General features: G+C 36.1%; 3 protein-coding genes across 7 annotated transcripts in view; 1 reads left to right on the forward strand and 2 right to left on the reverse strand.

The window, feature by feature from the left end:
- LOC134852085 (cytospin-A-like) overlaps positions 1–13,094 on the forward strand; it is an 18,454-nt gene extending 5,360 nt beyond the window's left edge. The window contains exons 6-17 of the mRNA XM_063868364.1: positions 596–773; positions 1,356–1,530; positions 2,599–2,783; positions 5,350–5,474; positions 5,600–5,975; positions 7,596–7,898; positions 8,253–8,476; positions 8,707–9,002; positions 9,368–9,587; positions 12,138–12,290; positions 12,493–12,552; positions 12,627–13,094. Of these exons, the coding sequence (XP_063724434.1) occupies positions 596–773; positions 1,356–1,530; positions 2,599–2,783; positions 5,350–5,474; positions 5,600–5,975; positions 7,596–7,898; positions 8,253–8,476; positions 8,707–9,002; positions 9,368–9,587; positions 12,138–12,290; positions 12,493–12,552; positions 12,627–12,743 (2,412 nt within the window). The 3' untranslated portion in view covers positions 12,744–13,094. The remainder of the gene's footprint in view (positions 1–595; positions 774–1,355; positions 1,531–2,598; positions 2,784–5,349; positions 5,475–5,599; positions 5,976–7,595; positions 7,899–8,252; positions 8,477–8,706; positions 9,003–9,367; positions 9,588–12,137; positions 12,291–12,492; positions 12,553–12,626) is intronic.
- Positions 13,095–41,251: 28,157 nt separating this feature from the next.
- LOC134851092 (SH3 and multiple ankyrin repeat domains protein 2-like) lies at positions 41,252–109,358 on the reverse strand. 5 transcript variants are annotated; one of them, XM_063867016.1, is made up of 15 exons: positions 109,168–109,358; positions 103,072–103,186; positions 102,331–102,485; positions 101,464–101,634; positions 100,739–101,003; positions 100,084–100,288; positions 57,086–57,252; positions 54,515–54,610; positions 53,991–54,131; positions 53,157–53,275; positions 52,191–52,350; positions 48,383–48,484; positions 45,906–47,857; positions 43,010–43,499; positions 41,252–41,987 (listed from the first exon to the last, which is right to left on the reverse strand). In XM_063867016.1, exons 1-15 carry the CDS (start codon positions 109,195–109,197, stop codon positions 41,305–41,307), a joined length of 4,851 nt encoding a protein of 1,616 aa, XP_063723086.1. In that variant the 5' UTR covers positions 109,198–109,358; the 3' UTR covers positions 41,252–41,304. The 5 variants fall into 5 exon arrangements, with proteins under 5 accessions (XP_063723086.1, XP_063723085.1, XP_063723090.1 ...); XM_063867015.1 differs by having other exon boundaries at positions 100,084–100,318; XM_063867020.1 differs by lacking the exons at positions 100,084–100,288; positions 100,739–101,003; positions 101,464–101,634; ... (1 more) ...; positions 103,072–103,186; positions 109,168–109,358 and adding an exon at positions 73,777–74,173.
- Positions 109,359–124,543: 15,185 nt separating this feature from the next.
- Positions 124,544–143,519, reverse strand: LOC134852086 (reticulocyte-binding protein homolog 2a-like). Its single transcript, XM_063868365.1, has 6 exons — positions 142,889–143,519; positions 140,455–140,577; positions 140,150–140,254; positions 136,156–136,585; positions 128,017–128,233; positions 124,544–125,104 (listed from the first exon to the last, which is right to left on the reverse strand). The coding sequence occupies exons 1-6, from the start codon at positions 143,065–143,067 to the stop codon at positions 124,737–124,739; spliced, it is 1,422 nt and encodes a 473-aa protein (XP_063724435.1). The 5' UTR covers positions 143,068–143,519; the 3' UTR covers positions 124,544–124,736.
- Positions 143,520–144,179: the final 660 nt, after the last annotated feature.

A 144,179-nucleotide genomic window follows, 5' to 3' on the forward strand; every position in this document is an offset into this window, starting at 1 on the left:
AAAACGTTAAAAATTTGTGTTCAGGCAAAGAATTGGAATTTTATAGAGAACAATGACATTTTTTGGCCATCAAACAAACACTTATTTATAAAGGTTTTTGGATGTTATACAAAACTTGGTTGGGCGGTATAAGAGGATCATTTGATATATTTTGCTTATCAATTGACTTATTAAATTTAGCGTAATTTTTGATTGACTAAAAGAAGCCAAAATAACCCATTTTTGGGGGGAAAATTTTGGCCCCAAAATTTGCAAAATGAATAGCACCATAATAGTTCTGGTAAAGTTTCTAAGCAGCTGTGAATCTCATTATTTTCTGTCCGTTTATTTGTTGAGAAATACAAGTTTAAAAATCCAAGTTTTAATAATTTTGTCCGGATATTTTAAAGCATCACTGTATCAACAAAACGTACTAATGCATGAATCAATTTTATTTTAAAGATGAACATCATTTATCAAAAAAAGTTTTGTGGTATATAAGTTCAAGCTGCCTAGTAATTTCCCTGCAAGCATGATTATTAATTCAATCGCTGTGGACGAACGTGTTTTATTAGTTTATCGTAAACATGACCGCAAACTGCTCTACTTTGTTTAGACGAAGCAGTCTCTAAGTGATCAGAAAATGGAAAATGAAATGCTGAAGATACGCTTGCAGTCCCTTCAGCAACATCAGACTAACAAGACATCGGACCAGAAAGAGGAGGAAGAGGAATCCTCCTCGCCCCCACAACAGGACTGGACTGCAAACAAAAAATCTACTTCGACCTACTTTGGTATGCATTTACACAAGCGAAGCAACTTTTTTCCCCCGCCTAAAACGTAAATAAAAAAATTGCTCTTCTTGTGGGACTTTTGGTTGATTTTCGAAGCATGATTGGAAATGCTTTATTGGTGGCTAGTGTTTGTAAAAATGCGGCGACGCAAGACTCGTAATCTCCTGATCGGAAGTTGTTTCCGGCACATAAATTTTATTTTTAATACGTATCTTAACCTTTTTCTCACTGTGTTTGATGATAATTGATATGGAGACTCAATGCATCCTTCCAAACAAATCGTTTTCATTTCTAACCTGTAGAATCATCATGCATACCACAACAGAAGTTTGATCCCTAACCATTGAAGGAGTTGCTCATTATTCTATGAGCTAATAATGGATCTTGTAAAACGGCCGCTCAAAACCTTCTAAATTAGCATTTTGACATATTTTTGTAAAATATTGCACTCTAAAAGTAATTTTGGGTTTGGTTGTGGAGTAATTGACAGGCTCAAGTTAATTTTTGATAATGTTATAAAACCGACTTTACTTTGAAATTTTCATGTGTTTTCAAGATTTTGTTATTCCATTTTTACTTCAGAAAATGACTCATCCTCTATGGCTGGCAGTCCGACAGCATCAAATGCAAAAGTGTTGGAGACCCTGTCACAGCAGTACGAGGACATGTTACGTAATAAGGAGACGGAAATTTCCAAATTGAGGGAAGATCTGAAAAAAGCGATCAGGGGAAATAATTCAATTGACAGCGTGCGCAGGTACTTACTTCTAACTGCTATTTTGAAGTATATTTTGACTCTGTAGAACACTGATAATGATGTGATTAATAAATATTAACTACTTGCAACTACCGGCCTAAGCTGATTTTTTAAAATTTACTAAAAAAGGGTGAGATGTTTTTTACTCTTTTGTTTTCTGAGTAAAATGCATCCAAAAAAGTGATCAAAAGGGTTTGGCGTGTTCGCAATTGCTTATGCAAATCAATATGTAGTTTTTTACAAAAGTGAAGCTAGTATTATATTACCAGTCTATTTTTTCTCGATGCAACTCGACCTTTATTGGGTGAAGTTGGTCTCGCGAAGCTTCTATATTGGAGTGCTTGCCAGAAAAAGAAGATTAGCTTGGCTTAAACATGTTCCGAATGCTTAAGTAGATATGCACTATATATAATAATAAGATTTTGTTACGATTTTCGTTTTTAAGAGTCGATGAATGTAGTGAAGACTCTTATATATGTCGTGATGATTTTTATTCAGGAAAAGTCTTAAAATGCTCTAATAAATGCAGAAGTGCACTCATGCATGTTAATACATCTATGAATGCACTTTGGTATTAATACACTTTTGAGTTCAATTTAATTTCGTTCGCTCAAAGTTAGGTAAATTGCGTTCTCCAATTACAAATCTGCAATTGGCGAAAGTTGATTTAGTTTCGAAAGTTCTTGTAACTTTTAGATGTCGCAGTGGAATAAATAATTCACCTATTGATTCTTTTTTTAATTGTCAATTTTATCAAAAAAGTGCTGATCGAAAATTTCTTGAAATTTGAAAAGCTTTAAAGCCACATTGTCAAATTTGTGGCCTTAATCATTGTATTGTTTCGGCTTCAATTAATTCAGGTCAGGGTTTATTTTACCGAGGGTGGTGGTTTCGAACAAAAACTAGATTTTTTTTGAGATCGACTTTATTGATTTTCCGAGCTCTCAAAGTCACTATGAAGACCCCAGTTTGCCAAAAAAGGGACCCTTTGGGTGGTCTCGGAGTCAAATTCTGTGAGCTAGGAGGGGGCTTCCCCCTTGGCTTAAATTGAATCGACATGTTGTCTAGACTTCAGCCGGGCCAAGCCGCTCGTGAAGAAGTGTTGGCACTGCAGGAGAGGCTGGACAAAGTGAGTGAAGAGAAAGAAGTTGTGGAGACTAAGAGAGATGAGCTGAACAGAGAGATGATCAGGCTGAGGGCTGAGCTGACATCTAAGATAGACAGTCTCACCTGTCAGCTTAGTAGACTTGAAGGTAAATTCAAAAAAGACAGTTTTTAAGTGTTATAACGTATAAGTGAGCCAATTGATCTTTCAATTCGTGGGCTTGCAATGCTAATTTCTTGAGTTTCGCAAGTGGTCCGAAGCTCTGCTTCGTCTCTGTGTTATAAAATTAAAGCAAATGACGGTTACTGCACATTAAAGCTTAGAGGTAAAACCCATGCTCGCAACAAATGCAGGATTTTTATTTAAATGGAGGAAAAGGCCAAAATTGGATATCTTAAAATAGTACCAAAGGGAGACCCTTTGTGTCAGCAGGGAGTCGAATCCCCGAGAAGATGGGGCGTCCCCCCTCTAAATCCGCCCTGGTTTCCTCTCATTTAAGCCATTTTTACTTTAAATGAAATTCATTTGATTACGCTAGTGAGCAGCTAGTGTTTTAGTACGAACTTTCTTTTTTTCTAAACTATTTCGCAAATAAAATGTTCATTAAAAAAGTTGACTTGCGTGTCTTTTGGAAAGTTTCATAAGATCTGTTCTCCGCTTTGTTTGTGGCTTCTTTTTGTGACGGACTAAGCGTCCGTGGTTAGTGCGTGAGACTCATAATTTCTAGGTCGCAGTAGGTTCGTGTCCGAGACATCGTCGAACTTTTACTAATTAGAGACTTATTTTTAATTTTTTATTGCGCTTTTTAGAACTTGAGAGCTGCTTTTTGTCGTGTTTTTGCTAGTGTGTGCAAAGTTCAGCTTCGCTTCTGTGTTTTTTTTTTCAGGAACATGTAATGTCACCTATGATTTTGTAGAATTTCCTTTTCATGTTTTTTTTTAGCTGGAGTCTTTTACGGCTTAAATGGTTTTGGCTTAAGTTTGCCCGCGCGAAGGGTAGTCTCATACTGCGAAACAATTTTGCTTCAATTTAAGTCGCTGATATTAGTGCTATTTTCGGTGGTATTTTTTAGCAACAGGCAGCATCGGCAATTTAGTAGCACCGATTTGTGGTATTTGCTTTTTCGTTTGTGTTGGCGCATTTGCAGCTTTGCTTTATAGTAGTCGTTTTTGATTTTATGAACGCTAAATTTTGCGTTAAAAGGAAAGCACTTTTTATTGAAATTTTTTGCTGGGAATTTTTTGTGCATGAAATTTTCAGTTTTTTTTCGGATGCATGATTTGTTCATTTTTGTTCTTAAAATTTGTGTTTATTAGTTTTATGCAACATCGTTTCATAATTAGTTTTTGGCATAGCGTATTCTTTTTTGCCCATGCAATATTTGCGATTTATCTTTGTACTGAATGTGTGTGTTATTAGTTTTAAAGAATATAGTTTCATAATTAAATTTTAGCAAGTTCGTTTGAATCGATTCATAGTTATAGCCTAGCCCTATCTTTTTGATATCTAGAATGTGAGAGTTTCAATTTTGTTAAAATTTTGGGAATATATGAATTTTCGTTTTTTCAGTAACGGGCGTGTTGTTTTTTGTAATATATTTTGTTGTGATCAAGCTCTCACACTGCTGTGATTTGACTCCATTTTTGGTTCTGTTGGTACAAATGGATTAATTGTATGGACATATAGACTTTTCGTAAAATTTCTACTTTTTCTTTGAAAACATGATTTTTAAGTTTGTTTTTTTTTTCTTCAAATTTGTCCTTTAATCACAATGTTGAGCAGCGTTGTGTAAAAGTATGGGCCTTCTTTTTTCCAACCTAACTCGCAAATAAAATTGTTCATTGAAAATGAAAAGTGTTCATTGAAAGTGAAAAGTGTTCACGTATTTGGTTGCCTTTTCGCTATAATCACGATTTGTAGCATTGGAAATTTCATAGCATCTATTATTTGCTTTATTTGTGGCTATTGTTTGCTATTTATTAAGCGTCCGGGGCTGTGTGATTATTCGGTGAAACTCATTATCATTAGATCGCAGATCGAATCCCAGATGAAGCCGAGTTTATGACTAATTCTCCGAGGCTTATTTCTTTTTATTGCATCTTATAGAGCTACTGTTTGTGTTCTCGAAGAGAAGCTTGGCCTCTGTGTTTTATGTCAGTTTATAGACAGCAATGATTAGAGCGCTTTGATACTGCTCACTGTTCCTAATGGACAAGGAGTTTCTGATTAGTTCCAAGATTTTCAGCTAAGGTTTTCGTTCACGATTTTTTTCTTTTCTCTTCCATCTATTAATTATGAGAAAGAAAGGAAACGAGTATGTGTAGCCCTTATCCTTTTTTTGTTGTAGGTTTTTTGATTTCTATAGGAATTACATAATTAATTTATAGGAATTACATAATTAATTTTCTTGATTTTTCAACCGAGGGTTTCTGGAGTTCTGTCAATTTTTTCAGATTGCTTTCAGATTATTATCTTTTGAACTTAGGTATTTAATTTTGTGTCGCAAGTATTAAAGTTGTTGTTTCGATATTGGCTCAGCTTATATTCAATTCAAATTTATTTGCTAAGAAACAACTTTGTGGCGATACTTTTCTTTGAAACAAAATAGTTGAAGTTGTCAAATAACTTCGAATGTATCGTTTTTCGGTTTTCCTTTCGGAGTTCATCGACTCTTTTCCATCTGCCTGCTGTTGATGTTGTGCATGTGTTGTTAGGTGAGCGAAGTGAGTGGAGGGAGAGGATGGCGGAGATGGAGAAGGAGCTGGAGATGGTGAGAGAGATGACAGAGGAGAAGATGCAGGACATGGCAGTGGCACTAGTAGTGGCACACGACTTCCAGGTACCACTCCTGCTCTTGTTAATATTATTACTGCACTGAATCAAATCAACAGCCATCTGAATATGGAGCAGTCTTTGAACTGGAAACCCGCCTTTTGCCATAATTTTTTGTTTTTGGGTGTTTAGGTAGAGGAAAGCGAGAGAAGAAAGCGAGTTGAGAAAGAACTGGAAAATGCTCGAAGCGAACTGAGTCAACTAGAGAGTGAATGTAAACTACAGAGGACTGAGAGCGAGAGTATGAAGCGAGATTTAGAGAGCGAAAGAGAGGCGCACAGGATGGAGTTGACAAGTTATCAGAAACAGACCGAGGAATTGTCGACGAATATGAACAAACTAAAGAAGCAGCTGGGAGGGGGCTCAACTCCTCCGACTGCTGCGATGGGTCAGACGACTGGTATCTTGAACAGCAACAGCAATAGTAATCCGACTGCGAACACTACTACTACAACTGCTGCTGCCACGGCGGCTGTAGAAACGACTAAGCCTATCTCAACAAATAACAGTACGGATGAATATTTGATTTTTTTTAAATACCAAAAAGTTAGCTTATAGCAATGAATCAGAGGCTCAACAGCGGTTTCCTCTAAAGATCTGATCAACTTGTATGTTTGTACCTTCACTTGTTGGTAAATCATATCAACCTACATCTTAGAGACTGGATTTTAAGTTATTGTTCTGTGTAATGAAAGTGGGGAGGAACTTTGTGTTCGGGTGTTTTGCTATTTTTAGCGCAAAATCAGTCAATGCAAATAATCATAAGAATATGTTGAGTGATATATCATTTTTAAGAACTTGAGAATATGAGTTTTGTCATATATTGTGTTAATTTTATCAAAAAAGTGGCTATCATAAATTGTTCTAGAAATTCAAAGGGAATCTATTTTCTTTGAACAAAGATTTCTTTAAAAAACAGCAAGTTGGTCTTTTTTCTGTTTAATTGCGTTCAATGAATTTTTTCAACTTTGTTGGCTATGCCTTATTTCCAAGAGTCAATGAATGTAGTTAAGATTCTTATATAGGTCGTGATGATTTTTTTTAGGAAATGTTTTGAATTTTGTCCAGGCTCAAGTATACCTTCTCGCGGTTTGACTTTCGATGTCTTTTCGCTTGCAATTATCGAATGCGTTATGAAATGGAAATCTATACTTTTTCGGGTGAACAATTAGTTCAACAAAATCAGTCAAATGATTTATGATGCTGCTGACATGCTCATTTTTAAGAAAATTCAAATTTGACTACCGGGCACTAGTTACTGCTCATGCTATATCTAGAACTCAAACTATTACGTATAATTAATGAGTTTTGATATCAATTTTCTACTGATGGTTTTTTCGGTTTCATATTTGTCGAGTTGAGCTTTGTCGGTTTAGTTTCCAAATTATATAGTCTTCTGTGCATACACTCCTTATAAAGCTATCGTGGATCCTATCTGGGCGTTTTATGAAATTTGTTCCTATGTTATTACAAAAATTTTCAGCTGAGTTTCAGCTTATTGGATGTCGGCTTCAATTGGGTCGCCTTATTTACTAATTTTTTCCCGTTAAATGTCCGGTAGTACTATTGAGATCAATAGAACTCTGGCACTAATTTTTCGAATGCCAATTTCAATCCCACTAGGACCTTTTTGAAAAACTTAAATAAAATTAAACGTAAAAAAATGCATTTTTTTCTCGTTTTCCACTTCCTTCTTCAATTGTAACATAGTACGAAGTTCTGTTTGCTAATTTTTTAGCGTCATGGTGCGCTTGTGTCGCTATAATTGTTGTATCGCGAAGCTTTGGCTCTGTTTTTACGTTCAGTTCATTTCCTTTGTTAAAAGGATTGCAAACTCCACTCGAACAGCAAAAGCGTGAAAGTGACGAAAAACGTGATTGACTTTTATTTTCGAAGGTGGAATTTAAAAATCAGATTTCCCAGCAAAAAAAAAATTTAACCTTTTGATCCAGTTTTCTCCAAATGGATTAAAATGCGTTATTCTTTTCCGTTTCTCGACTCTTTTTCAACTGTCTGTTGGCAATGTTTCGAATTAACTGTTTCGAATTAAGTGTTTATTGTATCGTAAGTGTTGCTATGTGTCAAGATTTAAGTCAAGAACTAATAAAAATTACGAAGTTGCTTTTAGGTAAAACTGTTGGCCTGAGTAATAAACCGGTCCAGATAAACCCGAAGTCGCCAACAGGTCGCGAGAAACCAGCAAAGTTTATTCGAATGTCATCTTTAATGGAACCGGTATCACCTTCACCGATGTCTCCTAGCCTGTTTAAAACAGCTACTGATTTTGACGCAGATGTTGACGATGACTGTGTTGACAATGCGCCCATCATCAAGAACGTGAGATCAATGGTGGAGAACTTCGAAAGTCCTTCTGGCAGTCCGCTTTCTGCGATAGAAACAGCACCGGCTGCCAAGCATAGGCGCTATTCAGGTCAGTTTGAAATTTAAAAAGAAACATCATTTACACTAGAGAAGCGGTGTTTTAATGCGAAACCATGCTAGCAGATACTGTGTTTAAATAAGATCCGGAGATAAAGATGATTGAATTCAAGTTTCGATTCACATTTCTTATCTAAAGAGATGGTCGGCAAATTTTCCACACAAAAAGTTGAACATGATTTTTTAAATAAATTTGTTACTTTTAGTAGTAACCTTTCAAAAATGTTTCTTCAAATTCCGTCAAACAGATGAAACAGATTCGTGTGCGTCAAATAAATTATTGAAAATTGTTAATGTAAATTATTGTCACGATGGGGTTTTGCATAAATGGGTTCCTATTATTCAGGCGCCCAACGGAACGAGAAGCGAAGAGCGGTTCTGCAGTCGTCACACAGTGTGGACGAGCGACTGAGTGAAGTTGCGAAAGATGCCAATTTGAAGGAACTGGAAGACAACGAGAGTATCCTCAACAAAGTGTCCTCAGCAATTAAGAACATCAACGAGAAATGCGAAGCCACCGAGACTCCGAAATCTTCGGGTCATTCGAAACCCAGACCAATGAGATCACAGGTGAAATTGAAGTTCTAGCCGATTTCAAAACATCAAACAAAAAAGTCTCGAGAATATGTGTCGATTCAGATGAGATGTATCTTGATCAAAAGTTGTTGCTAAAATTGGTTTTTAGAGCCTTTTTGGAAATTCTGAGAAGTTCCTGATATAGGCTAAATACTTTTGAATGAATAGGAATTGAAGACTTTTGCTTGCCAAATTGCAGTTCTAACCAGAATTTTCAATTTTAGATTTCGGCTTTGGAACTTTCAACTAAAGCATACAGAAGTCCTTTGAATAAATTGAAAATCAACGACATAGTTGTATCTCGTGGATCCATGCCTCGCCAGAAGGTGTCAGACCCCATGCTCAAGCCAGGAGTGGTTGCGGGGGGATCGAACAGTACCAGTAGTGCGGCGAGCTCGGATTCTGAGAACTTGCAACCGGGTGTCGTTTCTGGGACCACTTCGGCAGGGCACTCGGCGGCTACGCTTACAACCACAGTGATTGCGTCACCTGTCACGAATTCATCCTCGCCTACGACACAGTAAGATACGAGCATCCTATAATCATTAATTTCAGTCAATTCTTAATTGGTCAAACTTTTAAGTTCTGTTCTGCTTGTGGTGTTAAATTTAAGTTTGATTTTTTAAAAACCATCTCAAACTGCGGAGCGTTAAAACATCATGGTAAAAAAAGAAACTTGATACCAAAAATAAGTGATTGAAACCAAAAAAAATCATGAGATTAATGATTTATTTCAGTCACGGAAGGGGATTTTTTTTGTTTCAAAGAACTGTTGAAGATAGTCTGGGTGGTGAAGTCTCAAGTCTCATTTGTACCACAGTTATTAGAGCTATAATGAAATTAGGTCCCGTTTTTACCAAATTTTTTCATCTGTCAATCTTTTAGTGTACTGACCGCAACGTTGCCGTCCTCCACCCGCAGTGGTGCCAACGCTTCCTCGCCCCTCGTCACCACATTCACAACGGCCGCCGGCGTCATCAGCGGCGACTCAGTGGGCTGTCTCGGCAACAACAGTAGCTGCGGCGAGAACGACGCCCTCAAACAACTCATGCAGAAGGGCAGCCATGTCTCAGTGCGCAATGCACTCCTCGATTGGTGCAAAGAGGTCTGTTTTTTCCTCAGTCCAATGAGAGTCGTTTTTTTAGCGTCGGTGGCAATTTTATTTGCAATGACACTAGCTGCTTTTTTGCTAGCTAGTGTTATTACACAAGCAACGCTTGTGTTATAGTATGAACTCTCTTTTTTTTCCAACCTAAGTCGCAAATGTGTTGCGAAAAAATGTGTTCATTTTGATAAATAACCAGCTATTAAGTACAGCGAATACTAAGGATATTAACACAGACTCTTATATCAAGAGTAATGAACGTAGTGAAGACTCTTATATAGGTCTTGCTGATTTTTTTCTGTTTTTTTTTCAGGAAAAAGTCTTAAAATTTGTTCACGCTCAATTTTGATTTTTCGGAGTTTGACTTGTGATTTATTTTTACTTTTAGCGTGTTTCTATTGTTAAAAGGAAGGCAAACTCCACTATCGAACAGCTAAAGGCCACCAAAATAGTGATCGACTTCCAATTTTGAAAATAGAAATTTATTATCAGATTTCCTAGCGAAATAAAAGTTTTACTTATTGATCCAGTTTTCTGAAATTGGGTTATTTTTAACAAAAAGTGTCAATCATAAATTGTTCTACAAATTCAAAGAGCTTTAAGGCCATCTAATTTTTAGTTCGAAATTCAAAAGTTGAAGATTTTAGAAAAAACGAGTCGGTTTTTTTTTCAGTTTCCTTACGTTCATTGTTCTTTTCCAACTGTCTATATTTACAAAGAGCACTTTAGCTTCAAGGTATCATAAATATGTAGCGTAGAGGTAGGGAAGGAGACTCTCAACAAAATAAGAGAGTTTGAACCTGGGCAGTGTCGGATGTTTTAAATGAACTTTTTGAGAGCGTCCGCTCTAAATCCGCCCTGGTTTCCTCTCGTTTGAGCAATTTTTACATTAAATGAAATTCATTTGATTACGCTAGTGAGCAGCTAGAGTTTTAGTACGAACCTTCTTTTTTTCTGCTCGCAAGTGTTTACTTGTTGCCTTTTTGCTATAATCACGATCTGTAGGATTGGAAATTTCATAGGATCTGTTCTCGGCTTTGTTTGTGGCTAGTTTTTTCATTGACTAAGCGTCCCTGGCTGAGTGGTTAGTGCGCGAGACTCATAATTTCTCGGTTGTAGGTTCGTGTCCGAGACGTCGCCGAAGTTTTACTAATTTGAGGCTTATTCTTACTTCTTTATCGCGCTTCTTAGAGTTGCTTTTTTTCGTGCTCTCGTGTTTGCGAAGTGCATCTTCGCCTCTGTGTTTATTTCAGTAAGATGTAATGTCAGCTATGATTTTGCTGAATTTCCTTGTCATGTTTTTTTTCTCTGGAGTCTTTTTTGGCTTAAATGGTTTCGGCAGAAGTTTGTGCGAGCGAGCGTATTCTCATACTGCGAAACAACGTTTTTCAATTCAAGTCGTTGATATTAGTTCTGCTTTTGATGGCACTTTTTAGCAACAGGCAGCATCGTAAATTTAGTGGCACTTGCTTCGAAGTTTGATTGCTTATAAATCAAAAGAGATGATGCTTTTTAAATTCGTCAAATCAACCGATTTGTCGCATTTGCTTTTCTGTTTGCGCATTTGCAGCTTCGCTTCTAGTTATATTGTTGTTTTTGCCTCAAATTGCGTTTTTGGTTTTATGAATGCGAAATTTTGTGTCAAAAAGGAAAACGTTTAATTGAGATTTTTTGTTGGGAATTTTTTGTGCATGAAATTTTAAGTTTTTCGGATGCATGATTTATTCATTTTTTCAATTTCGTATTTGTTAATTTAATGTAACATCGTTTCATAATTAGTTTTCAGGCATTTCGTTTTAAAACGATTCAAGGTGATGGCATAGCGTATTGTTTTTTGTTCATGCATTATTCAAGATTTGTTTTTTTTTCGGAATGTGCGTGTTATTATTTTTAAAGAACAGTTTCAAAATTAAGTTTGAGCAAGTTTCTTTTGAATCGATTCAAGGTTATGATAGCCTAGCCTAATGTTTTTTGTTATCTAGCATGTGAGTTTTCGTTTGTTTTTCATTAACGGGCGTGTTGTTCTTTGTAATCTTTTTTTTGTGTGATCCATCCCTCCCATGCTGCAATTTGACTTCTTTTTTGGTTCTGTTGATACAATTGGTTAATTGGTGCATTTAGAGTTTTTATAAAATTTCTGCTATTTTTGTGGCAAGTGTTTGAAAACATGATTTTTAAGTTTTTTACAAGTTTTTTCAACTTTGCTCTTTAAATAAACTGCCGAGCAGCGTCGTGTTATATTACGAACCTTCTCTGTTTCTAACCTAATTCGCAATTAAAAGTGTTCATTGAAAGTGAAAAGTGTTTACTTATTTTGTGGGCTTTTCTGCTATAATCTGCTTTTTTTTATTTACACGGGAATAGACGTGTGAACAATTCAAGGCGGCTTATGTTGTTATTTAACGAGAGGTGGAAGTTCAAAGAGAAGAAAAATTAACGTATCATCGTTACAGTTAAACACAAGTAAACATGATACAGAGCCCGAAAAGAGCCAGTTTTTTTTTTTAATTCGGCGGTCGATTTGGAAGTAATGTCGGTTGTTTCGTTCAGGTGACGAAGGTGTTTGCAGGAGTGGAGGTGACAAATTTCAGCAGCAGTTGGACAGACGGACTCGCTTTCTGTGCCCTGTTCTACTCGTGTGCCACCACCACACACCTCAAACAGTTCCCTCAATTCTCATCGCTAGTCAGACAGGCTTCCAAGGTACATGGCCACATCCAAAGCAGAAGATTGGGGGTGCGAATCCCCATGTGGTCGCCATAATATTGAAAACAGTGTTGTTGTCTTCAAATTTTGAATTATAATTTCATATTGCCAGAAAGCGTTTGTAATGAGAAATTTTATGCATATTGTTCGGCTAATTTTTTTCGATTGAATTGAGTAATTAAAAATTTATTTATTTCAGAGACAGAACTTCGAAGTTGCACAAAAACTGGCGACAAGCATCGGTATCAAATTTGATTTGGTAAGACTTATTCTCGTTTATGTAGTCTTCAAACAAAACAATATAACAGGGTTTTTACTACCTATTTGATTTAGGACGTGGAGAAAATAATTGCTAATGAGCGCCCAGACTGGAAGCTGATTTTGCCAGTGGTGAAGGCGATTTTCGAAGGGATCTCTGTGCTTAATTCACCAGCACAATCACAGCCTTAAATTGTATTTAAAATAGACAGAATTGGTGCAATCTTGACTAAAACTAAACTCTGATTTTGGTAATTTTTCCTTTATCGACACTGTCTGCCAAGCAGTTGTTAATTCGTTCGTTGCACAACTCATCAGCTAAGGCTGTGCTAAAAATCATAAAACAACCTGAAAAGCTTAAATTTATTTTTCGTACGGTTGACTATTACGCTGATGTACAGCAAATAAAGTAAATGTGTTTCTTCACAAAAAAAGATAAAAAGTCTGCTCTAAAAATAACGAATACAATCAAGGGCAATGTGGAGCCTATTCTACTTAGTTCGAATTGAAGGAGAGTCAAATGATGGAAGTAAAAATACCTAAGCGAGGAAAGTTGAATGGTTCCATGTGCATTGAAAATTTAATTCTGGTAGATATGTCATCAAACAAGCGAAGGACCGTAAAAATCCAGGAGTAGTTTCTCGAGATCCGATTGTGGTAGAGACTAGTGAAAATGGTAGAGAAAATTCTCAGTTAGAGAGTAGAATTGTTAATTTTAGTTGGCGTCACTATGTAATACGTAGCGTCTGGAGATAAAAAACTGAACATTGCTTAACTGTATAAACACCTGTAGATTAAAAAAAAAATACGGGGACAAATCTCCGTAACTAGAGCGGAATTTCCCTCCCCTTTTAAGAAGACCCGTCGGTTTGAACCCGGTAATTCATATAAATCGCTTCCGCCCCATCCCGGCAACGTTTATGTCCCGCGATATAGTTCCAGGCTAGGCCCTCTTGGTCATCTCGTTGTAACATAGTGCTTCACACCTATGTTAGCTGGTAATCATTAATTACCATAATTGGTGCGATTTAGATTAAAATGTCAATGCCATGTTACGTCAATGATAAAGTAATAAATCTATTTTTACTTAATGCAAACAATGAGGAGAATGAAAGAATCAGAATGATTGGAGGACCATTACAATCAAGGAGCTCAAAATATTAATTGAAACATTAATACTCACTTTAATTAATCGATCAGTTTAGACTCTAGAGAAAGGGGGTTGCCATCACGAAGCACATCCCTGAGTCGAAGATATTAAACCTAGACCGCACATCCATAACAACATACTTCATCACTCTAGACTGCAAAAGCAACACTTATCGATCAAACGTTTATAACCAGAAACGGTATATCACATGGTGACTATGAGTGGGATGATGTTACCAACCACTCAGGACGAGCTAAAGCTGATTGTAAAGGGAGAGTAAAAACAAGACGACTTTCAACAAAAGACGACTTCCAAATTCAAAAAGCTGAAACACGATCACGGCAGTAACTTGCCCGAACAGCAGGAAAAAGGGGGCAAAAAACAGAAACTGATTACAGCCAGTGAGAGACGACAGCAAGGGGCAAAGGAAACTTTATCTGTTCTGTGTTGATGACAACCGCCACACTTCTTCAGGAAAAGTGATACAGAGTACAAAAACAGTTAGTTAAAACTTAAACTTAAAACTCTCGGTTCTTAAATTTAAATTGATGAGTTCTCATTAGAAACCAGTCATATGAAATCATCTATGAGTAACTATTGAAAACCTATCTAGTGCTTAAAGACTAAACCAAATTGGAAAAAACATAGTGGAATCATATTAAAGCCGTAAGGAAAGGTAACTTAAAAAGTAGCAGAAAGTTTAAATTATAGAAAAGAGAGTTAATTAATTCCTATCCTTAACTAATTACAGTACGAGGTATCTGTAGATTTCCTTAGAGACAATAATTACGTCCTCAAACCTAAGTACCCACTGGGCATTGATAAATTCCACTATAAAAAATTGACTGTTTCATCGAAATCATTTATCGAATCAGACTTGACAATCAAATAACTGTGATAAAATGGCACACGACCAAGTCACAGTCGAACCATTTGGCGGGAGCGATACCGAAGGTTTCGCCCAATTCGAACAGTTCTTCCAAGGATATGTGGGAGTAGCGGGAATCGCGAATGATCAGCAAGCGAACTTTCTTCAACTGCACCTGCGAGACAACGAGTTGCAATTCTTCCAGACACTGCCAGCGCTAACGAGAGCGGACGTACCTCTTAGTCTAGCGGCGCTACGTGACCATTTTTGCAACCCTCAATTGCAAGAGGTTCAAGTCCTAAAATTCGAACAATCGAAGTTTGATATCAAGAAGGACTCACCAGAGAATTACCTGGTACAGCTCACAAAAAAGGCACAACGAGCCTACCCGACACCGGACATACCTGCGGTTGCCCCAATTGATGGAACAATAGCAGGCGCTGCCACCAATGCAGATGCAGCGCGCTTCCATGGAGAGACGGCGCAACGGCGAGAACGAATTGACGCAGAAAATGATAATAGGAACAATCAGATTAAACGTCTCTTTATTAAAGGCATGCCCAACTGGCTCCGTCCGGAGATGATGGAACAACCAGCTGCCACAACAGTACGAGAGCTTTGCAACCTTGCACGCAAACTAATGACAATTAGAGACGTCTGTCGTAACGAAGACTACCCAGAAGATAGCTTCAACGAAATAGGTGAGACAGTTTCTCACAGCCTAATCAGTGCGTTGTCAAAATTAACAACAGCCCAGGAACACATTGAGAAACAATTCAACTAAGTCCGTAGTGAGCAATCGGATCAAAGAAAAATGATACAGTCACGACCACAAGATGGCAAAGGAACCACACAGCAGTGCCCTCAACCGAATATTCAAAACATTGGTGGGAATAGCAGTCAAGCCCAGCAACATTTGCATCAAGGAAATCATGCAAATAGTCAAGGAACTGGAAATGGCTCAAATCAGAACAATACGTCTGGCCCTACTCAAGGAAATGGATATGGGCAACATGGATACAACCAAAGAAGAGGTAGATTCGGTAGGGGGAAAAGGAACGGACAGCTGAGAAATGATGGGGGATACGGAAACCAAGATTTCCATGGATTCCAAAATATGCAGTACCCCCCACAAATGTTCCAGTTTCCCCAACAGATATCTGGAATGCAATCGAACCCAAATTTCCAACAAAACCAGAACAACCCTCGAACAACAGAACACCCCATTCCATCCGAACCAGATGCATCCTCAAACCCAACAGCAACAAGCGATAGCAATACAGCCACAATCGAACACTCCGTTTGCCCAACAAGCCGTACAACCCATGATCCAGCAGGTGCACACCCAAAACCCTAATACATCAGCAGTTCGCACCGGATCAAAGTTCTGTGACCACTGTGGGAAGTTTGGCCATACTATCAGTCAATGTTGGTACAAACCCAAGCCCCAGGGACAGTAGCAACAGAATTTCCCGTTCCAAATGGAACCAAAAAAAACTAAGTCAGCCAAATCATTTAAATCACAAAAATCACGAAAATTAAACATTCAAGACGTACAAGACAATGAAATTATTGATCTGCACGCAGTTATCCCAAAAGAGGGAACGGTGTTAACGTATATGAAAATAAGATTCGCGCCAAGCCTTCAAAGAAGAGTACTGATCGACACAGGAGCATGTACCAACGTAATCTCAAAACACACATTCGACGAAATGAAAAACGACAAAACACTCTTCACACCCTATAAAACGGCAAAATCAAGCCTCAAGCAAGTGCGAATGGCAGGAGGGCAACTGGTGTCAATAGAAACCGAAGTAACTAATGAATTTCATATGGCAGACATGAACTTTACGGAAACGTTGCTAGTGTTGAATTCGGCCAATTCAACAATCCTCGGAAACCCTTTCTTTAAAAAACACCATATACATGTCTGCCCAAAAAACAACTTACTTCACTTCCCGATTTGACACTCCAAATCAATGAAATTAAACCCGTCAATGCACCTAGACGCACCAACCGAGTGAAAAAATTCCCTCTGGTTCTCACCAAGAAACACATAATTGCACCCCACCAAAAAGTAATAGTTGAGTGCCAATTGCAAGATATCCCGACGGACATGGAAAAAACGACGGGAATCGTAGTCCCTTCACAAGAATTAGAAGAAAAGTGCGAATTAGCAGTAACTTCATCAATAATTGAAGTTAGCAAACAAAATATGGTCTACGTCACAGCATTTAACATGACGGAGCATAACTTAACGCTGCCTTTTAAAACTGAAATTGGAAAATTTTCGATACTCACGTTAACCGAATACGAAAACCTAATACAGATCGAGCCGCAAACGTTGGCATTAGCGAAAATGAACCAGCCGGATAATGCCGCACTCGGAATTAATGAAATAATTTTTCAAAAAACGAGCCCATCAGAAGCCTCAGAAAAAAAGCTACCGCCTGAATACGAGAAGTTTTGGTTCCCGACACCAGAAACGTGCCCTAATCCGGATTCATTTCCGAGTATTCAAAGGGAAATTTATGACCCAATCCTCTACTTTCAAGGTCTCGAGAAAATTGAACCAAAAATAACATTCAAGACATTTCTGAATAATTTTTAGTGGGAGAATTCCGTGTTGACAAAAGACCAAAGGTCAGAAGTAGAACATTTACTTGTCGAATATGCGTACATATTTGCCAAACACCGATTTGACGTGGGCTATAATTCCGATCTAAAGATCAAGCTGATCCCCGAACATCACCGCCCATTTTACACTCAGGGACCACCTACGCCGATCCAATTAAGGAATGAATTGACGGTTGAATTAGCCCTGATGCACTACTTTGGACTTATAACAACACTGTCACACTCTAAACACAGTAGCCCGTTGTTTGCGCATAGAAAGCCATCTGGAAAATAGCGGATGTTGATTGACCTCCGACGCATCAATCACTCAATCAAAACTGACTATATAAATAGCAACTTCCCAATATCAAACATGACCGATGCATCAAACCACCTACAAATGCCTAGCTCAATGTCTAAGTAAATCGGTCACAGGATTCAGTTCATTCATCCGCCACTACCTTGATCCCTGCCTAGCAGCTGTTTTGTGTACACAATTCATGGACGATATAGGAAGTGCGGTGAATAATTATCAAGAACTAATCCCCACGTTAAAGAAAATATTCGACTGCATCCGAAAATCAGGTCTAAAACTATCACCTAAGAAATGCGAAATAGGAACACAAAGAATGAAGTTCCTAGGAAATGTAGTAACACCACAAGGAGTTACGCCAGAGGAAGCAAAAATTTCTACATTCCTAAGCAAAATAAAAATGCCAAGAACTATAAAACAAGTAAAAAGACTCATTGGGTTTGTACAGTTCTTTAGGATTTACATGCCGAGTCTTGATGAAATATTATTACCTTTTTATAAGCTGCTGAAAAAGCAGATTGATTTCGAAATAACGGAAGATCACTATAAAAACCTTGAAACTCTAAAAAAGACTTGATACAAGCGATCACGTTGACACTCAGACTACCCAAGCCAGGACTGCAGTATGTCATACTGTGCGATGCCAGCTACGACGGTACCGGATTTGTGCTGATGGTCGAAGACTGCGTAAAAAACGAGAAAAACGAAGAAGTGAAGACGTACGCACCCGTCTCGTTCGGCTCTCGACTGTTTAATACAGCACAGCTGAAATTCTCAATCTACTACAAAGAATTTCTAGCATTGTATTTTGCGCTGGATCGTTTTTCGCACTACATCTGGGGATCTGCCAAACCCGGGATAGTATTAACAGACAATCGAAGTCTTACTCAATTTTTCCAAGCAAAAACAATACCCCCATCAGTGTGGATTTTCCTCGACAGAATTCTGTCTTTCAACATCATCATCGCACACATTCCAGGAACGGCAAACTACGCAGCCGAATTCTTGTCCAGGATGCAAACGGACCCCTCTGCATCTCTTTCCCTAAAACTGACTGACAAAATACCAGTCAGGGAGATTTATATTGACTCGACAGCACGAATTCCTGACGCATCGTTAAACACGATCGCAGAGGCATTTTCCGAAAAAGAACAAGTCGACGAAGCTCTGATAGCAAACCTGCAAAGATAAGGACTTTACCAAGCATACCTCGATAAACAAATCTCCCGCGATAATAAGGGCACACTCGAGCCTAAATCACTATTACTACTTAAGAGGCCCATGATCAATGCGATAGAATACCCAGATCCGGCAGAAACTCACATAGAGTTAGACTCCAAAAACGAGCCCATTGACAGGAGAAAGGAACAAGATCAGGACTCCGACATTAAGGAAGTTAAAAAGTGGATCAAAACAAACGAAATACCGGAACTGACGTATGCTAACAGCCGGCTAAAGAAGTACGCCAAGCAATTTAACAGGCTTGTCATCGAAGATGAAGTTCTTCTACGCAATTTCTACGATGATACTGGAAAAATCAAACATAAACAGTTCTGTGTACCAAAACACCTGTGGAACGAAACCATATATAGAGTCCATAATTCGATGACAAAAGGACATTTTGGCATAAACGAACCACAGAATAATTCAGAAAGAGATTCTACTTCCCAGGATTCTCGGAGTTTCTGGTCAGCACAGTAAAAAACCATTTAACATGTCCACAGCTTAAGAATGCGTCAAGCAAACACCAAACATCGCCACTTCAACCACTTTCGTCATTACAGTCATACCCAGGTGACATGATGCAAATCGATATAGTCGGACCACTGAAGTCACCAGTGTACAAGTTCGTCCTCACTGGAATTGATGTTTTCTCAAAATACTTGTTCGCAGCACCGATGACAAACGCAAGTGCAGACACTGTCGCAAGAGAACTGACGAAGATGTTCTTCACACTCAGCTATGTTCCAAAAAGGATACTCTCGGACCTGGGAAGTGTATTTACGTCCAAGTTAATTCACGAACTCACAGGCCTCCTAGACATCCAAATAGGTCATGCAACGCTGAAACACCCACAAACCATAGGACTAGTAGAAAGATCCCATGGGGCACTAAAAAGAATTCTCAAAATCAATACTGACGCTCAATGGACAGATTGGCACCGTTACGTACCCCTTGGGACCTTCATACATAACACCTCATATTATTCGTCAATCGGATGTTGTCCTAGCACAATCTTTCACGGGCGAGAGCCAATGAAACCCCTTGATCTAAGATTCTCGACCAAAACACTGGAAATTGCTACGGCTGACGCCGACTTTGTAACCGCGCTACAAGACGCGATGCTCCAAAAATTCAAGGAGACGAAAGACAACATCGTGTCATCATACCACAGATACCGAGATACTACGACCAAAAAGCACTCGCCCAGCCTCTAGTACTTCACTCGTTTTGCCTTCTCCTCAACCATCTTCTGACCAATCAGTCTGATAACAGGAATAAGTCACTCCAAGTATGGCTCCCCCTGTACAGAGTGGAAAAGGTACTAACCGACAGCAATTATATAATTAGAAAAGTTGGAACGAATTACACTCAATGTGTTCACCGTATTCGCCTGCGACTAATCAGACCCTAACATCCAGCAGAAGATCTATCGCCACTGGATATGTCAAAATTTGTAATTGATCCATCATTAGGCAAATACCGGATAGAACCAGGACTTTTTGATGATTATCTACCGAAACTGCTGGAAGATGTACAACCGCAAATGAATGACGAAGAGCTACAAGAACAACCGGCAACAATTGGGTTATCCATTCCAATTGGAAGACATCTGCCAGCAGCAGTTCCAATTCCCGCAGCAGCTGCCCCTGCGCCTCCCCCAGTTTTGAGACCAGAAGCAATACTACCGCCGCCACCACCAGATCCAGAGCCTTTCGTCCCACCGCCTCCAGAGCAGAACGAAGGACTCCCTAACGATGGTGAAGTGGAAGGGGAATCGACAGCAGCCGACATATTGGTGGACGATGAACTCAGACCTGACGAAAACATTGTGGATCATAACATACAAGAACCACAGCGAATTAAACGAAAAGCAGCCACTGAAGCGAGAGATAAAATATACAGTCAAATCCGATTCAGCAATGACGTGCGATACCACCCAATCCCGCCGTGTGTGCTGCAACCAAGAAAATACGGACTGAGAACAGTGGATGGACATGAAGTAGCCCCAGTTACATTCAGACCAAGATCATCTCAGAAGGCAAACCAGGACAAAATACGAAAAAAAGCAGTAGAAGCGAACGAATCTTTTCCAACGCGTGAGAAAAAGAAAAGTTTCGCGAGAGAAAGCTACCAGCGAGCAAAAACTTTCGCGAAGTCCAACGACGCGGCCGGTAACAGGCAAGATACAATAAATTCAATACACAAAGAAAAAAATTAGTAGTCGGTACCGGCAATCTCCTGGCGCCGACTTTCCAGGCGCCATCGCACATTGTGTATCTAGTGACTTCCAAATGAGTAAAGGAGTCGCCTGCCAAATCAGCAATGCGTACCCTGCATTAAAGCCAACATTAGAATCTATTGAAACACCGACAGTTGGCGCATCGGTGTCAATATATATATATATATATATATATATATATATATATATATATATATATATATATATATATATATATATACCAGACCAAAGTAAAACGATTTTCAACCTAGTGACTAAATCGCGATACTTCAAAAAACCGTCTTACTACGACCTTCTACGCAGCCTCCACTGCATGAAGCAACAACTAGTCGAGCAAGGGATATCACAGATAGCGATTCCTAAGATAGGATGTGGACTTGACAAATTAAGAGAAAATTCAGTTTTCAACATCATTTTCGAGATTTTCCGAAAAACAGACATCACAGTCTTCATATACGTCTGACAACAAAACTGACCTCCTCTATCACCTCTGTAGCGCCACTGAGGAGCATACTGAAGCCCGGCGGAGGAGGAAATGAATAGAACTCGAGATATCAAAAAACACCTCAACCTCCCACGTATTAACATTACGTATAAAAAAGTTCCGAGCACCCCGACAACTGAGTGATCGGATTCAAAAAATGTTGATACCAGTCACCTCTGCAGCACCACTGAGGAGCATACTGAAGCCCGGCGGAGGAGGAAATGAATAGAACTCGAGATATCAAAAAACACCTCAACCTCCCACGTATTAACATTACGTATAAAAAAGTTCCGAGCACCCCGACAACTGAGTGATAAGATTCAAAAACTTTTGATACCAGTAACCTCTGTAGCACCAAAAAGGAGCATACTGAAGCCCGGCGGAGTAGGAAATGAAAAGAACTCGCGATATCTAAATTCGATAAATTAATAAAAAAAAATATTCAAAATTAATACAATCATAAAGGAAAATCAATACAAAATACTTCAGCAAATTCAGAGCCTCATCTTTCTAAATCCTTGCATTTTGCCCGACGCTCATAAAAGCGCTGCCTTCTCTCTCCCAAAGGCAGAAGACGCGTCACAGACTGCCACATCTGGTCGTACCTATCACTATGTACCCTCAGCCCAATGGAGAGGAGCGACGAACAACAGGACACATTGCCCCGCGTGACCACACAGTGAACCCAACCGTATGGGAGGTACACTGTGTCCCCGACCTCCTGTGTACAGCAGGCCATCGACGACCCATGCTCAACCAAGCATCTCATCATCGAGTCGGGCGTCACAAACTCGTCTTCCAGCTTTTGCGCAAACTTGCCAGGTCTCACAAAGAACCAGATCTTCTCACCTGATCCATACAGGGTCGCCAGGCCATCAAGTGACTCGTCAATGTCGCTATGAAAGCGAGTGAAGTTTCGCCCTCTGTCACAATCAGGTACCAGTATGCGTGGTCCGACACCTGCGCACCTTTAGGGGCCCAATAATTTACAAATTTTGGAACTTTGTGACGATCCTTAGGCAGAAGTCCCGGATTATACTTAGCACCAAGAGGACCAGTGCGCCACTCCAACGGCTCGAAACTCTTCGTCATTCGACTGGCATACACGAGCCAATCTACCAAACGCTGAAAAATAAAGCAACAACGCCAACATTGATGGGCAATGCACCAAATCAAAACACACATAAAGCTCGAACATTTACACTTACCCTCTTCTCCTTGTCCTTGTATTCGACCGCAACAAATAGTCGAATTAGAGCAGGGACCTCACGATCCAAGCCTTCCAAGGAGTTCAACATGGCAATTTGAGGAAGCCCCTTTGCATATTCTCCTATAGAATGCAAGTCAACCTGCCCCTCAGAAGCAACATCTGGATTAGACCGAGTTTTCAGCTTCGAGGGACCAACCAAGGGGAAGAGCTCGTTATTTCGCTTCATAGAAAACTGAAATATCAAAATATGCCATAATATCTTCGAGCACAATGAAGGGGTTGGAATCGAACGCTCAGCGGTTTACCCTACTTCAAATCTAAAAACAACAATATCGTCCGGAGACTCACCAATGATCGTGTGAAAATCGCTGAGAAACAGTAAGAGTATGAATTAAAAGTAAACAGTCTGAATCAAAGTTACAAAATCTAAAAACAACTAAAACTTAACTACAGTCTAAACTGCTCTAAAACAAAGGGTCAGTAAACAAAATTCATTTATCTCTTGATACTCTCACGAGAGCAGCCACCAGTCCCAAGAGGCAACAGTCCAAGCACACGAACAGGCCGGCCAACAGACCGACCTCCAAACTGCCATCAGACTCTGCAGACGCGTCGTCCACAGGAGGGCATGCCGAAGACAACTCTGACCACACCCGCAGGCCACTAAACTCAACATAAGTGCCGTTGAGTCAGCAGAACACAAGGAATCGGTCAAAAGCCACGGGCAAACACATTTTCATTTGAAAAAAAAATATATACATTCGTACATCCATTCGACATTAACACAACTCGTCATTTTACCTGCGGTACTAACTCGAGGAAAAACAGAAAGGCCACAGGCTCACCTCGGTTGCTCTGGCTTTTGCTTATGGCCTTTTAATTGAAAAAAAAACGAGAGTTGCTTCTGGCACTTGCTTATGGCCTTCAAAACTGTTCTTTTGCCGAACAATTGCTCCACGGCTACGTTACATAACAAAAGACGATTATTCATAAAACGATTAATTTTTACTTACATATTTATACATTTCGCCTCGAATGGACCCCATAAATTTCAGCAATGAGTCCGGCATCCTCGCTCTGCTGTTCAAGAAAAGCACCCAACTGCACCATTAGCTCGGGAGCAGCCACAGGTCGAACAGCATCAACAAAGGCCGCATTCAAATCCACAAAAAACGACACAACCGACAGCCCCGCGGTCACAAGAGGCGGCACATAATCCACCATATTGTCCTCAAGAGAAAGAACAATAGCATGCAGCTCAGCCTCGGAATCACCCAATACACCCGCGACCTCATTATCGACATCACCTCCAATCCGAGGCAGCTCGTTGTCCATATATCTAGCGATATCCACTTATCTCATATCCAATAACTGAGCTACCAACATCATGAACTTGAATTTAATTGTCAAAACGAAGGCATACAGCGTCAACAAACAAATCCTCAAATCCACAAAAGTTGAACAAATGAAAAATTCGGTCATTTCGCTCAGACTGCAATGTAAACTTCCTGTTTACCCGATTCAAAGTAAATGTCACAACGGCCCCACAAACTCACAACCACAATGTAAAAGCCATTTGACGATCCCAGACCTGCGAAAACCAGGGCAAATTCTTCTACAATTCTTTCATGAATAACGAGTATTTCCAACAGCTGCTGCAATCCATTTAGGACTCAGACCTGTCTCACGAATTTACCTTTAACAAAAATTTAATTAGTTTTGGCGATCCCAACCAACCATTCACGTCGACAAACGTTGCCGAAATCTACCTTAGCGAGGACCTGCTATCCATCATTGTACTTGCATACTCCAAAGGATACTTCAATAAGATTCAACAACTCAATAGTACGATATTTTAATTACAACCGAACGTCTGGTTCGAACTGCATGACACCAATTACTCAATTATCTTTAAGACACCAGTGACTGAGGTCACCTTGTAACTTGTCAAAACCAACCAGGAGCATTACCCTACACCACGGCGGGACAATGCTATTATTGCCCTTCATCCTACATATAGGCCGTACTTCGGCATCTTACGATGATGTTTTTTCCTCTGGGATAATCTTCCACAAAGAAAGTAAGAACCTCCTGACAGAAAAGTTTGTAAATGTAGTTCCTTATTCCTTTCCCAAAGTACAATTTCACGATGAAGACAGCAATGAGGAATTACCTCAACAAATTATCGGAGAAATGGCGAACACCCTCCATCGAGTGCCTTCTAGATTTTTCCACGAACTTCAATTCAATGACTGACCCATTCAACCTCAACTGGCTCCTGGACATGATCGAGGATAAGGCCGAAGCAGCAAAACAAGAAGCTCAGACCATTAGGACTGACACTTCCCGCTTCATCAACAAAAACCCGCTAGACTCAGCACGTAACCGCAGAGCTCCGTTAATTGCAGCAGCGGCCATCGCCGGCATTGGTCTATTCGGATCTGGTATAATCATGGGCAATTCAAGAGGATGCGGAATTATGGGGATTTTTGGATCATGCCAGGACCAGGCCCAAGCGAATGCAAAGAACATCGCGACCTTGGAATAATACTCAATGGCACTTACGGATTATGTATCAGAAATTGAAACATCAAGCAACGAGAAGTTCTTTGCGATTTCAAATGAGTTGTCTGAAATCAGAGCAATTCAGCAACACATCATCGAAAACCAAAATCGGAACTGGAAAATAATCGAAGAACAATTTTCAACAATTCAAGGAAATTTCCACTTCTTGCGGGATTGCACACAAACATTGTTCTCAAACCAACAGATCAATTTCAACTTCGATACAGCAGCTATTACGCTAGCAAAACTATATACGTCGGACAAAACGCTTGCTAGGAATAAAGGGTCCTTTCTACTTTCTATCTTAGAAAGTGAATCTAAAAATCGCTGAGAAATATTTTATTAGAAAAGAAGTTAGTATGAATTTACAGCAAGTTGCCTTTTGACTCGATATCTATTTTAACGGTGAGATTAGAGATATTTTTACTGAGAATGGGTATTTTTTTGAGAATGGTTGGGGTGGTTGAAAAGAGTGGTGTTGGTGTTAGAAGAGATATTGTTGGGAGGTATTGGTGTTAGAAGAGAAATTATTGGGAATGAATTCACGTAGTTTTGAGCTTCTATTTATACTCAGATAGGAAATCGTACCACTTTTTGTATCAAATGAGAAGTTACTTCTTAACTTCGTATTCTCTATTCGTACTTTCATTTTTTACGAGAAGAATGTTTCGTATGCTCGTATTTTACGAGAGGAATCGTTATTTTTCGCATTGAACGAGAATAGCCGTTTCAATTCTCAATGCTTAAAACGTTATACGAATTATTCCAATAGCATTTCCCTTCCTTTTGCAAGGGAATAAAAACATACTTATTTTGTGGTGGTGGCGGCGTCACACTTTGTGAGCTCAATAAAATAATTCATGTTTCTGTTTCTATTTGAAATCAGAACATATCCATCCTCCTATTTGGAGAGGAAAAAAACTAAATTTTTCATTTTTTACTTTCACTTGAATAGTAGGGTAATTGTTGATCGATCAAAGCTTTTTCGTTTAATCTCATGAAGTTTGTTCAATAGTTTATTAGTAAAGATAGGTAGCAGATGTTATTGAACATCTGATACTTTGAGTCAGGCTTGAATGAATATAAATACATCAGTTACATTTATAAAACAAAATAGAGTTTACACAACCAAGAGATTTAAATACAGCAAATTTATTTGTTTCTCAAAAGATTGCAGGTCAGTTTAATATTATCATTCCTTGAACATTCTTTTCTCGAAGTTTCCTTTTCGTCCTGAAGTATGTGAAGTGGGTGTCCATATGCGTATTAAGGGGAGGACTGGTTCATACAAAAGGGTGTATTTTTTTGAATCGAACTGTTGGAAAAGGCAAAATTAGTAGCTATACTACATAGCTAAGTAAAATGAAAGGATATGTTTTTAAATGAAAGGATAAATTCCGATAATTTTCCTTCCAACCGGGCTATAAGTTGGTGATTTTTTGTTTTCAAATTTTGGATTTTTTAGCTCCTGGATTTGATGCGTTTCATGTATATGACTGCGCTGAATTTGCTCAGTATATTCATCTAACTGGGGGGTTTGTAATTTTGCTGTCAGATATTTTGCTGGGACATAGATTTTTTGATATTCAAGAAGGGAATTAGTTATGGAGTACATTTTTTTATGGGGTGATAGGCTTCTAATTTAAAACGGTTGATTAATGGATTCAAAGCATAATTGAGATCCATATCGAAGCCGGGATTGCCGTTAGAATTAGTGTATTGTTCCCTTTCTAACTGAATATGTAATTTAGTATTTAATTCAGTGGGGAGTAAGGGCTGTCGCCTAAAGGTCCTTGGATATTGAGAAGTTGATACCGGCGTATTTGCCGTTAGTATCTTATATGGTCTTACAATCTGGGTTCACTTTTTAATTCTGGAATTCGAGGGAACCAGGGGTATTTTGAAATCAAGGGGTGAAACTTTTAGGGGTGGTGGCTTTGATGCTGTAGTTATTGGGACAGCTGAATTGGTTTGAAGTAGTGGCTCAACGAAGGATCGTGTTGAGGTCGGCGTTGCAGTGAGGGTTGTAGTAGTAGAAACAGTTGGTTGTTGAGTTAGTGCTGAAAGTTGTGAGTCCAGCGGATCAGTTGGTGGCAGGAGTGAGAGAAGATCCTCAAATCCTCTCAAGTCGTCGTCAAGTGTTGCGTCCATAGTTGAATCAGTTGGTATATCCTAGAACAGTAGAATTTTTTATTAGCCTGGGTTTGTTGGGTGATCCAAGTTTTGAGTTCTTCTCTCAAAACTTGTTAATTGGATGTGAGGATACATGCGATCCTGGTTTTTTTTAAATCAATTTCCTCTAAAAGAGGGGCTTGTATTTTTTGATCTTATTCTTGTTCTTTTTTTTCAGTTTGCTCATCTTGAGTGAAAATTGAGGTCACTATAGAAGTGAAAAGTATATTATATGAGGCGGCAAGCAATACTTTGCCAAAGTGTAGTGAGTGGCCGGTGATTTTGTGAATATGCATAGCCTTTATTATTATTATTTCTGTTTCTATTTGAAACCAGAACACAGCATCACTACTAAACGTGGTCTATGGCGATATCACAAGCTATAAAACCGCACTCTATGCTTTTAAGACAAACGTCTTAAACTCGATACCAACTCTGCTGGACAAACGGCTACCGTTGTCTCTTGTTCCGCGAGCATCCCTGTTGGCGGTCATAGACGCTGTGTACAAAAGCCAAAAGGAGGAAAACCACCGACTGACCCTTGCGATACCGCCAAGCGATATCCACTCATATTATGACGCGAAGCTGCTTCGCGAAGTCACAACAATTGAGGAAGGACTTCTGCTCAATCTGGCAATACCGTACGCATCGAGTCAAACAGCTTTTCAGATGTACTGGGCCCAGGTGATACCTATGCCTCAAGTTGATCCGACCGAAGCCATCAAATGGGTCACTGAAGGACCCTATCTGGCCATATCGGAGGACTCCACGGAGACAACAGTCCTGACAGAAGACCAGTACGCCAACTGCTTGGGAACCTCGACGTACCGGATCTGTAACCAAACGATGGAGACACACTTAGGACAATCATCATGCCTGGCTACGTTATACTTCCACTCCACAATGACAGCATTGACGGTATGCGAGACTGAAAAACTTCCTCCCCGAACACCTGAAGAAGCGACCAACCTTGGATACGGAATTTGGCTAATCACCTCAGCCAGTGCTGCGTTCTCTTTACGGGAATACAGTCTTGATGAACTGAACACGCCCAAACGAGAAGACCACCCTGGCTGCAATATTTGCTTAATAACCTTGGACTGCGGGACACACCTAATAAGCAAATATATAAAAATCAGACCTGATTTAGACAGCTGCGACAAAATCCCTGCAAAACGGATCAGCGTATCCCTACCGGACCCGTTAGCACATTTGATCTCAGAACTTCCAGACTTAGCAGACCTCTCATACTTCGAATCCAAAACTGACGCCGGAGTGAAACTACTCAGAGAAGTTAAAGCGCAACCCATCGACAGTCCACACCTGACAAAAGTAGATCAGCTGAACGAAATAGCAAAGCCTATTGCACACAATATGCGACTGCTTAAACCTAGCCTTATGGATAAAATGGAGCAGTATGTTCCACTCAAACTATCTCTGATATTGACTATAGTGGTGTTCTTCAGAAATTTAGTGCTGCATGCACTGGTAATGTATCTTATCACCGCTTCGCGATCCTTAGACGATTAACACCAAAATTTATGAAATCAGGCGATAGAAGAACCGAATTGAAGACGGTACTGTCAGTATCTGCAGCTAATCGGCAAGAGTTTGTAGAACAGGGATCTAAGATCCGAGAGAAATATATGGTGCCTACTCAAGACGAAATCAACGGACACCAAGTACCGAAAACATATTCGCGAAGGACTTCAACCTGTTCGTCTGTGGGACTATCAGGCAGAAGACCGGACTCCACTATTGATGTTAACTGAGATAGAGAGGAGAGCGCAAATTGTACCTCATTTAATACACCATCGTTTTCATTCTGACTGATGAAGTGGCTTTAATAAGTTATTAACCTTACTTCTCCCTAAAAAGAGAGAAAAAATTGTATCATAAATTCAGGGACAACGTTTTGCGTATATTTGAGCTCCACTTTAAACCATTCAACTTTATTTGCTAACTTCTGCAACTATATGAGTTACGAATGTCGTTCATCTATTTGAATAGCAATTAGTTTAAATTGTACTGGTGCTATCACCTCTAAAAACTTATGCAATTTTCAATGCAGTAAAATTGTTAAATTTTCAATGCAGTAGATTGTTAAACCTGCCCAATTAAAAGTAGTGATGTAACTACCTAATCATAAGTTCTTCCACAAGCCGCCAGTGAAGAATCAACAAGTTTGCAAGTGTAACATAGTGCTTCACACTATGTTAGCTGCTAATCATTAATTACCATAACTGGTGCGATTTAGATTAAAATGTCAATGCCATGTTACGTCAATGATAAAGTATTAAATCTAGATTTATTTAATGCAAACAATAAGGAGTATGAAACAATCAGAATAATTGGAGAGCCATTACAATCAAGGAGCTCAGAATAGTAATTGAAACAATAATACTCTCTTCTATTAATCGATCAGCTTAGACTCTAGAGAAAGGGGGTAGCCATCACGAAGCACATCCCTGAATCGAAGATATTAAGCCTAGACCGCACATCCATAACAACATACTTCATCTCTGTAGACTACAAAAGCAACACTTATCGATCAAGCGTTTATAGCCAGAAATGGTATATAACAGGAATCGACGACCCCTGGGTTAGTAAAGTTTCCCGGGATCGTGATAAGGGTAATAGAAGGAGTCAAACCGCTTTCTTTCGCGCGATTGCCGATCCTCTAAGGCCCGTTGCAGGCGGTACGACTGTACCTTTCTCCCGGCGATGAGGTAATGTACGCAATCCAGTAAACAGGAAGAAAGCGTGCAGGCACCTTCAAGTGTATTTGGTTCGTGGGTAAGGACGTTAGCGCTATCGCCGTCCTGGGTGTACGATCGAGAATAGAAAATTTCATTATCTTTAAGCGGAAAACTTACCGTTGGTTACGGGAAAGCAGGCGGACAATATTATCCTTTCCTTTGGAATCGGCTTGAAAGTGTTGGGAAATTTTGGTATATGTTTCAAAATCTATGGTAGCTATGATGAATTGATTAATATGTAATAAGGTAAATTGAATGTTTAGTACGCAACTTGATGATCGACCGGTAAATAAAAAAAAAGTAGCTAAGTTAATCGAATTAAACTTGTATTTGCTCAAGCAGCGGGGAATTAATCCCCCCACTTAGTGAAAATGGATGGTGGAATATCCCCGGACAGTCCCCCCCCCCAACTTGGGACCTAACCTACCGGGGCGGACTTAACGAAATTTAGTGGAGTGATACTAGAGATGATTTGACCCTGGCATGCAAAAAGCCGGACCCACCCGGGGCCGAGTGATAGCGGTTCCCGGAAGTGCAAATGGCCTCGCCGGAAATCCTTAACTATTGGTCCGATTGAGCTCGTTTTTACGTATGTCGTAGCCCTAGGTGAGGAAAGCTTAAGTTTGAAGTTTCGGAACCCCAAGGTTACCCCGGCCCGATTTACGCCCTAAACAAACAAACCCCCACCCGACTTCCGGAGGCTAGGGAGCTGAAACTTACAGGGATGATAGATAGTGACATGGTCTATCGTATGTTAGGGCGATAACCCGATTGGGTGATAATAGCACGGGTTATTAGCACTTGGGATAATTACCCCCTGGAGGTGTTAATAGGCAATTTGCGCAAAATAATAAGCTAAGGCATATCGATTTTATGGCATTTATGTGTAGTATGACCCACCCCGGTAAAAAGGGTCCCTACCGGTGCGGACTTAACGAAATTTAGTGGAGTGATACTAGAGATTATTTGACCCGGGCATGCAAAAAGCCGGACCCACCCGGGGCCGAGTGATAGCGGTTCCCGGAAGTGCAAATGGCCTCGCCGGAAATCCTTAACTATTGGTCCGATTGAGCTCGTTTTTACGTATGTGGTAGCCCTAGGTGAGGAAAGCTTAAGTTTGAAGTTTCGGAACCCCAAGGTTACCCCGGCCCGATTTACGCCCTAAACAAACAAACCCCCACCCGACTTCCGGAGGCTAGGGATCTGAAACTTACAGGGATGATAGATAGTGACATGGTCTATCGTATGTTAGGGCGATAACCCGATTGGGTGATAATAGCACGGGTTATTAGCACTTGGGATAATTACCCCCTGGAGGTGTTAATAGGCAATTTGCGCAAAATAATAAGCTAAGTCATATCGATTTTATGGCATTTATGTGTAGTATGACCCACCCCGGTAAAAAGGGTCCCTACCGGGGCGGACTTAACGAAATTTAGTGGAGTGATACTAGAGATGATTTGACCCGGGCATGCAAAAAGCCGGACCCACCCGGGGCCGAGTGATAGCGGTTCCCGGAAGTGCAAATGGCCTCGCCGGAAATCCTTAACTATTGGTCCGATTGAGCTCGTTTTTATGTATGTGGTAGCCCTAGGTGAGGAAAGCTTAAGTTTGAAGTTTCGGAACCCCAAGGTTACCCCGGCACGATTTACGCCCTAAACAAACAAACCCCCACCCGACTTCCTGAGGCTAGGGAGCTGAAACTTAGAGGGATGATAGATAGTGACATGGTCTATCGTATGTTAGGGCGATGACCCGATTGGGTGATAATAGCACGGGTTATTAGCCTTTGGGAAAATTACCCCCTGGAGGTGTTAATAGGCAATTTGCGCAAAATAAGGAGCTAGGGCGTATCGATTTTATGGCACTTATGTGTAGTATGACCCACCCCGGTAAAAAGGGTCCCTGTAAGTCTTAGTTCCCAGTTGACCCTTCCAGTGATAATTGACCTTTTCCGGGAAAAGTGATAACGGACCTTGAAAATTGAATTACTTAGGAAGTAATTGTCGGATATGGATGAAACTTGATAGGCATGACCCTCATATGACCCCGAATCGGTTGTGGGAGATTTGACCCCGGGGTGACCTTTAATTGACCTTTTGGGTTTTAGCCTAAAACCCCCTTTAAATTAACACCGGAAAATAGCTCAAATCATATGTTTTGTAATTAGGGGGGCTTATTGACAATCTTATTGATCTGGGAACATGATTTGCATGTATGTGGAATGGATTAGGCATTTCCCCGAAATCGATGGAATATCTTGGCTTAACGTGTAATGGTATATTGTTGGAATTATTAAGAGTGAGCTAAGCAGACATTGGGTTCAATTTGACTTGGTGAGTGAACTATAAATAGAAATGCGTCAATGGCACAGAAAAGTAGCACATATTAAATTAGCAATATAATCGAGGAAATAGGGGAATTGATTACTCTAAATGTTAGGATTGTACAGAATGCTCCATTGTCTTCTGGTCTTCTGGTGAATGTTTTATTGGCTCGATTGGACCCCCAGTTAAGGGAACGGCTTACCCCGAAGGTCGATTAGGTTGAAATTTGAATAGGTTACGTATGGAAATTTTTAGATTATGTTGAACGAGAAATTAAGTTCATTGGGACTTTATCCTAGCCATGGGATGAGGGAAAAGATACAGGAAAATTAAATAAAGTCCTTGGGCATTTTGATATGTAAACATAGCTTTAATTAAGTTGGAGTTGCATTTGTTGTTTGTTTAGCATTGCTTTGATTGGCATTTCGAACTTGGCATTTAAATTAATGTAGTGCTGTTGGGTTTAAGAACTGGAACGCTGCGTAGGAGGCACATAAGTAAATGTTAAGACTTATACGGAATATCGGATCTCTAACTAAAACTCAGGGTAAATAGACTTAAGGTACGAACAATCCGGACGAACTTTACGGAGAGAGAACGAAAGTTGACGAAGACTAAGTAAGTCGGTTAGAAAAAGTTATAAATGCCTTAAAGGAACAACTTCGTGAAAGTTGTTAATTTATCGGGTGAGGTGATGTTTCTAGATACTTTCGGGGATAAAGTGTAGTTGAGAGGGATAGAAAGATAGTAAAGAGTGGAATATTGATAAACCGTTGGAGGCAGTTAGTTGGTTAATAAGAATCGCAGACCCTTTTCCTTAATTGAACGATTAATTTATATTTCAGCCAGTTATAGACTACTCTGTATCTGGTTATATTCATTTCTTAATTCATTCTTATTATTGGAATTGTTGTTGCGATCGACTATTGATTGACGGGCGAGATACCTTCGAAGGAGCACAAACCGAGGGGCAAGCAGCATAGTACAGTACAGAGCAGCCAACAACCAAATCAACCCTTTTGGGATTGTAAACAGTACTGGGAATCGGTTGCCCCGCTGACGTCAGTACCAAAGGGAACATATTGCGGCGGTGTGAAATAGCAAGCGAGACCGGCCTAGAGATATTGTGAATTCCCCCAGTGTTTACACTGACTATAAGTTGTTAAATTACAGCAGAGGAGCGAAAGAGAGCGGAGAACCGATAAGGGGCTGTCGAAGTTGCTTACTCAGACCGAGCTGCGACGGACGTATCGAGACCCCGGACGGTGCTCTGCTACTAGTACCCGATCCGAGGACATGCCAGTACGAAACAGGGCTAACCATCACAATCCAGCAGCACCCGCTTATCCGAGCCTTGATTGCCACATTAAACGAATTGGCACGATTTGACCCCTTAGAAGCGAATTACGTTCCCCTGATAGCTAGAATGTCGGGATTGGAATAGAGTATAGATCGGAATTTTAGGTGCTTAAAATGAGTTAGCATTTCAGAAAAAGGGTCTTCTCCTACCCCTGGGAGGTCGGAACGTTAATGGGATAATTGAAAAAGAACCTTAGGAAGATTGATTAATTAAACATAACTTGGTTTAGAGGTGGAATTGGACTTGATATTTGCACAACTTAGTTAGAGATGAATGAACCCTAATGAACTTGGAATTTAGAATAGTGTCGTCAAAGAAAGAATTCGGTTAAGACCTTGCGAAAAGCGTACCAAAGTAAAAGTCAGGACTTGTATTTGGAATTATATTAGCTGAATTAAATAACTATTGGAAATTTTTGCGGTTGTACTGAGCGGACGAGACAGCCCGAAGAGCACTGCACAAAGGGGCAAGTAACAGAATACAATACGGAATAGTTGCCACCAACTTAACCCTTTCGGGGTTGTGGATAGTAGCGAAGCTCGGTCGCCCCGCTGAATTCATTGTCCAAGGGATCACTTTGCGGTGCCGTTAAGTTTGTGAACGGACCTAAAGCAGCAATCCCCTAAATCTACAATTCATGTGTTGTTGCGAACGGAAACGAGGATAGAGCGAATAGAATACTGGTCAAGGGGCAAGCAGCATTAACAATAAAGAACAGCTAACCACTAAATCAACCCTTTCGGGATTGTGGAAAGTATAATTAAACATAATTAAAAGAAATGCATACCTTTATAGTCTACCCTTTGGCAAAACGATTACGCTAAGAGTGCGAACGGTTGATTATCATAGTTAGAGTGAGAAAACTTTTTACGAAGTTATTGGATAGTTGGATATCCTAGATAGAGAAAACAGTTTGAGACTTGTGAGGATAGGGTAGGGACTCTTCCCATTGTCACGAGTCGAAGGTGATTTCATTGATTTCTTCGGATTGAGAGACAGCTGCTCGAGCTAGCAAGATTTCAGCCGAAAGAGTCATTAATGGAATTGTAGTTTTGAAATCTGCATCGCGGAGGCAGTCACGAAGATAGATGGCGGTTTCTCTTGATTAGTGAGTTGATACATTACATTCTGGCCGCTTTAAAGGTCCTTCTGTTTTTAGAAGATTATTTGAATTTATATAAAAATATCATCATTGAAGTTGTTGCAATCTTTTGATTAAACTTAACGTTTAACTATGCTACTGGGCTCTATGTTGCATTAAAAGGATCATCGGCTGGTACAAGTTAGTCTTTTGATCAAAATAAGCAATATATGATTGATTCGTTTTTGAAATCCAAGTTCATCTTACATGAACGTATTTGCTTCAGCTGATGGGTTGTGCAATTTTTCACTTATTTCGAATTATTGGACTATGTTGCATTTCAATGAGATTTTGATTTGCCTTTTTGGGCATTTAGTTTTGTATCGTCGAATAGCTAGCTTCACTTTTCTAAACTGAATTTAATGTATTTTCAAAACCAAATCTTTTCGATTATTAGCTCAAAATGAGACGTTTATTTGATTAAAAGCAGTTTAGACGCTGAATATGATTGGTTGGAGACATGACTGAAGCCTGAAAATTGAATTAATCTGAAAATTGATTTTACTGTGCAGCACGTGATTCGCGGGATGTCGAAAATTACCGAGGGTTTGGACGTTTTTTGAACTTAAAAGGCCTTTTTCATTGCGCGGGAGGGGGGATCCCGAAAATTTGGATCATTTGGATAAACATGTCAAAATCGGCCCAAAAGTTTTATTGGCACATAATTTTCAGTAAATTAATCCAGACGGCAATCTATTGAAAAGAGTTGCAAAGAGTTTTTTTTCAATTTGGTGCTTTTTGTCAACCAAAAAAGGACGTCGTAAAACAGTCCCAATAGGGAGTGTGTTTGTGGCCAGGGATCGAATCACTGAGGAGGAGGAGGCATCCCGCACAAATGCGCTGCTGTCAAACTCGACCGAGAGTTCTGACATGGACACAATTTTTGAACCGGATATTTGCTTCACCATAAAGTTTTTCAGTGATTTGTTTTTAAGTTTTAGATTTTATAATCGAATTTCCATTTTTAATTTCCAATGACAACCGACAGTTGGGAATAAACAAACTAACCTCAAAATGGTTTAAGACAGTTTGCATGAAATAAAATGGCTTCGAACAGCACTTTAATACTCAGAGCAAGATTTCCTGAAATAACTCCATGGCAAAAGTTGGGCCAAATTTTGATTAAAAATTTGTACCAAAAAAAGTCAGAATATGTTTTACGCCAGGAAAACATTCTTTTAGTTTCAGAGCCTTAGCTCTTCCTCCGCAATAAAAGTTATTTGTTATAAAAGTTTTTTGTTGGTTATTCTTTTTGATGACAGCTGCAAATTAACGAACGTTGGAAGGTTTCGTCTTCCTCTAATCGCACCATGCACAAAAAAGACACAATTTCGAAGAAAAAGTTTTTTTGTATAGTTTTTGAGAGCCAATAAACGTAGTGGAAACTCATATAAACTGGACGACATTGAAAAAGCATCATCAAGAAGTTCACAAAAGCTTTCCTCAAAAAACTAACTAAGCAAATTGTGAAAACTCAAGTGGAGTTTCTTCGTAGGCTTCAAAAATTATTATGCCTGACCTTAACAATGAAAACCCAGTTTTGATCAATAATTTAGTTTCAAAAAATTTCTGGGTCTGAAAAATCCAGTTTTCACCATCTGCACTAAGTTTTTCATCGGAGTTAACTCTTTCTTCAATAATCGGAGAAAAAAATGTTTATGCAGCGTAAAAAAATGTGAGCAAAAAAAATTTGATTTGTTCATTGTGGCAATTTTAATATATTCAGCTGTTTCTTGAAATATCACGCGTTCTGAAAAACGTCGTGTAGTTGATGAAAACTTGCCTTTTCAGACCCAGAAAGCACTGGTAAGTCTTTAAAACCAAGTTTTGTTAATTTCATAGAGGGTACTTTTGATAATTTTTTCTTGGTCTATGCAAAATTTTTGCTGAATTTCGATGGAAATTTTGTCCAAAATGGACATTGGGGACAGGCATTTTAGAGAAAAAAACTGAATTGGCAATTAATTTTGTCCACTAATGTATTGCTATCTACTATCAGAAAAAGCAAATCAATTTTCCCATTTCCGAAAAAACTGCCCCTTGATAAAAATTTGGGCTCATCGGTTTTTGCTGTCGCGTTTTCACTTGCCAATATAGGTTGTGTTGAATTGGTTTTTTTTGCAGAACTAAATGTTTCACAATTTGAATCTGATTTCTCTATTTAAGTTCAGTCGATTTCTGCTGTTAAAAGGAATGTAAACTCCACTATCGAACAGCAAACGTGAGTGAGTTTTGTTTCGAAGTTGGATTTTTATTCAGATTTTTCAGTGGAATAAAAAAGCTAGCTACTGATCCAGTTTTCTCAAGTTGGGTCAATTTTGTTCCAAAACAGTGTCAATCATAAGTTATTTAAATTCAAATAGCTGTAAAATCATATTTTCTTTGATATTCGAACGTTGAATTAATTCAAGATCATTTTATAAAACTTTTCTGTGTTTTCATTGACTCTTTTCCTATTGTCTGCTTGGTTCGCTCCATAAAAAAGTGACTTATTTTGAAGTTTTTTTGCTTGACTAACTATCTTATAAATTTTTAAATAGTTTCACAAATCGATTCGATCAATAGAATAACTATAAATAATTGGAAGAGTCATCGCTTGAATAGCTTGCTTAGAAACAGATTAATTTTAATTTAGAAAAACTGAAACTAAATGCAATCCCATTCTCTCTATGAAATAACTTGAGTATTTCAATGCGTGATTAGCTTGCTCCGATTGTAGTTTTTTCGCGAACCGACCTGCTTTTTTTTTTACTTGAAATATTTCAGTTTAAACAAATGAATAGTTTGCTCGAAACGTTTTTTGGAACCGAATCACGCAGTAATTGAATTTTTAATTTTTCGAGAATCATGCCTTGAATGGCTTGCTTAAAAAAAACTCAATTTATCGCAAGTCGTTTCGCCTCGTTTTCAAAGTTTCTTTGCTTGAATAGCTTGCATTGTGTGATTCAAAAACTTTTTGCAAATCGATTCGGTCTTTGAAAAAACTTAGATAATTCAAAATATCATCGCTTGAAAAGTTTTTTTTTCAGAAAAAAATTGTGGTGTAAGTAAAAAAAAGAAATAGCTCGAAATTTTTCAAAAGGTTCCTCGTTTCAATGGCTAGCCTAGAACATCTTACGTTTTATTCGAATCGTTTTTTTAAAGTTTTTCAAAATTTTATTTCTCGGTTGAACTGCTCGCAATTTGAGCTGTTTGCAAGTTTATTCACATCATGGAATGATTTTTTTCAAAAAAAAAATCAAATTAAGTTGCTGGAATAGGTTTCTCAGAAAACTAACTTGCGCAACCAGTTTACGGTATGAAATATCTTTAAAATTTCATAAGCTTCATCGCTTGATTGGCTTGCTTAAAAACATTTTGAATCAGAAAATTTTTTTGAATCGATTTAAGGTTCAAATTAACATCATATTTTTTGCGTATCGAGTTAAAATATGAAATTCTATCACACTTGCGATAAACAACGGTATTTCAATCGGTTACTCGACTTTTTTATTTTCGGTAAATAATTTCGTTCTCATAATTTCTTATTTCAAGATCGCCATTTTCAGCAAATTGCACGTTCAGTACTTCTAGTTACTGTGTCTATAGTTAATGCGTTAATGGATCTCATAATTTAAAAAGTTTCAGCTGTAACATTTTTTAGTAGACTTTATTAACTTCGGCCCTATTTTTGCCGGTTTAATGCCAGCTGTTTATTTTAAAATGAATTGTCTGATTCTGTTCAAAGAACGTGCACGCGCAAACGCTCTTATGTGCACGCTTTTCAAACACTATTTGTGAAACACGCTAAGACTTTCAGTTTGAAAAAAAAACTTTGAAGCAATTTTGTTTGATGTTTTTTTAAATGTTTGTTCAGTTCTTTTGAAGGCATGGTTTCTGATTTTTTTGTTCTGATAGTGTGTGTAGTTAGCTTAATACAACTTAGTATCAAAATTTTGTTTTGATCGATTTCATTTCCAATCCTTTCAAGGTGATATAAAATAAGTTTCGGAAAAATAAGTGTTTTTTTTTCATGTTTTTTTTCGTGTTTTTTTCATGTTTGTGATCTTTTTGTTGTATTTCAGCTGCCTTACCGTTACTTATCAGCTTACTATTTGACAGGATTGTTGTAGTTTTTCAAATTTTTTTTCTGCATTTTTGTTATAGTAATTGTTTAAAATTTTTGTATACAAGTTTTTTGAAACTTTAATGTTTATTTCTTTCGTGCACTTTGATTTTTGTTTTAGCAAGCAATCTAAGTTTTGATGAATTGTGGATTTTTTGGATCATAATTTTTTGGCCGAATTTTTTCTTTTTTTGTATCCTTTGCATCTAATAGTATTGAGGCAGAGATGAATTGAGTTTGTGTATCTTAAATCCGCTATGCATGTTTTTGTTAATTGATTTCGATAAAAATTTTCAACCGGCAAATTCTTCAACATAATTCATTTAATTATTTCTTTTTGTTTCGTAAGAGCCAGATTATCTTTCGAATTTTGGCATGTATTTACGTTTCGCAAGTGGCGCGTAGCTCTGCTTGGCCTCTCTGTGAAAAAAAAATCGCTTGAATGTCTTGAGAAGAAAAGTTTTGCGAACTGTTTCAAGATGAATTACACTGGAACAATTCGCTTGAATGAATAGCTATCAAATTTTGCAAACCAAATTACGATAGGGAATCGGAGAATGAAAAATTCAAATATTTTAATTGAAGCCATCCAATGATGAAACTTTGAAACATTTCCTGTGATTTCAGGAAAGGAATCGGATAGCAAGTTTTTTTATTAGAGCCATTCATATGGAAATTTGAATCATTTTATAGATCGAATTGATTTGCAACTAACCAACTGGCTATGCTAGTTATTAAGTGAACAACTTATTTCAATATGTCAACTTATTTCATAACGCGAATCAGTCCACGAACAATCAAGATTTTCCTAAGCATGCTTTTCAAACTATGAAACTTTGAAATATATCAAGTTATTTGATGCATAAACTGCTGGGTTGGCGAAAAATTTAAGTGTTTCTAAGAAAGCTATTTAAGTAATGAAGCTTTGAAAAATTTTAAAGATTTTTCATGAAGCGAATTGGTTTACGAAAAGTTTTTCATTAGCAAGCTATCAAAGCTTCAAAACCTTGAAATATTTCAGGCTATTTCATGAAGGAAATCGGTTTAGAAAAAGTGTAAGTTTTCTCAAGCAAGATATTCAACTTAATCAAGTAATTTCCTAGACCAAATCGGTTCGCGAAAAGTTCGAGCTTTTTTAACCAAGTTAGTCAAGCTATGAAACATTGAAAATTTTCAATATGTTTCATAGAGTAAATCAACAAGTTTCACTTAAACAATTTATTAAGCTACGGAAATTTGAAATATTTTTAGTCATTTCATGAAGTGAATCGGTTCCTGAAATATTTAAATTTTTCTCAGGCAAACTTTTGAACCTTTAAAAAAGTTTCAACTTATTTCGTAGACCGAATAGGTTTGCAAATTGTTTCGGTTGTTCCAAGCAAGCAATTCCAGCTATGAAATTTTGAAATATTTCATGTTATGTCATAAACCGAATCAATTTACAAAAACTTAAAGTTTTTCTAAGCAAGCTATTCAAAACTATGAAACTATAAAACAATTCAAGTTGTCTCATAGACAAATCGGTTCACGAAAAGTTAAAGTTATGCTAGGCAGGCTATTCAAGCCTTGAAACTTTGAACTATTTCAAGTTGTTTCGTAGACTGATTCGGTTTGCAAAAACTGTTATATTTTTTTTCAGGCAAGCTATCAAACTACGAAATATTTCAAGTTGTCTCATAGACAAGTTATTTCATATATCGAATCCCTTTTTCTAAAAGTTTGTTTTTCTAAGCATGGATTTCAGACTGAAATGAATCGTTAAAAGCAAATTTTTGAATTTGAATTGAGTTCATCTCGCTCTAATTGTTTCTCTGACTGATTCTTAAAGGTACTGATCTGAGCGTTTGAGTTAGTTGGCCCAAAAACAATATCAATTTTTAACAAAATCCGAAATCAGGGTTTGGCTATTTTGTTATGACAATATTCTTTATCAATACTTCCAAAATTTTCCCACTACAAAAGTTGGTCATTCGGTACCAGATAACTGTTTTTGTATACAAACTATGAATGTCTGAAACTGCATCTCTGAATTTAAGAGGGTTCAATTTGTTTCCGAATGGCAGCCTCGATTAAAAGACCCATGAATTGTTTCGTGTGCTGAAAATATATAAAGCTTGAGACCCTCAAATAAAAAGCGCTTTCAACTTAAAAACTAAATTTCCAGCAAATTAAAAAATAAAAGACGCGGTTTTTAATCGAAAAAAGACGAGTACTTATATTTTACAGTTGCTTTATAGCCTTTTCAATTGTTAGTCTGTGGCCTAAACTTGTTACTCCCAACTCGGCCAAATCTTCTTTCGAAAGCATTTTCAAATGACTGCCTACAATATCGTTTGATTTGAATTTGTCTTCATAATCAGACATCTTAATTGATCTCAACCACTCGCAAACTGTTTCTACGCTCCACTGTTCGACTGGCTGCATGTCAATTGCCATCGATGCTACATTACCGCTGGCACCGTTTGTTAAATTCGCATTCTTATTGGTCGAAACATTAGGCTTAGCTGCTACAACTGGTTTCGGAGATGAAATGTGATTGGTCAAATTTGGAGCTGAAATCGGATTGGCTGAATTTGTTTGCACTGATGAGTAGCTGAATGGTCGACCAGAAGTCCCGCTGTAGTTCAAGTTGAATCTCGGAGTAGATACTAACGGTTGGTCCGGTTTTTCTCTACTAGTAATGTCAAATCTCGGGTATGTGTGAGACGCTACGCCTAAACTGCTACTGGTGACGGCGGTATTCGGCGATGAAATGTTAAAGTCAGATTCAGACGAAAGAGGTTTTTGGGCATTCTGAGAAGGGTTCCTTAAGTCGGATGTATCGGTTGGGATCGGGGCTGAGGAAGGAGGCGTTGGTCCTGCTTTGGGTTGCAACAGTGGTTTTGGGGGAAGTGCGCCGACATCTACAAAATTATTTAAATGGTTATAAAAAATTTGTTTTGGCATTTTGCAAACAACCGAAATCATGAAAACCCTAACTTTGAAGTTCTATCAATTGTGCTGTAACCGCTTGTATGAGACGCACATCAGAAACCACCAAGGTTTATATATGATTGATATAAAATGACAATTTTGAAGCAATTCAACAAACATTTTTTGCTGACAAACTCGAATTTTTTTGAAAAGATCCCATGTTGTCCAGTTGGGATTTTTCCCTATCTGTGAAATTTGTTATTCATGATTTTTTTGACCAGTTTTGTCGAAAAAAAATAAGGTGAGCAGAACAATTTTCCTGTAACATATAATTAAATTGAACCATTCTCCAGATAAACGCAAGCAGCCAGTTTCAGATCACGATATTTTTTCCCTACACAATCGATTCGAAAATAAAGGGGAATACAGTTGTGGCATATTGCAAATTAGAAATTAATTTTTTTAATATTACTTACGGTATTCACTATCACAAATCAGTTTGTGTGTAATCGTTTAGAGCTACAAAAGTGTTAAAAAAACGTAGTTAAAACTAATCCAAGACAATTAGGTAATTGTTTAAGCTAAAGACTAGTTTAATAATGAGTTTTGAAATAAAAAAAAGGATTTCTACAAAGATTTTTATAGTAAACTTTTAAACTAGGACTAGTTTAATTTTCTTAAAAAGGTTATGCTATGCTAAGAAAGGTTCACATTGGACTTTTGAAAATTCTCGATACATTTTTCTGAAACATCATGACCGCATTCATTTTTTGTTTTTGTAGGTAATTGTTTTCTTAACCCGTTTCAGTCATGCTATTAATTCACTATTTCCTAAACGAGATTTTAACTACTACAACTCCCCCTCCCCCTCCCCCACGTCAACTTTCATCCCCCCAGCGAACTATAGCCATAGTAACATCACTGTGAAGAGGTGTAGGGGTACATTTTTTCTCTTACTTGTCTATGCGTCTATTGACTAAAATTGAAAAGATTCCTAAAATGTGTGTCTTACTGTTCTGTTGTCCGAAGGTGTTCAAATACGATGGTTTGCTGGGCGTGACCGACTGATTGATCAGCTGCAACAGTCGATCCGACTTAGGATAATTGGACCGGCTCAAAACCTCTTTCGCTGTCGGACTGCGACCAGTCTCTACGACGCTCTTGGTCGATACTTCCGAGCTCATACTGCCATTTGGTAGCGTCGGAGTATTCGTTGGAGTCGTGGATTTACTTCGGTTTTCGTATTCGCTGAGTATTTCATTCAAACCTGTGCGACTTGCAGATAGAGGCCTGTCTCCTTGTCCACTTATACTGTTTGTATTTATGTAACTGGTTTTAGGAGGCACTATTGCGAGGTGAGAAGAGTTTGTTGATGTTGTTGTTGTGTTGACTGAAGTGATGTTCATGAGGTGGTGGTTGTGACGTTGTTTTAAGAATGTTGAAACCGGAGGCTGTCTTTCGGATCTCGTTGAGTCGGGCGAGGCACTGGCCGACTCATATCCCTGATGAAAACAATTATAGGATAACAAGAAATATGGAAGTTTCTAGAGCTAATGCTAAATAGTTTTTTTTCTTCATTTTATCCCTCCGCACGCTATGTAAAATAATAAGAGGTTATTTAGCGTCTCGTATCATAATAAGATGACAAAGTTACTTGTTGTTCCGACTTTCGATACGAAAGTAACGGAATATTTGTGCTCGGGGTGGGTTTTTTTTCTTCAGACAAATTTTGACTTTTTAACTAGCCATTTTTGACGGAATTTTCTTATATCATCCAAAAGCTATTGTTGTCCTGAGCTTAAATTTGAAAAGATATTTCACTTATGACCTTTTTTCGTAAAGTTATGGGGGTTTAAAGATTGCCATTTTGGCCAATTTGGAACAATAAACGCGCGATATATTTCGCGCTATTAACGCGTAAGCGGAGATTTAATCCGTCTTAGAAATCGTTCCAAATTGGTTCAAGAAAACTTATATGCCATAAGTGATATTATAATAGGAGCAAAATCTATCTTTTTGTACTTTATATGGCGTGTGGGGGATGATTTTCATAAAAATTTTCAATTTTAAGAAAAAAAAATTTCATTTTATTTTATATTTAATTTTTTTTCGTTATTACTGCTCATGAAACCTCAAAGGGCAGTCGGAACATCCAGGGCTTCGCCCTGATACGAGCAGTCTTGTTTAATTCAATTTGGAACGATTTAATCCGCCGCTTACGCGTGTTTTAATAACGCAAAAAATCTCGCTTATATAGCCTAATTTTGCCAATAGCTGTCATATGGTATCGGGTGTTACAACAGGGTTTTATTTCCGTAAAGAACTCGGTTCACAAGATTTTGGAAGTGAACATATTACACGTCTTTTAATTTGCCTCATAGTTATCCCAAAATCAATGAAGCATCCAGCGCATCTGGCGTAGAGGTAACAAAGTTGCTCCAAACGATTAAGGCTTGTGATTTGAACAGGGCCGGGACATTTTATTTTGACAAACTAAAAATTTTCTGCTTTTTCGGATTATCTTCCGTCTGTTTATTTTTTTTCAGCTTAGTTCCTTGAGCACAGACGCTTTTTGAAGAGTCAGTTTTGTTCTATTTGCACAGACGCTTTTTGAAGAGTCAGTTTTGTTCCAATAAACAAGACTGCTCGTATCAGGGCGAAGCCCTGAATGTTCCGACTGCCTTTTAAGGTTTATGGAGCAATAATAACATAAAAAAGTTAATGTAATAAAATAAAATGAAAAAAAAAATTCTAAAATTTGAATTTTTTTTACGAAATCATCCCCCCCACACGCCATATAGAGTACAAAAGAATAGATTTCGCTCAATTATGGCAAATAAGCTCAATTATGGCAAATGAGTAACAAATCAATTATGGCAAATAAGCTTCTTTCATCCAATTTGGAACGATTTCTAAGACGGATTAAATCTCCGCTTACGCGTTCATAGCGCGAAATATATCGCGCGTTAATTGTCCCAAATTGGTCAAAATGGCAATCTTTAAACCCTCATAACTTTACGAAAAATGATCACAGGAGAAATATCTTTTCAAATTTGAGCTCAGGACAACAATAGCTTTCGAATGATATAAGAAAATTCCGTCAAAAATGGCTAGTTAAAAAGTCGAAATTTGTCTGAAGAAAAAAAAAACCCACCCCGAGCACAAATATTCCGTTACTTTCGTATCGAAAGTCGGAACAATAACTTCAACGATGAATTTTGTTTGAGCGGTTTTAAGTTCTGGCTCCGCAATTATTGCGCAAGGAATTAAGCGTGCGATTGTTATGCTCTTGATTAGCAAGCAATGTCAATTCGCGCCATATATTTTTTCTTGTAAACAACTTGTCCAACAAACAAAATCACTGAATCATTTTCCTAATTTGCTTTTTGTCAGACATGTTGGGACATGTCTCCAACAGGAATATTTCGAGGATGTTTGCATTTGAAATACCCGTTGTATTCAAGATTTGTTTTAATGTTGGTTTTAATGTTGGTTTTTTCTTGTTTTCTCGGCTTGAAAGTTTTCTGGAATTTACCTAATTGGCTTAATCGCGTCTACCGGTTCGATAATAATTTCATATTCACTTGTTTTATTTGTCTTTCCTAGCTTTTCTCGACATTTTCAATAAAAAACTTTGACTTAGCGGCTTTTGAAAAAATCAATTTCTTCGAAATTCGAGAAAAATAGTATCAACGGTGAAACATCTTTTCAGTTTTGAGCTCAATGACATCAATGTCTGATTGTATAAATACTCCATTCGAAAATGTATATTCAAAAAGTATCAATATTCGATACTTTCGAAAGTCGGCAGAATTAAAAAGATGCTAATTGTGCTTAAACGACGAATAGTAAGATGGACAAAAAACACAAAAGACTATCTTAAAAAACAAAAAAATCAAGCAACAAACTTGGTCGTGTAGTGAATTTTGGTTTGTCGAGTTCGCCAGCGATGGCCCTTGAGAATCTTCTAGAAGTTTCTCAGGTGGCGGAGGGACATAAAACTGACTGATTAATGCATCAACGTCGGCATCGTCATCGACGTCATTCTGCCTGCAATAATCCAGAGATCCCGAACTTATCCTTGTCTGAGAAGTTTCTGCATCAGCGCTTGATGATGTCGAAGAGTCCTGAGGAGCTGCGGGCGTATACGCAAATGTTTCCGAGTTTTCCCTCTCTATTTGAGAAGTAGTTTTAAAGCTATCACCATATACTGGTTCCCGATGTAATCTTAAATTAACAGTACTGGCGCCAGGCTTATATTGAACAGAATTTTCTTCCGACTGCTTTTGGACTCTTTTGTCAATTGAAGTTGCCGGGTTTTCGACATTATCGTTGTCGACTACCTGAGACTTTCGTTTATTGATTGCCGCCAATAAGTCTCCTTGAAATAAGGAAACTGGTTGTTCGGGTTGTTTATATTGAATAGTTTGGGTCTCGGTTACAATTACACTAGAAGGCGAACACAAAGCAAAGTCCTCGACGTTTGATACGGATCCGGATTTTGATTTCGCCGATTCTGGGACAGTTGAAACTCGATAAGTATGTTTCGTATAGGAGTCTTCATCCGAATCTCCGCTCGGCAAATTAAGTTTTTCGACTTTCTGGGAATATTTAGTAAGCCGAACATGTTTATCTTCGTTAAACTCGGAATCTGAATCTTCGTCGTCGTCGTCTTCGAGTTGTGCGAGTGGCTGGTTCCGCGCATCTTGCATCATCTGGAGCTCGGACTCACGGTTTTTCAAACCCGAACCAAATTGGTGTGGGTTATTATCAGTGTTATTGTAAACTGATTCGCTGATCTCGGGTATCGTAGAAGTCGTACTCGTGTTATCATCAGCGCCGGACTCGTTCTCGGAATCCGAATAATCAGGTGAAGGTAACTTGAATCCCTCGGAAGGTGAAGGTTGTTCGGGTTCTGATGACATTTGGGTCGACGAACTACTAGCTATGGTAACTGAGATTTCTTGAGTCTGAACATTTTGCGAAAGCTGCGAAGAGTTTTCTGTTTCTAAACTAATTTCTTTGTTAGTATTCAAAAGTTGCAATTGGGTTGATTTTTTAGGCTTAAAGCTACTGCTGCCGTTGGCAATCACTGGAATTGCAGACGTGCTAATGCTGTTTTCACTGTGTTGGTTCAGGGCAATTTCTGACATGCGAAGATTTGTATTGAGGTCTGTTGTTGAAAATTCGGTACTGGAATCTAAGTTGTTATCCAAATATCCTTTCTCTTGTGGTTTCCTCTTGGGTGGGGGTGGGGGTGCTGGTTTTTTACTTTTGGATAAATTATAGAAAGTGGATTTTAAGGAAGAGTTGATAGCTGGATTTGCAGCATTGTTTGAGCTATCTTTTGACTTGGACTTAATGACTGGTTTGTGGTTATTTTGGTTATGGTACGAAATATTGGCGTAAACAGTCTGAGAACCATTCGCTGCGATTTGCAACTCCTCGTCGTCTTCAATTAAACAGGAATTTCTGGAAGAAGGTACCGCCAAACTTAAAGTAGACGCCGAAGAACTGCTTAATGCTGTTGTTGATTCATTAGTTGAAAACTTCGTTCGTTCACTCGAGTTTTCGGAATTCGTATTCACAGATTCAGTTGACTCAGAAACCTCCCGGATGTCAAGGGCGCTATGGGAGTACATTTGACTGGACGGAAGTTTTTTGGCATTTCTAGGCGAGTCTCTTGCGCTTTGAAAAAGCTTTGGTCTAAGAGAATCTTGGGTTCCCGATTGACTGATGTTTGTTGTTCTTGTTGAGCTATTTGGAGAACTGCTCACTTGAAAGAGGTTTTGTAAACTAGAAGGAGGATTGTTTGCTTGCTTCTGGCGCCCAGCTGTGTTTACAGGTGTAGCGTCTTCATCTAAATATTAACAGCAAAAAAAAATTACATTTTCATCTTCCCCCACTGCACTGGTAAAAACGGATTTTGTGCTTGAAACTGATTTTGAAGAGTTTGTATAAAGACTCATATCTCAGCGGAGAAGTAGGGGGGGGGGGGCTAAAGGGATAATTAGGTTATGCTAATGCATCTCGTGCTGCTTTTCTGCACAATCATATATCTGTTATTCTTAATTTTTTTTCCAAAATTTGATTTACGAAAACCTATTGACTGAACTTGACCGTCGATGTCAGTGAAAAAATTATGACAATATTTTAATGAGTAAATTACCCAATGAACAATTTTTAGGCAACTTTTAACTGTTATTTTTAGAAGGGGCAAGAAACTGAAAAAGAGCAGAGAGATCTGAAAATTTAAACAGGGATTTAAAAAAATTCCTTAAAGGATCGACCGTTAGAACTGAACAACTCAAAACCTGCTCCTTTCCCAGGTAGATTAGAGGTCTTAAACTAAATTAGCGGCTGAAGATTAGTTAGCAGTACTAACCACTCGCTTCTCTGTGTGGAGGAAGTTGATCCAGAGAAGGACTCTTGATTCTGTTCAAAGACAATGAGGTGTTTGGGTTCCTCTGAGGAGGTTGAGGAGCTCCTAAAAGTCAAGCGATTATTGACTCATAAAATTAATGAACAAGGAATTATCTTCGGACTCTGCTCCATTATAGTTCGCAGAAAATCATCGCCCCATAATGAGAAAATTACAATGTGACCGGGTTGAAAGTTGTTTTTTTTTGTTTGTTTCTAAGCTGGGGGCGGTGCTATAATGGAAATGATAATGTCCATGAAATTGTTAAGTCAAAATCTTTCAGCAAACAGGGCGTTTTTACATGTGATGTTAGACATTGGTAGAAAAATAGAACGAGAACACTTCGAAAACAAAAAGCGCAGACCGTATGAAATTGATACCATAAAAACAACAGTCGAATTGAATTGTATAGAATGTTTACGACTGGGAAAACGTGCATTTTCCCGACGTTTTGAAATGTCTTTGAAATTATGGTAATAAAAAGACATATACTGGACGACATTGAAAACGCATCAAAAATTGAGCCAAGTGTTTTTTTGGGTAAAATGGCTGAATAGGTTTTGAAATCATGCATATCAACTCTTGTACAGCACATTGGTTTCACAAAACCCCCAAATTACATATTGAAAGATTTTTCTTGATTCACAGTTTCAATGAATTTTCAATTATTGCCGTCAGAACTAATGTAAATTTCTAAGCTTCCTTCCCAAGTGCAATTGAAAGCGCTAAGTATTATAGTTTATGTTCAGCAAGCGAATGCTTGCAGAAAATAGCTGGCTTTAACTCTAAACGGAATGATTTTGTGGTCGGATTAGTTCATTGAACATAATGAAAACTTTCGAGAGCAATTTTTTCCCAAATTGGCCAAACTGCATTTTCAAGCCCCCATGATTTTACAGACCAAAAATCATTGTAATCGAACTTTGTTTTAAATTTTGACTAAAAGTTTATAGATATTTTTCAAAACAAAGCCAATCGAAGATTGGAAAAGAATAATGAACGCGCGTAAACCTAAAAAAAAGGTAAAGACTGACTTTGTTGAAAATGTCAACTTTTGAATTTCAAAGACAAAATAGATACCCTTTAAGCTCTTTGAAATTCTAGAACGATCTATGATTGGCGCTTTTTTGATACCATTAACCAGACTTGAGAAAACTGTATCAACAGCTAAAGTGTTTAATCCACTGGAAATCTAAAAATTAATTTCCATTTTCGAAACTAGAAATCGTTCACGTTTTTTTACGCCATTTTCACGTTCGTATTTGGAGAGTGCTATTTACGTCACTTTCAGCAAATGAATTTCAATTGAACTAAAAAAAGTGCATATCTACCTAAGTGCATTCATAAATGCATCAATATGTATGAATGCACATCTGTATTTATTAGAGACTATAATGCACATTTTAAGACTTTCCTGAAAAAAAAACACAAAAAAATCAGCAAGACCTATATACTTAATGATGATTTCAAATTTAACAATTAATTCTCAGCCAATAGCGCAGAGGCAACGCAGATGCGTAGGAAGGCAAATCATTTGTTCAAGTCCAGGTGGAACTTGATTTTTGCGAATATGCATTTTGGTCTTCTAAAAAAATTCATTTTTTAAAGCCTTTTATGGGTATGTTTTTTTTATTAGGTTATTTCAAGCAGCAGGGTGTTCGTGAACTTTTAGAAAGTTTTCTTTTTATTTAGTGCATTTTAAAAATTCCTTAAGGGCAAGTAATTGAGTTGCAGTGTTTGTTGCGGAATTGGTTATATAGTTTTTGTATAAAAAATATTTTAAACATTTTTTTGATTTCTTTTTGGGGCTTAATCATAGTTTTTTTTTTACAGTGAACAGAATTTTGTAGAAGTAACATCTCAGATTTCTCCTACATAGGTAGATAGTTCGAATTCCGGTGGGATCTCTTTGGAAATTTTTTGAATACAGGTTTGTCAAATTTTTGTCGATTCTCTCTTTTTGTTTTTTTAACCCTCAATGTAATTGGCTTTGTTTCGGAGATAAAATGTTGCATTCAAGTTGGCTTCAAATTCTTAAACTTTTTTTAATTCAATTTTTTCCACTTCGATGTTTTTGTTCGAAACTTTGTCGGCTTAGTTAGCGTTCCCGATTGTTGAATTTCCCAATTTAAGATACTTGAAAATTTATTTGTAAATGTTTAAGTTTATTTATTTGTAAAAATTTAAGTTTATTTGGTAGTGTTTATTTTGAAATGTTTTTCACTTTAATTCTTTTTGTATTTTTACTTCTGGTTCGCACTCTAAGTCGAGCAAGCGACTATCAATCTTTTCTTTTTTTATAATTTCGTTTTTTTTTCTAAATGTTTTTTTTGTATGTGTTTTTTTTGTATAATTTGAATGTATGATTTCATCTGATTACAATTTGTAAGTTTTCATTCTGTTTTCATGAATGATTTTTCTACATAATTGATTTTGTGAAATAAAGACCATGAACTTGTGCAATAAAGTGTCTAACAATAAGGAATTGTTGTTATTGGATTTTGGTCTTCAGTTCAACTTGACGAAATACTAAAAATTTTCCTTTGCACAGTCAATAATTTTTGTATCGCCTCATCCACTTGAAAAACGTAAGTCTGATCCTGTCGGTACATAGTTTTGCGAGTATTTTGAAAAAGACAAACGAAAACAAGAATACAATCAATCTTTTCTTTTTTTATAATTTCGTTTTTTTTAAAATGTTTTTTGTTCGAAAACAAGAATAGCCAGTTACTGAGCAAGAAGCACGGAATATTCCGAACATAGTCTTTACAAAACTTCAAAAAAAAAATTTTTTTTTTCAAATTAGGTAAATTATTTTCTGCGTGGTGATTAAAGGATCTGACGTAAATCTATAACTTAGGCATGGTCGACAGTCATATAAGCAAATTGGACTATTTGTTTTTGTGAAAAATTGACTAGAAAAACGAAAAAATCAACAAGAAAATGAAAAAAAAAAATCAAAATTGAATTATTTTGACGTTGTTGGTTTCTAAGATGGCGCAAAAAAAAAATTAAAAACTATTTTAAACCTGATGTTTGTGTGCTACCTGACGTTTGTTGGTTTCCAAAATGGCGCAAAAAAAAATTAAAAACTATTTTAAACCTGACGTGTGTGTGCTACCTGACGTTGAGTGAAAAAATAGAGAAAAAATACTAAAACGCACCCGATTGATTGTTAAGTTTCTCCAAATTTTTCAAATGGTCGGAACGGAACAATTAACCACAGGAAAAGCGTCTGAACATCAATTAGCTAATTTTTTTGTCACAATAGCTCAAGAAAACTTAAGATTATTAAAATGAACATCTGTCAGATTTTCTGCGCCGCAGGCAAAATTTTTGAAAAAAAAAAAACAGGCCAAAATAGACGTTTTAGGCATTTTTTGGAAAATTTTGACCAAAAATCGCAATTTTGCCGCGCGCACTCCCCCTCAAAACTAGTATATTTTGGCACCAAAGTCGCCTTTAGAAAACTTTACGGTCAGTCAGCCAAAAATAGATATCATCCCTCCTCTAAATCCGCTGGTGGTCATAAGTAAAACCTGTCGGATCTACTCAACAATTACCCCCCTCCCATGGTATCTACTCAAGAATGACCATCCCTCTAAATAAAAGCAGTAAATTAGCCCTAGAGGTTTCTTTTGAAATTCTAATTTCCTGCATTCTGATAGGCCCAAAATTTGACTTAACCTACTTAACAATTGCCCCTTTCTTGAAAGGTGGAGGTGGGTTGCAATTTTTAAGTAGATCAAAGCTGTGTGGCATTGTGACTTGCCTATGAGTAGTCGTTTGGAGGATAGGGAAGCATTGGGGTTGAGCATGGCACTAGAGTTGCGGAAAGGAGTCATGACTTTGATGGTGAAACCCTCATTCGACTGTTTGATCCTCTCCACTAGGTGACTGTGGGTAATGCCCCTCACGTCCTCTCCGTTGAACTGGAACAAACCACAATTTCAAACCTAATTTTAGGTTTGAAATTTATTTTTTTTTAAATCTTCAGGGTTTGAACTGTAACATGTCACACTTTATTATTAAAAAATCATAGCATTGTGTTTTTTTTTGCATTTGGATGAAGTGCAGCTCTTTCTCATCCCATTCTTCCCTCTCATAACTGCTTTTTTATTTAGGCTCCAAGTTCCCCGGGTCGAGGTCCAGACTTTCGCAACAAATTTTTAGCATGTCCAGACTTTCCCGACCACAATGATCCGTCGCGTCTTTTGCGACCGAGACAGAGATGGCGCCACCGAAATATCGCGACCCTTATTTGGTTTGAACAGATTTTTGCGACCAAGATTTGCCGTTTCCAGACTTTCGCGACCAAAAAACGCGGTCGGGATTTTCGCGACCAAGGCGGAGACGGTGCGACCGACCATCACGACTCAAGAAATGGCGCTACCAAACCCAGCCATTTCCAGACTTTCGCGACCGGAAGTGAGTCTGTGATCTCGACACGGGTCGATAATCATGTCCGTTTATTATACAAATTGAAGGTATTATAAATCGGAAGGAAAAACACTGAAATTCTTTTCTACCAATATGCGCATGTATGCATTTAATGAATGATACCCATTGACTCAAAAAAGACCTTGAGCTGAGTTTTGTCTATATGCTTAACATGCTAATTATGATTATTAACGAAACTTTTATGCTATTCGACTTGTAATGCTATTTAAATGGAATTCATTTTTTCCTTCCTTTTCTTTTCTTATGATTCAATTTTGAGCGTGAGCTTTGAACTGACCTCGAGGATGAAGTCTCCTGGTCTGAGCCCCGCCTTCTCCGCCGCACCCCCCTTGTCCACACTGTCGAAGTACTGCAGGGCGGGGAACTCAGGGGTGGGGATAAAGTTGGGCACATTGGCTGAAAAGAAAGAAACAAATTTTTACTAAGCTCAGCTTAAAACCGTAAATGATTTTCTTTTTACTCCTCTATTTGAACACGCTCACACACAAGATCACATACACACATCACCAATTTTGAAGTTTTGGTTTACCCTGTAATATTTTTGTCGTAACTTTCCGTTGAGGTATGAAGAACAAATGTGTTCTCGATAATTACTGTGTTGATCATGCAAAATTTTAATTCACGACAATTTTGAAAAACTTTTCCTAAAAATTTTCATTTTCTGAGCATTCCGAAAATACTATACGGACCCTATTTGTCAAAAATCTTCTGCGCCGCAGGCAAAATTAAAAAAAACAGGTCAAAAAAAGCGTTCGACATTTTTTTGGAAAATTTTGACCAAAAAATTGCGTTTTTCGGTCGATGCTCGCTCACCTCAAAATTATTATATATATTGGCGCCTAAGGCGCCTTTAAAAAAAATTAAAGTTGATTAGCAAAAAATGGATATCGTAAAATTATACCACAGGGGTGACCCTTTGGAAAAATTTGACCACCACCACCTTACCCCCCCCCCCCCCCCCACCCACGGCACGCTACTGATTATGACAATGTGAATAAAATTTTTTTGAAAATTAAAAATTAAAAAAAATTTATGTAAGTGTAGGAACTGTGCTTGGAAAAGAAGCAAAATTGCGAAATTAATTGAGGCAGACACGATGTTCAGTACCCACCCATGGCGCCTCTGATGACGAATCCGTAGCCCCGTTTCGTTTGCTTCTTCAGCTTCACCTCCCGCGGGAACCCCTCCCTCCTCGCCCCCTTGTTCCGCCCAAACAGACCCCCACTCCTGTAGGAGCCGCCCTTAATTGTACCTACAATAAAAATGCGAATAATGTTAAACATCAATCATAATAGAGGGTTGCAAAAAAATGCAGACAGAAAATTAATTTATAAGAATCAATAGACTCTCTGGAAGTTTTTGCATGCAAACTTTTGGTTTAACACTGCATTGCAAAGCGTGTAAAGGCTGAAAAATGGCCTCTGCATGAAAAAAAAAACAAAAAAATGAAATAGGTCAATTGCTCTTTTTTTTAGTTGTCCCTTTTTGGCTTTTATTTTCTTGTGTTCATTAATGTGTTTCAATGATTCTTGTTCCTCTGATAGGTTTTGATGATAATATTTTTGATATTAATTTTGAATAGTTTGGGAAGTTGGGTTAGTTGTTTGTTGCAGATTAGCAGTGGCCTTGACTGACCTTTCGAGTCTGGCATCTCGACGTGTGAGGAGGGGAACCAGCCGATCTTGTCTCTCACTCTGCCCTCCAACATGCCATGGTCGCCGACGTACAGAACTGAAAATACATCAAAATAAAAATCATAATAATAATTTTACTTTCAAGAGGGAAACTTATAACCAAACATTGTAAGAAATTGTACGTTATTTTTGGTGTGTAGAAAGCACATGAACGTTTCAACTGCTCCAAACTATTGAGCAGGAGCAGACTTAGGGGGGGGGGGGTAGGGAGGTGGACGTTCCTTTCTCAGGTATTCGACCCCTAATCAACCAAAGGTGTATTCTTGTTTAGTGTGGTGTGTTTACCAAAAAATACCCATAATTAAATTTGTTTTATACAGTTTTTTCAGAGATTGAGCGCACACCTTCTATGGTACTATTATAAGACAAATAACGCGTTAATTTTTCTAAAGCAGCCTTCGGCACAAAAACATACTATTTTTAAGAGGGAAAATCCGCGCCGACAAAAACGCAATTTGTAGGTCAAAACTTTGCAAAAGGTCCCTTGAAACGTCGTTTCTGGCCTTTTTTTGAAAATTTCTGCTACTAGAGCTAGTTATCAGTGACCTTCCTTTGAAACAGTAACAAAATTGAATTTAATAAATCGATTCAGTTAAGTTTCAATTCGACATCTGCTTCGATATATTTTTTTTAAATAATAAGATTTTTATTGTAATACCGAGACGTATGGTAATACCTCAACGTCGTGAAGGCGTATGCCTGTGACTGATTGCAGGCAAAGTTTTTAACTTTTTTTAAACTTTTTTTGGGAGAGCTTTCAAAAAAAATTTGGTCAACCTAGAAAAAACTTGAAACATTTTCTTAAAAAATACTCTCCTCCTTGAGAAAATTCCTGATCAGCCACTGCTCTTCAGTCTAACTTAACTTTCAACTTGAAAAAACTGTACTTATTTTGACTGGCTAAAATGAAAAAGAAAAAATTATTTGCATCTGAAAAATTGCAGGAATCCAATAAATTATTTTAAAAAATTTTGTAGCTTACTTTTCGCGCTAGCATCCAATCATTTCTCGAAAGTAGACAAATTAAATGTTGACGGAGTTAAATATGAAATTTCATTTAAATACACGCAACACCTTTAGGTAGGATAATGAAACCGGAAGGCTTGTACCTTTCAGAGACGAATTGGCATGAGGTCAAAATAGTTGGTTAACATTTTTTGAAGCCATCGTGTTCGTTTCCTGTTTCTGCTTTGATTAAACTCAAAACATATTTTGAAAGGTGAATCTCCTTGTCAATTAATGAATGTTTTGTGTACCAATTTTGAAGGAATGATTTCCTTTCTTTTGTACGAGAAACTGATTTACCTCAAATGGTCAAAATTTTCAAGAACGTTTTTTTTTCTTGACACTGGGAGGGGCAGCTTTATGAAAATCTATTAAGGTCTTTCGAATCACGGCTGAAAGGGCTTTAATATGATGTTTCACTCAATCCGGTAAAATTTTACCTGTTTGCTCCCGTGAAAAAAAAAACTAGTCGAAACGATTGGCCCCGCCTATTTCGTAAACACAAAAGCAAGCACGTGATTCAAACCAGGGCTTTGTGGTTGGTAACTAACTAGTAATTAACATGCTTAATATGAGAGCCAAAACACATTCTGAACCTGTTTTCATTAGGAACCACACTATTTTTGAGGGAGCAATAAGTAAAATAATAACCTCAATCAACTTTGATGATTATTTGTGAAACAAAATTTTTTGCACAAAAAAAAGAAAAATGAAATCCATCCAAAGAGAAAATCGTTTCCCAGTTTCAATAGTCGGAACAAAAACATCGAGCCTGGCAATCCCATCTAAATTTAAAACGAGGTCATTCGATAATATCTGAGAAAGAAAACAAATGAGTCAGTACAAACAGTTTACAACAATTTTTGGGTTTTATAGTCAACTTTTGTTTTCTGAAAAAACGCTAGTCTACAATTCTCATGCATGGAAACTGTATGACTAGCATTTTTTTAGAAACAAAAAGAAAAAATTACAATCCAAATTTTTTGTTGCAGGAACCCAAACAACGCTTAATTTTTTCCAGCAATTGAATTAGTTGTTCGTGCCTAGAAATTGCATGACTAGCATTTTTTCATACCATTTTTTTCTTGTTATGGAGAGACACCAATTTTGATAACAAAACAACAGAAGAAACCTTTAGAATTCGTTTAGACTCATTTTGCAACTCATTATAAAATTTATATGACTAGCATTTTTCCATAGACTAAGTGAATGGAATTGTATGATTAGCATTTTTGGTCTATGGAGGTCAACCCGGGTTGTCAGAGCATCAAAAATCTGAGATTGAGGAAAAGGGTCTGCATCCCCCCACCCTAAATTCGGAACATTTTACAGCGTATTTATCTTATTTTTAATTCTTTTGATCAAATGATATCTTTTATTTACAAGCATAAAAATTCTTTGCTCAAAAACAGTTAAATGTTTTTTTATTTTTGACATTTTTTTTGTTTTTCAAATTTTCTACAATTTAAGAAAAAAATTCCAAGCAAACGTCGAACTCTTCTCTCACCTTCGACTAGTGTTCCCTTTTCCAGAGGGAGATCTGTCTGCAGGTTGGATGCGAGAGAGGGGTGGTATGACTTGTGGACTCTGTAGTAGGTGCCCGGTAGTTCCTGGAACAGTCGCACCCGCCCCTCCTCCCCCTCCTGCTTCAACTCACTCGGAACCCCACGCAGACTGAAACAGAATTCATCCCTTTAGTAATTATAATCATAATAGTTATCATAATAATAATCATAATAATAATCATAATAGGAATAAAACCAATGATAGTAATAATAATAATAATGACAATAATAATAATAACAATCATAATAATAATCATAATAATAATCATAATAATCATAATAACAATAATCATAATAATAATCATAATAATCATAATAATCATAATAATGATAATGATGATAATAATCATAATCATAATCATAATCATATTAATCATTACACTAATCATAATGATAAGCATAATAATCATAATCATATTAATCATAATAATATTATTAATAATCATAATCATAATAATAATCATAATATTAATATGATAAATTCGTTTTCAAGAAGGGAACAAGCTCCATTTGGTCGACACAACTCCCATTTTAGATAAAAGTTTAAAGAATCCCATCTTGGAAGAAAACCAAAAAGCCAGTATAACAAAAAAAACAGCTTGTTCTTTGATATCGTTATTTTTTTTATCATTTCGGTCAAGAATTTATCGACTAGCGAAATGCCCAAAATACGAATATTCTGTGTTATTTTATCAAGTTAAGAATGAACGACTTTTCCGCGAGGGAGATGACCAACATATGAGCTGTTCAACTATTTACTGAGAAGCGCTGTTGAGCCCCTGCTCAAGAAATAAGTGCGATTTGTTGCCAGAATTGGTTCTATAAAACGTATCGGAAGTAACTAAGAAAACGCTCTAAATCTTGAAGTACCTTGCCGCTCAAGTTACATTTTTCATCTAAATTATTTTGGAGGTAAATCCATTAATCTTTAGTGTCTAGAATAGTATTCACTTTTCTGAAGTTTTCTTTTAAAGGCTGTTTTCGAAATGTTTTTTATAAATCTTCTCTCATTTTAAAAACATTTGGGTTATTTTGAGAAATTATTTTTCTGCAAAAGGCAGCAAAAACTCGCCGAATTCTGATAATTTAAGTCATTCAGTTGTATTGTTTTTTGTTCATGCATGTTTTTGCGGTTGAATGAATGTTCACTGCATTTTGTGCTGAACAAGCGAATGAATGTTGATTTGAGTATGAGCAAATGAGTGTTGATTTGAAGTAACCGGATTAAATGAACTAAAAAAGAAAATTTAAACTAGTTCTTTTCAAAATTCGTTATGTGAGGCCAAAAAATGAAAAAGACAAAAAAATGATTTGAGTTTTACAAGTTTTTTAAAGTGCACTTTTTTGCAAAAACTTAAACAAAAATTACATCCTTAAAAAAAGTGGCAATTCTTTCAGTTCAAAATTAAGGAGGTAAAAAGGGTCAATTTATGTAAGACTAACTACAATTGATCATATTTAACTCCTTATTTTTAAACCAAAAAATTTCTAACTAAAAAAGCTGGTTACATTTCCAAGCAATTTTTGTCTTTATCATTTTTTTGACAAAACTCAACCAATTTTGAGAAAAAAAAACTATTTTAAAAGTTATGTTTTACTTCAGTTTATCCGGTTATTTTAAATCAAGAATACAGCCGCTTGTTCAGCACAAAATGCAGTGAAAATTCATTAAACCGCGAAAAGATGCATGAACAAAAAACAATCAAATTGAATAAATTGTATCATCAAAATTCGGCGAGTTTTTGCTGCCTTTTGCAAAAAAAGAATCACACCAATAACCCAAATATTTGTGAACCGAGAAAAAATTTATTTAGAAAAAGCGTTCTGAAAACACTCTTTAATTGACTTATAATAAATTTGTGGGGTCAGACCATTTTATGCCATTTGCCCAGCTATCAACACCTCGCATTTCTCTTAAATTTTCTTGAGTAATTCTTAAGTAGTATATGCGAATAAAAATTTCTTTTCAATTAACAATTTTTGACATTTTTTGAGCTGAAAATCGAGTTATGTTTTTTAAAATTATTATTTTTTGTTAAATAGTTAATTTTGGTTTTTTTGTACGTATTTTATGGCTTTAAATCATCAACTGGTGTCCAGTGACCGTTAACTGCAAGACAATAGGGCTCTAATTGTTCTTAAGTGAGTTGACGCAAGCAAGTTGCCCGAAGCATTACAGTAATAGACGCAAAACTTATCACTTAATTTTTCACATTGCACTTGATATTTGGTATTGAAAAACGTGAAAATTGAAGTAGAAAAAACTGAAAATAATTTCAATGTATCAAAAACAACCCTAACGCTGATAAGACAGTTTGCTAGCTCGAATACCGGCGTGCGAAGGAGTTTTTTTTGTGTTATTATACCAAGCAATAAGCAAAATGGGGAAGCAGAATTCGATGTTAAGTATATATCAAGCTGAAACTCCTTAAAAGTTCTTTTTTTTTTCAAATAAAAATAATTGTTTTTATCATTTTCCTTTATGAGATAAAACTGCCTAAAATTTTTGATTTTCAAAATAATTTCAGTATTTTAAACAAACAGCAAAAGTTGTTACTGCAATAAGGATAGCCGGTTGCTCTGCAAGCAGTACAGAATGTTTCCGCCATACTTAAAATAATTGAAAAAATTATTATTATTTTTAGTTTCTTCAAATAACGGTTGCTTTTAGTCCGTAGTGTGATTTGAGAACTAAACAATTACGTAAAAAGATAGTAAATTAGGCGTGATTAACAAAGTATTAAGATAAAAAAAGGAAGATTTGAAACTTTTAATATTTTTCGCACACTATTTCAAAAAAAAAAATTTTTAATTTGTTTTTTTTTGCCAATTAAGCGCTAAATGATAGATAAAAAACGAAGAAATACAGTTTATTACATTACTATCAAAAATTTTTTAGCCAAAATGTCTGACAAAACTAGTAAATTTTTATATAACAAGCGTTACTTGGTCGCTTTAATCGCTCGAAAGTAGACAAAATCAACAACTTCGAAACAGTTTTTCTCGATGGGAATTTTTCAAAATTGGGTTTTAATATGATATATCAGTTTTTCTCAAAATTGGGTTTTAATATGATATATCAGTCAAAAATTTCAAGGGTTAATTGTAGTTTCTGTATTCGGGTGTGTTCTTGTTTTTTTCCTCGCAAAATCAGAAACAATTAACCATTGGAATTTGCGACTGATATATCATATTAAAACCCAATTTTAATATTTTTATCTTATTTTGTATTTGAAACACTATATTCGCCTATTCAGTAATTTTTCCGACAATTGAAAATGGGAGGAACTTTGTATTCGGGTGAATTCTTGTTTTTTCCTCGCAAATTCAAAGTTCCTACCGTTTTCAATTGTCGGAAGAATTACTGAATAGGCGAACATAGTGTTTCAACTACAAATATAAACTGCGTGGAAAAAAAACACACCCGAATAAAAAGTTCCTCTCATTTCCAAAGTTGGAAAAATTACTGAATAGGCTAATATAGTGTTTCAAATACAAAATAAGATGCACGGTACATAGCCAAAAGACAATTGGAAGAAAAACGTAAAGAACAAAGAAACCGAAACACAAACTGAGTTACAGTTTTCGAGCATATTTCAACTTCCAAAAATCAAAAAGTTTTACGTTGAAGCTCTTTGAGTTTCAAAATAATGTTTATGAATTTTTTTCGTAATTATGTGTCATTTAGAGGAAATGTGATCAATAAGTATTCTTTTCATTCTGCTGGAAAGTCTTTCACGTTTTTCGTCACTTTTACTATTTACTTCTTCGATTGTGGATTTTGTCTTCATTTAATAGAGTGAAAAAAATCATACGTCGAGCCGCGAAAAACCAAGTTTTAGCGTGAACAATTTTAGGGCCCTTTCCTGAGAAAAAGCAATAAAAATGATCAAGACCTTTCTAAGTCAGAGGCCGTTTTTTTAAATGATCTAAACCGTTTTTTTTACACTTGAAAAAATACATTAAATGACTAAATATTAAATAAAAAAAATTAGTTCTGAATTCTCAAAGATTGAACGCAACCCTTCCCAGGGGCAGATTTAGGGGGGTGGCGGGAGGCGTGCATTCGCTTTCCGCGCCCTCATCAACCAAAGGCCCCCCTGCAATAACATTTTCGGGCATCCGTTTTCGAGTGACCAACCTAAAAATTTTTTCTCAAGGCATCTTTGGCGCAATATATACTAGTTTTCTAAATTTCATGGGGAGCACGCGCCGAAAAATGCAATATTGTGGTCAAATTTTCCAAAAGAGGCCCAAAAACGGCATTTTTGACATTTTTTGAAATGTTTTTGCGGTGCAAAAAAAAATTGGCCAAAATAAGGTCTGTATAATTTTCATGGAGCCCTCAGAAAGTCAATTTGATTAGTTTGAAAAAAAAATTGGCAACAAAAACTCCGCCACCCCTTCGAGAAAATTTAGATCCCTTCCTCACAAAAAATGGCGAAAATTTGAAAATTTCTGAAACGTTTAGACCACAAAATATTTTGTTCAGATTCTCTTCTAGTGTTTTTTTTTGCTACAAGAGCAATTGAATTTGGGTCATTTTGTGCTAGTTGAACTACAAATGGTTTTCTTTTTTGATTATTTTTTTGAAATTTGTGTTTTTTTTTGTACTTTTATTTCTCTTTTTTCTACTTTTTTGCTCGTTGACTTTAAAAAGCCCTGAAAAACTACTAACCGTTTTGGAGTAAACACAATAAACACTTCAGTGTCTTTGCAGTCACTGTCATGTTTAGGATAAGAGTCCATTTTTGGTTAATAATAGAGGAATAAATAAATATATCCATAAATATTAGGACTCAAATTCAGCGGACTTCTTGATGTGAAAATATCAGCAAACAATTCTCAACACTCGATGGAAAAAATGACAATTTCAACAACTTTTACAGTGCTGCTTCAAATTGTTTGAATGCTCTGTTTGAAAAATGATAAATACCGCTCAAAATAAAAAAAAGAGCGGAAAATCGAATATTTTAATATCCATTTTTATTTTAAAAAAAAACTGCGTGTATTATTTAAAATCATCGATGTTTAATCATGAACACTTTCAGTGTGTAAAATTCAATATGAAATTTTGAACAAATTTTGATAAATCAACATTTTTGAAACTGCTAACAGTAGCAGCGGCTATTTGAAGTTTGCGGCTATCAAAATGTGAATAATTTCTGTGCCATTAGCTAGTACCAGCGGTAGTGAGTAAATACAACTCATTCAACGGTATGTGACAACGTTGCGAAGAAGTTAAAACTGTTCTTATGGCTGAGGCGAGTTTTTGAGCTTCAGTCAAATAGCATGTAGAAGATTTATATAAGATTAAAATCAATGATTTGGTTCTTTTTTCATGTTTCAACTTGATATAATTAAACACGAAAACATAATTTATCTATTTATGATTAATAAGGTCACAACCTAGCCGCAAATCCATCAATCGGATTGGATGCAATAATATTGCCATTTGGGTCAACAATTGGGTTTTCAAACTTTCAGACCTATGCCCATAGTTGCACATGGAAGCAAAATTACTTCTTTTTATATTTAATTAATTTATTTTTATAAAACCATTTCTTCTCAATTACTGTAGAAAAGCTATCTTTAACCTGAGTTCAGCCAGTCATTTAAAAAACAGCCAGTTTTAGCTTTTAAAAATCAGTTTTGGTATCAAGTTGAATTTGCTTCGATCTGGCCAATAATAGCTATAACGACGAGATTCAATGTTACAAATAGGTTGATAACCTGTTTGACGTCACAGGGATAATCATCGCTGCGCTAGGTTTTTGTCGTTGGCCACCAGTTCATAATTCGGGCTTAAAGTTAATGAATCAACGCAGAAATCCTATCTTATAATTAGCCCTTAATACGCAGAAATTCCAGTTCTTAATTGGCTTTGAAACATATCTGAAACAGCTCTGAATTTCTGATTTTTGGAATGATGCAGTTCTGCAACTTACATACATCAATCATTGCTGTTTTAGGCCCTAATTTTTTTTACCACGCAGCCATCATTAGTACTCATGCAGCAGCGGTTCACGATAGGATGCGGTCCACGACAGGCTGCGGTTCACTCATATAACTCAAAACGCGGATTGATACTCACAGCAGGAAAAAAATTTTGACAATTGAAAGTAGAATAACAGTTTTTGCTTAAATTTTGAGTAATAAAAATGTCAAGAAAACATAGCTAAAAGACAATCGAAAAATAAATTTTGTATCAAAAAAGAAATCGGAAAAAGGGCTGTTTACTTTTATAAGTTTCTAATTGTATGAAAAACACGTTTTCTTGAAGTTTTTTCAAATTTTCTTCTTATTTGAAGATTTAAAAAAAATTGAAGAACTTGTGGTAAAAAGAAGAAAATTTCGAGTGAAAAATCTAGTTTTAGTTCCGCATTTTTTGTTGTTCTTAGTAAAAACTACCAAAAACGGAACTTGCAAGTCTACTTAAACAGGAATTGAGTAAAGTTATATCTAAGAAAATTTCCAAAATAGAAAAAGTATTCGAATATACTTTTAAAAATTGAACTTTGAATCAAGTTTTTTAGGGTAGAATACTGAAAAGGTAAGCTTTGTACCACTGAGAGACGCAAGAAAGAAGATTTATTTAGCTGGCACGTTTTAATGATTCCATTGTTTTTGATTTCATTTTCTGCTCTGATTAAACTGAAAAAACACTATGTACAGAAAGCAGAATGAAATTGTCAAATTATTTGAGTTTCACTTTCCTTTGTTTTGATACAAAAGTTGCGTAAAATCAGTTTGAACTCAGATTTCAACAATATAAAACTCGAACTGATGAAGTTGAAAACGAGCTGATGTATGGTCTGAATTTTTTAAACTCTAATGACAAGAAGACAACTATTATGATGTGAGCTGAGTTGAAGGTTTTGAAAAACTTGAAAACTTAAACCTAAAGCTTCAAAAAAACGATAGCCGTCAAAAAAAAAATTCGATTGGTCATCAGGAAAAAACAACGTTTACACAGATTCAGTAGTGTTTAAAGTTTGTTCCTTTTTTCGAAAGTTCTATTGAAAGACCCAACAAAAAATAACTTTAGACCATTTCGAGCCAGTAGAAACAACGAATTTACCAAAATGGACCTCCATAGACCAAAAGTGCAAATCATTAAATTCCATGAACTAAGTCTATGACAAACACTCATTATATAAAATTCATACATTTTGCAAAAAAAGTATCATCGCTTTTTCGAAGAACGTTTTTCTTGTTTCGGCATAAAAGTCAGTGTATTATCATAAACAAAAAAAGAAAAAATTTTGTCACAAAAAAGCTAATCATACAAATTCTTTTAAAAATTGATAACTAAATTTTTTTGGTGATGACAAATGTTTTTTAAGTAGTTTCGAAATTGCTCAAGAAAGTTTTTTTTCAACCGTAAAAGCAAATTTTGTTCTTGAACAAACATTTAAAAAAAGTTTCTTAATACGCAAAATTCAATTGTCTTGGTAGTCCTGGATACACAAATGTTATATTTTTTGTGTTTTGCAGAATAAATTATTTCAAAAACTCTCAAAACGCCAATTTTGATTGTCTGCCATGTTTTTACAGCTTTGTTGAATGCCTGATTGATGACATTTTAAAATTTCATCTCTGAAACTTTTTGCCATTATTTTAAAGTTTGTCACTTTCATTATATCATTTGTGCGAGACAACCGAAACAATTCAGGGTCAATTTCTATGCAATGTAAATGCAAAACCGTCCAATTTTTGATGACACCAGTTTTGACTAAACCAATGTTTTTGTCACTTGTTCGGTTATTAACACAACACAAAAGTTTTAAGAAAAGAAAGTTATAAAAATCAAGTTTTTTGCTTTATGAAAAAGTTTTAGTGAGAAGACTTCCGTATATGAAAGATCACTTATCATAGACCTTTCATGCAATTTTCTCTGCTTATGGAATTGCATGAAAATTGTAAGATTAGCTTTTTTGCATTTATGAAAATTTTATGATTAGAATTTTTTGATCAACACGTGTACAGAAATCGGAAACAACAACCTGCAGAACTTGCTTTGTAAATGGCTCTTCGATAGCATTCAATTTTTGTTCTAAGCGCTTTGCTCCGAGTATTTAATGCAATTTTTGGGCATGCAGATTTTCTACCGTAAATATCACAGTGACGGATCTAGGATTTCCTCGAAGGGAGAGAAATTTCAAAAAAAAAACGTATGCAACGAAACAGTTGCCAGCCTTTTTTATGCCAATGATTTATTTTCTGAATTCTCCAGCTGAACAAAAACACAAATTGAGCCAAAAATCATATTTGGGAGGCATTATCTGAAAAATCTACTCAATTTGATTTCTGTTGGCTTAGCTATTTGGCAATTAGTTTTTGTATTTAATAAATACTGAAGATTTCATTTTATCCGAGAAAGCATAAACTCTTGCGAACCAGGATCAATCTAAGTAAACCCTTTAGAAGAACTGTAACTTTTCTTTTAGTCAAGTTTGCCTTCCGATTGGAAATAAGATGTTCTCAAGCTTCGTAAACCAGTACTTTTCTGAAGATCTATTGAGACTGAAGAAAAAGAGTAAGAGAATACACTTGTGGACAAAACTAAGCGCAAATCAACGTTTTTACCGTTAAAACTGCCTTTTCAATGTCCGTTTTGGACAAGAGTTACTGTTGGCCAAATTTTTACATAGACCATGAACAATTGATCAAAGCTACCCTCTATGAAATTATCAATGTCGTTTTACAAATTTACCAATGTAATCCGTGTCTAAAATGCAAGTTTTCCTCATCTACACCAAGTTTTGCATCCTAGTGAACTCTTCCTAGTACGCGGACTAAGAAAGTGTTGTTCATGGAACTTGAAACATTGTCAGCGAGAAAATTGAAATAATCAGTGTTAAAATTTTTATTAAACACGGCTGTTACCCACTTTTTCACGCAGATTTGGACTTTTCACGCGGATGTGGAAATCTGCCATTTTCAGGCCCGGATTACTTTAGTAAACTTTTAGAACCACATACTGATAGAGGGTAGCTTGGATCAATTGCTTTTGGTCTATGTAAAATTTTTTGCTGAACTTCTAAGTGAATGTTGTCCAAAATGGACAAAAAATGAATTTTAGAGTTTAAAAACGCAAGTTTGCGCCTAATTTTCTCATTTAGTGTATAAGAGTAGAATTAAAACTCAATGTTGCACTAAAGAGTTAAACAAAATTCTTCAGCCAAAAAATAGATAGCGTGACAAAAAGAGGGTGTATTGATCAGAAACAATTCTGTCATCACATATCGAGTTAATCTCAGTTAGATTTGATATAAATAGTTTTTTTGGGAGCTTAGTTCTCTTCAAAACCAGCCTTTTAATTTTTCTAGATTTTTCGATTTTTGATAAAGTCCTCTTTTTTCAATTTAAGTCTTTTTTAGGAGATTACTCACACGACACTGGGTCTTCTCTGCATTTTGACAACTTTTGTCTGAACAGATGGCGGTAAATCATCTTTATCACTTTTCTCCTCATTCTTTTCCTGAGGCGGAGAACGAACAATGACCTCACAATGACCTGTGGTTTTGGGGCTAAAGGTCACGTTCGTTTTAGTTTTCTTCTGGACACTGACCCGGCGATTAGGCGCAGTTCTTTTAATAATTCTTTTTGTTGGTTTTCCATCGGTTTTGCCCATAATTGATGATTAAATTTTGAGAAAAAAAAACAAATAAAGAACATAAGAGTGCGAGCTAAGCAGCAATAAAATGGCTCCAGTGATCTGTTTATTTGTAAACCATTGAAACCCGAAGATCCAAAAATTGCAAATTTTTAAAGTAATTTCTATCAAATAATTTGATTTTATTTAACAGTTGGTTCTGGCTGCGAGAATATGTAAAATTGAACAAATGTGTTCTTGTACGACAAAAATCACAGTTCAATGCACTGTGAACAAAAAAATTTTGTGACCAACAAAGACTATAAAGAAGAAAAAGTTTGAATTGTAAACTTCTAATCTATAAGACTGTGGTTGACGCTCGTTTGCTATATCAGGCGCACTCAAACGAGATTGGTAATTAGACGCAAAATCGATGAATCAACACGATGTCATTTTTCTATAATTGGCTAATGGCACAGCTGCAAACAGCGCCTCATACAACTATAGACAGGTGCTTATAATTTATGTTCAAAAATCTATAAAAACGTTTCAAAGTTTAATCGAAAATAGTCCAAAACTCTTGAAAAATTGTGTTCTGTAGAGTTTGAAGCGTTTTCATAGGTCTGTAAGAAAGGATCAATTGGTCTCTCAAACTGAAAGCTTCTAACACTTGAAGACAAAAGTAAATCACACGGAGTTGTTTAAAAATTGTTACCATTAAACTCGTTTTGAACAGGTAAAAATGGTACGTTCGATTTAACCGCGTGGCTTCAAATGACCATTTTATATGCGCTCAAAGCTTACAGTTGATACATTTTATAATGGTGGAGTTTTTGTGTATATATTGGATCGCTTTTGAGTAACGCCGATGTAAAATTTTAATGACTGCTTAAAGCTTTGAATTATACCGTGATGTGTTTAAATGTAAGAAGCAAATGAATGCACGGTCAAATTTTTTTAGAGAATGTAATTTTTGAACGACACCAAGAACCATTTTATAGTTTTTCTTTCCCGTTCAATTAATCAAAAGTATATAATTGTTTTATGAATATTAATGAAGACTTGCAACAATAATTTGAATTCATGAAAAAAAAAATAACAAGAAAGTGTCAAATTGTATTTTAGAAAAAAAAGACATAAATTAACAGTCCGTGGCTCGATGGAGAAATTTAAAAAAGGATCATTTTTTTCAAAGCGTCTCTTTGAAGCATTTTTTTATTTTACAATAAACAGAATGACTTCAAACAAAAGCTGGTGATTGCAACGTAAAAGTACCAAAATTTAATCTCAAGGTAAATTTGGAATCAGTCATACATTCATGGTCCCAAATTTTTCTTTTCTCCGTCCTAGGGAAGATTTGACAATTTTTGACATTTCCTTTGTAAAGAATGATGATAAATTCCTTTATTGTTCACATTTAAAAAAGGAGGAACGTTTTAACTCGGGGAGTTTTTTTAGGCCAATTTTAGCACTCGAAGCTGATAAAAACTCTTTTTATATAGTTTTTTCGATACAAGTAATTTTGATGCACTGAGGTGAAAACATTGTCAAATTAGGCATTTTGTTTTCACTAAGTAAGGGAATAATTAATACTCTGTTCGTATTATGCGCGCTTTAGTGCTACGCTAAAAATACCTGAAGCTAAATTTATGACAATGCTTTGAAAGATGTGAAAAATCATCATTAGATTATTGTTCAGTGGTTTTGCGCAGAAGAATTAGCAAACGCTAGAAGGAAACCTAGTTGAAGTTTTATGGGAATCTTTTGATGCGGAATTTACAGCATAAGAACAGCAAAAAACAAAAAGGGGTAAAAATGGATAGATTTTTACGACCAAAGTAACAGCAAGGCAAAAAAGCCAAATAAAAAAGTAATTTTAATTAGACGGCAATTCCTAATGCCCCTAATCAGAAGTTATCTTAGATTATAATCCCAAAAACAATAACCCTTCGAAAATAAAAACTTTTCAAAAGAAACGCTGAGCTGGTTGATTTCAGTTTACTTAACAGTAAATTACGTTAGTTTGCTGTAAAAAAAAGCAGCTCCATACGTTTCAGTCCGGTACAAAGTAGACCGAAACATGGGTGGACTCGAACCCGCCTCACCAACCAAAGGATTTTTTCCTGGGTATTATGTCATGACACCCATTTTTGGCGACCAACCCTAAACTTTTCCTAAAGGCGTCTGCTTTTTGGACCTTAACTTCGACTTCGGCTTGACCTGTTTTTTCATAAATTTGCCTTCGGAACAGAACATTCAGTCAGAATAGGACATTTGAAGTGTGCTGGGAAGACTGGGAAATTCAATTAGGTCGAGGTGAAAAAAGGTTGTCAAAATATTTGAAACGTTTTTGAAAATCCGCGCCCTCGAAAAAACCGTTGATCCACTTCTGGAGGAAAGCATAAGAAATTTTAGAGAGGAAAATCCAAAACCAATGGAGTTTTTCTACTTTAATCTGTCAACGCCAGCAAAACTGTTTTGGTTTCCAAACATTCAACGTGAGCAGAACCGACGATCTTTTCAAACACATCATAGTTTAATACCCGGGAAAACATAGCCTATCAAAGATTGGAAAAGAGTAATGAACGCAAGTGAACAAAAAAACACTGACTTTGTTGAAAAAATCTAACTTTCGAACTTTCAATTATAAAAATGCCCTTTAAGATCTTTAAATTTTTAAAACAATTTGTTATGGGCGCTTTTTTGATAAGATGAACCCAACTTGACAAAACTGGATCAATAGGTAAAGTTTTTATTCAGTTGGAAAATCCTAAAATTAAATTGCACTTTCGAAAGTAGACGTCGTTCACGTTTTTTGCGCCATTTCCACGATCGTATGTGGAGAGTGCTAATACGTCACTTTCAGCAGATGAATTTCAGTTGAACTCAAAAAGTGCATCATATTAAGTGCATCATTATTTTAAGACTTTTTCCTGAAAAAAAATTCAAAAAAAAATCAGCAAGACCTATATGAAAGTCTTCACTACGTTCATTAATCTTAATCAGACTAAAAAAAATAAGATTAAATCTCCGGCAGCAAAACTGATTCGATAAACGATGGCAAAAAAAAAACACTTCGAAATTTTTCATCATTTAATTTTCCCTGTAACAGATAGCCTCTAACTTGCTTTTAAAAGCTCAAAAAAGTAAGTTTAAGAAAATATTTAACGGTTACAGCAAGGTTAGATAAATTTCCAAAACGAATAAAATAGAAACACAAGGTTAGCTAAATTCCAAAAATGACTAAAAAAGTAGCACAAAATCATAAATTGTTATAAATGCTGCATCCTCTCAAGAACCCAATGATATCGTTGGATTTGTGTTACTCAATCATATTAATTAAATTGGTTCAGCAGTGTTTGGTATTCAAGGTTTTTTGTCCTTTTTGCGAATCAAAAGAGTTCAACAAGATTTTGGCTTTCTTTTTCTCGTCTTTGAAATTCTCATTGAATTCGGGAAAAGAATGGTACTCATTATTCGTTCTTTTACAAAACTGCTATTCCGATCGTCAACAGACTGTTTTCTGCGGTGACCATTTTTTATGTTTAAGAAACTTTAAGCCTTGTTGTAATTATAAATGTTGCCTCAAGACACTTTGACTCGCACGTGAATAAAAAAAAAACAAATTAAAAGCTGATGTGCAGAGCGGCTACTTAGTTTTGCCCCAGCAAAACATAATTTGTAAAGAAATATTTCGTAACGGACTGTTTTGTTCAGTCACAGCTACAAGTTCCTTCAAATCTCAAAAAAATGTAATTTCTGTCTGAGTTGTAAGAGAGCGCTCAGTTATTACCTAAAATCTCTTTACAGACAGACACAATAGTTTCAATTAGCACATTAAGCTTAGCATCAAATCCATTAACAATTAAACTGATTCCAAAACAGTGAATTGTTTTTTCAATTAAATTTTTGAAATGAAGAAAATTACAAAATAAGTGGGAACATAAGACTGTCTAAGAACTTTTCAACTTAATAATGTCTCTCCGAAAACACTTTGTAGTTAAATTTTACCGTTACCCTAACACTTCCAATTATTGTACTTAAACAATATTTCATGTGTTTTGTTTTCTGAAGCTAGATACGGAGAGTAACTTTGCTTACAACTGCAAACTGACGTGCCAATTTCAAGACAACTGGCTACTTTTGACAAGAAAAGCTGTAGAAACGTTTTCAGAGATGACATGGGCCTCAAATGTCTATGGAGCAGTTTCTTGATCTCATGAACAAACACTGTTTTTATACATATCTATTTTTCAATTTTTTTTGGAAACTGCTAGTAAAAATTGCATTTCGCTCGACTTAGTTGACTGCCAAAAACTGTTTTGAAAATTTGATAAACGTTGATTCCAATTTTCGCAAACGTTGGCAAGCATTTTTTTTAGTAAGCAAACTTGCTTGCCGAATTTCAGTTTCCCAGGTTGCTTAAAGCGTTAGGCAATATTGAGCCCAGAAAATATTAGCAATCATATTTTTCAGTAGGTAAAGGCGTGAACTCAAAATTCATTTAACAAATTTCAATTGTTTGCTTCTAGACTGATCGTACTGGACTTTTTTGGTTCTAATGCAACGTAAAACACTTCGTTTAATGAGATATCTTTAATCTTTATAGAATGTCCAATTTATGATGACAAAAATGCTACTGAAATGGCGTGTTCTGTTCAATAGCAAAAAAAAATGGATTAAATTAGTGAAAATTATTGAATTTTTCTTCTAATAGGTTGATATGCGTTTCAAGCTTACGAAAACAGCAGAAAGGAAATCGTCTTTTTTAAACAAAAGATGGAGAGCTGATTCAAATGAAACTCGGATTGACCGAACTTCGCTATCATAGTTTTTTCTCATAAGAATTGTACAACTTCTTTTCGAAATCCAGCTCTATGATTAAAACAAGAAAAATACTTCGGGTAATAAAAAGTTGGGAGACAGGAACAATTCTTATGAGACGGTTATATATTAGAAACTTTCACTAATACAAACTTATATATAAATATATTCTTTTAAACTTCCCTAACTAAACTATAAGCAATCATTCGAAAACTATTTTTTTTTGTATTTGGTTTCTGCGAAAAGATTGTGTTTGTCTCCATTTGTGTAAAACCGTTATTATATTCCCAAATTGCATATAGCAGACAACCCTTCGTTTAATTTAATTGCAATTGTTTCTGCCTGGCGTTTATGAGTTTGGCTTGTTTAAATCATTAAACTGCTCATCTATCTCTCGTATATGTGCGTGTGTGTGCGTGGCGTGTGTGTGTTTGTGAGGAATTTTTGTTAAGCTACTTCTCTTAAATTGCTGAACTAAACTTATAAATAACAACCCGAGTTGATAAAATGCCTATCTTACAATTTCATAAAACTTCATGACTGAAAGTGAGAAGAGCAAAACAAGATTTTTTTTAATAAGCATTTTTGCCACATTCTGGAATTACACAACAAACGTTTGCCGAAGCCATAGTTTTTATCAAAAATTTTTTATGAGATTAGCAAAAGCAATTTGTTGTACTATGAATGTGTATGACAAGAATTTTTTGCATACTTGGAAATTGTATAATAAGCATTTTTTTTTTCATAGTAGGAAATTGTATAATAAGCATTGTTTTGTGTTTCATTGTTTTGAAGTTATGTGTTTCATTCGAAACCCACTAACCAAGGGTTTTCGATCATAGGAAAACACGCAGTGTAACTGGCAGTTAACACGCAGATAAACGACATTTGGGGATATTAGCCATGTAAGTTAATGTTTTCACATTTTTACACAAAATTATATACCAAAAACGTAATTTTGTATATGGATAAAAAAAATTTACTTTGAAAATTTTGGTGGTTGAGAAAAGAGGCCTGTTTTTTTTAGATTTATCTTAGGGTATGAAACAAAAAATAATAATAATTGTGTTTATAAAACACACTTGATTGTGATTTTTAGATTTTCGGGTAAAAACTCGAGTTGGACTACGTTATGGAAACAAAATGTCAACTACAAAGTTGTTAAATAAAATTTTGAGCACAGAAACAAGTTTGCAATCCAAAAAAGGATTAAGAAATTTAACCTCAAAGTTTTTTTTATGGAAAAATGCAAATCCTACAATTTTTAGATATGAAACTATATGATAAGCATTTTCTTTGTTCAAATTTTTTTTGATCCCAAAGCTGCACTCAATGTAAGCAAAACTGCCATCAAATTGTTTTGCTTGAGTTTTAAACCAATTCAAGATAATTTTTGAAAAAAAATTCGGTTGAAAAAATGCTTGTCGTACAATTTTTTAGCTTGAAAATTGTATGATAAGCATTTTTTCCATAGACTCCATATATAAAATTTTATGATAGGCATTTTTTTTGTATGGGCATCAATCGGGAAACCAGAATAAAAAATTTTTAACGAAATTTTCCAAGACTTTCTAAGTATTCATATTACTTTTAAAAAAGTGAGTTTTAAATTGCCTGCAAAATCATCTAATGACTGTACGCATCGAAGATTTCCTTCATGTCTATTTTAAAATACAGCAGCATAGACTTGACTGAACTTTGTTTGATGTAATTTGTTCTTCCCCGTACATGCATTTCTCCCCTAGTGTAGCAGAAGTAAAGACATATTCCTGAGATAACTTGGCAAATACTATGTGTGGTATAAAAATGTAAAATAATTGATAATTGAACAATTGAAAATGATGAGTAATGAAGAAAACTGGCAATGAGCATTTTTTCAAGGTATTTGCTAATGCAATTTTTATTTCGAAATCAGGCCCCCTGAGTTTCAATGTTTTTCAACTTTTTAAATTTACCAATTTAAAAAGGAGGAATTTATGTGTAACTTCATAATTGTTTTTCAAGCATTTTTTTAAGTACAGTTTTGCTGAAGAGCGTTTGCTGAAAAATTGTCAAATTTCAATATAAAAAACTGCCAGAAATTTTTTTTGAGTTCGCAAAATTTGAGCCTGAAAAAAACTCATGTTTTTGAGTTGTCTGCTAGAAATGCTTTAGGTGGAATGAAAATGGGGTCTTACGTTAACAGGCGAATGATTCAAAGCTAAGTCTTACCTTCTCCATTTGGCCATTCCGCTCTCGTGTACTTTCACAGTTGTGTTTTTAACACTTGGTTAAATAATTTAAAATAACAAACTAAGCATCATAAACTCGACCTGTTAATCAGCGAGAAAACGTCTCTTTGCACACTTTACTTTTTGTTTTAATGGTTAGCCATAAGATCTCAAAGCTATCTAATTAAGTTTCACGACGTTTTAGAACTATAGAAAGAAACAATTTAAATATCTTTCAGCAGGTATAGAGAACACAAAATTTGAGTTTAAAATCTTGAGCACCATTTGTGGTTATTTTTAATGGTTATATTGGAATGAAACCAAGCTATGACATTATAGTTTTAAAAAACATACCATACCAGGCAGCTTTTTGGAAAAATTGGTAAAAGGGTGATTAATTCTGACTTTTTCATTCCACAAGACAAAAGCCGGCAGGTGTTTTTCGTTCACGTATTGTTTTGATCAATTCTGAATCATTTTTCCTTAGCCGGAGGTTTTCAATAACGTGAAATTGGTAATAACGAAATAGACTATTTTTTAGATTGTTTTTATATTGAGGCGACCATATATATCCTAGTAAAAAAGAGTAGAATACACGAATTAAGTTGCTGCAAACATCAAAAACAGAAAACGGAAAACACTGAACTTCTATGTGAAAATCAGTTTTTTTGAGAAAAGCAATAGCTATGAGATAATTTGACCCCGAGATCCTTCATAAAAAATCTTTTCATGACATCGGGAATAGTGAAATAAGAAATATCTACAATCCAGACCAGGTTGAAAAGTTCTACAAAAACACAGTAAAATATCGATTAACTTCGTATCGATTCCCTAAGTCCGAAATCCAGCAAAAGTCAGAAAAAAGCTAATGAGATTTAGCTAACCAGGACGTTTAGCTATTTTTTTGTGCAACAATTGCACGGATAATCGCTAGAATCGATTGAGCTTTAATGTTTGCCAGGGAAAACTATTTTGAGACTGACATTAAAAACGGATTTTTTAACACTTGCTATTTCGTATCGAAGGTCCAAAATTTACAACTGAAAAAAAATTTATAGAAAAAATCTATGTGAGACTAGTTAAAGGGCACGAAAAATTAGATTTCGCCGACGGGCAATCATGTTTAGAATTATGGTCGCTGTTGCTAGTAAAAATTTTTTAAGCCAATTGCTGTTTTTATTGTAGTTCGGTTTCCCTGTGATTGTGAGAATAAATGTGAAGAATTTCTATGAATTTCCTTTTAACAAACAACACCATCTAAATGATTAAACCAAACTTGCTGCAGTGTTAGGTTTTTTTAATAAATTTGATAGGTTTGATTTTGCTTTGAAAAAAAATTACACAGTTTGTAGTAAGATCCGTTAATAAAAAAACCAACCATTTCTTTTGTAAACTTATGTCCTAATTCAATATTATACAATTTTTATACAATATTATACTTATGTTTTCCTAATAAGATCAGTTAGCTTTCCGTAGGTGTAAACGATTTTGAAACCGAGCGAAATTGCCGTTTTTGCGCTAATAGCACGGATTAAATCCAAACTGGCGAAACTGGCCAAAATGGCAACTCTAAAACCCCGTTTTTTTGGAAAAATTGTTTTTTGGCTCACAATTTCAGTTTGAAAGTAAAATTTAAAAAATTATCAAAAACTGGGTAGCTGAAACTTCGAAATTGTTTCGAAGAAAACAAAGCCAACAGACCGTTGGAAAAGATTCAATCAATGCAAGAAAACAAAAAAAAACATTGACTTGTTTTTGAAAAATCTCAATTAATTTTCAAACTTCAAGGAAAATAAACAAATAACCCTAAAACTCTTTAAAATTCTAGAACGATTTTGCTTACACGTAAGCCAATTCAACATAACTCAGCGTTGGGTCTCGCGGAGCACTCTTTGTACGTTTTTTAAGTTTTCACCTTATTTTTGATAAATTAGGTAAAATTCGACTTCTTGTCACTAAGGACGTGTTTCCGAGATCAATCATTGCAACTAGAAATCTGCATCAAAATCCTTTAAAAAGATACGAGTAGTATTGTAATCCGCCGTGTGTCCTTAGGGGGGGGGTCTTTTCGACGGTAGGGGTCTTTGGGGTCCTACCAAAAGTAGGGTCCAAAAGGACCCATCTTTTTTAGAGACCCCAAAGTACCCTGCCCGAAATAAAAAGACCCCTCTCTTAGGACATCCGACAGACCAAATACTTTGGTATTTATTTTCGCGCGGTGGTTAAATTTAATCTCTTCCAAACTTTCCCACTGTTCAACTAAATAAGTTTGAGACCTCATTAAAAAACTGACCTGCTTGAGAAGGACGAAGAACGTGACAAATAATAAGAGGGGTAAGAAGGTAAGGAGGACTTGATAAATAATATATAAAGTAACATATAAAAAATAAGAAAAAAATAAAATAAAAACGGAATGTTGACAGGAGTACGGATAGGAGAGCAGAGGAAGGGTTTACGGCCACATCCGCATGTCGTCTTCGGGATCCGACCAAGGGACATGAATAATACTGACTAGACGCTCCATTTGAAATTTGAAGCGCCACTCAGTACTCTCGAATCCCGCACCCAGAGACTCGCACAGCCAGAAATTTTCCATGCTCCCCACATCAACACACACATATTCAAATATGCCCTCCTTTTTCTCAAATGCAACCTCAATGTAATGCAGCTTAAAATTCGCTGTAGTGGTGGCCGGGGTAAACTCTACGGTCACACCAAAGATATTTTTGCCTTCGTGATTTCCAGGTCCCACATAAGGCAAATCAATGGGTGACTCATGGAGACCACCAAGGGGAATATCCATCTAAACACTTGAAAATAGGTTGAAATCATTAGTTAGAAATAGGAGTGAGTAAGTGGTATCTAAAAGGTTACTTTCATTTCCACTGGCTTGAAATTCAGCAGGTCGGAAAAGTGCTGGAAAAAATAAAAAATGAAACTTGAAAAACGTAGAATTACTTCAAAAGACTTGGAAAGTATTCATGAAATTTTTATTACTTTGAAAAAAACCTATCCGGAAAACACCAACCGTCGAAATTATTTCTTAGCTGCATGTTCACTGTTCTTCTTCTCAACTACTAATGATATAAATTACGATGTTGCTATCAAGTTGAGACCCTACGGGGGTCTGATCGGTATGGACAATTCTTCTTTGGATAAATATTTAAATGATTCGAAAATTTTACGAATGCATGCTATTTTACACGATGCCGCCGGTTTTGTCCGCGAATTTTATAACACTGGTCCCACATACTGCTATGTTTTACCATGGAACTGCAACAGTAGTTTGATTGGTCACTTGAGTTGAATTACGTTTTGTTTGTATATCAAACTGAAGAAACCGAAACTCTACCATTTATTAGAATGCTGAAGGAAAAATCAGTTGTGTTGGATTTTGAGGGATTTCGACAACAGAAAAACACATTTATAGTAAAAGAATTAGCTATAACAACTTCCGACTACGGTGATTCCCTAATTTTTCTACCTCCAGTTAATTTCAATTCCCTTCCAAAATCTGAACAAAAAGCCTACAACTGGCTGACAAATTATTTGCACGGACTTCATTGGGATAGCGGTGATTATTTATACCTGAATTTGAACCAAATCATTCAAAGTTTTGTCTTAAGAAACCCCAATGCTGTATTCTACGCCAAAGGAAAAGAAAAAGCTGATTTTTTATCCAAATACTTAGACCGCAAAGTTGTGAATCTTGACGATTTGGGCTGTCCACGAGTCGAACAATTATATTTCAAGAATTTTGTGAAATGTAACAAACACCTACCGCGCCATAACTCTAAAAATCATTGTGCATTAAAAAAGTCGAAAGCTTTCAATGACTGGTTGAAAAATGAGTGTCAACAACGAGCGTCAGGGGAAAGTGGAGACATACATATCTCCAAATTCAGTTCTTTGTGCTTGGATGACACCAGAAAGTAACATAAAGATTTCATTGACCAGGATTGAACGCATTGATTGTAGAGGCCAAGTAGTTCAACGAAAAGAACAAGTTACACTTTCTGAAGAAGAGTTGTGCACTTTGAGGAGGTTCTTCCCCGTGATTGACCAATTCATCTACTTTCAACGATTCAAATACATCAGTAATGTTACCCAGCAAGCGCGGTCTTTGTCTTCCCAAGCTAGTCTTAGTGCCCAAACGTCAACCAGGAGTTCAAATGGATCTAACCAGCAGTGAACTACCCATGGAGATTCAAAAAAATAAGAGAAGATTCTGTGAAGAAAATTGTGTATCATGCCAAAACTGATCATGTCCCAGCCAATTATGTTTGGAAATGCACTATGATTTTGATGATGATAATAAACCGAGTGTCTATACAGGTTATACACGATATGAAATTTATTACTGTTCAGATGCCTAATTAATTTTTCATATATGTATATATATTTTTCATTTTGCAAGTTCGAGAGTGAGAGAAAGCGGTAGGGAAATTGAAATGAATGACACAGTAGTTGACGAGACTGATGGAACTATAGTTACCAATTTTGTGTATGACGAAAATCATATGGAGAAAAAATCATGGAAATTTTGCAATAACGTGACTGTACCACGGTCTGAAGTAGTTTTCATGTCACAAATGGTGTTAATTCTGATTTTATTGGCTTTTTGTATCTTTAAACTGTCATTAACGAGGTTAACTTGTGAAGAAACCTCAGTTTGGTTCTCAATTTTATCGGGTTTAGTTTGTTATGTACTACCAAATCCAAGAATATGAATAAAGTTATTGATACATCTACGAGACTTTTTTTAGCCATCGTGGGCCCCTCGGGTTCTGGAAAAACAGAGCTGATATTTAAATTGTTGAAAGGAAAAACAATTTATCCCAAATTTCAAAGAGCCCTATACTTTTTCAAAGAGATTCAACCTCTTTATAGTGAAAAATCCAATACCCACAGCGTTGATCTAACTTTCATGAAATTCAATGGCTTTGACAGTTTGCGAAACCTTGAAAACATTCTTCTAGTTTTTGATGATTCATGCGAAGAAATCTATAACGATAAAGACTTTGTCAAACTTGCAACAGCAGGAAGACATCGAGGACTAGATGTAATATATGTTAAACATAATTTGTTCCAACAAAGCAGATGGTCTCGAACAATTGATTTAAACACATCACACATCATTCTGTTCAAATCACCTCGTGATATTCAGCAACTTGATCATCTTGGAAGACAATTGAAGAAACTGTTATCAGCTCGCTACAAAAGACACATACGGTCATCTTTTAATCGACTTGGATCCGCGTACATCCGATTGTTTGAGATATTGTTCAAACATTACACCACCTGGTCCCTCAATTTTTTACTTACCAATAAACCAGGCAGAGGTTACACCTCTCACAAATGAACGCGAGAAATTATCTATTCTGCAGCACATGGTACAATTGAATCCCAGCCAGCTCCGAAGTTTCATTAGAAAAACAACAAATCCTCAAGTTATTTCAGTTATATGTGAATGTTTGCTCAATGTAGTCAATGGCAATGTATCTGTTAATATTCCAAACATTGAAAATTTCGAAGTGGCATACAAACTTTTAATCAGCCGAAAAACAAAACTTGAACGAAAACGAGCAATTATTCTAACGAAACAAGGTTTCAACTTGATCAGACTGATACTTTACTTCTGCTACAGATACTTACCATCAGCATAAAACATGGCAGCAGAAGAGTTTGTTTTAATTCCAAAACATACATATATCCGTGAGCAACCGCATGCATCACAAGTGCTACTTAACAGTTCAATTAAACACAAAAAGCCCCAGTTATCTTACTTGAACCGTATGAGACCTCTAATACCGACGAAGCAAAACTCAGTTTCGACTGAAACTCTTCCACTACCCCTTCCACCAACACCTCCCTCAGCGCATATTGTTGACCCTGGGGAACAATCAAGAGGACTTCTTACAGAAGATGAGACTAATCAATATCAGGAAGGTGGGGAGGAAGAGGAGAAGCGGATTGTGGATGAGAAGGAGCAAAAGGATAATAAAATAAACTATGAATGCATTCTATTACAATTGAATGCATAACTAAAACTATCCTGGAGGTTATCAAAAGCTCAACTCGAGTCTCAATAAACGCCATGGATGAAACAATTTATGTTGACAATGTACCAACCGGTCTCAAAGCAGCATCGTTTTTGTATGATATACAACAGCAAACTAAAATACTACACAACCCTGCTTACATAATGATTTTATCCGCTCTCGAACTTACCGAAGAGTCTGTTATTAACAAGTATGCCAAACACGCGGTTCAGTCAAAGATTAAAGAACAGGCCCAACGAAGAACCAAAAGTCCAACCAAATATCCGTCAACCTCGGGCAAAACAAAAACCCTCGACAGTAGTAAGCCATCATCAAGTTCAAAACAAACCAAACGACTCAAAACAAGAAAGAAAGCCACCACGGAAAGAGTCAAAGAAAGAGAGAAAGACGAAGACGACACTGAATCGTACGGTACGCCCTATAACGATTCAGATTCTTCAACGTCAGAAAAGACGGAGACGAAAAGTAAAAGATGGGAAACCTACACCAACTGAGGAAAAACTTTTGAAAAAGAGTTACACAGATAAAGGACCAGCATTGTTCGGCAGTGTTAAAACTTTGAAGGCTACAACGGTCATACCAAGACAAAAAGTTAAACATTTTTTACATACAGAACCATCTTATACAAAATACCGAACAGTTCGCCGCAAAATAGCTCGGCTTTAAGTGATAGTTTATGACATAAACGAAATATGGTCAATCGATTTGGCATATGTTGACAAACTAGCAAAATACAACAAAGATATCAAATATCTTTTAGTTGCAGTAGATTGCATGTCCCGTTATCTTCGCGTGCAGCCACTGAAATCAAAGTGTGCCACAACAACTGCAGAAGCGTTCAATCAAATGATAAAGACAGAGAAACCGAAAAAAGTCTGGGTAGATAAAGGCACCGAGTTCAAGGGGTCATTCAAAACTTTATGTGAGAAAAAGGGTATCAAAACATACACAACTGAGAGTGAAGAGAAGTCCGCTTTCGCCGAGAGGAACATTCGATCACTAAAAAGTTTGATTTACAAGTATTTGGAGGACAAATGGACCTACTCTTACATCGATAAGCTTCAAGACTTTGTCAACACAATAAATTCGAGAACAAACCGCGTCATCAAATTAGCCCCCAATAAAGTGACAAAAAAGGATGTTCCACGTCTAATTTCATTAAGAGTGGAACAATCATTGAAACTAGTTAGCCGACCAAAGCTCTACGTTGGCGATTTTGTGAGAATAGCAAAAATTGACATCCCTTTTCGAAAAGGTTATAAACAATCCTTCACTGACGAAGTTTTTGAATTATTTGACATACCAACAAGGAACCCACCGACTTATAATCTTATTGACGCTGATAGAGAACCAATAGAGGGTAAATTTTATGAGCCCGAACTAATCATTGGAAAAAGAGTATTGGAAAAAGAAGGGTCAAGCTAAACAATGTCTAGCAACTTTGGAGGTGACAAAGATTCCTTTAGTATTACATTGGTGTCATCAGCCTCAATGAATATCTTCATTGACAACTCACTAGCGAGTTTTAAAAACCTGCTGAGTGAAGATATCGATCTGCAAGGCGAATGGAGAGTTGCATTGTCAGAAATAACGTTTCCCACTCATTTAAAACCATGTAACAGATACTAAAATAGTGTACTATAAAAAAGACAAAGTTAGAGCAAGTCTTAAAGTGGCAAAAGATAAAATATCTAGACCATATGATGGGGAGAAAATTGAAATAACAAAGGGTGAATATGGCGAAATCGAGAAATTATTCAACGAAATCAATCGGAAGGTTGATCTTGATAATTTCACTTATAGCATCGACCCCATTACCAAACATCTTTCAATTTGGATGCATTATTGGGAAGGCATTACCTTTGAGAGCCCACAAATTCCTAGTATTTTCGGTTTCAAAGGTATAAGAGATGGAACGGGCTACCATATCGGCTATAAAGAATCCAGTCATATCCATAGCACTCTCACATCGCAAAACTTCATTTCCGACTACCCTGTCGATATCTCTGCTGGAACCCAAATGATGTTTATCTACTTGGATATAATCCATTATCAGATTAAGGGTGACACCAAAGCACCGTTGCTCAGAGTCATTGATACTAATCGACGAGTGAAAAACGGTTACGTTTGCAGCATTGAACCAAATCATCGCAAAGTTTTTAGCAACTTAGGTTATAAAATACTCCTCGTGAATAACATCCAGAGCATTGCAGTAAACCTACAAACAGAAACCGGTAGACTTGTACCATTTGCGGGAGGAGGAGAAAAAGTTGTTTTGACTTTAAAATTTCAAAAGTTTTCTGATTAAGATTATGGAGGCATACTATCATAATAAAGCGACCATGCCTCACTTCTCAGGACATTGCAGACAGCGGGGTAGTGGCTTCGGTGCTCTGGCTATGGGTATTGGACGAGTAGCACTTCCGTTAGCTCGGAAATTTATAGTACCAGCAGCAAAACGTATTGGAAAAGAATTACTTGTTCAAGCAGCACCCGAATTAATAGACATAGCAACCAGGAAGAAAACGCCCAAACAAGCCTTGAAAAACACAGTAAAAAACACGATCAAACAACAAGTTGGAGCTGGACGCAGTAAGTCCCATATGAGCAGAAAACGGAAGACAGCAACAACAACAACGACAAGAAAAAGAAAAACAAAAGCTCTCATTCCAAAGAAACGAACCCCACTGAGAAGTCGCTCCAACTTTTTCACCAAAGTACGAAATGATTTCTAATTTATTGCCAACTGAAGCAACTCACAGCTCATTAGATTTATTTGAAAAGCCTCCTCTACTCGTTACATTTGAAAATGCGTTCACTCAAAAAATTGGTCCATCTTATTCACCTGATGGTCCTATGCTCGAATTTGAAGTTTTAGGAGATAGAAACAACTTTATCGATCTTCAACGAATTCGCTTGGAGATTGTAGCACGCGTTGTTCAAAATAATGGTAATGTACTGCTAACTCATGCTACAGAGGCAGCACAACGAGACACCCCATGTTTGGTTAACAATCCACTTTCATCTTTATTTTCCGAATGCACAATGTCCTTGAATGGAGAAAAAATTTCAACAACCAATGCCATTTTGCCCATAAGAGTTTCATTGAGACCGAATTTTCACATGGTAAGGATGCAAAGAAAACATGGCTTGCTTGTCAAGGTTATTATTATGAAGATAATCCATCAGGTATTGATGGTGCTAATGGGCGAGCTGAAGATGTCACTGAACGTAAACGAATCGTAGCTGCATCAACCGAATTCCGTTTATTTGGTAAAATTGCTTGTGATTTTTTATCATGTGACAAACATCTTATCAGCGGTGTTACAATAAGACTTTCTCTGAGACGATCTCCTAATGACTTTGTTATCATGTCTGAGCATAGAGATAAACATTACCGTGTTGAAATCACTGAGGCTAACTTATATGTGCGCAAAATGACAGTAACCGATTTTGTGCTATCGTCGATAGAAAAAACTCTGTTGAAAACACCCGCAATATACAATTATATTGAAGTTTTACCCAGAACTTTTTTGGCCACAACTGGTGTGCAAAGCTGGCGACAAGAAGACGTTTTTGCCAAAGAGCCAGTTCGTCGAATGATTTTAGCAATGAGCTCGAATACAGCATACCTGGGAACTAACCGAACAAACCCGTTTTATTATCAAAAATTTCAGCTGAATGAAATCATTGTTTACCGAAACGGTCTACCCATTGGAGGAACTCCTGTGTCAACGACTGATAACAAAAGAATATACTATAACACATTGGAAGCTCTAGACTTTGTTTTCAACAATAGTCATGGAATCAGTTTGGCTAATTATCACAATCATTATATCTCACATCTGATCTCACATGGCATTTGATCTCACATCTACTCAGGAGGCTTCACATGACTTTATTTATCCTGAATTGACCAATTGCACCATTTCAGTAGAACTGAAGTTTGATGCACCGCTGGGGGAAAATGTAGAGTTACTTTTCATGGGAGAGCGTGCATCAACAGTTTACGTGCGTTCCGATAGAAAATAGCTAAAAACACTCTAATGAGTTGACTCGGTGAAAAACATGGACAATTTACAGATTACTGAGCTTATTCACCGATGCAAGCATTTGAAACATCGATTTTGCGGCATTTTTCCCGCTAACTTAGCATTTAATACAAAATTGAAACGTGACAATACTTTCATGATAGTGAACGCATCAAACTCAGACCAGCCAGGAACTCATTGGTTACTGTTTGCTCAAGCTGGTGGTCAAATCTTTTTTGCAGATCCTCTTGGACGAAGCCTACACAACTATCCACATGTATACAAAAATATGAGACGTTCCATCCATGAGGGAAACCAAATACTGATGAATAAGCCAATCTAATCAGCTAACTCGGTCTTGTGCGGACTTTATTGTATTTATGTTGCTCATGTTATAGTTTCATCTAAATTTCCTATAGGTTTCAAGGTTAACGACCATGACATGATGCGTTTTGCTAAACATATGATGTTATAACTTTGTGATACTGATGCATTTCTTTAATGATTTATAATTTATTTTTAAGAAAAAACATATTTTATGGTTGCTAGAACACTTGCCTCTGGCGTTATCGCAGGCTCTACAAACCGTTTTCAGAATTTAAATTTCTTTCCCATTATAAATTTAACAAACAAAGTATTTGAATCAATCTCTAAACGACCATACCCACTCAAAATGATATCAATAATTTTAGAAAACTCGGCGGCATTATCACCATTCAAAATATTAATGAAGCGTTCAATTGTTACATTAAGGATTAAATCAGTTTGAGTTTGAATGGATCGAGTTTGTGAAGCAAAGCAAACTTGTGGCAATTTTCTTTGTAGAGAAGCACCACCAATGTCAGTTGAGTTGTTAATAGAATTGTTGTAGTTGACAGCAATTTTTAATTTTTCCATCAGGGGTCCTGATAGGTGAAGTTTACTGCAACCCAATATTAGATGCTTGAAAGATGAGAGTAGACAAGGTACAACGAAAGTGGTTGAGGTCATCTTTTTCACTACGTCGACACAATCCTTGGTTACTTCGATGAGAACATGGATGTGGGGATGGTCATTGTCGAGCAATTGGGCGCAAGACTCGTTCTGAATTGAGTGGGTTGCAAATGCAAAATTTGTGTTTAGAGGGAGTTGTGAGGCGTCGGGTTCGTTGTTCAGAATAAAAAATTTAAAATTCTTTCGAAATTTTTTTAAAAATTCAGGCGACTGCTCATACATTGCTTCAACCATTCTGCTGGTTAATTCAAATTATTCAAACGTTTTTTTTTCTGTTTCAGGCAACTCTACACTTTTTATTATTCAAGTATTCATCATCCGCATCGTTTTCATCGCGACTTTCAGCACATTCTTTTTCGGGACGGACTGATCGTTTTGACGTGTATCGTCTTTTATGATGTTTATAATTTACAGCTGAGGAGGATGAGGAGGAGGAGGAAGAAGATGAAGTCTTTTCACCAGTTTGTTTTTTAACCAATTTTTTAATCTTTGAATAATTATCTGCCAAACAATCAAATTCTCTTGTCGTTAAGGTCACTGCTTGATAACATTTAAATACACCATCTTCATTCTTTTTATATAACTTAACTGTGATATATGTACCCGTTTTGTCAAAAGTTTTCATTCCAACCCGTACAATGCGTTTTTTTCCCGAAGATATATCTTGAAAATCATCGTAAAAGTCTGTATCATTTTCTAGCGACGAGTACATAGTGGTGGTGGTAACGGTAGTGACTTGTTGGTTCAACTGTTTTATGATAGAGTGAAATGAATAATGAATTGGATAGAAGATAAACAAATATCTGTGGATTTACTTTTATGGCGCCCCTTCAGCCTATAGCGGGAGAATTTGATTAGTTTTTGCAATTGGATTTGTATAAGATGCAAGCGTGTTTATTGCATCTGTCATTTCTGTCTGAAAAGCACTTGAATGGGTCATAAATCTCAGTTAATGTTACATGTCGGCATACATGTACTCACTTTGAAGTGGAGACCTTTAAAGCCCCTCGTCCGGGGGACATAAGAAAAGGCGTCATGCACCCTATTTGAAGTAGAGATAGCAATAGCTTGCATCTGTCTGGCAAATTCCCGTTTTAGCTCATAAATCTCAACGTTTTTACCCTGGCGGCATGCATGTTATCTCTTTGAAGTGTAAAATTTCTGTCATTTTGTGCTTAGGGTATCATAAAAAGGCGCCATGCTGTTTCTTTGAAGTATAGATTTTCAAAGCGTTCACATTTCTACTTTAATTGCAAAAGCCCTGAAAACATATTAAAATTTCACAACACCAGATTTATGTTAATTGGCTAAATCTTAGACCACCAGCAAAAAAAACTAAAAGTGGTAGGTCAAACTAAATCTACTCACTATTTTTATTCAATCTCTCAAAATCATTCAATACAAAATTTTTTTGAACGATGGCAACTCCGCTGCAAATCATTTCAATTAATTCTCTTGAAAGAGCTATATTATACCAAACTTATACCAGAGATTCTATCGTAGTGGTTCAACAGGAACGGAAAATGCGTCATCGAAAAGCAAGTCCTTTCAACGATCTTGATCCAGGAAGCAGAGAATTCGATGAATGGGTCACTAAAAACCATATGATGTTACCCAACTATTTGCTAGATCAAATTGGTATCCTCATACAAAACAGAAAACAGGACTACGAGAGTTGCTGTGTGACTGAATCGTATCCTGCGCTGAAGCGCACAGATATTCAAGACCCTACTTGCCTTGATCGTTCATCGAGAAAAATACTGTTTAACTACAATTGCCAATCGATCCCCTCTTACGAAAATCAGGAAGGATCCATTAGAGATTTAGCAGAGCGAGAAAGCTACTGGAACATTGAGTCGATTGAATCACCAGATTCAACAGAGAAAAAAGATGAGGACCAGCAGACGCCCAAAACCCCAATAAAACCGGATATTTTTTCAATCACTCAACAACAGCAGCAGCATACTTCTTCTACTTCTTCTTCCGGCAGTCAAAGTCCCACTGCACCAAACTTAGTAGCTGAGACGCCGCCTATCAATGCTTGCTTTGCGCCGAAAAAACGCAAACTGCAAATTAGAGATCTCTGAAAACTCAAAAAAAAACTTTGTTTCCACCGAGAGTGCACCAGTTTGGGGGTTTATTATTCAGTTTGATAAATTTTTTATTATTGTGTCTGAATCTTTGTTTACGTTTTGCTTATGATTTTTTCTAATTTAAAGTTTGCTTTGTGATTTTCAATCAATAGAAAGGAAATAAAAACAAAAAAAAAATTAATAGAAAAAAAAATCAAAATAACTTTAAAAAGTCGGCATAAAAGTCTAAAAGTTTAATTCTCATTTCGAAAAATCATAAAAGATAAACTGAATACTCTTCCTAAGATTTTATCTAATGCTGTTGAAACAAAAAACATAACAATGTTTTTGTTATGTTTTTTCATAATAGTTTTCAAAATATAAATATTAACACAGAAAAAGATAAAGAGAGAGAGAGAGAGAGAACTGACGATCCATAAACCCCATTATTATCCCTTTTGGGATATACCTTTTTCAAAAGAAAGCTATTTATGGATGGGTCCAGCAATTCTGCCGATTAATCAACCATAGTTACTTTTGGCTCTTTACACTCTCTGTTTTTTTTTCTCTCTCTCTAATATGTCTACAGCCTGGTGGGGTTAGCCAGGACTCTTAGGAGCAGACTTTAGAGAGTGTATGAGCCAGTATAAAGCATTATATATAATAAAATTACATGTCTATAACAGATTTCACGTTTAATAATACTCATTTTCAGGTTAAAATGGTTAAAAAATTCAAAATAAGTTTTTTTTCTCGATTTTTCAACATGGGTTACAACCCTGTCCAATAAATCACGACAAATTAATTGTACCAGGTTTCATTGGATTTGGAGACAAAAAGTTTTTTTGTAATTTTTTTTTCACTACAAGAATATGTACTAAAAATGAAACATCTCAAATTTTTGACCTGACATTACAGTGGGGCAAGCGTTTCAGAGGTTCCTAATGAATAGCACTGCTGGGTAGTTATTGTCTACTGTACCAAACGGCCCTGCATCAAGGTTTTGATGAACTATATGTGAAATTTGTCATAGAATACTAATTTATTTGAGAAATGAACAAAATTCTCAACTACCCTTTATCATTTTTGTCAGGTATGTTTGACTTGACTTGATTGGTGGGTCTTCCTTGCTTGACTTGATTGGTGGGTTACCATTTTGGTTGAAACAAAAAAACTTGGCAAAAAAATTCAACTATATTTTCAATATTTAGTCAAGTTGACTAAACAGGGAAGTTGATAATAGCAGTGGGTGTTAACATTCACACACTTTAGGTAAAAGAAATAACATTCCCGGGTTGATCCCTTCATGGAATTGTCAGCTACTCTAACCACAAGTATTTATGCTGTTTAATACAGTTGAGTCATTTACCCAATATCGAATTGACAGTCATTTCATAAAACCATATAAAGCCCCAAAACTACAACCACTTGAAAGCCACTGTTGATTTTATGCTTCACCCACGTAATTGAGTTTAATTAATTGAGTCTTGATCCAAATTTTGTTTTTGAAAAACTTTTCACTTCTCGCTTTTGCTTTGTCAAAATCAGCTTTGGTAAAACTTGAAAAATTTCTGGAAAAGATTTCTTCTTTCCTGAACACTCAATCTTGAACCAACAATGCCTAACTCAAGTGGAAAACAGTAACCAGTCATTTGTTCGACCTGCTCGAAAGTCTTTAGTTCACCAAGGAACTTGAGACGACATGAACAAAATATCCATCGCAGCCCCACCGCCACCAACTAAATGTGACGAATGTCGAGAATCCTTCAGCTCGCTGGCAGAAGCTAGGGAGCATGTCGAGCTAGCTCACAACGTCTCAACTGATAGTCTTTGTATCTACTGTCATACAATCTTCCTTTCGGTTGAGAAGTTCCGGCAACATATGTCGAAAAACCATCAACTACCAATTTGGACTCCCGGAAATGAGGTGGGAACATCATCTGCTCCAACTGAATCTGCGTTTAGGGGAAAGTTAAGACGATACGAGTTGAGCGTTAGGGAGGATGAATTGGATCTGATGAAAGTAATCATGCGAAACAAAGAGGAAATTGATGCGTTGATAGACGAAAGAGTGCAGGAAGGACCCTGTAAATTTCAACTGCATGTGGACGTGAGTATGATAAAGTTTTCGAGCGATACAAACGAAACTGGTGACGGTGAGTTACGCCACGAGAAGACAATGTTATATCTGAATTCTAAGATGATCAATGTCTTCTTCAATGGAATCGAGAAAGAGACATATTTGGAATTGATTGAGCATATGGTCAATGCCATGAACACGTTCGCTTCTCACCGTAGCGGTTGGATTGTGGAGCGCATTGAAAAGCTGGCTGTAAGTTTTGCAGCACTTTCTCCTATCCGTGCTGGCTCATACATTGACCTTCCGAATTCATTGAAACCGGTGAAACAGAGTTTCACCAACATTAAAACGAGAAACGATCAGAAGTGCTTTCTATACTGCTTTGTGGTCGCGTACCATGATCGATATTCAGAGACCACAACTGCTCTTTATCCTGCTGCCCAAAGCTACCAACATCGAAACAAACTGAAAAATTACAAGCTCTTCCAAGAACATGTTGTGAAAAGTGAAGGCTGGTACGAGATGCCAATGGAACTATATGATATTGACCGATTTGAACAACTTAACAACTGTCAAGTCAATGTATTCCGGTGAGCATTGATTTTTTTTGACAAAACATTTGTTTAATCATGTATGACCCATTACATTCATCCAGAAACCCGAGCACTCAATTGTTTGTTTTCATTAGGTACAAAGAAGGTGAATTGCTACCTTTGAGAGTGTCCAGCAAATACTCAAGTGATCTATGTGTTGACCTACTACTACTCAGCAACGGACAAACTCATCACTATGTGCTGATCACTGATTTGATGAGGGTTGTGGAATATGTGCGTGGAAAACGACACCGAGACCGAAACCAAATTTGCCGCAAATGCTTCCATACATGTTCATCCATCGATACACTACACAGGCACCAGGAAATGTGCTACCAAGACGAGGGAGTGGTAATCACAATGCCAAAACCGGGAAAGTACACTCATCGTTTCAAAAATTTAACTGCCCGCTGGTATGTACCGAGAGTTATTTACTTTGACCTCGAATCGCTACTACTACCCGTATACGGACCGCAACCCGACCCCGAAAAATCTAGCACCCAAACACTAGAGATTCATCAACCATGCGGTTACGCTCTGGCCGTTGTTGAATTTGGGAAGCGCGAAGTTTTAAAGTTTGAACTGAAGAGGAGAGAAAATGTTATGAAGGAATTGATCGCCTCGCTCGAATCTTTGGCGAAACAAATATACCTCAAAAAACGAAAGTATTACACGTTCACTGGCACACCAAGTTGCACGCGTGAAGAAGCGCACACTTGTTGGATATGTGAAACAGAATTTGCTGACAATGACCAAGTTGTACTTGATCACTGTCACTATACCAACAAGTTCTTGGGATGGGCGCATAACGAATGCAATATCAATCGAAAAACGGCGAACTATATACCCGTAATAGCGCATAACTTGTCAAACTATGATCTGCATTTCATTATAAAAGCGCTCTCAAACAGTAACCCCGAAAACACTTACTCAGTGATCCCTTCCACTGAGGAGAAGTATATATCACTCACTATGTCGGTCTATATCAAATCATACACCGATAAAAATGGTAAACTCAAAAAAGTGTATGAAAATCTACGTTTCATAGACTCCTATAAATTCATGCTGTCCCCCCTTTCAAAACTCGTCGAATACTTGCCGGAAGAAAAATTTTTCCTACTGGAAAATTACTTCGAAGAACTTGGTTACTCATCAGAACAGATAGCATTGCTAAAACAAAAAGGTTTCTACCCGTATTCATACTTTAGTAGTTTTGAAAAGTTTCGAGAAACCCGACTGCCACCTAGAAAAATGTGGAGCAACACTTTACAGGGAGGGGAAATAAGTGTTTCGAAAAATCAGTACAACCATGCCATTAAAGTTTTCGCCGAAATGAAATGCGCATCACTAGATGAGTACCATGATGTATACCTAGCAACGGACGTACTATTACTCGCTTCAGTATTCGAAGCCTTTCGTGAAGTTTGTTACGAAACGTACGGATTAGATTGTGCATGCTACTTCACGGCTAGTAACCTCTCGGGCGATGCGTTCTTAAAAGTCTGCAATGCAGACCTCAAGTTACTTACTGAAAGGGAGCATTTGAACATGGTTCAAAAAATGATACGGGGAGGGATGTCATCGATATATGCACGCCGTTTTTTTAAAGCCAACAACAAATACCTCGAAGACTACAATCCTGAAGAGCCCTCTAGCTATCTATTGAATATAGACGCTAACAATTTATACGGGGGTATTATGAAACACTGTCCCCTTCCCATCAAAGATTTCTCAATAGTTGAGGAAAGTCTCGAATATATTTTGCAAACCGACGATAAATCTGAGTGGGGATACATTTTGGAAGTGGATCTCAGTATACCTGAAGAACTTCAAGATTACTTTGCAGACTACCCGCTAGCCCCCTCACGTGAAGTTATCGGCACGGATAAACTAAGTAACGAGCAAAAACAGATGTTAGGAGAGATGGGGGTCACGTCGCTACCAAAGGTACCAAAACTGGTTCAAACATTAGATCCAAAGGAAGGCTACGTTCTGCACTACCTTACATTGAAACTCTACATAGAACTAGGCTTAAGAGTTACCAAATTGATTAAGGTCTTAAAATTTCGTCAAGGTAGATGGATGGAGCCCTTTGTCGATTTAAACACTCAATTGAGAATGTCAGCGCGCAACAAATTTGAAGAGAATTTTTACAAGCTCATCGTAAATTCAGCATTCGGTAAAACTATGGAATCAAAACAAGGACGCAAAAAACTAGAAATTATTAGAAACGAAAGAGAATTGCTTCAAAAAACAGCTTTGAGCACGATGAAAAGCTTCCAGATAATCGACGAGGAAGTTGCTACTGTTTGTTTTGCTGTAACGAGTATTTTGTGGGACAAACCCATGATAATTGGTGCAAGTATTTTGGATTTGTCAAAAAGATTCATGTTTTACTTTCATTATCGGCAAATGGAAGCAAGCATGAACCTTGAACTGCTATACAGTGACACAGATTCGTTTATTTATGCGATAAAAACCGAAGACGTATACGCAGATCTGCAAAAACCTACCGATAGTTTCGATTTTTCCAACTACCCAAGCGATCACTTCTTATTCAGCAATGTGAATAAGAAGGTTGTATTGAAATTTAAGGACGAGGCGGCGGGAAAAATCATTGCAGAATTCATCGCGTTGAAACCAAAGCTCTACTCGTTGAAATATGCAGGTTAGTATTGAAAAAAAGCACCTCTCCAAGCCCCCTCCATTTCTTTACATTAAGGGTTCCCTTCATTGGGGTTTCGGATCTTGTTGGGACCAAATTAATAACTTTTGTTGATCCCTGTCAATTTAACTAGACATAACTAGCCCTGAAAGCCTCTGATTCTTCATTTAAAAACTTGAAATGAAGAACCATTCATCATTTAAAATGTTTTAAACAAATACTCACCACACACGCACTTTTGTAACTTTTGACGTGAACAAATTTAAAGTTTTGACATGGAATGATTTTTTGATAATGACACGATTTGAAATTTTTATGATTTGGAATGAATTAAGATATTTAAACTTTTTGGAATTGAAAAAATTGGAATGTTATTAGATATTGAGTCTTCAAAATATTCAAATTTGGGAATTGTTTTCGTTATTAATACTAGAACTGGGCTTGCGAATTTTTATGGGCTTACAAAGCTAAAATATGTTTATGGGCTAATCTTCGTTCTTCATTTAGATTCAACTAGCAAGAGGAGTGCAAAAGGAGTAGTGCAACACTCCCAGCAGCAACTTACACACCAGAGGTTCAGGGAAACATTACTGAGTGGAAAAACCCTTCGTATATACAACTACTCAATAAAATCGAAAGCATATACCAACATAACCATAGCGCAGAACCGAATTGCCCTTTCACCCTTCGATAGTATGCGGTTCTTACTATTCGACGGGATAGCTACATTGCCCTTTGGACACAGGTCTACAGAAGAAAATGTGTTCTTCGAGGCCATTGCGGAAGAAAGCGAGTGGGCAAACTCCCAGTTGACAAATACCCCGACTTATAGCAGCGAAAACAGCGAAAGCTGGCAATCACCGGAATTCCGGGTCCCAGATTGGGGCTTTCTTCAAGAAAGCTATACGGAGGAAGAGCTTCAAGAAGAAAGCGCAGCTAGCAGTTCAAGAGACCCTCCGCCTATCAATAACCCATTCATTCTAACAGAAGCGTCTGTTCGTTCTAGTCAGAAAAAAAGGAGAAAACTTGATAAAACTGATCAATAAAATTTTTCACTTGAAAATGTCGGCTAAATTGCCTTGTCACTTGGAATTACGGCTGTACATTTGTAAATATAAAACATTCAACAAACATTGTTTTAAGTTAAATAGACCGGCGCAAAAGAGACTGGTAATTGCAACTTACCCTTGAAGCAGGAGCGAAGGATTGCGTATTTAGTTTCCCAAAGTAAGCTAATAGTAAGGCTAAAAGAATCAAAATGGTGCAAATCGAAAATAAGGGAGACTTGGAAATAAGTTTGAAAATAAAATAAGAAAGAGAAACGAACAATAATTACCAAAAATTTTTAAAAGGAAATATGAATGGTACTTTATGTAAACTCATATTTATATGAACGAAAAGGATTAGCTTTTGGATAAAAACAAGCGAGAAAACCGCAGCCGGATATACCCATACTTATTTAGTGGTGGGAAAGTTTCGAAGGGATTAAATTTAACCACCGCGCGAAAATAAATACCAAAGTATTTTGTCTGTCGGGTGTCCTAAGAGAGGGGTCTTTTTATTTCGGGCAGGGTACTTTGGGGTCTTTAAAAAAGATGGGTCCTTTTGGACCCTACTTTTGGTAGGACCCCAAAGACCCCTACCGTCGAAAAGACCCCCCTCCCCCTAAGGACACACGGCGGATTACAATACTACTGATACGCATCAAACTCATTTGACTGTAACTTGTGATTCTTGATTTGCGTGCAAAGAACGCTGGATATCAAAATTTTCTTTCGCTTTGTCGATCAGAAAAGTTAAACGGAAATGGATTATTTATTTTAGTTGTCAATGGACCCATCCAAAGATTTAATCGTTTGTTTTACAATTCCAAATAGTTTACAAAGGAATGTTCGAATTACTTAAAACTATATCAACCATTTTAATTTTTTCATTGCAATCTAATCTTGAGAAAAACGTTGCTAAACGCAATGTGAAGGAAACCTTCTATACCAAAATTATTACCCACTAAGGAGTGACGATGCAAAAATCATTTAAAATGCTCTCTTATAAAAAAATAAAATCTAACAAAAAATCTATCAACGGATTGAATTTGTAAAAAGGCTTGTAATCAGAGCAAGGCCCTGAATATCCCGACTGTCCTTCAATGAAATAGTTGTTTTTACTTGATTCTGAAAATGAATTTCTTTTCGATTTCAGCTGTAGTGTTCACTGTTTTAAATGTAATAGAAAAAATTTCGTTTAATTGTGGCTGATTTAAAAATTCGAAATTGGTCTGAATAAAAAGTTTTATTCAAACATTTGATTTTACATTTCCACTACCCCACCTTGATAGAATTATAAGCTTCTTGAGATTGATGATATACACTCTGATAGACGCCAAATACTCTAAAAGTATATCAATTTTCGGTGACTGGAATAAACAGGTGGAATCATCGGATCGAGTCAGGGTCTAAAAATGATCAATTTGATAACAAACAAGACTGCTCGTATCGGGGCGAAGCCTTGAATGTTCCGACTGCCTTTTAAGGTTTATGGGGCAGTAATAAAGTTAAATGTATTGAAACAAAATGAAATTTTTTGCTAAAATTTAAAATTTTTGTGCAAATTATCTCCCCACACGCCATATTAAGTACAAAAGGATAGATTTCGCTCCTTGTAACAAATCAATATGATCAAAATGGCAATCTTTAAACCCCCATAATTTTACGAAAAATGATCCAAGGTGAAATATCTTTTCAAACTTAGACTCAGGACAACAATACCTTTTGAATGATTTTAAAATGAATCGTCAAAAAAGGCTGATTAAAAAGTCAAAATTGGTCTGAAGAAAAAAAACCTACCCCTAGCACAAATATTCGGTTACTTTTGTATCGAAAGTCGGAACAATACTATTTTCTGTATTTTCTTTGATTTTTCTTTATGCTTTGTCAAAGCTATATGGTCAGAGTCTGATACAACACAGATATTTTATTGTAACAGCTCTTGATAATAGTGACTTTCACCATGAGATCAACCCGGTACCCGCACTAGAGCTTCATGGAAAATAAAAGAGTTTAATGGAATATATTGGCAAAAAGCTTTAAAAATGTAATCGATTTTCATGACCCATTTAAAATTGAGTCCAAAATTTTTAAAGATAATTGATTGATTGGTTTCAGTCTTATAAAATCCATTATAACGCTTCATATCCAATTATATTCCGTTTTGGTTTTCGATGCAATCAGTTTTTTTATTTAAAACATTCATCAAAATCAATTTTTTGTGGAAAAGAAATCTTTACACTACTTTTTGGAGATTTCTGCATAAGTGAACAACATGTTCAACTCAGTTAACATCAAACCTCTCCATCTCGTCATCTCAAATGCATCTCATTTTTGACCAAAAAAATAACTGCCAAGTTGTAAGTAACTGCACTCTGTTTAAAATTTTTAATCAAGTTTTAGAAAAATTTCGTCATAATCCATCATAATAAATTCAAATTGATTAAGAAGAATTTAATTCCCTTGACAAAAAAATGATTATAATCCATTTTATGTCTATTCTAATTGATTTTTATAGAAACTGACAACGAAAATATAATACAATTGATTATTATTCGTGCAACTTCAGTTCGGGCTGCTCGAGTACCTTAAGCGCAGTTGCTAATTATTCTGGCTCAAATCAATCCACATTGCATTTATGACAGGGATGTTTCTCTTATCATTTTTTAAACACAAAATATATCAATCAACTGATGATTTTGCGTGCTGGGCTGGGGATCAAAGAAAACGGTCAAAATTCGTTCACTGTATATTTGAAACATCGTTAAATGTCATACCTTTGCAAATTTTTGGTCCAGAATTAACGTCATCTTATTAAAATTTTCTTTTCACGAGTAATGACATAAAAAAATGGAAGTACAATTCAAAAATCTCTCTCCATACTAAATAAAACGGTTTTCAAATATACCAGCAGTTATAATTGAAGTTTTTTTTCCGATATCACTTTGAAGTATTAGTTTTTGCAACAAATGGTTAATAATGTGCAGTTGCGCGGAAACGTTTTCAATAATTTTTAAATAACTTTTCTAAAAATTGCACCATGGCCGCCGTGTTGTTTTAATTCTAGACTGCTGTTTGTCTATTAACATTACAAAGTATCAAATACAAACCTATATGAACGCATTAGCAATAAAGTCACATGCGTATTCTTATGCGAATGGAAATTTGTGACAGCCAAAGAAGGCGACAGCCATTACGGCGACATCAGTTTTTGATAGGATTTTTAGACAACAAAGTGCATTTCTGAGAAATTGACAACGCGAAATAATTGTTTTATGAAAATGCGACATGCATTTCTGAGAAATACAAAAAGCAAAATGATTGTTTTAAAAATTATTTCTGAAACATACAAAACGGAAATTTTAACAATTAATGCTAATATTGAATTCTAATACACTTTTGCCGTCTGAATATCTTGTCGCACTAATGTCCTGTCGCCTTTTTTGCCTAGCATAGAAAACAATAGTACAACCAGAAAGATATACCTGAATCACAGAAAATTCTGTGAACACTTTTTTTTGCATAGTGATAAAAAAAATTCTATACCCTATATACTCTCAATTTAACAATATTTTGAAAGTTTCTCTATTAGTTAACCGCGGTGGCAAATTGTTTTTTTTTAATGTTAACGAATCCGAAACAAGATGAGAAAGCAAACTGTACGCAAAAAAAACATTTATCATTTGTTTCGTGCACGATTTTTTTCTCATCTCTGTTCTGATTGGCTAAGAGAGTATTTTTTACATAATGTCGAGTACGAATATGCAGTTGCCGACTTACTGCTCCGTAACCGATCAACCTTTGCGCTAAATGCCCGGGTTGACCAAAACTTCTTATCATACAATTTCCATATATGAGAAACTTCTTGTCATACAATTTCATACAATTCCATACGTACAGAAAATTGTATGAAAACTCTATGATAAGCATTTTTCCATATATGAAAATTGTATGATAGGTGTTTTCCCATAAACCAAAAATATTGTTTTTTTCTTTCAAAATTTAGTTTCTGCAAAATTTTTGGTTGTAGTTGCAACCGAACACAAGTGACATAGACCTTGGTTACTCAAAACACCAAAGGTTGGACGGTCTAGCATTTACAATGCATAGAAAACGACCTTGATTTGGCTGTCTTTCACAATTGATATAACAAAAGTAACAAACTTTTATTTTTTGGCAAAACTTATTAATGATGATTATATTAAATTTTGGAATTTTCAAATTATCAGACATTGATCAAGGCGTACATCAACACCCCATACAAAAGAAAAAGGAATTTTCAGCGTTTTTGAAAAAAAAATTAAGTGAAAAGAAAGTAAAAGCCAATTTTATCGCATCCAGGACTACGTTATGCACACAAAATATTAAATTTTGCATGCAAAATTTTTTTTTCGAAAAATGTTTGTTTGCGTACGAAAATCGATTTGCGGTTGAAAAAAAACAAAAAAATTTTTGGGCCAAATTTTCAAAATAACTTGAAACATTTTTTGTGTCGCCATCAAAAAAATGCCAGTCATACAATTTCCATATATGGGAATTGTATGATAAGCATTTTAACGAAAATCTCAGTTTTTTATCACCAGATTGTTTTATTAGAATCAAACAGCCACAGAAAAGAGTTTATACCAGTTTTCAACCATTTTTAGAAATTGTATGAAAATTGTATGGCAAGCATTTTCCCACACACTTGAGGTATGGAATTGTATGATAAGCATTTTCGGTGTATGGAGGTCAACCCGGGTGAGTCTGAGATCAAACCTGAGTCCTATCAGAAAAATGGAATCCTATTCCAAGCCACCTCTCAACGGATGTCAGTATCATACCTTTTATTTCATTCCCTTCCAGCTTTAATTTCTTAGAGTTATCAAGAAATCCGACGTGAATTCCCACTCCTTAAGTAGTTGCAGACCCAAAAAAGGACTGCAGTCTAGAAGTTCTAGTCTACAAGAAAAAAAAGATCAGAAAAATGTCGAGTTAACAGAAAACTTGGAACCAGATTCGAACACAATTTCATAAGGTTTTCCTAGAAAACAAGAGGCCCATCTAAAGCTGGAGGTACCTGTTTGATAATTTTTGAATTTAGTGCACTGATGCGAGATGAAGTAAGTAATTTCAAAAAATTTAAGAATTGGCTTTAGTTGCTCCTCTATTCAAAAAAGAATGAAATTTTTGTGATTTGGAATTTTTCCCAGAAACAATTTTTTGTACAAACTTATAGCGTAGCATCTTATGCACGGTGGCTTCTGACAACCTCTTGCCTTGATTAAACCCTTGATGTCAGATTGAGTTGTTTTCGAGAAGTCAAAATGTTTCAAAAAAACGGACAAGAATCAAAACATTGACTTTTCCGACGTTTTTGTGCACAAAACCGTCGGCGTAACTGCTGATGCAGGAGAGCTTCCCACATTTCGTTTTACCCATTCCAACCAATAACTCAGATTCGGGAGTGTAATTTTTGACAATATTCAAAAAGTTTCAAAAAGCGGTCAAAACATCAAAAACTTGCTTTTTCCGAGGATCAAAACTTTTGGCGTAACCGCTTATGCAGGAGAGTTTTTCACATTCAAACCAATTACTCAGATTCGGGAGAGTAGTTTTTGAAAAAAGTCAAAAAGTTTCAAAAAACGGTCAAAAATTCGAAACAGTGACTTTTCCGAGGGTCATAACTTTTTGTGTAAGAATTTTTGGTCGTAACCGCTTATGCAGAAGAGCTTCTCGGAACTCATTTCACACAATGAAACTAAAATCTCAGATTTGGGAGGGTAATTTTTGTAAGAAACTGTAAGAAACCCAAAAACTTGCTTCAAAAATTCACTACACATACTTTTTCGAGGGCTGTAAGAAGTGGGGCAAGGTAAAGAGATTTTAAATAACCGGAAGACACACAGGGGAGCAGGCAGATTTCGCATTGGTACCTCTTTTTTGAAAGTCGTTTGAGTTCTTTTTGAAAAAAAAACTAAACTTTTGAAAAAAGAGAAAAAATTTTCCAAAGCGACTCAAAAATAAAAAATTAATAAAAAAACCCGATCCCAATAATTTTTTCTCTAGAAGCCAGCTAAAGCTGGAAGTACTTGTTTGATAATTTTTGATTTTTTTTGATACGGAAGGATAAGGGTAATTTCAAAAAGAGACCTATTGCAAAGAAAAGTAAATCCTAATTTATAGACTTCAAAATCTGTTAATTTCGTCAATTACTTCAGTTTTCTCAAAAATTGCAATAATCAGAAGAGCTTGTTAGGTTGTAATATGCTTAAAACATTTCTCATCAGATTTGGATGAATGGGTAGTTTTTGAGAGAAGTAGAAAAATAATAAAAACGGTAAAAAAAACTCAAAAATTTGACTTTTCCGAGGGTCATAACTTTTGTTGAAAAAAGTTGGATGTAACCGCTTATACAGGAGAGCTTCTAACTACCCGTTCTTCACACTGAAACCAATATCTCAGAAATGGGATAGTAGTTTTTGAGAAAAATCAAAAAGATTCTAAAAACAGTAGAAAATTCGACTTTTTCTTAGGGTCATATTTTTTGAGTCAAACATTTGGGCGCAACCGCTTATGCATGAGAGTTTTCCAACCCGTTCTACCTATTGAAACCAAATTCTCAGATATGGGAGGCTATTTTGTGAGAAAAACAAAAGTTTTCCCAAAGCGTCTCAAAAAACCCGATCCCAATAACATTTTCATAATGCCTGTTTTTATCAAACAGGAATATTACCTGTTTTTATGAAACAGGAATTGATTTCGAAAACATTATGCTAAAAAGTCTGACCTGTCTGTAATTTTCCGAATTTTGTTTTTCACTGATCCTCCTTTGGAACCAAATTTCAACTGAGCCAACGATACAGATGAACCCGAATGTCTGGACAAAGAGGATGTTGAGGATGGTCGTCGAGTGATGTTGAGACTCTCAGTTGACACTGCAGATGACAGGCGGTTCGAACCCCAGCCTAGTGGATTTTGCTTTTGTTGTTCTGCTGAAACGACTGTTGCGGCTTGAATTGAACCTAAAAGACCACGCTAAATTTAGTTTTTAGTTAAGTAGTCTATACTTTGAAGGTGCCAAGCCAATTTAGCCTCTCCATTACTCTGGAAAAGCCGATTTGTCATTCAATTTCACTCTATTTTGCATTGTTCGATTTTTTTTAAAATAAACAATTGATGGCAATTGCTGCTCCAAAAAGCATCAAATAAGATCAATTAGAAAAGGACAAGTCCAGGAAAAAAGCCGTAAAACTAAATCTTGAAATTAAGAAATTCATATTTGCATATAATTGATCTGGTCAATTTTTTATCATGATGGACATGTGTGTTCCAAGTTTATTGAATCTATTAAAGTTTGCTTAGTTGATAATTTGGAAACAATTCATTGTTTTTTTATATACCTCAAGAAAATCCTATAAAATTGGCTAGAAAACAAAACGTACAAATGGAGTCCGGACTGTGTTCCGAAATGAGTTTGACAGTCTCCACAAATCCAGTTCTCTCAGCAATCTCCTCCGCCGTCAGTTCGTGTCTGTTCACAACTGACTTATCCGCCCCCCTCAACAACAACAATCTCACCATCCTCGAGTCCCCCTGTGAGGCTGCAAAGTGCAGGGGGGTGTTGCCGGTTTGTTCATTTTGGGAGTTGATGTTGGCCCCGAAGTAGAGTAACAGTTCAACTAGAAGGGGTCGTCCGGTTTCTGCTGCCTTAAAAGATATTAAATTTAAATTTAATTTTTTAAAAATCTTTTTTTTGATAACCGATTATGTGATTTTTTTTGAAAAAAGAGCCATTTTTTGAATATTTTTTCCCAAAATATGTTTTAAAATGGCAACTGTGCTCAGAAAACTTTCAGTTATTTGCACAGCAACCGTTTTATTTTATAAAAAAACTTTTGAGTTCATTTTTAAAAATAATCAAACGTGAGCTTAAAAGTTTTACTATGGAGTTGGGAGTGACTTCAGCTTAATTACATTCCAAGCAGCAGTTAGTTCAGTCTGAGAAAGTACAAAATCATACCTGTTTTTATAATTTTTATAAATTCATTTACTGAAATTTCTTTTTTGTATTCTTAAAATTTGCATTCTTATCAAAGCATATTGCAATTCTAATATTGCTATTTAAGAGTTCAAATACAAAAAGTAGGCATAGTTGTTATGGACTTACAATGAATATTGGGTATGAGCCCTGCGGGTCACACATGTCCACTATGGCCCCATTGGACAATAGAGTCTGTATGGCCCCCACTTGGGCCTCGTTCCTCATGGCCCAGATGAGGACACTCAGGCCACTCTGGGGCAACTTCCGATTCAAGTCACAGCCGAAGTCAATCAACACCTGTATGGTCGAACGATTTACTTTTAGACACAAAAGCAGATGAAGATTCAGTCGCCTCATAAAACGTTATCATCTTCAAAAAAAAATCAATTAATTTCACAAAAACTAGATGATTTATTTTTCCATGACAGGGATGAATTTTTTAGAGAGAAGCAAAATGTTGGGCTGAAAAATGAGTTTCACGGAGTTAGTTTTCCGATCGTATTAAAAAATAAAGATGAATAAAAAGATGCCCACTCAAAAAATAGAGTTTTCTGGCCCTTTTTTGAAAAAAAAAGCCGTAGCAACTGCTCAAATCGTATTTGGAAACGATAGAACATTCTTGGTAATGCTCACATGTTATTTCAGCTACTTTTTTCTTCGGTGGAGAAAAAGTCAAAATATAATAAAATTTGATCGATTAAGTCGAAACAAACATCGAGCGCCTCGACCAGGAAAGTTTATTTCTTTACTTGGTACAAGTTGGATAGTTGGGTCCCTCAAACTTTGATAGATCCCTGAAAAAAATTTCTGCTTAAATCTTCGGAAACAGGTGAACATTTTTATAAATGTGTATAAGAAGTTTTCTCGAAAATCGCAGGACCCAAATCTTGTACTTGCTTGTTCCAGGGACCCAACTATCATACTTGTGCCCATTACCCATAACAAAAATATTTTATATCTAATCTAACTTTCAATGGCATCTATGCTTGTTACCTCAATGGCATCTAAGTTGGGAGTTATGATGGCTGTCTGGAGAGGTGTGAGGCCCATCTGATTGGACAGCAGAAGAGAAGCTCTGCAATTGAGAAGAAGATACACTGTTGCAAGGGAAAAGTCTGCACGTCCAATAGTACATGTCAGGGGTGTTTCTAAATACAAAAAGATTTAAGGTTATCTGGGTTGATAAAAAAAGGCTTATCATGCAATTTCATACTATTTCATTTTATTTCATAATGAGCATTCTTTTTACACTTTGAAAAAAATTATGAACTTTTCATCAGTTTTTTTATTCCCAAATTTTTAAGCAAATGGCATGAGAAGCACCGTTGGTTTCTATCTGGCAGTTTAAAATCTTTATTTGCTTAAAAAAATGCTCAATGATTTCTTAAGCTAACCTTAAAGGCTATCAAAAAAAGCTCATCCTCTCATGATGCTATATCATTACCATGATTACGATAAAAAACACTGCAGAATCTACCAATTAGGGTCTCAGAAAACGATTTCCACTTTTTCGTGAATTCCATTTCAAGGCTGTTTTGGTAATGTACTCCAAATGCAAATCTTCTTTTGATTTTTTTCTCGCATGGATTCCAGATACAAATGGTTAAAACATAAAGCAGCTGCAAATAATTTGGCCCAAGCTGTCCTTCTAAATTTCCACAGCTTTGACTTGAAATGGGGGATCCAATCCACGATCTGACAATCTTAGATCCTCAATGAGTGTTTCATACTTGCCTCCAGTCACTGGATCCTGGAAGTTGAAGTCCAGACCTGCTTCTGACAGCTTCTTCAGTTTGGAGCAGGAGTTCTTCATCACAGCCTCCATACATTCGTGGCGCTTTCTCAGAACCTAAAGTGATCGGTTTGAATACTCTGTAATCCTTGCCAGACCAAACTGTGATATGTGCAAAGTTTGGTTTGAGCAGGTTTCTGGAATCCAGAGACATGTCTTTAAAAATCCCGGGTTGATAAAAATGTCTATCAGACAATTTCATACAATGAAAAAAAGCCTATATTTCTGTTTCATACTTATTCATGGACCAGAAAAATGGTATGAAAATGGCATGATAAACATTTTTTGCCAAATTTTGGAAAGAACTAACAAGTTTTTTGCCATTCTTTTTCTATTACAAAGATTTTACGAAAAAAGTAAAAGCAATTTTTTGTCTTTGAAATTGTATGATAAGCATTTTTTTTCTATAAATGAAAATACAAAAATTGTATGATAAGCATTTTTTTCTATAAATGAAAAAATAGAAAAAGAAGCATTTTTATGCCGAAGTTGCTCTCATGTAACCAAATTTGCCATCAATCTAATCTGCTTGAAACATATTGAACGGTGTCATAATTTAAAGTTGCCACGATGTTAGGTAGCCAATCCCCCATCTTTCATTTTTCAATTTTAAAAAAACTACCCTACGTTGTCCTTAATTAATGAAACTTAGAATGGTGAGTAAACTAACTGTTGTCAACACAATTGTTCTTCTTACGTAACAGAACTGAAAAATTTGAAGATAAGAAATGCAGAAGGAAAGTGGAAAGAGCCAAAAATGCTTTTTATGCAGTTTTCTTCTGTAACCTTGTTGGAACGATCAAATAGAATGAAAGAACAAAAGAAGAACAAAGAGAGGATCCTGGTTATGGAAATGATGTGGAACGCACTAAGAGAGATTTGGTAACTTGTGTTTGTGCAAGATCGGTTGACTTATTAAGAAAATCTTTAATTCGGATTTTGATTTTAAATTTCAATAAACGAGTGCTCGACCTATATATCCACATTTCATGATCTTCTCTTGAGTTTCATGATCTTCTCTTGAGTTTCAATAAAAATTTCTCACAATAAAACTCAAGTTGAGATCTAGGATTTTCTCGAATCGGATTTTCAAAAAACATTGTCGGATCTTTTTCAATTTGATCAGGTTGAATTCTAAAAAACGATCAATTTTTGAAACTAAATCATCAAAAACCTGAGATTAAACAGATTTCAGCAAAAAAAAAGCAAGAAGCTGATAAAAAAATGATGATTGTTACGGTATGTATTTTTTGTTTTAAAAAAATTGAAATTGATTAATCAAAAAACGTTAAGCGATGAATGGCAACTCAAGTCCCGATAGATTTTGCTCTTCGGCTGGTATGAATTCTTTCAACATATTTTAAATCAAAAACACAGAGCCAAAAAAGGCTCATGATGCCCATATGAGCTTTTTTTGGCTCTGTGGTTTTGATTTAAAATATATTTAAAGAGTTCATACCAACCGAAGAGCAAAACCCATCGGGACTTGAGTTGCCATTCACCGCTTAACGTTTTCTGATTGACCTATTTCAACCTTGCTTACAACAAATTTTCACTAGACTGTTTATCTTGGAGTTTCATTACTTTTAACTTTTTAAACATTTGAACTAATTCTACTTTAAAACCCAATCTTACATCGTCTTAGTATCGTTGCTTAACGACTTTATCTATTATAATTTTCTTACCATTGTGTAGTCGAACAAATAAAAAAAAGGGCTGAGAATTTTATTGAAACAACTCGGCGAATCCCAATCATAAGGATTCAGACGAAGTCTCAAAAAATTACAGTTATTAATTATAGCGAAACTTTTGGTTGATAATGAGGACAATTTTAATCATCCTGCGAGGGAGAAGTTGATAGTTCCGATACCCAAACCGATGGAAGCGACCAAAATATAAGCCCAACCAGGCGCGAGAGAAGAAAAAAGTAAAACAAGCGGTACTTGCCTACAACAAAGAAGCTGGCTGACAAAAGAAGAAGATAACGCAAAGCATAATGGACTCAAGTTATGTGAATTTGATAAGAAGCTGAAGCCTCAATAGTATTTAGCACTAGGAACGAAGATCGGAAAAAATGTTGCACACAAAAACTCAGGCGGGAGAATCCTCGAAAATTTTTCCCAAATTCTACTTTTTACATAACAACAATTTTAACTATTGATTGGTACAAGATTTTTAGACAAAGATAGAAAGACCAGAAATCCTTAGAGAAATTCCACAAAAATTATTAGAATCATCCAAGAAACGTAAATTGGGATACTTGAATTCGAACTCAATAGACCTTTTATCATAATCAATATGAGAAATCTAGAAATTCAGAAGACTTCATGCACCAGGTGCCTAACCCCAGAAACTGCTTAAAAGGTTTAAAGATTCACCAAGATTTAAAAACATTGGAAGTATCTATGGATAACGTTTGCATCTAATTAAGAGTAAACGTAAACTAAATCTGGTAGAAAACAATGCGTTTAAGAAAGACACTTTACATCTTGCCCCACTAGGAACCAAAATTTTAATAACTGCGGTCGGATAAATCACCTGAAATCGTAAAAATAATAGAAAATCAGCCAGTAACCAGACGAACGTGATAGATCAGAATCCTACAATTTCCAATCAACAATCCCAACGGGACAGCTCCCAGGAAAACCTCGAATTTAAAATTTCAATTGACAAAGAAAAAGTCTCTTTATTGCATCAGTAAACCAAATCGGTATTTTCTTTCGTTCTGAAAGTTTACTGCCAAAATTCTGAAGCTCATGAATTTTACTATGTCAAAACTTTTACGTGGAGCAGAAGAGTGTAATTTTTCCTGAAGAACAACTGATTTTTCTTTTAAAAAATTTAAAACAATGTCTGATCGATCGAACCGATACACTTGAATACTCCTCCTGTAGAAACTGCTCTCATTTCCTCGGAAACGACCATTGCTAGGTCCATTTTAGATAGAAAAATAACATTAAGCTCAAAACGAATGAAAACCAAAAAAAAATCCCTTCTCTTGGTCGGAACTTTTCGACACAAAATTTCACTTTTTATCAAACAAGACCTGGAATTGATTTGAAAGAGTGAAGAAACATCCTGCAATTCGGAAGTTATCAAATATTTCACTATATAAACTGCACGTATTCCAATGATGCATTCACTTTGATGGGAGAATGCCTGCTTGAGAACTTGCTTGAAAAACGCTATGCACAAACCCCACGTTAGAAATTAATAATGAAGAGCCTGTCTATTCAATTTATATGGTGGCGGAAAAATTACCGCGAGAAATAATTACACGGCGAGAGTTGCATCTAATGTTTGAAAGCAGAAAAAAATGGAAAATTTCAACTTCGCCGGACTATCACCAATTGTGTGGGGCACAAAAACAATCTTAGTGTATTAAAAGAGTTTTTAAAATTCCCTCACTTCGAATTACATCAAGTACCTCAGCTAAATTTGTAATGTTCAATCAAAATTACCTCCACAAAGTTCCAAAATCTTTTCGAACAGACCAAGAATCAGGGTTTTTTCCATTACGAGAGTTTTGCCAGTATAAATTCACTAATTAGTCCTGCGGATAATCATAGAGCATCACTTTTGGTTGAACGACCGATGAGAACAATCAAGGAACGGTTAAGGATTAAGACTCAAGTTAACCCAAAACCAACATCGGAACTGGCTCTAATAAAATGCTAAAATGTTTTAAACCGGTAACCCAACAATCGTTATCTTGTTCACTTTTCGAAGCACACTGGAAAAAACACCGAAGTTTTTATGGCTTAATATAAGCAAACACACTTTGTCGGGCAATTTAGAATGGGTCATCCTCTTGTACGCTTGATATGAATAGAAAAAGAAAAAAGTATTATGCCGAGAAAAGAGACACAACTGGAACTGCAATAGCTCTTTTTCTCCCCCCCCCCCCCCCCCCCCACCTCACACGAGCTTCAATATATTAGTGTAACGAGTGGTTTTACGAGGTTGAGTATGAAGACCAAATATGTTTGTCGTGGCCTTATTAGTCTGTATATAAATTTTCAAAACAATCGGACAATCTTGTCAACAAATTTTTATGTAAAAAATAGCATGTGGGGGGGGAAAAAGAAAAAGAGCCCTGCAATACTATGTTAAAGAGAGACATTTTGGACGACGAAGACAACTTTTCACCCAAACACTTAGCTAACCTTGCTAGATTTGCAACCACAACTACGATTTGAGCTTGTTTGAAAAATGTTCATACGGGTTATTGCAAGAAGAAAATGTTGTTAAAACTAGTTACCTTGTTTAAGCATTAATAATTTTTCTGTTCACATTATCCGATTTTTTCAAAAAAAAATGGCATGCGGACTGATTAGGCAATGAAAAACAAAATTAGTCTTGTACCCAATAATGTAAAACCCCTCGTTGAACAATAAAATTGATGATTACTTAAAGTTGGAGATGAAAAAGAGCCCAAAAGTCAATTTAAACTGGCATAAAGTATTCAAATTATAGGTGGGGGGGGGGGGGCTTGACAATGATGAATAAACTTCAGCATTGTTGCCGAATAATTTCAAACGCTGAATAAATTCTAAGAAAATTTTTGCTTTTATCTTGTCAAACCGCGGACAAAATGCGATTCAACTTGAGGAAGAGTAGAACAACAATTCAAAACGGCTTTTCCCCCCTTCAAATTCAATTTTGAAAAGCCTATTTAACGTTGTCACCAATGCAAATGAAATATGGCGTGGTGAACAAATCGATAATTCTGAACAGATTTGTTCTTCATACTTTACAGCGTATCACGCATTTAGCCCGTAATAACCACGTAAAACAAATAAAAAACTCGGTATTTTGAAAGGGGGGAACTGGAAAAGAGCCTTTGAAATTTTTGGTTCTAATAAAGGTCATAAAGAGGCACAGCAAACGGCAATTCTTGCTTTCAGTTTTCATATATGATTTAAATGCTTGGCTCAACCCCCCATCCCCCCCCCTCCCCACACGTTTTACAAGGTTAATTTTGAAGATCACATTTGTTTGCCAAGGACTAATTAGGCCATATGCCAATTTTTATAACAATCGAATAATGTGAACCACATTTTTATTTGTAAACTTTTTTGCAGGGTTGATGGGGGAGGGGGTGGAAGGAAAAAGAGCCGAATGGTTTCTTACCCCGACTTCGAAGGGGGTAGTAACAGCAAATCAGTAGTTTTACATGTAAAGTTCAACTGTGGGTGAGATATAACTTTTTCAAGCCCTTACCGCCACAACTGATTTCAGCTCTTTTTCCTTCCCCCCACCCACCTGCAAATTTTTACAAGTAAGTTTGTTGACCACATTGTCCGATTTTTATGAAAACTGACATATAGACTAATTAGGCCATGGCAAACATATTTGGTCTTCATAATCAACCTCGTAAAACCACTCGTTACACTACAAAATTGAAGCTCGTCTGTGGTGTGGGTGGGTGGGGGGGGGGGGGGGGGGAGGGTAGCGGGGGGAGGAAAAAGAGCCTTGATTTCTTTCTAAGTTAAATGTATCTCATTATTGCTTGTATACTGTTTCGAAATTTGGCATGCATGGTAATTACTCATTTACGAACAGAAGTGATTTTCATTTTTAACCTGTTAAAATTGATATGGTTTAAGTGGAATATTTTTTGTTGGGATGATGGAAACGGTGAGAGAAATTTAAAAAGGTTTTTAAATAGTCCTGGGGAGCGATTGGGCTGTTAGGTGATAGAGCGTACAGTTTTTCCGGCTCTTTTCCAGTTCCCCCCTTTCAAATTCAATTTTTAAAAGTCTATTTAACGTTGTCGTAATGCAATGAAATTAAGCGTGGTGAACAAATCGACAATTCTGAACAGATTTGTTCTTCATACTTTGCAGCGTAAGATCACGCATTCAGCCGTAATAAAACGTAAAACAAATATAAAACTCGGTATTTTGAAAAGGGGGAACTGGAAAAGAGCCGTTTTTCCTCTCTAAAATCACCATATTGTCATAACAGGTGTCTCTAGGCATAATTCATTATATGAAAATGATTTATACAAAATCTTTCAGCAGGTTTTGTCTTACCTTCCAGAAGGATTTGTCGCTGACAGACATTTGTCACTTTTCAGTAGAAAAAGCTGCAGCACAAAATTTATGAGTAAGTCGATTCAATACTGTTCAGATCAAAATACCATAAAAACAATTCTCGCGTTATCAACTGCGACGTAAATTTTTTAAATTGATGCCAACAAAATAATCAAAGAAAATTTTTGTGAGGTGGTAAGAATTCAACGCATGAAAAACAACAATTATTGATAACCAGCTTAGCTTAAGTATAAAGTGTCATTGTCATTTTTAGCACTGAAGCTTCAAATTTTTAATTAATTGAAGCTTTTAAAAGCTTTTACGGGAGAGCAGAATATGCTGCAAATACAAACATGCTCAAACAAACCATTGCGTGCAAATTGTGATAATTTTTGGCCTAATCTTGTAAATTATTTAATTTTACGTGCATTATTTCAATTATATCCTGGAGCACGTGAAAAATTAGTTAGTTGGCATAATTTGTCAATTTGAAAAAAAAAGTCCAAAATTTGAAAATCATATCAGAAAACAGAATTACAAAGTGACCGGAAAAGCCGGTAGAGAGAGCCAAATATTTGTTAAATTAGATCTTTTGATTTTTCATGAGGGATCTGAAAATGTGTGTGATCGACCTAACAACAGGACGATATCTTTTTTTTTTGAAAATTCGTTACATCTAGGATACGAACCTACCTCTCTGGTGCTAATCTTTGGTAACCGTTTTTGACTGACAAAACATCAGCCTTAAAATTGGCTCTTTTCCAGTTCCCCCCCTTCAAATGCAATTTTGAAAAGTCGTTTTAACGTTGTCATAATGCATTGAAATTTGGCGTGGTGAACAAATCGACAACTCTGAACAGATTTGTTCTTCATACTTTACAGCGTAACATCACGCATTTAGCCGTAATAACACGTAAAACAAACATAAAACTCGATATTTTGAAAGGGGGGAACTGGAAAAGAGCCTTAAAATTTTACAAAAGGCGCCGATAAATGCTCATTTTGTGGAGATTGACGTCGGTTCTTCCCAACCCACCTCACACCTGTTTGCCTGTTTTTCAAAGATAAGTTGAAATCTAATGATAGTTCGACAAAACTTTTGAAAGAACATTTTTCCACTTTTTATAATAATTTTGTTTTCAACCACATGTTCTCACTGGAATAAATAGCAATAAATTGAGTTCTTGTTTCTTAAAAATTACTAAAAATCAATGTTGTGAAAACTCTGTCACTGTTTGACTTTGACCCAGGTTTTGCCAATGATGTAAAAAAACGATACTCGTCAATAGACAAACGTACGTTTTAAAACTTCAAGTATTGTTCTTTAAATTTACGGCAAATGATTTTTTTTTCGGGATCGTATTTACCACAAAATCTGCATTTACCGGAATACATCATTCGTCAGATACAGAATCGTTTTTTGCCTACAACGCACACCTAAAGTAGCCAAAACGATCTACTGCAATCCAGAAAGAAAGACTCAACCGCCGACACCGTGACACGAAATTAGCTAAACAAAAACCCCGCAGCCGACCACTTTCTTAGTGCTCCCTGGATCTACACAAACTTTTGAATATAGAAAAACAGTTAAAACATGTTTTTTTTTTGTGTCCTAAAATTCATTATCTCAAATTGTTGAAGTAAGCAAGCAAGACTTAGCTTCGCTGTAAGCTAGCAGCCCCAAAATCCAAAAAAAATGACAAAAAATTGAAAATATTGATTTTCATACAAAAAAGTTGGCAGAAACGTCAATTTTTTTCTGTCGAGACAGAAAAAACAGCAAAAACGTCCAAATTGACATTTTTGGTCAAAAACTTTGATTTTTCAATACTTTAGATTCCAAAAAATGCAAATTTTTGGAAAACGCATCTAGTTTCTTATAGAACTTGTTGGACTTGATGAAAGCATAAAACAGGCCTGAAAGTTTTCACCAAAAAGAAGAAATTATTTGAAACCCTTACAAAAACAGCGTAATGAAATCGAAACGTGCTGCTGCTAAGCTATGTTAGTCAAATTAGTCAAGGGTAACCAGTAGACTCCTTTTAAAGCAGGTCGCTTGACTTCTGCTAAAAAATTTTTTACTCAGGGTGCTACTGGACTCCATGTCGCGTTCTGCTAATCCGAACTTGTTTCCCAAATATAAAAGTTCATTGGTTACGTTTCCAACGTAACCAACACTGGATAGCAATTTTACAACTAAAGAACATACTTAGTCGATATATAGTATTATAAATTCAATAAGTTAATGAAAGGCTGAAAAAAACGACAATAGTTACAGTAAACTGAAAGAGTCAGACATTAATTTATATTATCGTATCATACAAAACAACTAAGAAAAAGTAGAAACACAGATTAGAGAATCTTGGTCAAAGTATATTGTCAAATTTCATTGGTTAAAACCAGTTTTTTCTAGATTTCAAAGCTTGGTTAAAGAAAGAGAAAGCAGAGGAGCATAAGCAAAAGAGTACATGCACGGACAAACAAAAACAGAGGTTCTATTTTAGTTAAAAAAAAACTGTTAAATTTTTTGAGTACAACTGAAAGAATTGTGATAAAGACTGATTTCCGGCATGTATCCTCTGTAAATGGCGCACACGCATTGTTGAAGTGCTCGGTGTTCAAGGAGAAAACCCCGACTTAGAGAGCAAAACGTTCAGCAGAAAAAACGCCGTACTTTGCTTGTCTGAGTGTCGCCGAGCTAAAAACTGCTCCAAAGCAGACTGCACTAGCACCTATTATAAAGCTTTTCATGGGGTTAACCGAGTATGCCGCAATCGAGATCCCGACAAAACACACACTAACTCAGCTAGCGTTACGAGAAAAAATAGCAAACACATGTGCTAACAGAGCAACTCAAAAAACCAAAAATTAACCAAGGAAAAAATTGTTAGGAACTGATTAGCGATCGTCAAATCAAGTAGGGCGGACACCCCCTCCTCGGTCCAGTACTTGCAAATTGTGTCATTCTAATTAATCAGTCGAAACTGGTTTTTGATTTAGTGCCAATTCTTAGACTTGAACTGTCATCAAAATCATATGAAGTTGACTGTCTGACGCAGTGTGTTTCAGCATCAAAACAATTTTGGTTACAAAATAGAACAATCAACTTTCTAAGATTGCGTTTTTAGATCTGACGCTCAATGGTAACAAGGTAACTGATAATGTTAAAACGACGAAAGATTAAATGAATTTTGACAAACTCGAATGTAAACATGATATAGCTATCTCCGTTAAAAACGAAAAGAAAAGTGGTACAGATACAGTCAGAATTTCCGCCTTGAAAAGCAAGTGTTCTTAGTTTGCTCCGAAACGTCCAATTGATTCTAAATATGCCCAACTAGAATGAATAAATGGTCATGACTCGGTCCAGTTATTAGGCCAGAAGAGAAGAGTAGCTTAGGAGTGAGTAAGGCTGACCTAAACAACACATCCGATGCCGACGCCTAGGTTGGGTTTTAGGCTGTTCTCTGCCGACAGCTTTTGGTTTCACCACGTGCTTTGAGTGTAGAATCGAAGACAATAAACTTGCCACCCAAGTAACGTCCTGATATGATCTAGAGTCGTATGGTGCCTTTAAACAGGAAAACCCGCGTTCCACGGCTGACAAAAAGCATCTGGATTACTCGAATTATCAACAATTCATGACGATGAAAGATATGGCGTAGGCATGCTCTGGGCAGAAGAGATTGTCACGCTTCCGGATACTTACATTCGGCACCTTCTTACCTAAACTGATCCGCAAAAAAGCGTTTGCAAAAAACCTCAAAACTCAGAGATCAATTCTCAAAACTATTAAAAAGTTTTTGAGCAATAGATACGTGATAAACGTTCTTCCGCGTTAACTTTCACATCGCAGTAACCACGAGTAGTGTCTCCATCACCATCCCGAAGTGAATCCGATTAAGCTTGGTAATGGGAGACGTATCCCTAACGGAGCAGCTAAAATTCTTGGCTCATCTTTGAACAAAATTTTGCTTCTAGGACCCGAGCTGCTGCAAAATCGTGTTCGTTTCCCCCTTTGTTTTCGTAACTGTCAATATAATGTCACGGCTGATATTGAAAATTGTTCCTACAGGGTGAAGTTGCGCCAAGGACGAACCTTCTCTTTTCTTTCTGTGGAGAGAGGATCGCATAGCCAATGTTTTTGTGAATCAGTACACAAAGCTTATCTTTGGTGCAAGAGATTCGCCGATGTGGTTAACTGATGCGTTGCCAGGACCTATAACGGATATCCGGGCGATTTTCCCTGGCGCAGCTTTGGCAGTTCTTGAAAACGTCTAATGGACGACTGCTTAGACTCCTCTGAGAATCCCGAAATTGCGCTTGAATTAAATCGAGAATCAGTCAAATTTTAAGCGACATGTTGTCTAAAACCCGATAACCGCACCGCAAACTGGAAGAAAACACTTTTTGGGAAATCTTAGGGGATTAGTCTTCACAATTTCTCGATCTCAAAAGGGACCACTTTAATTAAAATTTTGTTTTTCTTAGTGGTGTATACCGAGAGCTTACAAGCTCTCTAATGCAAAAAAGTGTAATCAGATTTGTTTTTGATCCCTTTGGTTTCGTAGTTCCGGACTCCGTACGAGCACTATCACATGTTTGAAGTACTTAGCGTATTCACGGCCTGAAACGGGATGTTGATAGCGTTGAAATGAAATGAAAGTTTCTCGCGTGGCAATCTGTCTCGGCCAGATGAAGATATGACAAAGTAGTTTTATCGCACCCCTTGTTTGCAATGAATTATAATTACTTGAGAAAATTCAGAAGAACTAAATTGAGCTCTATTTTTTTTCTCCGAAGACGAGTAAAACACTCAAAGGAAAAAGAAGTTTCGTTGCAAATAGGGTTGGAAACACTCTCAAAACTACGACTGGCGATCACTGGTTTCTCTTATTGAGTGGAGACGATCCTGATGACACAGCAACAAGAAAAAAATCTGACGTTTCTTTGAAAATCAGCAGTAGGTTGAATGGTCCTAGCTTTTCGGTATATTCGCTTTTCTGGTCGGCATGTGACCTATAAAAAGCGTAGAGTTGGCTTCTACTTTTGGTAAACAAATGCAGAAAACACAGCCTATCTTGTTTGCATGAGACAAGTTCAACTCCTTCCGAAAACACCAGTGCGAGATCTCTTATGGTCAAGTTCATATTAAACCACAAGCATTATTCTTCTAAAGCAAAAACAAAACAGATCCAGTTGCTTTAAAAACATCAAATGAGAGACTATTTTTGCTTTGTAAAAAAAAACTAATTTGAGGCTGATTTCTTCTTATTGTTCCGCAAAAAGCTGTCAAAATTAAAGACGTATCGCATTATACACACTCTTTATTGGAAACGACGGCATCAACAGGGAGCATCGTTTTTTCAACAGCTCGCGGAAATGGAATATGATGCTAAATCTCCTATCATTTTTGAATGCAGGCTTATCTTTGTAAAAATATTTGTCGGATGTTTTGATTGTCCATATCAGAACTAAATTATGGATTATCTGCGGCAATAAATCAATTAGAGTTTGCAATTCTGAGCCTTCGAGCAGTTTTGCATACTGTTGAAGATCATTGCTTCTTCTGTAGGGAGAGTAAAGCAAAAACTATCGCAATAATGATGGCAGAGCTTCCAGTAGATTGGTTTTTTATAGTCGGTAGTCCTTGAAACTTGCGGTTTGGATTACTTTGGACCCTTTCACTTCTTAATCCAAATAAGAAAGGCGAAAATGTATTTTATTTACGTGTATAACCACAAAGGTCTTTAAAAATGGAATTTATTTAGTCTATGAATACAAGCTCTTGTGTAACGGTGATCGAAACATTGATTGTTGTTCGCGGAACTCCGTCCTTCGTTTGGTCTGATGTTGTTACGAACTATGCGGGAGCCGAGCGAGAACTCGTGCTCTAAATTCAGTCTTTGGGAATGCAAGCACCTGCACAGCTGGCACACAAATTTTTGAAAAAATCAATCCTCCGGCTCTTCCGCATCACAATGGGTCATACGAACGACCTTTTTGCTGCTGCAAGCAAATGTTCTACGCAACTTTAGGGAAAAGAAAACTCACAAGTGAAGTTCGCGAAACAACTTTCTGCCTTGTAGAACATTCACTGAGCATTTGCCTTATAAATCAGCTAGTGCAGGCCATCATATTTTTCAACTCCTAAGCAAATTTTGTTAAGCGGAAATGGTACTGGCTTCCTTCGCTCTCATTCTAGGAGCCCTTTGACCACCGTAAAAAGTAGGTCCATGCACAGAGTTACATGAACTCGATATGGAGCCGTTAGCTTTGCGAGTATACGCTAATCTGAATAAGCTAGCAGGACGGCACGCAAATGTTGATGTTTAAATTGAAATTGATGATTTAGTTTGATTTTTTGGCGAAAGCAGTCGTTATTCTTTGGCTCGTATTAAGAACCTTGATTATAGAGAAGACCAAATTGCTGAATCTGCTGTAATTACAACCCGCACCAGAGGACTAAAGCCGCATCGGACTTTTAAAAAACCCCATTTTTTGCTTGTTAGTGGGCCAAGGTTATTCAGATTGAAATTAGGTTAAAATGTTGAGCAAGAAAATAAAGTGCGAGAAATTAGGTTAAAATTTTTAAAAAATCAACGATGCCGAAAAATCTCTTTGTTTGCCTTTAAAATTTCTCTTAAAAGTTGCCCATTTTTTTCAATGATGTACATATTTGATACACGTTAACAGATAACTCTATTTTTTAAAACTTCAAATATGGTTCGTTAAATTGACGCAAATGATTGTTCTCTGGAAATGTTTTCACTGAAATGTTTGCATTTACCGGAATACTATAATTAGACAGATACAGAATTGTTTTTTTTTTACTACAACACATACAGGAAATAGCAGAAACCGTTTATCTGCATTCGAAGTAGAAACATCGCAAAACTGAATTTATTATAATTTTTTGATTAAAAGAATTCCAAATTATTATAAAGAAAACTTTTTACCAATATTTTTTAAACGACGGTAAAAAAAACCCGTTTTTGAAGTTTTAGTCCACCAGGCAATGATATTCTTATGTTTCAACTTTAAAAAGTTTGAGCATGCTGTTGATGCTCAAAAAACTAGAATTGTTGATAAGATAAACTTTTGGGCTCGAAACTTCTGGGCATTTTCCTAGTTTCCACTTCCCGCGTAAATTGTAATATTATGTAGTTGTCTAATATTTAATCGTGTAATATCATACACAAAAAAGATTATCAAACGGTGTTCACCTGTTCACCCTATTGCTTAATCGCAGCTGTGAAAACAAAAAGTTATATTAAATAGGCTTTCGGACTTCTCGAAAAAAAATTGGGAAACTGTAAAAACGTCAAACATATTCTAAGATTGTCGTAAGCTTTGAAAACATGTGTTTTAAATTGTGTTAGGGTTGGTTTTTGATATATGATGCTTAATCAGAAAACAACGTCTATTGAAACAAAATGCTGACATGTTTAAAAAAATTTAAAAAAACGATTTTTATGTGTTATTCTATATACTTTTTGCTCTATATTCGGTTGTAATTTAAACATGAAAATTAGTTGACTGTCTTAAAAACGATAACAATGTCAACTGCCGCATTTTGCTGGTAACTTTATGCAAGTTTTTGTTCGTGTCTTTTGATTCAATTTGACTCGAATTTTTTCTGGAGAAATTTCCGAAGAAAATATAAAAAGTTGTTGTGCTCGGTGTGGTTTTTTCAGACTACTAACAACTTTTCAACTGATCGTTTCTGAACTGATTTTTTTTCAGTCTGAAAAATGAGGAAGTGTTGAGATCAATCTTTCTCTTAAAACTATGGGATTAAAATAGGGGGTTGAATGTAGAAATGAGTTGAACATAACCTACTATTATTTTCCGTATAATATTTTTTACTAACTGATAACATTTTACTAACTTGCGACAAGGAAGGATCTTGCCACCAAGTTCTAGGTCTTTTTATTCTAACTAAACTTAATCATAGGATAACTGAAATTTTTGGTATCCTCTATTTATACTTTCGTCAGCAAAAAGACAATTTTTGCGTTTGTGTGAATTTTCAGTGCCCCTTCTCATCAAAATTTGTTTTTTTTTGTTGATTGTGAAAATAAAAACCACATTTTCAGTATATCAGTCAGATTTTCACTTCAGTCTATAATATATTGGGTACAGAGCCTACTTTTGAGTGATTTGATGCGCAGAAAAAGTTTGGAGGAAAGTTAAAATATATTTGAGCTTTTAGTTGAAAAAACACGTTTTACGGCTAAACATGTAAAGCTTCAATAAATGTTGATCCTGTTACCTTTTCCCGAGTGTAGTTTTGATGCTAAATTATCACTCAATTGTCTTAATTGGCGTGTTTTTGCCGAAAGAAACTTATTCAAATCAAAATCAAGACAAAAATATGAAATTTTTTGGTATATCAATTTTTTTCGGAAAACTTTGAATCGGATCATTTGTAACAATGGGGGTTCACTCTGATTTTAGCAATCTTTTTATAGCTAAAGTTTGTCTTAATCAATCAATTAAAAATTTAAACATTGGCCTTAAAATTGCGCTTGAGTAGGTTTTGAAATAAATCTATCCAAAAAGTTTTACTTTTTGTGATTAGTTCATGAGATAGCCAGTTTCGATAATTTTATAGTTATACGGCCTCGCAAAAAACAAATTATGTAGGTTTAAAGTCTGGTTCGGAAAAGTTGTACACATTTCTAATTCTCTGTCTGTGATAAATAGATTCAGGCTGATAGGACGCCACTGGCTTTTGAATGAGAGTTTAACAAAAAAACAGACAAAAATTTTCTAGAATTTCCACGGAACCTTGCACAGAGCAACTTACGGTGCCACGTTTAAAGTATATTGCGTTTGTTTTGAAAGAATTTCCTAGTCCTTTTAGAAAACATTTTGCTAGTCATTTTAGAAAACAAAAAAAATGTCTTTTAAAAAACACTATGTGGCCAAGCTGTGTAAATTTCAAATTTTAGGCGGATTTTGCACCAAGCCGATCCCAGATTTTTTGTAGATTCCGCAACATTGCTATTTTTTCACCTTCTTTGCTGATTTGAAATCCACAAACAAATAGCCTAAGCACGTATTGATCGAAACTGCCCTGAAAAACATGCGATTTTGCGGAAATTGCGATCAAATTGGCGGAAACCGCTACAAATTTAGCGGAACCCGGATTAGTTTGTGGAATCAACAAGAAAATCGCAATATTTGTGTATGGTAAAATTAAGATGTCGCTTAATCCGCAACTGTGAGCGGAATCCTCAAGATTGCGGAAGTCGCTGGTGTTTGCAGAATCCGGAACAACTAGTTATAATCGTTCGTTGCGGAATCCGCAAAAAAAACTAATGTTCAGACAAATTACGTCACACATATAGTTCATGAGATAGCCAGTTTCGATAATTTTATAGTTATACGGCCTCGCAAAAGTCAAATTATGTAGGTTTAAAGTCTGGTTCGGAAAAGTTGTACACATTTCTAATTCTCTGTCTGTGATAAATAGATTCAGGCTGATAGGACGCCACTGGCTTTTGAATGAGAGTTTAACAAAAAAACAGACAAAAATTTTCTAGAATTTCCACGGAACCTTGCACAGAGCAACTTACGGTGCCACGTTTAAAGTATATCGCGTTTGTTTTGAAAGAATTTCCTAGTCCTTTTAGAAAACATTTTGCTAGTCATTTTAGAAAACAAAAAAAATGTCTTTTAAAAAACACTATGTGGCCAAGCTGTGTAAATTTCAAATTTTAGGCGGATTTTGCACCAAGCCGATCCCAGATTTTTTGTAGATTCCGCAACATTGCTATTTTTTCACCTTCTTTGCTGATTTGAAATCCACAAACAAATAGCCTAAGCACGTATTGATCGAAACTGCCCTGAAAAACATGCGATTTTGCGGAAATTGCGATCAAATTGGCGGAAACCGCTACAAATTTAGCGGAACCCGGATTAGTTTGTGGAATCAACAAGAAAATCGCAATATTTGTGTATGGTAAAATTAAGATGTCGCTTAATCCGCAACTGTGAGCGGAATCCTCAAGATTGCGGAAGTCGCTGGTGTTTGCAGAATCCGGAACAACTAGTTATAATCGTTCGTTGCGGAATCCGCAAAAAAAACTAATGTTCAGACAAATTACGTCACACATATATGAGCGCTGAACCCACTCACATTTTGGAACAAGTTTGAAAATTTGTCTCTGGATTGCAGTGATTTACAGACACCAAGTTTTGCGCCTGCCCAATCATTATAAAGCCGAATTTAAAATATGTTTCAAGCTTTGTCTCCGGAATCCAGGAAAATACAGAAAACAAATTGCGTGCCTATCCAGAGCACAATTTGGCCTCGTAATTTACTATGTTTTTGTTAACTTGTGCGGGGGGCTCGAAAATTTCCATTTTGGTCTATTTGAGACAATTCTCGCGCCAGATATCTTGTGTTTTTAACATGCAAGCGCCAGACAACTACTGCTCAGAAATTGATTCAAATTGTATTTAGGCAGGTTTTTCGGTCTTACGTTTCACCAATACTTTAGTAGACCCTGAACTAATCGTCTTTTAATTTATTTTGGCGTTAAAATTTCCAAACCCAAAACAGTTTTTTTTAAAGTTTGTCAAAAGATGATAAAAAGCAGTCAAAACATTCAGGGTCTCACATTGATGGTGGCAGTCTTTGTTTTTTTTAATTGCATCCAATTTGATGATCAAAAATTTATTTGAAATTCAATTTTGAAAAACTGTTTCAAATCAAAAATTTCCGCATTTAGCCATATTGACACGTCTAGTATTTTTAGAACGCAGACCACTCGAAAGGTGACGGGGGGGCGGAGGTAGGGAAAAAAGCGCTAGCAATTAAAAACACTAAAAACTTGAAAGCTACTATGCTAACTAACAGAAAGAACTCTTGACTAAATTCTATTCTTGGAAAGGCCGGGCTCTTTCCGACTCGCCCCCACACATTTGAAGTGCAGTTTTCAAACACTATCTAACCGTTGTCATAATGCAATGAAATTTTGCATGGTGAACAATCTAACTATTGTGAAACACATTTGTTCTTCATACCTTATCATCACCCTATTCTGCAACATCACGCATTCAGCCATAATAAGACGTAAGTAAACTGAGAAAATGGAAAACTTGAACTGTGTGTGCGTGTGTGTGTGTGTGGGATGGGGGGGAGGGGGGGAGGGGTAGAAAAGTGCTAAAGACCAGAACAGCCAACTGTTATTTCCTCTTTTTGACATGTTCCACGGCTATTTTCGAAAAAAAATAGTCAGAAATTTGCGAGGTAGAGCAATCCATTGCTCTACTCGTTACAATTATAAAATGCTCAGCTTGTAACACTTAATAAAGACAAAGTTTCAAAAAGTGTAACATTCGCAACCTTGATTTGAGCTGAAATTAAATTCATTACACATTATTATTACAACCACCTTGGTAAAGCGTTATTGAAAAATTTAATCAGACGTGAAACATGATTAAAACTCTCTTTAATTGAGTCAAAGATATTTCATGATACTAGTTGGATTTTGGTAGATTTTATAATATATTTTATCCAGATCATAATATGAACAAAACCAGATCGCTCTAAGTGTGAATAATGAAATTCTCTATTTGATTTTTTGTCAATTTTTTTTCTTCGAAATTTCAAAATTTGGTGTTTAGTTTCTTTTGTAATCAGCAGTTTTCATCCATAAATCGATACCACCATTGAATGTCTAAGAATTGTTCTCTTTCTTTTTTTCTGAGTGCCATTTTAGATAGCATGCTAATGAAAGTTTCAGGAAGCGTCTTCGTTAGCTCATGGTCCGTGGCGCCTTCGGATGGGCCTCGGATCTGCACCTCTTGAAGCTGTTTTCTTGTTTCTTCGTCTCTCACATCAGCTAAACTACTTCTGACGTACTTGCTTTCTTTTTCGTCCTCAACTTCACTCGTGAACTCGAGTAGGTGTATTCGGTCTTTGTAGTCGTAGAAGTCCCAGCGCAAACCGGTCGGGCCTGTGTTCGGCATGTAGACGAAAACAAAGAGGCGACGGAGAACTCGACCTGGCAGAAACCATTCTCATTATATTCATTTTAACTTCAAGTTCAATGGATTCTTTTCCGGTAACCCCCACCTTTGAAAAAATTAATTCAACGTTGTTCTTTTTACATGAATGTTGGCATGGTGAACAAACTATAATTGTGAACTGATTCCTTTTTCAAATTTTACGTTTTAACATGACGCATATAGCCACAATAACACTCAAACAATAATAAAATAGAAATTTGGAAAATTAGGGAATAGTGAAAAAGCCATTGCTAACCGATAAAGGAACAAAAAGAAAAGTTTTTTCTAGGAAATTCTTAAATTTTATGTTTCTTTTTCTATTTTGAATCATGAACAAGTCTTTAATATAATCTGTCCTAGAGCACCAAAAGGCTCATTTTCCAGCTTACCACTCCCCACGTAAAAAACTACTTTCATTAAGGAATATCAGAAGGAAGTCAAAAGGGGAAGGAGCCCGCCCGCATCCAGTTTCAAGAGATAATACTCGATTAATTTGAGAAAAAAAAACAAAAGTTGAGAATTACTCAAATTGAGTAAGGTTGATTTTAATCAATTACTAATCGATTATCATCTCTTTTTTTGCACACTGCCTATAATTGCTTATAATCAATAATAGTTCTAATAATTCATTTTTGCACACTATCTATAATCGCTTATAATCAATTAATAATTCATTATTCTTTTATACAATTTTAATCGATATAATTGATTATGATCTATACTTTTCATCCCAATTTCTAAATCAAATGTTTTGAACAAAAAATCCATTATAATTGATCATAGTTCCTTTTGCTTACCCATTTTGTCTTCAAATACGCATCTAAATTGCTTTATGATGCACATTTAAGGTTTTCTTAGCCACCAAAATATCAGCACATTACTTTAATTTATTTGGAAGAATCATTTTTCACATACCGCGGGAATCTTTCAATCAACATAAAAAGAATTCTAAGAAATTTTTTTCGTGTTCAAACTTTGTGTTCGGATGATTCAAAATGTGACAAGACACCCCACGTTTGGATATTTTGTCATTGAAAGAAAAATTATTACCCTAATATTTTTTTTTTGGAGTGACAAAATTTTTGGCTCTATTTCCTTTTCCCCCCACCTCACACGAGCATCAATTTTACGGTGTAACGAGTGGTTTTACAAGGTTAATTATGAAGAACAAATATGTTTGCCATGGCTTTATTAGTCCGTATACCAACTTTCGAAACAATCGATCAATGTGAACAATTGAAGTCGCTGGTGTTTGCAGAATCCGGAACAACTAGTTATAATCGTTCCAATTTTATAGTTATACGGCCTCGCAAAAGTCAAATTATGTAGGTTTAAAGTCTGGTTCGGAAAAGTTGTACACATTTCTAATTCTCTGTCTGTGATAAATAGATTCAGGCTGATAGGACGCCACTGGCTTTTGAATGAGAGTTTAACAAAAAAACAGACAAAAATTTTCTAGAATTTCCACGGAACCTTGCACAGAGCAACTTACGGTGCCACGTTTAAAGTATATCGCGTTTGTTTTGAAAGAATTTCCTAGTCCTTTTAGAAAACATTTTGCTAGTCATTTTAGAAAACAAAAAAAATGTCTTTTAAAAAACACTATGTGGCCAAGCTGTGTAAATTTCAAATTTTAGGCGGATTTTGCACCAAGCCGATCCCAGATTTTTTGTAGATTCCGCAACATTGCTATTTTTTCACCTTCTTTGCTGATTTGAAATCCACAAACAAATAGCCTAAGCACGTATTGATCGAAACTGCCCTGAAAAACATGCGATTTTGCGGAAATTGCGATCAAATTGGCGGAAACCGCTACAAATTTAGCGGAACCCGGATTAGTTTGTGGAATCAACAAGAAAATCGCAATATTTGTGTATGGTAAAATTAAGATGTCGCTTAATCCGCAACTGTGAGCGGAATCCTCAAGATTGCGGAAGTCGCTGGTGTTTGCAGAATCCGGAACAACTAGTTATAATCGTTCGTTGCGGAATCCGCAAAAAAAACTAATGTTCAGACAAATTACGTCACACATATATGAGCGCTGAACCCACTCACATTTTGGAACAAGTTTGAAAATTTGTCTCTGGATTGCAGTGATTTACAGACACCAAGTTTTGCGCCTGCCCAATCATTATAAAGCCGAATTTAAAATATGTTTCAAGCTTTGTCTCCGGAATCCAGGAAAATACAGAAAACAAATTGCGTGCCTATCCAGAGCACAATTTGGCCTCGTAATTTACTATGTTTTTGTTAACTTGTGCGGGGGGCTCGAAAATTTCCATTTTGGTCTATTTGAGACAATTCTCGCGCCAGATATCTTGTGTTTTTAACATGCAAGCGCCAGACAACTACTGCTCAGAAATTGATTCAAATTGTATTTAGGCAGGTTTTTCGGTCTTACGTTTCACCAATACTTTAGTAGACCCTGAACTAATCGTCTTTTAATTTATTTTGGCGTTAAAATTTCCAAACCCAAAACAGTTTTTTTTAAAGTTTGTCAAAAGATGATAAAAAGCAGTCAAAACATTCAGGGTCTCACATTGATGGTGGCAGTCTTTGTTTTTTTAATTGCATCCAATTTGATGATCAAAAATTTATTTGAAATTCAATTTTGAAAAACTGTTTCAAATCAAAAATTTCCGCATTTAGCCATATTGACACGTCTAGTATTTTTAGAACGCAGACCACTCGAAAGGTGACGGGGGGGGCGGAGGTAGGGAAAAAAGCGCTAGCAATTAAAAACGCTAAAAACTTGAAAGCTACTATGCTAACTAACAGAAAGAACTCTTGACTAAATTCTATTCTTGGAAAGGCCGGGCTCTTTCCGACTCGCCCCCACACATTTGAAGTGCAGTTTTCAAACACTATCTAACCGTTGTCATAATGCAATGAAATTTTGCATGGTGAACAATCTAACTATTGTGAAACACATTTGTTCTTCATACCTTATCATCACCCTATTCTGCAACATCACGCATTCAGCCATAATAAGACATAAGTAAACTGAGAAAATGAAAAACTTGAACTGTGTGTGTGTGTGTGTGGGGGGGGGGGGATTTGTAGAAAAGTGCTAAAGACCAGAACAGCCAACTGTTATTTCCTCTTTTTGACATGTTCCACGGCTATTTTCGAAAAAAATAGTCAGAAATTTGCGAGGTAGAGCAATCCATTGCTCTACTCGTTACAATTATAAAATGCTCAGCTTGTAACACTTAATAAAGACAAAGTTTCAAAAAGTGTAACATTCGCAACCTTGATTTGAGCTGAAATTAAATTCATTACACATTATTATTACAACCACCTTGGTAAAGCGTTATTGAAAAACTTAATCAGACGTGAAACATGATTAAAACTCTCTTTAATTGAGTCAAAGATATTTCATGATACTAGTTGGATTTTGGTAGATTTTATAATATATTTTATCCAGATCATAATATGAACAAAACCAGATCGCTCTAAGTGTGAATAATGAAATTCTCTATTTGATTTTTTGTCAATTTTTTTTCTTCGAAATTTCAAAATTTGGTGTTTAGTTTCTTTTGTAATCAGCAGTTTTCATCCATAAATCGATACCACCATTGAATGTCTAAGAATTGTTCTCTTTCTTTTTTTCTGAGTGCCATTTTAGAAAGCATGCTAATGAAAGTTTCAGGAAGCGTCTTCGTTAGCTCATGGTCCGTGGCGCCTTCGGATGGGCCTCGGATCTGCACCTCTTGGAGCTGTTTTCTTGTTTCTTCGTCTCTCACATCAGCTAAACTACTTCTGACGTACTTGCTTTCTTTTTCGTCTTCAACTTCACTCGTGAACTCGAGTAGGTGTATTCGGTCTTTGTAGTTGTAGAAGTCCCAGCGCAAACCGGTCGGGCCTGTGTTCGGCATGTAGACGAAAACAAAGAGGCGACGGAGAACTCGACCTGGCAGAAACCATTCTCATTATATTCATTTTACATTCAAGTTCAATGGATTCGTTTCCGGTAACCCCCACCTTTGAAAAAATTAATTCAACGTTGTTCTTTTTACATGAATGTTGGCATGGTGAACAAACTATAATTGTGAACTGATTCCTTTTTCAAATTTTACGTTTTAACATGACGCATATAGCCACAATAACACTCAAACAATAATAAAATAGAAATTTGGAAAATTAGGGAATAGTGAAAAAGCCATTGCTAACCGATAAAGGAACGAAAAAAAAAGTTTTTTTCTAGGAAATTCCTAAATTTTATGTTTCTTTTTCTATTTTGAATCATGGACAAGTCTTTAATATAATCTGCCCTAGAGCACCACAAGGCTCATTTTCCAGCTTACCACTCCCCACGTAAAAAACGACTTTCATTAAGGAATATCAGAAGGAAGTCAAAAGGGGAAGGAGCCCGCCCGCATCCAGTTTCAAGAGATAATACTCGACTAATTTGAGAAAAAAAACAAAAGTTGAGAATTACTCAAATTGAGTAAGGTTGATTTTAATCAATTACTAATCGATTATCATCTCTGTTTTTGCACACTGCCTATAATTGCTTATAATCAATAATAGTTTATTTCTAATAATTCATTTTTGCACACTATCTATAATCGCTTATAATCAATTAATAATTCATTATTCTTTTATACAATTTTAATCGATATAATTGATTATGATCTATACTTTTCATCCCAATTTCTAAATCAAATGTTTTGAACAAAAAATCCATTATAATTGATCATAGTTCCTTTTGCTTACCCATTTTGTCTTCAAATGCGCATCTAGATTGCTTTATGATGCACATTTAAGGTTTTTTAGCCACCAAAATATCAGCACATTACTTTAATTTATTTGGAAGAATCATTTTTCACATACCGCGGGAATCTTTCAATCAACATAAAAAGAATTCTAATAAATTTTTTTTTTATGTTCAAACTTTGTGTTCGGATGATTCAAAATGTGACAAGACACCCTACGTTTGGATATTTTGTCATTGAAAAAAAAATAATAACCCATATAAATAAAATATATTTTTTTTGGAGTGACAAAATTTTTGGCTCTTTTTCCTTTTCCCCCCACCTCACACGAGCATCAATTTTACGGTGTAACGAGTGATTTTACAAGGTTAATTATGAAAAACCAATATGTTTGCCATGGCTTTATTAGTCCGTATGCCAACTTTCGAAACAATCGAATAATGTGAACAAACTTTACATTTATAAAATTTTGCAGTTGGGGGGGAAAGAAAAAAAGCCAAATGTTTGATAAATAGGAGATTATATTTGAATATAATCGGTTACAATTTAATTAAGAGTTTTTGCATGAACACTAATCAATTATACTTAATAATAGAACTTCTATTATTAAGTATAATTGATTAGTGTTCATGCAAAAACTCGATTATAGAAGATTATAATTTCTTGAATAATCGATCACTAAACTATAAACTATTATAAATCCTTTAAACAACTGATTTTGTTATTTATAATCAATTAGAAAAGTCAAAAATCATTATAATAATCCGTTATAATCGATTACTTAAGCCAAAACTTGGATGCGGGTAACCCTAGCAAATAGTGGTTCTTTTCCGCTTTACGCGCACAATTAAATATCTGTTTTGAATTTTTTTTCTTTTTCATGTTATCAATGCAATTTTGGATAATGAACAAATTAAAAAATGTGAACGCGTATGTGACCATCATAATTTACATCGTCGTAACAGCACGCATTCAGCCATAATGACAATTAAGACTACTAAAAAAAGGAAGTATGAAAGTGCTCAAATAGTAGCCCTCATAAAACAAAAATTGCAAAATGATGGGCTACAATTGCTATTGATGGGCTACAATTACTAAAGAGCTCCATCCAGCCTAGTATCTAAACAAAATACTTGCTCTTTTTCCTTTAAACCCCCCACCTCATATATCCCTCATTTTTTGGGCTCTTTTCCAGTCCCCCCCCCTTCAAATTAAATTTTGAAAAGCTTATTTAACATTGTCATATGGCAATGAAATTTGGCGTGGAGAACAAATCGACAACTGTGAACAGATTTGTTCTTCATACTTTACAGCGTAACATCACGCATTTAGCCGTAATAAAACGTAAAACAACCATAAAACTTGGTATTTTGAAAGGGGGAAACTGGATAAATCATTTTTGCACACCATCTATAATCGCGTAAAATCAATTAATAATTCATTATTCTTTTATACAATTTTAATTGATATAATTGATTATGATCAATACTTTTCATCCTAGATTCTAAATCAAATGTTTTGAACAAAAAATCTATCATAATTGATCATAGTTCCTTTTTTAACCCCCCCCCCTCCTCCCACCAGTGGAATTGTCTCGCGTGGAACATTAGTTGGCGCAGTCCTGCGTCAAAACAATGTTACGGAGACGAAGGCTCTTTTCCAGTTTCCCCCTTTTCAAATTCAAAACTGAAAAGTATATTTAACGTTGTTATAATGCAATGAAATTTGGCGCGGTGAACAAATCCACAACTGTGAACAGATTTGTTCTTCATTCTTTACAGCGTAACATCACGCATTTAGCCGTAATAAAACGTAAAACAACCATAAAACTCGGTATTTTGAAAGGGGGGAAACTGGAAAAGAGCCTTTTTTGGTGCAAGGAAGGGTTTTACAAGGTTATGTTTGAAAACCAAACGGCTTTCTACAAGACATGCCGTTTTGTGCAACAACCGGACAATGTGAACAAAAAAGTTTTCGCAGGTGGGGGAAAAGAAAAAGTGTCAAAAAATTATAGCACTGTGATTTTACGTTTATCAGGGGGGCTTCAATAAGCTATTTTGAGAAAAACCGGAAGGCCGAATTGCTATGCATTAACAATATAACTAACCTAATCTGAAGAAGAGGTTGATGTGGTGCACCACTGAAATGTTAGTATACTTGACTCCCTCCTCGAAGTTGATCTTCAAGTAGACGTTGACCTTGTGGTTCTTGATCACACTTTCAGGCATCTCTTCCCGCGAGTACACATACACTGGGTTCAAGTCTGCATCGTTGATCACACGTTGTTCACGACACTTGATGATCAAGTCGTCCACGTTTAGCGCCTGGTCAAATTATTTTCCAATTGGTTAAAACCTTCAAAGTGCCAAAATGGGACATAAATTGGGTGTTTTCCGAATTGTGTCCGGCGGAAGGAGAGGGGTATTATGGATAACTTTTTTGTCAACCTTTTCATAGGTGAGCCATTTTGTTTTTCGAGATTTGCCAGTGACTATAATTGACAAGGTTTTCAGCGCCGCAGGAATCTTTTGGGAAAAATAACGCTCGGTTTTAGCGACTTCTGGAAATTTTTGGGCTCTTTTTCCTTCCCCCCCCCACCTCACTCAAACATGAATTTAAGGGTCTAACGAGTGGTTTTACGAGGTTAATTATGAAGACCAAATATGTTTGTCATGGCCTAATAAGTCAGCATGTCAATTTTCATGACAATCGGACAAAGTGATTAGTAGTTTCAAATATAAAAATTAGCAGGTGGGGGGGGGGGGAAAGAAAAAGAGCCAATTTTTGTCCAGAGTCATGCTTGTTTAGCGCGCTCACCACCATCATTAGTATACATTGGTGCCTAATTTCCTTTAAAAAAATGGCTCTTTTCCAGTTCCCCCCTTTCAAAATACCGAGTTTTATGTTTGTTTTACGTGTTATTATGGCTAAATGCGTGATGTTACGCTGTAATGTATGAAGAAAAAATCTGTTCAGAATTGTCGATTTGTTCACCACACCAAATTCCATTGCATTATGACAACGTTAAATAGACTTTTCAAATTTGAATTTGAAAGGGGGGGAACTGGAAAAGAGCCAAAAAATTAGAGTTGGTCAGCCAAAAAAGTTGCCATGAAATAGTTCGAAAGCGGTACACTAGTTCGAAAAAATTGGCAAACATTGTTAAGGGGAGGGGCGCCCTTCACAGCCTTCTACAAGAATGACCAAAAGCGACATCGGCTCTTTTCGAATCCCCCTTTAATTTTTTTTTAAAATCAATTTATGACATTACGAGGCCAAACTTTGCATTCTGTGCATTGTATGCGGATTCCACGACAGGTCAAAATCAGATTTGTCGCGGAATCCACATCATAGCTACTTTTCTTCGATCTTCTTTGCTGTTATGGATTCCACAAGCAAATACTTAAAACACTGTTCCGCTCAAAATCGCTTCAAAATAGACAAATTTGCGGAATCGCAATCGTATTTGCGGAATCCAAAACAGTTTGTGGAGTCCACGAACAAACAATAAGAAAATTGTATAGTTAACTTGAGCTGTTGCGGAATCCGCAGCTGTAAGCGGAATCCGCAAAGTGTAAGTGGAATCCGCATTTTGTTTGCGGATTGTGTTTAAATATATGTATGTATGTAGTAACGTTAAAAGTTATATCTTTTAATTACATGATTTGATTTCATTTGTTATGCGTTGGGTTTCTAATCACTCTCAACCTAATGACTTCAAATAATGAATTTATTCCATTTTATTCCTTATTACTCCAGTTTTTGGGATTCCATCAATCCCAAATACTGACCAGTATGTGGGATTGACGCAATCCCAAATACTAACCTAATTTGGCGACATGCTGTGTGTTGTATTTCCATACACATTCAACTCAATGACTCCAAATATTGAAATAATTCGGTGTTGTGTTTCCAAAGTACTAAAAGATGACATCCACCGATTTAGGTAAAAAATATTTTAAGACTTGTTCGTGGATTCCGCTGACAATAGTTAAGTTCTTTCTTTTAGGTTCCGCATTACTGGAAAAAGAACTCTAGCTCTTAATTGTTCATATGCAAGTTCAGTATTGAACAAAATTCGGAACCCAACTTACAATTTGCGGAATCTGCTTACATTTGCGGATTCCGCTTAAGTTTGCGGTTTCCGCATACATTTTGCGGAATCCAATTACAGTTACGGAATCCAAAACAACTAGTTATAATGTGCCGACGAAAATTACGTTACACTCATATGTACAAGGAATCCACTTACATTTTGGAACAGGTTTAAAGATTAGCTTTTGGAATCCAGGAACAAACAGACGCAAAATTGTGCGCCTATCCAGTGCACAGTTAGGCCTCCTAATGAAAAACCAATTTATTTTGACTTTTTTTGTTTTAATCTAACAACAAAACTGGCTCTTTTTCCTTCCCCCCATCACCTCACATAAGCATCAATTTCATGGTGTAACAAGTCGTTTTACAAGGTTGACTATGGTAACCAAATATGTTTGTCATGGCCTAATAAGTCAGCATGTCAACTTTCATGACAATCGGACAAAGTGATCAGTAATTTCAAATATAAAAATTAGCAGGTGGGGGGGGGGGGGGAAGGAAAAAGAGCCAATTTTTGTCCAGAGTCATGCTTGTTTAGCGCGCTCACCACCATTATTAGTATACATTGGTGCCTAATTTCCTAAAAAAATGGCTCTTTTCCAGTTCCCCCCATTTCAAAATACCGAGTTTTATGTTTGTTTTACGTGTTATTATGGCTAAATGCGTGATGTTACGCTGTAATGTATGAAGAACAAATCTGTTCAGAATTGTCGATTTGTTCACCACACCAAATTTCATTATATTATGACAACGTTAAATAGACTTTTCAAATTTGAATTTGAAAGAGGGGGAACTGGAAAAGAGCCAAAAAATTAGAGTTGGTCAGCCAAAAAAGTTGCCATGAAATAGTTCGAAAGCGGTACACTAGTTCGAAAAAATTGGCAAACATTGTTAAGGGGAGGGGCGCCCTTCACAGCCTTCTACAAGAATGACCAAAAGCGACATCGGCTCTTTTCGAGTCCCCCTTTAATTTTTTTTTAAAATCAATTTATGACATTACGAGGCCAAACTTTGCATTCTGTGCATTGTATGCGGATTCCACGACAGGTCAAAATCAGATTTGTCGCGGAATCCACATCATAGCTACTTTTCTTCAATCTTCTTTGCTGTTATGGATTCCACAAGCAAATACTTAAAACACTGTTCCGCTCAAAATCGCTTCAAAAATAGACAAATTTGCGGAATCGCAATCGTATTTGCGGAATCCAAAACAGTTTGTGGAGTCCACGAACAAACAATAAGAAAATTGTATAGTTAACTTGAGCTGTTGCGGAATCCGCAGCTGTAAGCGGAATCCGCAAAGTGTAAGTGGAATCCGCATTTTGTTTGCGGATTGTGTTTAAATATATGTATGTATGTAGTAACGTTAAAAGTTATATCTTTTAATTACATGATTTGATTTCATTTGTTATGCGTTGTGTTTCTAATCACTCTCAACCTAATGACTTCAAATAATGAATTTATTCCATTTTATTCCTTATTACTCCAGTTTTTGGGATTCCATCAATCCCAAATACTGACCAGCATGTGGGATTGACGCAATCCCAAATACTAACCTAATTTGGCGACATGCTGTGTGTTGTATTTCCATACACATTCAACTCAATGACTCCAAATATTGAAATAATTCGGTGTTGTGTTTCCAAAGTACTAAAAGATGACATCCACCGATTTAGTTAAAAAATATTTTAAGACTTGTTCGTGGATTCCGCTGACAATAGTTAAGTTCTTTCTTTTAGGTTCCGCATTACTGGAAAAAGAACTCTAGTTCTTAATTATTCATATGCAAGTTCAGTATTGAACAAAATTCGGAACCCAACTTACAATTTGCGGAATCTGCTTACATTTGCGGATTCCGCTTAAGTTTGCGGTTTCCGCATACATTTTGCGGAATCCAATTACAGTTACGGAATCCAAAACAACTAGTTATAATGTGCCGACGAAAATTACGTTACACTCATATGTACAAGGAATCCACTTACATTTTGGAACAGGTTTAAAGATTAGCTTTTGGAATCTAGGAACAAACAGACGCAAAATTGTGCGCCTATCCAGTGCACAGTTAGGCCTCCTAATGAAAAACCAATTTATTTTGACTTTTTTGTTTTAATCTAACAACAAAACTGGCTCTTTTTCCTTCCCCCCATCACCTCACATAAGCATCAATTTCATGGTGTAACAAGTCGTTTTACAAGGTTGACTATGGAGACCAAATATGTTTGTCATGGCCTAATAAGTCAGCATGTCAATTTTCATGACAATCGGACAAAGTGATCAGTAATTTCAAATATAAAAATTAGCAGGTGGGGGGGGGGGAAAGGAAAAAGAGCCAATTTTTGTCCAGAGTCATGCTTGTTTAGCGCGCTCACCACCATCATTAGTATACATTGGTGCCTAATTTCCTAAAAAAATGGCTCTTTTCCAGTTCCCCCCTTTCAAAATACCGAGTTTTATGTTTGTTTTACGTGTTATTATGGCTAAATGCGTGATGTTACGCTGTAATGTATGAAGAACAAATCTGTTCAGAATTGTCGATTTGTTCACCACACCAAATTTCATTATATTATGACAACGTTAAATAGACTTTTCAAATTGAATTTGAAAGAGGGGGAACTGGAAAAGAGCCAAAAAATTAGAGTTGGTCAGCCAAAAAAGTTGCCATGAAATAGTTCGAAAGCGGTACACTAGTTCGAAAAAATTGGCAAACATTGTTAAGGGGAGGGGCTTCCTTCACAGCCTTCTACAAGAATGACCAAAAGCGACATCGGCTCTTTTCGAGTCCCCCTTTAATTTTTTTTTAAATCAATTTATGACATTACGAGGCCAAACTTTGCATTCTGTGCATTGTATGCGGATTCCACGACAGGTCAAAATCAGATTTGTCGCGGAATCCACATCATAGCTACTTTTCTTCGATCTTCTTTGCTGTTATGGATTCCACAAGCAAATACTTAAAACACTGTTCCGCTCAAAATTGCTTCAAAAATAGACAAATTTGCGGAATCGCAATCGTATTTGCGGAATCCAAAACAGTTTGTGGAGTCCACGAACAAACAATAAGAAAATTGTATAGTTAACTTGAGCTGTTGCGGAATCCGCAGCTGTAAGCGGAATCCGCAAAGTGTAAGTGGAATCCGCATTTTGTTTGCGGATTGTGTTTAAATATATGTATGTATGTAGTAACGTTAAAAGTTATATCTTTTAATTACATGATTTGATTTCATTTGTTATGCGTTGGGTTTCTAATCACTCTCAACCTAACGACTTCAAATAATGAATTTATTCCATTTTATTCCTTATTACTCCAGTTTTTGGGATTCCATCAATCCCAAATACTGACCAGTATGTGGGATTGACGCAATCCCAAATACTAACCTAATTTGGCGACATGCTGTGTGTTGTATTTCCATACACATTCAACTCAATGACTCCAAATATTGAAATAATTCGGTGTTGTGTTTCCAAAGTACTAAAAGATGACATCCACCGATTTAGGTAAAAAATATTTTAAGACTTGTTCGTGGATTCCGCTGACAATAGTTAAGTTCTTTCTTTTAGGTTCCGCATTACTGGAAAAAGAACTCTAGTTCTTAATTATTCATCTGCAAGTTCAGTATTGAACAAAATTCGGAACCCAACTTACAATTTGCGGAATCTGCTTACATTTGCGGATTCCGCTTAAGTTTGCGGTTTCCGCATACATTTTGCGGAATCCAATTACAGTTACGGAATCCAAAACAACTAGTTATAATGTGCCGACGAAAATTACGTTACACTCATATGTACAAGGAATCCACTTACATTTTGGAACAGGTTTAAAGATTAGCTTTTGGAATCCAGGAACAAACAGACGCAAAATTGTGCGCCTATCCAGTGCACAGTTAGGCCTCCTAATGAAAAACCAATTTATTTTGACTTTTTTTGTTTTAATCTAACAACAAAACTGGCTCTTTTTCCTTCCCCCCCATCACCTCACATAAGCATCAATTTCATGGTGTAACAAGTCGTTTTACAAGGTTGACTATGGTAACCAAATATGTTTGTCATGGCCTAATAAGTCAGCATGTCAACTTTCATGACAATCGGACAAAGTGATCAGTAATTTCAAATATAAAAATTAGCAGGTGGGGGGGGGGAAGGAAAAAGAGCCAATTTTTGTCCAGAGTCATGCTTGTTTAGCGCGCTCACCACCATTATTAGTATACATTGGTGCCTAATTTCCTAAAAAAATGGCTCTTTTCCAGTTCCCCCCATTTCAAAATACCGAGTTTTATGTTTGTTTTACGTGTTATTATGGCTAAATGCGTGATGTTACGCTGTAATGTATGAAGAACAAATCTGTTCAGAATTGTCGATTTGTTCACCACACCAAATTTCATTATATTATGACAACGTTAAATAGACTTTTCAAATTTGAATTTGAAAGAGGGGGAACTGGAAAAGAGCCAAAAAATTAGAGTTGGTCAGCCAAAACAGTTGCCATGAAATAGTTCGAAAGCGGTACACTAGTTCGAAAAAATTGGCAAACATTGTTAAGGGGAGGGGCGCCCTTCACAGCCTTCTACAAGAATGACCAAAAGCGACATCGGCTCTTTTCGAGTCCCCCTTTAATTTTTTTTTTAAAATCAATTTATGACATTACGAGGCCAAACTTTGCATTCTGTGCATTGTATGCGGATTCCACGACAGGTCAAAATCAGATTTGTCGCGGAATCCACATCATAGCTACTTTTCTTCGATCTTCTTTGCTGTTATGGATTCCACAAGCAAATACTTAAAACACTGTTCCGCTCAAAATCGCTTCAAAAATAGACAAATTTGCGGAATCGCAATCGTATTTGCGGAATCCAAAACAGTTTGTGGAGTCCACGAACAAACAATAAGAAAATTGTATAGTTAACTTGAGCTGTTGCGGAATCCGCAGCTGTAAGCGGAATCCGCAAAGTGTAAGTGGAATCCGCATTTTGTTTGCGGATTGTGTTTAAATATATGTATGTATGTAGTAACGTTAAAAGTTATATCTTTTAATTACATGATTTGATTTCATTTGTTATGCGTTGGGTTTCTAATCACTCTCAACCTAATGACTTCAAATAATGAATTTATTCCATTTTATTCCTTATTACTCCAGTTTTTGGGATTCCATCAATCCCAAATACTGACCAGTATGTGGGATTGACGCAATCCCAAATACTAACCTAATTTGGCGACATGCTGTGTGTTGTATTTCCATACACATTCAACTCAATGACTCCAAATATTGAAATAATTCGGTGTTGTGTTTCCAAAGTACTAAAAGATGACATCCACCGATTTAGGTAAAAAATATTTTAAGACTTGTTCGTGGATTCCGCTGACAATAGTTAAGTTCTGTCTTTTAGGTTCCGCATTACTGGAAAAAGAACTCTAGTTCTTAATTATTCATATGCAAGTTCAGTATTGAACAAAATTCGGAACCCACTTACAATTTGCGGAATCTGCTTACATTTGCGGATTCCGCTTAAGTTTGCGGTTTCCGCATACATTTTGCGGAATCCAATTACAGTTACGGAATCCAAAACAACTAGTTATAATGTGCCGACGAAAATTACGTTACACTCATATGTACAAGGAATCCACTTACATTTTGGAACAGGTTTAAAGATTAGCTTTTGGAATCCAGGAACAAACAGACGCAAAATTGTGCGCCTATCCAGTGCACAGTTAGGCCTCCTAATGAAAAACCAATTTATTTTGACTTTTTTTGTTTTAATCTAACAACAAAACTGGCTCTTTTTCCTTCCCCCCCCCCCCCATCACCTCACATAAGCATCAATTTCATGGTGTAACAAGTCGTTTTACAAGGTTGAGTATGAAGACCAAATATGTTTGTCATGGCCTAATTAGTCCGTTTGTCAGACATTATAACAATCCGACAAAGTGAACAGAAAAATTACTTTAAAAAGTTTGCAGGTGGCGGGAAACGAAAAAGAGCCACAAAAATTGCATCAAAAGGTGTCAGAGTGAAAAAGTGAACAAATTTTCATAACTTTTTTTACAGGCAAATTGCCGTGGAATGAACATTTTTTAAATTTGTTTTTGGAAATTTTATGAGGTGAAAAAAGCTGGAAATTTTAATCATTTTTAAAACAGAGTGGAAAAGATCTCAAACCTTCGCAAGTCGCATGACTTTTTCGAGTTCAAAAGATCTGAATGGAAGTTCAAACTCCCTCGAACACTTGAGGAAATCCAAGAGGATCTCAAAAACAGCCTCGTCGTGGTTTCCAATTGGCAAGAAGCCATCTTCGAGTTCAAATTCCTTCTCGCCTTTCAGCATTCGTGAGACGTCGTTTTTTGGACAGTTGTCGGCCATAAAAATCTCCCGAGCTATCAGACAACGTCGGTCGCCGACCAGCAAAGGGACTTCGTTATAAGCAGTCAGACTTAGTCTTTGTTGTCGTTTGCGTTGTTCGTATTCCTTTTTCTGCTGGTTTCCGAAAATGATTTGTTGTTCTTTCACGGCTTTTTCCTTTTCTTTTGACATTTCCTCGCGCTCTATCGCGAAGTTTTCAGACTGTGATTCCAGCTCTTTCTCTTTTTCACTGGAAAAGTGAAGCTTAGTTTCAGATTTACACAGTTTCTAAGAAGTGTTTTTTAGCGAAACAAGCCGGTTTGTTTGAGCCGGTATTGAAAGAAAAATTGAACAGCAAAGTTAGAAATTCCAGCTGACTTCTTAAAAATCACGAAGTCATTTCCCACCTTTTTAACAAAATAAAGTGAGCGAGCTTAATCTAGGATTTAAAAGCCTAAGATCAAAAAGCTACGGGATCTCTCTGTTTATTAAAGCCCCTTCTGGCTCTTCCACCCCACCCGCAATTCAAATTTTCAACTTTCTTATTTTTCTTACGTGTTATTATGGCTGAATAGGTGATGTTACAATTTTAGGTATGAAAGAAAAATCTGTTCACAAAAGTTAGGTGGATCGCTATTTCATTGCAAAACTTTTACAAAATTTCATTGCACTATGACAACGTTAAATAAGCTGGCTCTTTTTCCTTTTCCCCCACCTGCAAGTTTTTATATTTGAAGTTACTGTTCACTTTGTCTGATTGCCATGAAAATTGACATGCAGACTAATTAGGCCCAGACAAACGTATTTGATCTTCATAATTAACCTTATAAATCCACTCGTTAGACCATAAAATTCATGTTTGAGTGAGGTGGGGGGGGAAGGAAAAAGAGCCAATAAGCTTTACAAAATACTTTCCCCCATCTTTCAGTTTCAATTTCTAAATTTAGCAATGTCAGAATTCAATGAAAGTAGGCATGGTGAACAAGTTAACAAATATCAAACAAAAACCATCACGCGTTTAGACGAAAAATCAGAAAACGGTTACAAAAAAGGAAACGCTTCAATATGATATATTACTTAACTTCTTCTGATAAAAAATTTGTGGTTCCGTGGAAAACCCATTTTTCGAGAAAAAAAAAACACATTCAAACTTAAAAAAAAAATATCTCAACTAAATTGCACCCGAAGCCAAAAAAATGATTTGAGTTAATTCTAAAACAAGTTAAATCCAATTGTTTTTTTTCCAGTTCCAGTTTTAAGCATTTTTTCTACTTAAATCAATTTTACTTGATTGAAAATCATCTTTTTGTGCCGCTGATAGTTTGTAAAAAAAAATTAGATTTAAGTAAGTCCCTTTTGAATAAGTTCATTTATAACAGTCAGAAGGGAGTTTTTTCTATAAAAAAGCAAAATCATCCTGTCATAGAAAATTAGTACCCAATTGAAATAGTGTGCCCGGGTTGAACAAAAATGCTAGTCATAAAATTTCCATATATGGAAAAATTCTAGTCATACCCTTTCCATACAAATCCCTACGTACAGAAAATTGCATGAAAGGTGTATGATTAGTATTTTTTTATTCATGGAAATTGTATGATAAGCCTTTTTTAATACATTTTTTTCCTTTTTTTATGAAGAGATACCAATTTCAATACCAAAACAACAATAAGATACCTTTGAAATTCGATTAAACTCATTTTGCAAAAATGTACAAATTTTGTAGGACTAGCTTTTTTCCATAGATTAGGTGTATGAAATGGTACGATTAGCATTTTTGGTCTATGAAGGTCAACCCGGGTGGGTAGTTTTAATTTCGGGAAACCAATCCAAATATGGAAAACTCAAGAGAAAAATTTCTAAACATGGAAAATTTACGAAGCAAAAAAGTAAATAAAAAAATATAACGTTGATTTACAAGCTGCAAAATCAACATTAAGCTAAGTTTTCTCTCTGTTTTTGCTTTCTAATCTGTTTATGATTTGAGTAGCCTTATAAAAACAGTTTCGTTTCAAGCATCATTGGTTTTTGGATTGAACAAAAGATTGGAAACAGCCTTTAGCATAAAAGGACGAGCGAAATTGTTAAGCACACAAAATGAATCACTCTATCAAGGTTTATATTGATCTAGTTCATTCGTGGGCAAAATCTAAAAAACAACGGTGATGCAACAATTGAATACAATGGTTTTTTTTCAATGTACGAGAATTTCTGATCATTATTTGATTTTTGCGAAAACTTTTAATCTAAATTAACTATGGTTGAACGATTTTAAATATGATATAGCCTTCGACGCATTCTAATGATTGTTTGGGTACATTGTTTTGCGTAGAAAAAAGTAATTAGTACAAAAAAAACAGTAAAATATAGTCCCTTCTACTTTCAGTGGGCGAAACAAGAAGCCAAAAAGAGACAAACCTTAATCAAGATACACACTTTTAATACATCCGACTTTCAAGTTTTCCTAAAATAAAATTAATTTTGGGCTGAGAAGAAATTTTTTTTGTTAGAAAAGATAAATCCGAGAAAAATGTTTTGAAAATTCAAAAACTTGGATAATTACACCAAATTATGCTTTTTTTTTACAAAAATAATGAAATTAAGATGAAAAAAAAATTGTTTAATTCATACTAATTTTGAATACTTAATTTATTTCATACTCGTTGACACGTGAGTGTTTTGAGCCGAAATCAGCAAAACTCGTTCTGCAGCATAGATCGACCTTTCACCCTGAATGAACAAAAATTAAAATTAATGGCGAGGGGCAGAGGTAAATGCGGAAAAAATGGTTTTCCTTATAGCAATTTTTGTAACCATAAATTCTTTGCATTTGTAGCAGGAGCGGATATAGGATTTTCTCGAAGGAGGCGGATTTTCAAAAAATTTTCAAAAATTTTGACGACCTTTTTTTTAGGTCGACCAAATAGATTTTTTGAGCTCTCCTAAAGCACTAAAAAGACAAGGTTGTAGCCAATTTAGTGCGCCGCAGGCAAAACTTTGAAAAACAGGTCAAAAAAGGCCCCCTCAAAGTTGGTATATATTGGCGCCGAAGGTTGGTATATATTGGTATAAAATTTTAGGGTCGGTCGGCCAAAAATGGATTTCTCAAAAAGTACCAAAGGGGGGACCCTTTGGGTCGGCAGGGATTCAAATCCGTGAGACAAAAACGTCCGCCCCCTCCCCTAAATCCGCCCCTGAATGCAGCACATTTTATGAAAACGAAGTTTTTGGTGAGGAAAATAACCCTTCTCCGAAAAATGCATGTCATTGTTGGAGCCCATTTTTATCAATTAGGACTCAGCTTGTCCTTGTGCATAATTGTTGATTTTTATTGCTAGCCATATGAAATCACGAGCCCAAACTGTGCACTGGAAATGCGCACAGTTTAGTTTGTGTAAGTCTCTGGAATCCACAGATAAAATTTAAAATAGGTTAAATTTTTATCAGAACGATCAAAGAAAACAAAAGGATAACGAAACGCCAACGAGAGCATTATTGCTCCGAAATTCGCTCAAAATTCATAAGACACACAGTTCAGCCTCGTAATTTGAATTCCAAGGTATTTGTTCAAGATTTTGTAAATTGTGCAACAAATTCGATAATTTTCCGATTATCAACAATTTGAAGACTTGAAGATGTTGATTTTTTTTCATCACAGAATGTCAGCTGATCAAATATGAAACTCTGGCGCTGACCCCAATCCGATTTTAAAAGCTAACCAGATGGACTTTTTAAAATCTCGCATATATATTTCCCTTTGTTTTCTGAAATCTATAATCCGATGATCTGTCCTAAGTGTTTTACAGAGCTCTCTTACCTAAATTTATCCTTCATTCCCTTCAAATCTTCCTCCGCCTTTTTCCTCTCTTCCTCTTTTTTCGCCAACTCGACCTCCAGTGACCCAACAGCCGACTGCAGCTTACTACACTTCTCTTTTTTTTCAGTCCCCCTAACCCCTCTCGTCGTTAAGTTACATAATTCAATAGTCTAAATTTATTTATACCTCAATTGCAATAAAAAGCACAAAAAAATTGTTCGCATGGGGATGATTTGCAGTTCAAAAAAAAGAGTAAATCTGATATCATGGTAAAAATCAAAAATGGTCGGGACTGAAAAGGAGACCTTGAATTGTCTTTTTCTGCCTCTATTGCCTCCTCTAACTCCACCCGGGGCTTCTGAGTGTCGGGGTCGAAGTACTCGGCAACATTGTTTTTGGCGGGAGTAGCATCAGATGGTTCGCCGCCCCTAGAACGAGTTTCGACAGTGGTGAATTTAGTTTTGAAAATTGTCCTATTTAAAAATACTCTCATTTTTCCAGCCCTCAAACAAAAAAAAATTCAAAGCTGTCATTATATTATCGAATGCCAGCAAGCTGAAATTATTAACTTTTATAGTTTTACTATCTTTATTCTAATAAATGAAAAAATTATGTGTGTATAATTAAGTGTGTCTTAAGAGTGTTTAGTACAAAACTTATTTATCTTTATGTATTAATTAATCATTAAACGTAAGAGAAAACACAAAAATCCTTCTATTTTTTTGATGCGCCCACAATCTATTTTTGAAAATAAAATTTGTTTATGTAAAAATTTTTATACTTGGCAAAAAATTTTATACTTGGCAAAAGATTACCAAACTCGTTGTGATCCAGTATATACAGTTCTCTGAATATTTGCAGGTAGTTTTTCAATTGTTTTCATTCAAAACACAAAAAATTTTTCTAAACTACTTGTCCCAAGAAACGAGCTTGTTGAATAGTGTTCCTATTCTGCTGACGAGCAATTTCTCCCTTCGATTAACTTAAACTCTCTGTGTTTTCAACTATCTAGTTCGACTAACATCATTGTTTGTAAAATAGATTTCAGCACTTGATATGCTTTTGTTCAATCTGTCACCTGTATGTGTTTTTTGAACACTTTACTGAGCAATTAGTTCAATTCATATACATGTAACTCCTCAACTGAGCAAAGTTTGAGTCGAGTAAGTTTGTTTTTGATCCAAAGTTATGCCCAATTATTTTTATTTTTTTCTGTCTTTAAATTTTATGATCTCTTAGTACTAAATTGATATCACTCGATGCTTGCCAGAATTTCACATATTTTGACCTCAGTTTATTAAGGTCAGTTCATTTTCATTTAACCAATTAGACACATCATCAAATTCTGTATTCATGTGTTCTAAATTAGGGGAAAATTGGCGATGCTAGGTTGTATCGTCAGCGAACATTATGACTTTACTGTTTCGACATACATTGGGGAAGTCACTAATATACAAAATGAATAAAATTGGTCCCGAAACCGACTCCCGTCGATCTCCCCGGTTAATCAATTCTGTTTCGGACTATTTTTTTTCACCATCACAAGTTGATTTCCTTCTGTCAAATAGGATTTCAAAAATTCTAATACTTGTCTTCTCAGCTCGTATTTATACTGTTTGGGACTTTAAGTTTAAGTTTTTGATTTTAGAACTGATAGCGAAGTGAAAACTTTTCAAATGTTTTTCTTGGCTTTTCAATTATTTAATTTTTGCTTTTTAATTAGTTTTTCAGTGCTAATCAGGGGCGGATTTAGGGGGGGGGGGGGGCGGACGCCCCTCCCTCAGGGATTCGACCCCCTCCCGACCCAAAGGGTCCCCCCTTTGATACTTTTTCAGAAATCCGTTTTTGGCCGACCGACCCTAAAATTTTTCTAAAGGCGCCTTCGGCGCCAATATATACTAACTTTGAGGGGGTGCGCGCGCCAAAAAAAACGCGAAAAAAACGCAAAGTTTTTCAAAAAGTGCCCAAAAACGGTTTTTCAAAAAGTGCCCAAAAACGGCCCAAAAGTGCCCAAAAAGTGCCCAAAAGTGCCCAAAAAATAGGGGCAAAACAGTGCTTTGGGAGAGCTCGAAAAATCGATTTGGTCGACCTAAAAAAAAAAAAAAGGTCGTCAAAATTTTGGAAAATTTTTTGAAAATCCGCCCCCCCTCGAGAAAATCCTAGATCCGCCCCTGGTGCTAATCACTTAGTTTTTGCTTGGTAACGTTGCGTTTTGCTAAATTATTTAAAAAAAGCTCAACTATTTTTGCACAATTTTTTTGAAATCTTTACTGCTAATACTTAATGAACATTTTTTAATGAATATATTTTTTTGATGAACAAAAAGTGACAAACTTGAACGGATTTTTATCGTAATAGAGGTGATATAATAGGGCTGCCCAAATTGTAGATAGATTCCTGATGAAAAATTTTGGGATTGTTTCTTTTCGAGAACCCGGCCTAGTTTTTTTGCGGTTTTGAAGTTTTCCAAAAAACGATATTCAAATAAACACAGAAGTATCTAAGCACTGAAAGAAAAATAATGCAATTTTCCTCAAATATACTATAAAAAAGTGTGAAAAATGTTTTTCTTTTCAGCAGCCGATTTAAAGAAAAGGTGGAAAAAAATATGGGACAGTTCAAAAATCTTAATTATGATCAAATGGATTTTTTCACGAGAATGGCTCATAAGAAAAAAAAAATTTAAAACGAAAGCAAGTGAAAATTAATTGAGTAAATGACGGCAAAAAGCAGGCTTACTCTTTTTTGAGGTGGTCTCCCTCATCCTCCTCCAATGACTTGTTCTGGTGGCCTTCTGACCCCCCTGCCCCGGCCCCTGCCCCTGCCCCTGACCAGGAGTTAATGATGTGTGCCCTGGTTGCCATCTTATGCAGTCGGGCACTCCTCTCGTCCAGATCCGACTTAGTCGAAGAAGACATCACTATTTTCCTTATAGTATTGTTTAAAGGTAAAGTATTCAACGTAGTATTAAAGTATTTATGTATATATTTTTAAATTATATGCAAATTATTCCCTTAATTCTTGACGAGAATGAATATATTTATGACGAGAAAAAAAATGAAAAAATTGAGTATATTTATAATTTTGAAAATATCTGACAGCGAATCATATAATTGTTCTTTATAATGCTAGAAAACGAATTTGAGTTACAGAAGTTGCAATAAATCTGATGAGCAGTAACTAATTTTTGTTTTCTTTTCTACTTGAAAAAGAAACTTTAAACTTAGAGAGCTCAAATTACACACTACAGATAAATGATTTTTTGCTTAAATGTACTGTTCTAAACCACCAGGCATGCAGTGACAAAAGGTTAAAACAATTTTGACCGACTCGATCTCGATTTTAATTGATGACGCCAAATTTCCTACGCTCAAAACATTCGATCACTTAGTTCAAATATATGTTGTGTACTTTGCTTTGCAGAAGATGAGAACATGACCTTTATTCTGTTCAATTTAACTATGGCCGAATTAATTTAACTATGGGCAAATTACAAAGCAGTTTTGACAGAAAAATTACTAGAAAAAAAATGGCAGAAAAAATTTTAAATTTTTTTTCGAAACTTTCAAGTTTTTTCCAGATGCTTTTCGAATTTTGAAGTTTTTGATTCCAAAAAAAGTGCTGACCAAAAGTTAACGGTACTTGAGTAAAACAAAGTTTTCACGGCTTGAATTAGTCATAATTTTTTTAAGCCTGCAGGAGTACCTAATTAACTTGAATTTATGCCAAAAATCAGAAATTTAAAACTGGCTTTTCTGTCCACCACTGAAAATTTATCTACAAATTTTTTCAATGTTGTTAGAATCAAAATTGAAAGGTGTTTAATATGTTATATCTCCACCCTTTCGAACGACTATTGTAGTACCTGGTTTCGAGATGAAAACAAAGAAAAAGAAAAAAAAACAAAAAGAAACTATTCAGCTAAAGTGAATTCTGAAGCTTCCCTAGAGGTTCCTCATGAAAATAAAAAGGATTAAATGAGTCGCGTAGTACACACATATTTTGCCTTAAACTTTTAAAGATTTCAAAA

The sequence above is a fragment of the Symsagittifera roscoffensis genome, chromosome 7 (assembly GCF_963678635.1).
Source record: "Symsagittifera roscoffensis chromosome 7, txSymRosc1.1, whole genome shotgun sequence".
Taxonomy (NCBI): Eukaryota; Metazoa; Xenacoelomorpha; order Acoela; family Convolutidae; genus Symsagittifera; species Symsagittifera roscoffensis.

Bases quoted from the DNA above. Each gene is read 5' to 3' on its own strand.
- LOC134851092 (XM_063867015.1), bottom strand. From the start codon at position 109,197: ATGTCTGTCAGCGACAAATCCTTCTGGAAG. The intron at 102,486-103,071 runs GCAAGTATGAAA...TTTTGTATTTAG, and splicing joins CCAGGATCCAGTGACTGGAG to AAACACCCCTGACATGTACT. The intron at 100,319-100,738 runs GTACGTTTTGTT...GTGGTCTTTTAG, and splicing joins ACACAGTCCGGACTCCATTT to GTTCAATTCAAGCCGCAACA.
- LOC134852086 (XM_063868365.1), bottom strand. From the start codon at position 143,067: ATGTCTTCTTCGACTAAGTCGGATCTGGACGAGAGGAGTGCCCGACTG. The intron at 140,578-142,888 runs GTAAGCCTGCTT...AACTCGTTCTAG, and splicing joins GGAGACCACCTCAAAAAAGA to GGGCGGCGAACCATCTGATG. The intron at 140,255-140,454 runs GTCTCCTTTTCA...AGAGAAGTGTAG, and splicing joins GCAGAAAAAGACAATTCAAG to TAAGCTGCAGTCGGCTGTTG.